Source organism: Punica granatum, chromosome 3 (genome assembly GCF_007655135.1).
Source record: "Punica granatum isolate Tunisia-2019 chromosome 3, ASM765513v2, whole genome shotgun sequence".
NCBI lineage: Eukaryota > Viridiplantae > Streptophyta > Magnoliopsida > Myrtales > Lythraceae > Punica > Punica granatum.
This window is the reverse complement of record NC_045129.1, coordinates 37458957-37580706: the sequence shown is the minus strand read 5'-3', so window position 1 is coordinate 37580706 and position 121750 is coordinate 37458957. Positions and strand designations below refer to the sequence as shown.

General features: G+C 38.3%; 14 protein-coding genes, 1 long non-coding RNA gene and 1 pseudogene across 27 annotated transcripts; 6 read left to right on the top strand and 10 right to left on the bottom strand.

The window, feature by feature from the left end:
- The first annotated feature begins 4330 nt into the window (after window positions 1-4330).
- LOC116201124 (transcription factor bHLH49) lies at window positions 4331-8492 on the top strand. Of its 3 annotated transcripts, none has more exons than XM_031532243.1 (9): window positions 4331-4669; window positions 5205-6165; window positions 6274-6498; window positions 6586-6651; window positions 6739-6807; window positions 6988-7059; window positions 7159-7362; window positions 7704-7797; window positions 7899-8059. In XM_031532243.1, exons 2-9 carry the CDS (start codon window positions 5269-5271, stop codon window positions 7934-7936), a joined length of 1665 nt encoding a protein of 554 aa, XP_031388103.1. In that variant the 5' UTR covers window positions 4331-4669; window positions 5205-5268; the 3' UTR covers window positions 7937-8059. The 3 variants fall into 3 exon arrangements, with proteins under 3 accessions (XP_031388103.1, XP_031388104.1, XP_031388101.1); XM_031532244.1 differs by having other exon boundaries at window positions 4332-4669; window positions 5373-6165; XM_031532241.1 differs by having other exon boundaries at window positions 4333-4669; window positions 5170-6165; window positions 7899-8492.
- Window positions 8493-8747: 255 nt separating this feature from the next.
- Window positions 8748-12251, top strand: LOC116201123 (putative pentatricopeptide repeat-containing protein At1g68930). Of its 2 annotated transcripts, none has more exons than XM_031532240.1 (2): window positions 8748-11491; window positions 11671-12251. In XM_031532240.1, the coding sequence occupies exon 1, from the start codon at window positions 8892-8894 to the stop codon at window positions 11262-11264; it is 2373 nt and encodes a 790-aa protein (XP_031388100.1). In that variant the 5' UTR covers window positions 8748-8891; the 3' UTR covers window positions 11265-11491; window positions 11671-12251. The 2 variants fall into 2 exon arrangements, with proteins under 2 accessions (XP_031388100.1, XP_031388099.1); XM_031532239.1 differs by having other exon boundaries at window positions 8748-11544.
- A 1310-nt stretch (window positions 12252-13561) lies between these two features.
- Window positions 13562-21504, bottom strand: LOC116201121 (DNA-directed RNA polymerase 1B, mitochondrial). 2 transcript variants are annotated; one of them, XM_031532238.1, is made up of 19 exons: window positions 20486-21504; window positions 19620-19853; window positions 19345-19478; window positions 19165-19231; window positions 19022-19080; window positions 18777-18894; window positions 18450-18563; window positions 18218-18349; window positions 17707-18123; window positions 17040-17090; window positions 16559-16629; window positions 16327-16411; window positions 16032-16184; window positions 15356-15430; window positions 15003-15092; window positions 14846-14893; window positions 14605-14719; window positions 14373-14502; window positions 13562-14278 (listed from the first exon to the last, which is right to left on the bottom strand). In XM_031532238.1, the coding sequence occupies exons 1-18, from the start codon at window positions 21269-21271 to the stop codon at window positions 14378-14380; spliced, it is 2874 nt and encodes a 957-aa protein (XP_031388098.1). In that variant the 5' UTR covers window positions 21272-21504; the 3' UTR covers window positions 13562-14278; window positions 14373-14377. The 2 variants fall into 2 exon arrangements, with proteins under 2 accessions (XP_031388098.1, XP_031388097.1); XM_031532237.1 differs by having other exon boundaries at window positions 14399-14502.
- A 711-nt stretch (window positions 21505-22215) lies between these two features.
- On the bottom strand, window positions 22216-27683 carry LOC116200244 (heat shock protein 90-5, chloroplastic). The gene is made up of 19 exons (XM_031531055.1): window positions 27234-27683; window positions 26808-26881; window positions 26455-26580; window positions 26272-26365; window positions 26085-26168; window positions 25850-25993; window positions 25484-25600; window positions 25313-25360; window positions 25155-25232; window positions 24894-24998; window positions 24647-24787; window positions 24420-24512; window positions 24232-24309; window positions 23674-23928; window positions 23429-23531; window positions 23139-23313; window positions 22943-23048; window positions 22723-22812; window positions 22216-22612 (listed from the first exon to the last, which is right to left on the bottom strand). The coding sequence occupies exons 1-19, from the start codon at window positions 27504-27506 to the stop codon at window positions 22406-22408; spliced, it is 2391 nt and encodes a 796-aa protein (XP_031386915.1). The 5' UTR covers window positions 27507-27683; the 3' UTR covers window positions 22216-22405.
- An 861-nt stretch (window positions 27684-28544) lies between these two features.
- On the bottom strand, window positions 28545-31412 carry LOC116200243 (alpha/beta hydrolase domain-containing protein 17B-like). Its single transcript, XM_031531054.1, has 6 exons — window positions 30907-31412; window positions 30766-30802; window positions 30110-30346; window positions 29930-29977; window positions 29130-29608; window positions 28545-28888 (listed from the first exon to the last, which is right to left on the bottom strand). Exons 1-6 carry the CDS (start codon window positions 31206-31208, stop codon window positions 28729-28731), a joined length of 1263 nt encoding a protein of 420 aa, XP_031386914.1. The 5' UTR covers window positions 31209-31412; the 3' UTR covers window positions 28545-28728.
- A 7701-nt stretch (window positions 31413-39113) lies between these two features.
- On the top strand, window positions 39114-42258 carry LOC116198931 (DNA-3-methyladenine glycosylase). 2 transcript variants are annotated; one of them, XM_031529204.1, is made up of 5 exons: window positions 39114-39706; window positions 40749-40806; window positions 40920-41003; window positions 41323-41464; window positions 41815-42012. In XM_031529204.1, exons 1-5 carry the CDS (start codon window positions 39274-39276, stop codon window positions 41863-41865), a joined length of 768 nt encoding a protein of 255 aa, XP_031385064.1. In that variant the 5' UTR covers window positions 39114-39273; the 3' UTR covers window positions 41866-42012. The 2 variants fall into 2 exon arrangements, with proteins under 2 accessions (XP_031385064.1, XP_031385063.1); XM_031529203.1 differs by having other exon boundaries at window positions 39125-39706; window positions 41738-42258.
- Window positions 42259-44732: 2474 nt separating this feature from the next.
- Window positions 44733-48238, top strand: LOC116201622 (transcription factor BIM2). 5 transcript variants are annotated; one of them, XM_031532907.1, is made up of 7 exons: window positions 44733-45163; window positions 45413-45497; window positions 46083-46152; window positions 46250-46345; window positions 46694-47061; window positions 47594-47729; window positions 47846-48238. In XM_031532907.1, the coding sequence occupies exons 1-6, from the start codon at window positions 45046-45048 to the stop codon at window positions 47727-47729; spliced, it is 873 nt and encodes a 290-aa protein (XP_031388767.1). In that variant the 5' UTR covers window positions 44733-45045; the 3' UTR covers window positions 47846-48238. The 5 variants fall into 5 exon arrangements, with proteins under 5 accessions (XP_031388767.1, XP_031388768.1, XP_031388765.1 ...); XM_031532908.1 differs by having other exon boundaries at window positions 44739-45163; window positions 46835-47061; window positions 47594-47702; XM_031532905.1 differs by having other exon boundaries at window positions 44739-45163; window positions 47594-47702.
- Window positions 48239-49098: 860 nt separating this feature from the next.
- LOC116200614 (rhamnogalacturonan I rhamnosyltransferase 1-like) lies at window positions 49099-52913 on the bottom strand. The gene is made up of 5 exons (XM_031531445.1): window positions 52617-52913; window positions 52044-52278; window positions 50050-50282; window positions 49819-49976; window positions 49099-49324 (listed from the first exon to the last, which is right to left on the bottom strand). The coding sequence occupies exons 1-5, from the start codon at window positions 52911-52913 to the stop codon at window positions 49099-49101; spliced, it is 1149 nt and encodes a 382-aa protein (XP_031387305.1).
- A 2879-nt stretch (window positions 52914-55792) lies between these two features.
- LOC116200612 (rhamnogalacturonan I rhamnosyltransferase 1-like) lies at window positions 55793-58422 on the bottom strand. The gene is made up of 9 exons (XM_031531444.1): window positions 58263-58422; window positions 58071-58223; window positions 57897-57964; window positions 57714-57802; window positions 57465-57630; window positions 57020-57309; window positions 56596-56800; window positions 56338-56495; window positions 55793-56146 (listed from the first exon to the last, which is right to left on the bottom strand). Exons 1-9 carry the CDS (start codon window positions 58420-58422, stop codon window positions 55900-55902), a joined length of 1536 nt encoding a protein of 511 aa, XP_031387304.1. The 3' UTR covers window positions 55793-55899.
- Window positions 58423-60194: 1772 nt separating this feature from the next.
- On the bottom strand, window positions 60195-65351 carry LOC116201144 (dipeptidyl aminopeptidase BI). Its single transcript, XM_031532269.1, has 10 exons — window positions 64924-65351; window positions 64356-64519; window positions 63642-64012; window positions 63336-63542; window positions 62989-63123; window positions 62324-62452; window positions 61724-62139; window positions 61202-61418; window positions 60885-61078; window positions 60195-60519 (listed from the first exon to the last, which is right to left on the bottom strand). Exons 1-10 carry the CDS (start codon window positions 65304-65306, stop codon window positions 60294-60296), a joined length of 2442 nt encoding a protein of 813 aa, XP_031388129.1. The 5' UTR covers window positions 65307-65351; the 3' UTR covers window positions 60195-60293.
- Window positions 65352-66584: 1233 nt separating this feature from the next.
- On the bottom strand, window positions 66585-70799 carry LOC116200181. 4 transcript variants are annotated; one of them, XM_031530932.1, is made up of 5 exons: window positions 70178-70799; window positions 68439-68527; window positions 67554-68311; window positions 66975-67393; window positions 66585-66891 (listed from the first exon to the last, which is right to left on the bottom strand). In XM_031530932.1, exons 2-5 carry the CDS (start codon window positions 68446-68448, stop codon window positions 66783-66785), a joined length of 1296 nt encoding a protein of 431 aa, XP_031386792.1. In that variant the 5' UTR covers window positions 68449-68527; window positions 70178-70799; the 3' UTR covers window positions 66585-66782. The 4 variants fall into 4 exon arrangements, with proteins under 4 accessions (XP_031386792.1, XP_031386788.1, XP_031386791.1 ...); XM_031530928.1 differs by lacking the exon at window positions 70178-70799 and adding an exon at window positions 68868-70150; XM_031530931.1 differs by lacking the exon at window positions 70178-70799 and adding an exon at window positions 69745-70150.
- Window positions 70800-72416: 1617 nt separating this feature from the next.
- Window positions 72417-76779, bottom strand: LOC116200182 (D-aminoacyl-tRNA deacylase). The gene is made up of 9 exons (XM_031530933.1): window positions 76453-76779; window positions 76185-76365; window positions 75546-75688; window positions 74940-75003; window positions 74181-74233; window positions 73776-73831; window positions 73348-73422; window positions 72920-73102; window positions 72417-72818 (listed from the first exon to the last, which is right to left on the bottom strand). Exons 1-9 carry the CDS (start codon window positions 76552-76554, stop codon window positions 72731-72733), a joined length of 945 nt encoding a protein of 314 aa, XP_031386793.1. The 5' UTR covers window positions 76555-76779; the 3' UTR covers window positions 72417-72730.
- A 14610-nt stretch (window positions 76780-91389) lies between these two features.
- On the bottom strand, window positions 91390-94519 carry LOC116200611. The gene is made up of 7 exons (XM_031531443.1): window positions 94463-94519; window positions 94169-94260; window positions 93165-93242; window positions 92915-92998; window positions 92203-92554; window positions 91965-92111; window positions 91390-91772 (listed from the first exon to the last, which is right to left on the bottom strand). Exons 1-7 carry the CDS (start codon window positions 94517-94519, stop codon window positions 91557-91559), a joined length of 1026 nt encoding a protein of 341 aa, XP_031387303.1. The 3' UTR covers window positions 91390-91556.
- Window positions 94520-97535: 3016 nt separating this feature from the next.
- On the top strand, window positions 97536-98888 carry LOC116199164 (cytosolic sulfotransferase 5-like). Its single transcript, XM_031529455.1, has one exon. The coding sequence runs from the start codon at window positions 97669-97671 to the stop codon at window positions 98671-98673; it is 1005 nt and encodes a 334-aa protein (XP_031385315.1). The 5' UTR covers window positions 97536-97668; the 3' UTR covers window positions 98674-98888.
- An 11441-nt stretch (window positions 98889-110329) lies between these two features.
- LOC116200610 lies at window positions 110330-118091 on the top strand (annotated as a pseudogene).
- Window positions 110857-112658, bottom strand: LOC116199130. Its single transcript, XR_004155471.1, has 2 exons — window positions 112388-112658; window positions 110857-112163 (listed from the first exon to the last, which is right to left on the bottom strand). It is a non-coding gene; the product is annotated as an uncharacterized LOC116199130 (long non-coding RNA).
- Window positions 118092-121750: the final 3659 nt, after the last annotated feature.

Genomic DNA, 121750 nt, shown 5'->3' with positions numbered 1-121750 from the left:
TATCAAAAGTATTGTCAAAGTGCAAAAGGATAAGAAGCAACATGTTATCATCTTATTATACAATCTGTTTTCATTGTTATTTGTGGCTCATAATAGAAATGGTAACGTGTTATTTTCATATAAAATGTTTTCAATATAGTCATTCTTTTGAACCCGATTTTCTTTATTATTTTTAAGTATATCATATAGTCATTCTTTGTTTTCAGCTTTTGTTTTAGTTTTTAATTCTAGTTGTAATATATATAGTCGTCATCTTTTAATGTTTTGATCCGTGATTCCTATGAAGTCGTTATTAAATATTTCTTCTTTCTTTTAAGCACTTTTATTATCATTTTCATGGTCGAATTTTACTTTTATTTTTTGTTCCAATTATAATTTAGTTCATCTATCAAAAATGTAATTACAATCTTTCTTTAATTTTAAGAATTGATTCTCTTTTTTTTTTCCTTGCTAAATACCTTTAGTTAACATTCTTTGTTTTTTCAGGATTTTCTTTTAATTGTTAAGAAATTTAGTTAATTGTAATGCTCTACATAATAATTATAAATATTTGTATTCACAACAGGTTTACCATATTTTTAAGTATTTTAAAATTTTGAAAATTAAAAACTAACTTGTTTACTTGTAATTCTATATATAATACGTGTAAATATTTGTATTTACAACATATTCGGTATATCATTTAGCAATTTTTTTAATTTTTCAATTGCAGTAGCCAAGAGCATTTATTACTACTCAAGTGAGTTTTCATAGATAGAATCTATACATAATACGTATAACTATATTTGCATTTACAACATATTTGGTATATCTTTAAGTATTTTTTAATCTTGAAAATTGAAAATTAATCCTTTTAAAAAATTTTAATTGCATAAATTCAAGAGTATTTATTACTTTCGTAGATAGATATGGAAGATATTATCCAGGTTTAACGAATGGAATTTTCTTTTACCCTATGAAACAATTATAGATGTGGGTCGATTCAAGTGGTTCAATACTTGTTTTCTTTAAATAAGGTTTCGGATTGAATATTGTGAATCGATAAAATTCATGACTGTGAGAGTTTCACCGCAGCTTTAAGGGCCAAACAAGCTCGAATATGGATAAGTTGAGGCCACGTGGCTTTTGAATATCAAGTGGTTTGTGGCTTGGGACCAGTAATATTATAACTCAGCAAAAGAAGATGATATTGATGGTCAACACTGAACATTTGTAAGCGAACATCATAATAAGAGCTTCAGATGCAATCTAATTTTTGACAGGGAAAAATTTCTGGCTTTTCGTTTTCTGTAAAACTGAGCAGACCATTGAAAAGGAGAGAAAACAATGTGCATCAGAAACCAAAATATATGTATATAATATATATATATATATATATATATAGTTCGTACAATGAAACAAATATATTTGACAACGAAATCTCCTTGAGGAATTCAATGCAATCTTCGACTCCTCACAATGTGCTGTCGTTTTTCCAATGTTAAATTAATGTCTATTGGTACTGTAAAAATGGTCCACACACCCCAACACGATAATCTTAACACCTTCAGCTTTTACTAGAATGAATTCTTGTACTGTGTCGACAGTAATATATATGAGTATGACAACCCAACAAGAGATAGCAACATCACATAAACATAATATCGAAAGTCGGACAGTTACGATACGTGAGGATTCTATCATCAAATACAAATATATATGAATGCATCTGAATATATATCCCAATATATCCCATCTCATTAATGCAAGTACGAATGGCTTATTTATATCCCATCCCTTCTTTATACTTCCGATCTCGTTACCACTTCGTTTTTTGGATTCTCCACTGAATACGAAATATACTCAACAATACTAAAAATTATTATGTGTGTTTCTTTTTTATTTTATGAATTATTATGTATATTCTCATGAACGACGCATGAAGCAAAATTCAATAAAATTTGGAAAACAAACTAATAAAAACTTTGAGAGAGGCTGCTTTTAGAATTTGGTGTGTACTTTGATAGAATTCGATGTATATTTTGATATTCGGAAACTTAACGGGTCCCAATCAATTCATTTCAAATCCAATCGGTTTAGTAATGGCTAAATTTTCTGTAGGACGATGCTCTTCAAATTGGATTAGCACTTAGCAGGGGAAAAAAAAACAGAGAATTTTATTTTGTCGTTTTTTCTTTTGATTTTTTTTTTTCCAGTCAAAGCTGAGAGGAGGATAAATAATAGTCAAAGCATAAAATTATTGCATTAGACAGTGGAGTTATCACGAATGGGGATCATACAGTATATCTCCCTTCAGAAATAATGTGTGCATATATATATATATGGACTGAATGACCCGCATGGCATCACCCTATCTCTATTATCAATGTCCAAATAATTTAGTGGTGAAATTGGGTGAACCTACATATTTATAATAACAAACAAACCATAGCATTAAGGAAAACATTAGCTCAATTAATTAGACAATAAAGTAACCAAAATCATTCCTTCTCTTGTGGTATCCGAATCGAATTTCACCGGAAGATAGTGAGAAGTAGTTCCCCTGATGTGCGAGGTTTGACACAATTGGTTGACTTAATTCGAGTGGGTGAGAAACTAATATATAGTGCATAAGAGCTATACATTAATAAAATCTAATAATATGTAAATAATTTTTTTTATAATAAAATTGTGAGAGATATTTCTCCCTTGAGATTTTATCAATTATTCCTATTCTAATAAGTGTCACTTCCGAAATTCAAATTTATATTATTTTCTTCTTATGGGAGTTGATATGACTTATCATTCACCTATGTATATGTATTCGTGTATAAGTTACTAATTAATTGCTCAAATATATAATTAGTTGGAGCCTATGAAAGAGATCAATTAATTAATTAGTCTCTTCAGATGCTAGATTTCCAGCCTAAGGGTTGAAAATTTAATAATTAATAATTGGGAGATGAGCTAGATTTTTGGTTCTTGACCAAACAAACCCTAATTAAAAGATTACGAGCACATCTCCCAAGATTTTTAGTGAGGGAAGGAGACAAATGTAAGAAAAGATAAAGAAACAAAAGCCACCCTCTAATGAGAGTTGGCAATGTCAGTTGCTAGCTCAAACCCAAGTGTTATTGCCCCCTTTATTAAATTCATTATTATTATTATTATTATACTAAAAGAGATTTGAAGGGGAAAAAAAGCTATAAATCAAAAGGTAATATATATATATATATATATATATATATAAAAGAAGGAAGACACTGAATCTTGTAAATAATTCAATTAAATCAAGAAGTAACTGCTGGAAGAAAGAAAGCTGTGGCTTGCAAGAAAAGAATATCAAAGAGTTATCTAAGAGAGCATTTCATCAAAAAAAAATCAGAAACCAACTCATTTTTACTTGGAGTAAGAATAAAGCTTGATATCATCATCTAGATGATAACTAAGAATGCATCGAGTGCACCGATGATGCTTCAATATGTAAACTTTTCATGAGACCGAACTACATATGAAGAGTGCTCGATCGATTCCTTTTTGCAGACAAACCATTATGACTTTATTGAATTTTTCTTGATTGAAAAACATGAAATTCGTAAAACCATAGGCAAATGTTATTCATGTTTTCACCATGCGCACGGTTTAAAGTGGTCCTTCCTTTATGTCGACCAACACAAATTTCCATATTGTCATTGAAAAGTTGGCCCAAAAGGAAACCAATATACCAACTCACTCCTACCCTGCCTCATTCTATGATTGTCCATGATTTTTATCAAGAATTACATAAAATACCATTTTTCTCAAGAAAATTATAGGAAAAATGTCTTCAGAGGAAACTCAAAAACCCTCGCGGTCATGCGGGGATGCGATAGTTTCAGTCGATAAGTTGGGACAATTTGGATCGATGATCTCATATAAAAGAAAAGAGGAAAATGTCTGTTCCTCCGATTCGGAGGACGCCGACTCCCCCACTGATATAAATAGCTCATCATTTTACTCAAAATTACGGTGATGTAATTCTTTCTTGTAGCACTAAATTTAGGCAGAAATATTCGGCATAAGTAGCAATGCTCTAAAAAAATAAAATAAAAGAAGAAATAGAGAGAGAGATTATTCAACAAATGGGAAAACATTAATTGGTGGCTCAATTTTCTGGGGAGTTGTTTTGATTAATTAATATTCCTTCAATTAATAAATCAGTTTAATACAATAAATAAATAAATAAATTCATATTAAATTAGTTTTTATAGTTAATAATATAATAATAAATATAATTAACAGTGGCAGTGGCTAATCATCATCATCAAAGAGAGCTCTAATTTTCATGTAAGCGTGGGAGTATAAAACCAGGAAGCTTGAACCTTTGGTTGTTTACTTCCCCCTCACTCTGTCCTCTTCCTTCCAACACCAAATTCATCTCTCTCTCTCTCTCGCGATCTCTCTAGAGAAAGTGTACGCTCTGTTTTGCTCTGCGCCCAGAGAGAGAGAGAGAGAAGAAGACGGAGCAGTTTGGCTCTGAGCTGAGAAACAGGGAGGGGAGGCTGTGTGTGTGTGTGTGGGGCTGCCTGCAGCTGCTTCACAGTTCAATTTGAAATATACGCCAGTCGTATCTTGTCGTGTCCTCGAGTGGGGGAAGAAAGAGCTTGACTTGGAGCCACAGTCCCAAAAGTAGCGGCAGAATCTGAAATGGGTATCTTTCTCTTGCCCCTTTTGGCCGATTTCCTCCCTGCTCTGCTTCTTCAGAAGCTCGGTGTCTTGGACTTAGGGTTTTCTGGGTGGTTTGAGTATTTATTGCACTGAAATCAATGCTCCCCCTTTCTTTAATTGCACTGTTCCCTTCCCCCTTTTCTCGTTGCGAGCAGGGAGTGTTTGGTGCCCCTTTTGTGTTCTATCACTGCTTTGGAAATTGTTGCATTGTGTGGCACCTTGGGCAAATGTTTGCTTCATACAGTTAAAATTCAGTGGTTCTTATCTTCTGGGTCGATTGATTACCCCTCTAGGATGTATTCATGACGGCACCCTGCCTGCCCAGGGCTGAAGTTGTTTGTCTCCTGATCTTTTACTCTGCTTTTGCTGAAGTTAGAATTCACATTTGTGGGGGTACTTTCTCTGCTGATCACTTCTCATGGCTTCTTCTTCTTCTTCTTCTTCTTCTTCTTCTTCTATTGTCTTCTTACTTCGTTGCTGTAGGTAATGTTTTCTGGTTTCACCTTCTGCTTCCTTAGAAGATTCATCTAGACTGCAGCCATTTGAAAGGGGGCAAATTCAGAGAGAGGTTCATTGTTAGAGATGGATAGAGGAGAAAAAAATGATCTTGATCACGAAAAGAGAAATCAGGAACATATTAACAATTACGGTTCTTCTGGTGTGTCCTTGGACTGGCGGTTTTGCAGTACAACCATCACGAGTACTCCGATGAGTTTAGTTGGTCCTGGGAATTCACTGGGCGGCTGCAAGGAAAATGTTATGGGCTCCTCTTCTTGTTCCTCTGCTCCAATGGTGAACTCTTTCGGCCCTCCAGCCCTCTGGGATCAACCCACCAGTGTACAGAACATGGGATATTGTGACAGTAGCTTGCAAAACAATTTGAGCAGTATGAACCCACTGGGAGGTCCAAAAGTTGGTCTTGGTCCTTCCTCCTTGAGAAGTGATGTCAGCTGGAATCCACCTGTCTCAATGTTGAGAGAGGGGCTTTTTTTGCCTAATGCTCCGGGAACACTCCCTGAGAGCTTGTCTCAGTTCCCAGCTGACTCAGGGTTCATCGAGCGGGCTGCACGGTTCTCGTGTTTCAGTGGTGGGGGCTTCAGTGATATGGTGAACCCTTTTGGTGGCGTTGAAGGCATTGGCGTCCCTCCTCACGGAGGGGTGAGAATGCCTGTATCTATGCAAGAAGAAGCATTTCCTATTGATTTAGTGAGGTTATTGCCTCCTCAGAGGAATAGTATTAACACTGTCGAAGCTTCTAAGGATGCTCTCTTGTCCTCTGTGCCTGAGAATTGCGAGGTGAGCCAACTAAAACGTGAGGGGAGAAGTGAGGACCTCGTCCGGTCCACTGATGAGGTACCAAAACAAGTTGTTGGTGGGTCAGGTAATGATTCTGAAGAACCCGAATTTAGTGGAGGTGGTGGTCAAGATGGAAAGGAAGAAAAGGGATCTGGATCAAAAAAGAGGAAAAGAAATGGACCGGTAGGTGATTTCTTTGTGTTCTGCTCTATTGAACCACTTATCATGTGATGATTTATGATCATGCGATCTTTTGTATAGTACTGCTAAATGACATTTCTTTGTTGGTAGATTGCTGGCTTTGATGCTAAGGGAGATGGACAGCCTTCTGAGGATGTGAAGGATACTAGTGAAACTCAACAGAAAATAGACCAAAGTCCAAATTCTGCCTCAGGCAAGGCAGCTGGGAAGAATAATAAACAGGGGTCTCAGGCTTCCGATCCTCCCAAAGAAGAATATATCCACGTAAGAGCTCGTAGAGGCCAGGCAACAAATAGCCACAGTCTAGCGGAGAGAGTAAGATACTGCTGGTATTCCTTTATATTCGATTGAATCGAAGTTCATCAAATATTGAGCTGGACTAATTGATTATACTCAACGAAGGTGAGGAGGGAGAAAATCAGTGAGAGGATGAAATTTCTTCAAGATCTTGTACCTGGTTGCAGCAAGGTAAACACGTTTGCAGTTACTTCTGTAGTCATCGGAGTTACTTCATTTAAACTAAATTCAGGTAAAACAAGTCGAATGAATGTGTAGGTAACAGGCAAGGCAGTGATGTTAGATGAGATCATCAACTACGTGCAATCACTTCAACGCCAGGTCGAGGTACGAATTCGGCTTTTCTCTGATTATCTGCCTTGTTTATTGTGAAGTTGTGCGATTAACCAATGCTTATCCAATGGGTTACTTTGGTATCAGCTCTTTATAGGAAATGACTGATATCATTTGTAATATTTGGGGCTCGTGCAATTTTACTTAATTTGACTTTCTTCTCATACCATGCAGTTTTTGTCAATGAAACTCGCCACTGTGAATCCTCGGCTAGATTTTAACATTGAAAGACTACTTGCCAAAGATGTAAGTCAATGTTTAAACAAGGTTCACAGCTCGCTTGAAAACATCAGCTTTTCCTGTTTATCCACTTAATCGTAATGTTTGTGTGATTTATACTATTAGATTCTTCATTCAAGAGCCGGCCCTTCGTCTACGTTGGGTTTCTTTCCCAACATGCCAATGGCATATCCTCCTCCAATTCATCCTCCCCCTGCAGGACTTATTCAAGCGGGTCTAAATGGTATAGGGAGTCCAGACAGTCTGAGAAGAACCCTTCATAACCAAATCAATCCTGAAAATGCTGGAGGATTCAAGGAGTCTGCTCAGGTATATCCTGAAGATGTTTATTCCATTTTACTTCATTACCTTTGTTCTTATTTAGTTGTTCACCACAAGAAATGGGCAAATGACTTGTGGATTTAAATGGAGAGTGATATTCTCATAACTGATCATATTAAGTGGCCAATTTTCCTGTCAACCCAAGTTGGTAAGAAGGTTCTTGTGTGAACAATCAGACTATTTTCTTTGTGCAAATAGCAAAAGATTGAGGTGGAGGTTGTGTTTTAAGAAAAATTCTTGTTCATTCGATGTGAAATACATAGTTAATGGATTGGATTACTTTCTATGGTGGTTCTCTTTTTGAGCTTGCAGTTCTCTTCTTTTCGCAGCTTCCGAATGTATGGGAAGATGAGCTCCACAATGTTGTCCAAATGGGCTTCAATGGTGGGAGCGCTCTTCCAAGCGACCAAGATAATACCGATGGTACTGCTACTTCCAACTTCTTGGAATGTAGAAATAGAATTTTTATGGATTTTCCAAGTCAAGTGCTCACGACAAAGTTCTATATAACTAACTTTTGGCAGGTTCCGTCCAAGCGGGTAATGCGAAAGTAGAATTATGACATGATTATGACTCAAGTTCCGTACATCAGCTGTACAGCTTATGATACAATTATACTGCAATGTGAGCAAGTGGTAATATGACTGCCTATCCTCCGGGCTATGCTATTAAAGTTTCCTTATAATATATATGACCCCCATATCACAAGTTCAAGCTTCAGCAGATCTCAAGTTTCTTGGAGGCGGTGGTTCAACTTCCAAACTGACATCGTTTATCATGTCATGCCACCTTATGCTTTCAGTCGCAAATCCTGAGAGCTCTGTAAATCGCGCCTAGAAGTCCTTACAAGTTGGAAAGATCCACTTGGATAAGAAAGAATTAACAGTGGGATTTCTTCTCTCGATCGGAGATAGAATGAATTACAGTTAGCTTATGGAGTGAGCTAGGTGATCCGAACTTTTGGGCTCCATTTGGGTTGGAGCTTAAGCATGTTTTGTAATGGAGGATGAACGTTAATGCTCTTTGAAGATTACTGTTTGATGTCCAATGATCTTTAGTTTCTCCTGAATATAGAAGTCCTTGATTCGTTGAAGAGATCTGTTCGAACTTTTTAAGTCTTTCTTTGAGCATTAGTTACCGGATCGGCATCTTCTTTTGACAAATGTTAATTTGATCATAGGCCTCGAGGGCTGCCTGCTTGCGGTGACCCGCATTCATATATAAATTTCCCTTTTGTACAAGGCGGCGCCCTTAATTCTCGGGGAAGAATTCTCTTGTTCAATGAGCATTGTCTTTGTCATGCTACATTTCGTTGTTCTAAACGGGATCATCCTTTTACTGAGCCCATTTGTCCTAATTCATTTCTTAAGCTACTCAGCTAGTGATGCTTTCGGGAACTAGATGGCGTCTCGAGCGTGGCCTAGAATCATTTTAGGGCGTATTTGGAAAAGCAAATAAAGGTTAGGGGACGAAAATTGATTTTTTTTCCTTCCTTTTCGATGTGATACGTAGTAGCCATGATGAGAACTTTAGGGTGCAAATTGGGACAAAGTCAAACTTTAGGGTGCAGAATCAAAAGTTTCCCGCCTTCTTCATTCGAAGGTCGATCGTCAACGTTGGACAGTAGTTGCACGGTCCCGCCGGCATTCGACGAGACATGCGGCATGTCTTCGGACTACTTCTCCTCCTTGCTGAAGTTCTGCTGCGACTCCCGCAATCTGGGCCAAGCCAAAAAGCTCCATTGCCGCATCATCAAGACTCTCACAAGCCCAGAGACCATCTTATCCAACAACCTCGTCAACGCTTACAGCAAATTAGGGAACTTGAGCTATGCGCGTAATGTGTTCGATCAAATTCCTCAACCGAACCTCTTTTCGTGGAACGCCATCCTCTCGGCTTATTCGAAGTCTGGGAATCTTGCTCGAGTGCAAGAAACGTTTAATCTTATGTCAGTTCGTGATGGGGTGTCTTGGAATTGCCTCATTTCAGCATATGCCGGGCGAGGATTGGTGGCGGATTCTGTCAAGGCTTACAATTCAATGATGAGGGAAGGAACCAGGAATTTGAGTCGGATAACCTTTTCGACGATGCTTGTATTGTCCTCTAATAGAGGGTGTATTAATTTGGGGAAGCAAGTGCACGGGCATATATTAAAGTTTGGGTTTTCGGAGTATGTCTTCGTGGGGAGTCCTCTGGTGGACATGTACTCAAAGACAGGTTTAATCCGAGATGCGAAACAGGTTTTTGATGAAATGTCTGAGAGGAATCTAGTCCTGCACAATACTATGATTACAGGGCTTTTAAGGTGTGGCCTGGTTGAGGAGTCTAAGTTGTTGTTTCACAATATGAAGGAGAGAGACTCGATCTCGTGGACTACAATGATCACTGGGTTTACCCAAAATGGTTTGGACAGAGAAGCGATTGCTTTCTTCAGAGAGATGGGATCAGAAGGTTTGGAAATTGATCAGTTCACTTACGGGAGTGTGTTGACTGCTTGCAGTAGTATTTTGGCTCTGAATGAGGGGAAACAAATACATGCCTTTGCGATGAAAACTAGTTACATAGGCAATATTTTCGTGGGTAGTGCTCTGGTTGACATGTATTGCAAGTGCAAGAATGTGATTTATGCCGGGAGGGTTTTCAACAGAATGGCCCGTAAGAATGTCGTGTCATGGACTGCAATGCTTGTTGGCTATGGTCAAAATGGTTTTAGCGAGGATGCTGTTCGGATTTTCCGTGATATGCAGAGGAATGGGATTGAGCCTGATGATTTTACTTTAGGAAGTGTAATTAGCTCATGTGCGAATCTAGCTAGCTTAGAAGAGGGGTCACAGTTTCATTGTCTCGCGTTGGTTTCTGGGTATGTTTCTTGCTTAACAGTTTCGAATGCTCTCATCACATTATATGGTAAATGTGGGAATATAGAAGATTCGAGCAGGCTGTTCGATGAGATGAGTTGCAGGGATGAAGTCTCTTGGACAGCACTAGTTTCAGGCTATGCGCAGTTTGGTAAAGCCAATGAGACGATTGATTTGTTTGAGAAAATGTTAGCCTCGGGATTCAAACCCGATGGAGTGACTTTTATAGGTGTACTTTCAGCCTGCAGCAGAGCTGGACTAGTGGATAAGGGCAAGGAATACTTTGAGTCGATGATGAAAGAACATCATATTACCCCAGTTACTGATCACTATACTTGCATGATTGATCTTCTGAGTCGATCCGGAAGGTTAGAAGAAGCCAAGAATTTCATTAACAATATGCCTTTTCCTCCTGACGCTATTGGTTGGTCCACGTTGCTGAGCTCTTGTAGGTTTCGGGGGAACCTTGAAATTGGGAAATGGGCTGCTGATTCTCTCATGGAGTTGGAGCCACAGAGCCCTGCAAGTTATGTTTTGCTCACGAGCATTTATGCGGCTACAGGGAAATGGGATGATGTGGCTCAACTGCGAAAGGGAATGAGAGAGAGAGGAGTGAAGAAGGAACCTGGGTTCAGTTGGATCAAATATAAGAACAAAGTGCATATTTTCTCAGCTGATGATCAGTCGAGTCCTTATTTAGATCAGATTTATACCGAGTTAGAGAGATTAAATTCGAGAATTATATCGGAAGGTTATGTGCCTGATATGAGTTCTATTCTCCACGATGTCGAGGACTCAGAAAAGATAAAGATGCTGAATCACCACAGCGAAAAGCTTGCAATTGCTTTTGGGTTGATATTTATACCTTCCAACTTTCCGATCAGGGTTGTTAAGAATCTCAGGGTCTGTGGAGATTGTCACAGCGCGACCAAATACATTTCGAAGGTGACTGGAAGAGAAATCCTTGTGAGGGATGCTATAAGGTTCCATCTCTTCAAAGATGGATCATGTTCATGCGGAGATTTCTGGTAAATTCTTTTACTATTACCTTGGGCTGGTGGAGAAGATGAGTCAACAGAGATGGCACCCGGGTGTCATATATCAGGAGGAACTAGCCATCAAGAGCTCTTCCTTTGACCATGTTATCGGCTATCCTACAGGTAAAGCGGAGGTAGCTCGGGAGATAATCTCCCAGGAACTCTAAGAAGTGATTGCGGAGCTCGAGTTCTGTGGAAAGCCCACTGCTCGCTTTGCATGTTGTACGATTCAGGCCTTTGGTTTGCATCTACTTTTGATGTTCTGCACCATCTTTGTATGTTCTTCTTGATCACCCTTTTTCAGTCAACAGCTTAATGGTTGCTCTGATGTCAATGGATACCTTGAGGCAGTTCTCTCGAACTGAACAGGAAGGCTGATGAGCCACTCGTCACTTTTGTAGGCGGAGTAGAGAAGTTGCCTGTAAGGTGCCGGAAAATTTTCCTCTACGGATTAGATGGGGATTCAGTTGAGGCACGGCAATGCTAGAGAAGGCAGCTGCATCACAGGTGTGATGAACATGATTCTCGAATAGTCTGTGACCTCCTCACAAGTCCGATCAGTTGATGCTTCAACTGGCCATCCAAGTTCCGGTTCCTCGCTCGCAATCTCAAAGTACCAGGGTGTATAAGAAGAGATGCCCGACACGCGTATGTACAAACTCGCATGCAGGACTATTTAGAGCATTGGATGCCCTCTTTGTAGCTTTTACAGGGATCTGGATCGGAGGTAGTTTCTGTTAACATTTTGAGATCAGTAGATTCGTCTTTTAAGGAACTTCATGTTGCTTTTGACATAGCGGAAAATGTGGACCATCAGAGAGCCCGGTAGCCGCTTTCCTAGTTATTAACAAAAATTGAGTTGACCCGTTTAAGCCCCGGATCTACCGAGGAATCATCGGACATCCTCGATAGTACTCGTAACTGAACCGTCACAATCAACGAGTTAAATTTGACTCATCCCCTATGGTTTTATAATTCCTTCTCGGCTCTCTCCCTCGTGTTTGCTGTAAACTTGAAAGATATATTTATATCTATCAATGCATATTTCTGACAATGAATCGAGTAAAAGTTCGAGATTTGACATCTCTCGAGGGAACATATATATCTATCAATTCATATATCTGTCGATGTTCCCGAATAGGCAATTGGAAAAAAGATATTCCTCGGTCTAAGGAGGGGAAACATCAGTACGAGGAGCCTGACGAGGATGAGGATGAGTTTCACGAGGAATCCTCGACTACTGATTAGTTTCTGATACCTGTCTTTGGATTTATGTTTTCTCGACTATATATATTACCTATGTGTTGAACTTATGCATGTTATTCCTGTTGAAACTACCTGTTTTGTAATTTTGGTTATTTTGAATTAATAATATCTGAAAAATGTGTGAATATGTTGAAGTGTTGAACGGTATATCGATAATACAAGTCAATTATCGATATAAGCAGAACCACCTCTGCATACATCTGTTTCTCTCGTCAAGTGGCGATCTGATGAGAAAACCACCAAATTTCACGTCTGCAAGTGGAAAGCTCCACTCTTTACCCGATCAAGTGGCAGTAGCTCTAAGAAGGCTAAGCTCTGGTGATTCATTGGTCAATGTCGGGCATTCGTTCGGGCTCCTGCTATTCGACCGGTCTCTCGGATCACGTGGCGTTTTGTCGAGGCGATGGAAGAGAGAGGCCTCCATCACCTTCGGTGGCCATCGAGCGATGGGGACATGAAGCAGATCAAATATGAGTTTGAGAAGACATATATCGGGCCTGCCCAATTGTTGCGGAGCAATTGGTATCACCTACCTACATTCTGACGAACTTGCCTGCTTCAGATCCCTACGACAACACTACATGGCTCGACCACCAGAAAATAAATCACAGCATGGTCCTCCAGGCGATCGCGGATCCAACAACGAGAGTTTCAGGATATCGTGGCCGGGTGGCCTGGGAAAGTGGACGCTTCGTCCATGTTTCAGAGCTCGAGCTTCTACCAGCTCTTCAAGACCTCAAGGCCATTTATACGATGGGGCAGTAGTATGGGAGTATGACTTGGTCGGGGATGCAGGCTTCCCCGTGCTTCCATATCTCACGACCCTTACGTTGTCCTCCATGGCTTGTTTATGCTGGGAACAAGAGTTTCTTAGGCGGCATTTTGTGACCAATGAGGTGGCACTGGCACAGAGGGTGTTTCATAGTTTCGTCAGATTTTCCAGAAAATGAGAGACCGCACGAGGCTATTGAAATATCAACATAGATGGAAAATTAAGAACTATCGAAAAAGCATAATAACATGCAGTGAAGTCTCTTAACTATGGTGCCTTCAAAATTTCTCTCTATATTAAATGAAGGACGCTTCCCTTTCAACGTATTATTATACACATCCCACAAATCATTTGATACAAAAATGAAAGAGTACATCCCATGATCCCTCTATTTTCCATAAACCCGGCCTCCTTATCGTCATCATCTCTTTCCGGATCAAAACTTTGATCTGAATGCCTCATTCGTCTCTTCTATGATCATGAACTGTGTCATTGAGGACATCCCTGCCTTGCAAGAATTCGCGGCGAATTTAATGATGCTCGACTTCCTTGGCTTGCTTCGATGACCCATAAGCTCCTTTCTGGCTGCTCGCTAACCATCTTATTTTTTCTTTGAAATCTCTAAAGAATGACATCTCCCAGAGGACATATCTGAACTCCAAGTATTGAGACAACTTGTAGTTCTATCTCCCCCAAAATATTTACGAGGATATATTCCTATTCTGTTAATATGAAGCCAAATCCCGATGGTGTCCCTTCTCCTCCATTATGCATCATTTGGCCGAAAAGCGATTTAGAACTGCCATCCCTTTGTCTGAATGATTGCAGAAGCTACGGTTAAATCTTTTTCAACCTCCAGACTAGTTGAAGAAGTAGGGGGACTCCAAAACTTCCTTCAAATCGAAGTCTCCCCGGTCCGGTAATGGGGGGAAGTATAACGTAGGAAAAGACTTCGCAAAGCCTTCCAATAGCTGCAAATTGGAGGCTGCAGTTAGTAAACTCATGAAATCTTTTCCAAAAATTCAAGCATGAATAAACCGAAATTGAAGGAAATCCAGAAACTACTAGTTTTAGGATGATTTTATAATCACATTCTCTAGTATTGGTGCCTCGTATAGCTCAACAAACTTTTCTCTGAGGATCTTGTTCATTTGGTCAACATCACAAGCATGGGTCCAATACGAATCGTGGACTCCTACAAAATGAGAGATCAAAGCAAACGGTAAAATTACTGAAGGAGCTGAAGAACTGCGCAATTAGTATTAAAGAGAAGGGAGAAGAGCATAATAACGCCGACCTGCAAAGTTCAAGCCTGCCCTTTTGCAGGCAACAGCAGTCATCATCATGTGGGAACCATCGAGTGAGTGGACAAAATTCGGAGGGAAAGCCGTTCTCTGCCGCTTCACCATGACCTATGACAGCCATAACAGTGAAATTAAGTTTTCATTTCCACCTATTTCGGGCTGCAATCTAATCAACACAGACCAAGTAGTAAAGCTAAAATTAGTAGAACAAAGAAAATTGTTCGGTGAAAGCACCTTATCGGTTTCACGTTGTAGCGTAAGCACCTGGAGGGAGGTTTTAATCTGCATTAGAAAAACAGAAGCACCTTAGCCTCGTACAGAAAGAGCAAGAGAGTTTCATTTATCAAGCGAAAGTTCATCTTAAGCGGCAGAAGTTCCTTTATGTAATTACCAGATGCCTTCCCAACTGTCGATAGGGTTGTACCACTGGCAGTCCGAGAGGAGTTACCCACCTTACCGGCTGATTCTCAGAAGCTATCACCTGTTTATGTTTGTATCTCAATGTCAATGGTTGACGAAACAGGCATGTATATATACATACATTTGCATGCACAATATTAGATCCTATAACAAGCAAAGTTTCATGCCATGTGCAGAAAGAGTCAGAAAAAAGAAAAAGGCAAATGCCAGAGACTAGTTACAAATTCCACGTTTTCTGAATACGTGGAGTTTCTTGCTTTTGAACCTAGTTGTGACAGTAGAAAACCGAGAATATAAATTAGCAGCGGATGAAGGCTTAAGCACCTTAGCACAATCACCTAACCAGCTCATGATGCTTCTTGCAGCTTCGAACATTTCCCCCAATGCAGTCAAAGTTGTCTGCTCACACAGTGAAAAGAATGGCAACTTGTTAGGTGGAACTCCTTACTTGCATTGAAAAGGCTTTCGATGTGCTTGTCACACGTGACAGATAGCTACAACTCCAGTAGATCATGAAATTCCATTCTTTTGGAAGTCCCTCATTCAAAACCCCCTAATCCTCCCGTCCATGAGAAATTTTTGCCGATTGTCAGATCCAATCAAGGGTTCTATGTCCTTCATCAACATCCACAACTCTATTTTAAGGACCCAGCCATTGTGCCAACTTTTGCAGCCTTGATCAAGGTTTCTCTGCCTAGATCATGAAATGATCCTTAATTGAGGATGATGCTGGTCAAGGTTTCTCTGGCCATAGTTAAGCATAGAACTCTTGATCAAGACCACGGAAGTTATTACCGGCGGTTTGAGTTCCCCGGTTGATGCTGGTGGCCAATGTACTTTCTAATAAAAATATTATATTACAATTTACATACTTTTGGAAGCTTCACAGATTTGAATAGATAAAAATTGAAATAGGTTTTTCTGCTATCGGACATATAAGTATCACTCCTTTTTGAGAATAAGTAGATGTTTCAATTAAAAAAAAATTGCATTTGCTAACCTTCGCAGCATAGCAAGAAGCGGCAAACAGCTGCGTATCATCCTGAAGAAAATCTCGCTCCTTCAACCTCCTCTTGATTTGGTCACGAGCACCAATGTATGTCACCCCATACACTGAAGTCATAACTGTCTGCTTCACCAGTTTACGGTCCACCTAACAGTTACAAGTCATAAACATAAGGATCTATCAGAACAACATAAGCCCTAGTTTTAGATATCTTGTATTCAAACTGATAAAAATCTCTCTACTGCACTACCAAATCTAGAACATGAAATTGAAAACGAAGTTTTAAGACCTGATTAACCAAGAGCCGAGCGTAGACTGCGCTAGGATTTGTTGCTGGGTCCTTGTCAGCATCACTCCGCATGATCTCGACAACTCTGTGGATTAAGATATCGAACAGTAAATTATATCAATTTCTGTTATATATAATGGAACACAAACAAAGAAACAGAGTCCTAAACCTGGATAGGGGGGGGGGGGGGGGGGGGGGGGGGGGGGGGGGGGGGTATGGAGGGAGGAAGAACCTGGCAGCAATCCCTGAATAAACATCGGCAGGTTTGTCTCCTGCGACAAGGTTAACAGCAGCTGCTCCCAACTACAAAATAGAGCACCATATTTTATATCATATATATGTACATAATACTGGGAGGGGAGAGAACAAAGGAGAGAGGAATAGATGTCTGATAATTGTTTGCAAAATTGTGGCAATATACATAATTGTTTGGTCACATATCTGGAGAAAAGAAATATGCTCAAAATGTATTTTCTTTTGCATTATGGAATTTCCAGATACTTGACAAAAAGGGAGCATCGTAGTCCACATATTACCAGTGAAAATAGTGTGTCTCAATATATTAAACCATCTTAACAAAAAATAAACATCAGACCAATAACTCTTTTCCTGAAAATTGCGAGGCTAAATCCTCATCTCTTTCTTTTAGTTCTAGTACTAAAGTTGAAAATAAACTGGAAACTCTTAAACAATCTGACTAAAAATGCAGTTACCTTGTCCCTTCCAAGTGCAGCATAATGTTGTAGACCATTACAAGATCCGTCCTAAAAAGAAAAAAAAGAAATTACAACAGAGCAAAAGATTATCAGCTTTACAGCTCTTACATATTTACATACAAGGCTATCAACAAAATAAATAAAACATAAGCACTAGAACAGTATGTAGCAGGAAATACCCTGTCCGTGACTTTGACTTCATAAGGCAGAGCAAAAAGATGTAAACAAACCAGCAATTGCAAAGCACCCCCAATCATGATTGAAGTTCAACTTAAGAATTAATGCACTTGGGAGAAAGGTTAAAAAAGCGGAGACTTGGTAAATTCTTTTCCTAGAGTTGATTATGGAAATCCCCAGAACATATCTTTTTGCCTTCTCTCAACTTCAGAGGTGGGTCATTGTTACAGAAAATTTAATGGATCAGATTCAAAGCTGAACCATTGACTGAATGCAAGTTTTGTCTCACTTTTTCTCTGGTGCTCCTTTTTTTTTGGCATTCCGTTGTTGCAACTTCTCTGCAGGTTATCTACCTTGTAAAGCCAATATCTTTTGTGTTAACCACTCACAAGCTACTGAGGTAACTGAACCCACTAAATTTGGCAATTCCCATCATAATATACCATCACTGTTTGCAGTCTCAAGAGATATTGCAATGACTAAGTACCTGATGAACGGGCATGTGTGATGGGTAAGTCTCTGGAGAGGAACTTCTCAATGCTTCCGAGAGGTTAATGCATGCAGCCAAGCATTGGAATGGATCCTCTGCACCCAACCACCAGCGGTTTCCCTCAAGGGGCCGATCGGCAGAATCAAAAATATCATCAATGTGGTTCTCAGTAAAAGCGATTCGGCCATCATAAGATAGCTTGTCCACTCCTCCAGCGTATAAATTCGCCAAGTGTATCTTTAGCCACCTCAGGCCTGACTCTCCTAAGGGCCGTCCCTCAGCGAATTCAAGGATGCCTCGGCACAAATCAGACCCAAGATGGTTCAGGTAAGGGTGCATTGGATAGGCACGGCCTCGAAAATCAAGGTTGTGTGGGTAGTAGAAGCCCTCCTCATCCTTCATTTTCCGTGCCACCTGCTCACCCAAAAAAGTAAAAGATAAAATAAGCATGCTACCCATGGCTCATCCATAATTTCTAATGATGATGAGATGGTATGGAGCTTCTTACAGCCAGTTTAAGTTCAATGTCACACCGCTGAGAGTGCCTCTCATTGTTTTCCTTTTTTAAGCCCTTCACTTTCCATTTCCATTTACGAAGTTGGGACTCGTCCTCTGTGTCTGGCTCTTCAGGCAAGGGAATCTATTGCATAGAAATTGGAAGTTAGAATGAAACAAAGGACACCTTAGAATCAACAAAAACGAGATTTTAGAAAATTCTCTGTTTATTAGTAATAACGTACATCTTCACGATCAACTAAACCCGCGAGCCGACCTCCATTCGCCCATATCCTGTCGAGCACTGCAAGTACTCGCTTGTTGACCCTCCATTTCGTGTAGCCAAGCGTATCTAGAGCCTGATTTACATAGTATGATAAATTATTATTTTAATTTAAAAAATGTTCATACAAGTAAAGAATCATTATTCGGATTGATTATGATCAGTTTTTATAACAGAAATCGAGAAAAAGAAGCAACAGGATCCAGGCTACACAAAATTCAGAAATATGTATATGTTACTTGAGAATCATTGACCAAAGGGGGGGAAATAAGTTGTTCAGTTCCCAAACCTCAAAAACAGGTTCTAACTGCGTTGCTGGAGCCCTTTTAACCGCTTCTCGTTGCTGTCTTGCACCATGAGTTCGCATGACATAAGACGGTAGAAACAAGTAGGCTCCTTTATCATAACTGCCAAATGTTAGAAAAACCATGGTCAACAAACTTATAGTAGAAGCCTCTGAACATCAAGAACAAATATCACCTGCAAAAGTGAAAATGCGGAATTGCAATGAATACAAGAATTTGAAGAACCAACCCTTTCCAGTTTGAAGGAGGAACCAGCATTGGCATATAAGGAATCACCATGTGCCTAGCCTGTTAAGCATATTTAAGTTGTTCATTATTATGCAGCGCAAGTAACTCAGGCCTCCAAAAGGTGAGAAGGAGTGTTCAGCTTACAGTTTTCTCAAGGCCCTTCCGTACCAGCGGATCACACTCAATAACACCATATCTCCTGCTGCCTTTCCTAAAGTAAGGAAACCAAAAGAGAATATTTGTTTCCATTTAACACGCACTAATACACGCACAGAGAGAGAGGCGAAAGGGAGGCGTCTAAGTTGTACAATGAGTTTTTCTTACTGTGAATCTTTTGTAACGTTTTTAAGGGCGTGGACAAATGCAGGGCGAATATCAGGGGGACCATCTCCTGATTGATCCATTGGGGGCTGAATATAGGCAGTTTCTGTTAACAATTGAATCAAGCGGCACCCAACCTGCAAACCAGCAGGAAAAATCCTTATATAATATCCATAGAGGTCTCCAGCACCATAACTACAATCATTAGGAAAGGCCTTTCAATCTTGTAACTATAAACATTAGGATAATAATTCCTGGAGAAAAGCAACAAGGTGGACCTTGACATGGTTTTCCTGACCCCAAGGCTTGGAATCATCAATGGCCTTCACTATCCCCTTCACTTGCTTCACCCTCTGCTTTTTCATTAGCTGAGTCACTCTCTTCCTCAGCTTCTCTTGGTGCTTGGATACGGTTAGGGATTGATCTTCGGTTGATTGAGAATCAGATGGGTCAGCCGTTTTACTTTTACTGCTCTTCTTCTTTGTCTTCTCCAAAAATTTATGTAGTAAAACCTGCAGACCAGTGTAAAAAATAGAACTTCCCCATAAGCATAAACAGATAATTTATGGTTTACGTATCTAATGCAAGATTTCCGCAAACTACTTAGTAAACCAAAGATTGCAACAATCGAATTCCCAACCGCGATCTATTCCAAGAACCAGGCTTTCTAATTAAAGCAACAGCTAAGGCAGAACACTACTTAAAATTGGTCCATAAAATTAAGATTCTATGGACTGTAATATGAATGGATTAAAAAAAAAAAACACTAATATGTACATAGCAGTGAAAATTAATCATTTCCCAACAAGAAAGAATTACTCCACTCTACTCCCACAGAAGTCACCTCCAACATTAAGCATAAGACATCATCGGATCTTCATTTTTGGACCAGTATATTTCATTCATGTGATGCAGCTCATACAATATCTCTGATGTCTGAAAAGAAAGGACGACCTTTCTCTGCATTTTTATTGTCCCGCATTGTTTCATGGAAAGGTACATTGTTAGGAATTCTAGATCAAAGCTCTAACTATCCCTAGCTCCTCTAGATGTATTTGATCTCCAGAACTCATTTTTCGTTCGACTTCTCCCCAGTGTACCTAGAGAAGGAACTAAAACTAAAGAATACGAAAAGCTTACCGACCTCATGCTCAATGGCTTCACCAATCTGACAAGCCGCCTGAACAACCCTGCAGCTGCCATTCCCTCCATTGGTGGTCATCAGCAGCCCCATCAGCTTATGCATTGTTATGACGGCCATCATATCCGCGGGCAAGTGATCGTAATAAGGAGCATAGGAGGGCTTGACCTTCTTATTCTTGCACATCTCTTGATCAGCAGCAATGGCATCCCTGAGGGGCTCAAACCACCCGAGGAACAGAGACTTCATGTAGGGCAGATTGGGAGCAAGCTTCTGCTCACACATGTCCATTAGCAGCTCCTGGTACTCCTTGGCTGCCTCCTCCCACGCCTCCGTCTCCATCTTCACCTGCCTCTTCCTGAGGATGTGGTACTTCGTCACTCCCATCCCGAACGGCGTCTTCTTAGGCTGCTTCAAGCTGTTGTCTTGCTGCTGCTCTGCCATGACTTGTTTGTTCATTTCTTCAATCAGTTCTTGAATCTCATCGCACCCGGAGGACTCCTCTTCCGACGCAATCGCCTCGGCAACACTAGCATAAGCCCGGATACAGCACTGCGGCCTAGGGAAGTCAAATACGGGCCGGCTCAAGCTGCTCTTTTGAGGAGGGAATTGGCCAATTTGAGGGAAACCAAGAGGTGGGCACCAGGAATTGAGGTAATTCCGAGTATGAGGCGTGGCTTTTCCGGGACGGGGAAGACCAGCCGGTGAAGTAGAACAGGAAGGGGACAGAGGGTGGGGGCAAAATCTAGACTTTCTCGAAGAGGCTTGTCTGGCCAAGCTCCTCCACATCTTCAGGTGGGATGGGATGGATCAGAGTGGAAGAAACGGCAGAATCAGAGTGAAGGGCATGTGATGAAGGTGAGACAGGAGGGGAAGAAGAGTAGTAGGATGCAGAGCGAGAGAGAGAGGTAATGGGGGAGATCAGACAAGGGCGGTAGTGGAGGTAGCCGCCTTTAAACCTCGCTTAAACCTACGGCTCTCTCTCTCTCTGCTCTGTTGCCATGGCTTTTCTGTAATATAACCCATAAATAAAATAAAACCCAGAAAAAGGCAAAGCCAGAAAGAAGAAGACAGACATAAATAAATAAATAAATAAATAAAATTAGAAAAAGAAATGTCTTATGTAGAAAGGCCCAATTCTAGTATTGGGCTTGATCCAGAAAGTTAGGGCCCAACAAGAAGTGGGTGTCTTGTGTTGTTTTGTTTATTGATTTATTGATTTATTTCTCATTATTTTTTTTTAAAAAAAAAAATGTTCGTTACTTTACTTTGGTTCTTCCTAGGATGGAACATCGGATCAAGTACCTTAAGGAAATAAAAGAAAAGTACTCATTTCATGCTTTCCATATCTTGGATTCGGCATGTTGCCGGAGTTAAAAAGAGTATTGTCCCCTACCGGAAAAAAAGAGTGCGATCGTCCGCTTGATTTCCCGAAAAATGGCAGAGAATGATAGAGCATTATGTCCAATAACTTTGAAGCCTACCGACTTCAGTTTTATTTCTGTATATTTACATTGAGGCTATCCATTCAATTTTCTTATTTGAGTTCTTTATCTGTTTATTTTTGTTGGGGCTATCCATTCAATTTTCTTATTGGAGGTTTTTACTTTACCAGTGCAATACGCGCAAGAGTGTCACGAGTCGTCCTATTTACATTAGCTTATATACTGATCCGATATTGAGATTCTGGCAAGTTGGTTTTCTATTCGACCCTCAAGTTATGACACTTTCAATAGCTCGGGATCATAAGATGCTTTCGATAGCTCGGGATCATAAGGGTCTAGGCAAAACTAATGTACTGACAACTGAACGATGCGTTTTCGTATATCATAATCCTACACTCAAGTTTTTGCCAAAAATGTCTGTCCGTGCAAAGAATAATATCAAAACTTTTCGTAATTAATCAATCTGGAGGGCACTTGATTAGTCGCTCCATGGATCACTCTCCGCCCTCACTTCCGAGGGCTCCACGACCTCTGCCTCTGTTGCCCCACCTTCAGTCGAATCTGACTCGGCGAAATTATTACTGCTCAAATCGTCCGCTGCATCTTCTGCGTGCCCCCACCTTCCTCCTAGCGCCATTGCCATCATCTCGTAAATCTTGTTCCCCAACTCGGCTGGGCTATCGGGCTGTGAAAGTCAGATGGAGCATTGTCAGCACGAGGATTGACAAGAGCAAGTGGTATGCATACCATTGAAATTGAAAGGTACGAGGAAGGGAATGGTCGGGGACAACTTACTGAGAACCCACTGGAGATGAGAGCTGTGTCATATAGGAGGTCGACCGCTCTCTTGGCATCAGAACTGTCGGGAGCATTCTTGCACGCGGCCTGCAAATAATCAATGTCCAATTGTTTCAGGAATATGATATTAAAACATGTACAATTTTTGTGACAAGCCCCATTAACAATATACAGAATGTTTTCTCAGTGGAAACTTGACAAAATTGAACCGACTTACATTCAGATCTTTGATGATGGGATGATCAGGGTTGACCTCCAGTATTCTCCTTCCCCTCATGAACTCCAAACTTGAAGTATCTCCGAGAGCCTGAGCTTTCATCAATCTGCAAGAGGAAATTGTCAATCTCAATGAAGAAAGATAGTTGTGTGAACACAACCAAGGAATGTTCATTTCAAGTACTAAACGTACAGACCTTTCCATATTAGCAGACCAACCGAACTTTCCAGAAACAAGCACACACGGAGACGAGCTCAGACGCTTCGAGACTTGTACCTTCGCCACCTTGTCGCCGAGCTGCTGCTTTATCCAATCACAGAGGAGATTGAATTCCTGCTCTGTCTCCCGTTCTTTGACCTCGTCCTCATCCCCTACACAAAAAGCCATTTAAGGACAAACCACTCCATAGCAAATTTATGACAAGAGAGGGTGTGGAACATTTTAAAAGATTGTCCATTTGCTGAAAAGAAAAGTTAAAGCACTAACCAAGCTCTAGATCTTCCTTGCTGATGTCAACAAACTTCTTCTCCTTGTAGGTCTGCAGGTTCTGGATTGCAACTTCATCAATTGGCTCAATAAGATAGAGCACCTGTCATGATTCCAAAAAATGTAACAGTTAAAATCCCATACACAAGAAAGGACCAAAATGGGACAACTGATGTGAAAGTGAAGAACAATAATTATATTTTGATATGTAATTTGTCAATGAATCAATCTTATCAGCAGAGTACCTCGATATCCTTCTGCACCAACTTCTCCAAGAAAGGAGCAGATTTTGCACTCTTCAAGCTGTCTGTGGCCAGGTAGTATATAGCTTTCTGGTTCTCGCCCATGTTCTCAACATACTCGTCCAAGCTCATTAACTCCGCCTCACTTTTTGAAGTGTAAAAACGCAAAAGTGGGGTTATTCTCTTGTGGTTCCCGGTGTCCTCAATGCATCCCAACTTCAAGAATCTCCCAAAGTTCTCCCAGAATTTCTTGTAATCCTGCAGACAAGTGAACATTACTCTTTACTATGGAATTCTGCATATGTGGGAAACTAGGAGAATTCTGCAGTTGATGGTTTTTCTTTTCAAAATGATGATACTAAGAGGAAAAGACATGTAAGCACCTCCAAATGCATAATGATACACAAACCGTAATTTAACACAATTTTTAAAATGCTCTTAAGCTTTTAAATACCAAAAAGGAAACGTAAAATAATAAAAAGCTAAAAAACCCAGAGGAATCCAGAACTGCAGGACCCTAGCGCCCACAGAAGGTATCTTATATTTCTGAATGTTTCTGACCTCTTTACTTTCGCTCTCAGAGATTTCTTGAATCATGTCAAATGTTTTCCTCACGAGCCTCTTCCTCATGATTCTTACCTGCAAAATAAAATCAGAAATAAGACTATTAAAATAAAGCCACTTAATTTCAGTTAATGATTACATATCTATAGCAATGTATGGAAGCGCAGCAGATAAATCCGACTTACAACTCGGCTTTCTTGAAGAATCTCTCGAGAAACATTAAGGGGAAGGTCATCTGAGTCCACCACACCTTTAACGAAACTCAAGTATCGTGGAAACTGCAACACAGGGAGAGTTTTTTTTTTAAAAATAATAATAATAACAAATTCAGCTGCACGATTTTGCAGCCTCATGAATTTTGAATCAATTCCATTGAAACAGTGAGAGAGTTTGAAGCTAAAGGTTAACTTACAAGTTCACCATCAAAGTCATCTGAGATGAATACTCGTTTCACATACAGGCGGATGTTCTTTGTCTTTGGATTGACAACGTCCTCATTGTTGAGAGGGCCCATTCCGGGTATGAAAATAACACTCCTGAACTCTACCTCACCCTAAAAAACATTCACATGGAGGTCACCAACTTAAGTTCCTTAATCACAAAAGCAGTCTTTGCAATCAAATATAATATTTTGAAGAGTGGAAAAAGAGATGTACTACCTCAGTAGTGAAGTGAGAATACGCAAGTGGGTCAAGGAATTCGTTGAATGTTTTCTTGTAGAATTCATGGTATTCATCCTTCTCCACTTCCTTTGGATTACGCATCTGTAATTCATAAGAGCAAGTAATGCAACAATTCTTTCAGAAAAGATAAATGAACAGAAGAAGACTCCTTCGAAATTAATGAACAGAAACAGTAAGAAGCAAGGTCATGAATGAGAATCCAGCAGAAGGCAAAAACGAATTATCAGTGATGCATACCCAGATTGGCTTTGTTTCATTAGCCAATTCCCAGTCCCAGTACTTCTCAGTTATCGTCTTCTTCTTCTTTTCGTCTTCCTGCACAAGAGGCACTTCATCAAAAGACTACTTTAACATAAACTTTAAATTCCCAGATTTAGGAACGCTGCCTCAATTACCTCTGGTTTTGCTTCTTCCCCTTCCTTTGGTTCCTCTTCCTCTTCTACCTGCTCGAGAGGAATTTTCCCAGAGATTAGTATTTTACGAAATATTGATAACAAAGTAGAAGCATTTCAAACTGTTGAGGTAAGATACAAAGGAAAAATAAAATAAAATAAAGGAACACTCACCTCGACTGTACGGGACTTCTCTTGCCATGTGTAGATGGGGAAGGAAACAAACTGTGAGTAGTTCTTTACCAAACTCTGTATTCTGGTGGGCTCTGAAAACTCATATTTATCATCTTCCTGAGGAAAGGAAATACAAAGATCTTCAGCAGACTATTTTACCGGAGTTAAATAAGGTACTTGTGAATAATCATTTGCCCATTGATGCACGATAAGGGGTGCTCAATACAAAGGTATTCCAACTCTAAACTTGAGGAGCAACAATTCCTAAACACTGACAGACCCAACGATCACAAGGCGCATGGTATGCTCATAACCTTCTCCACTAAGTCAAAGAGGGAGAAAGAAAAGATACAAGAATCACTATACCTTCAAGTAAAGTGTTATTTGTGTTCCACGACGAAGAAACTTCTCAGGATTCGTCTCCTCTTTAATCACATAAGAGCTACTATCAGCTTCTGCTTCCCAGACATATTGTTTATCGGACCTTGGGCTCTTTGTGGACACCACAACCTACATTGAGTATAGCATACTATAAGTAAGAAGAAAACAAACTAATGAAAGCCTTTAGAGAAAGGAGAGAGTAATTGAGATCCAGACAAACCTTCTGAGCAACCAGAAAGGCTGAATAGAACCCAACACCAAATTGACCAATCAGACTATTGTCTGCACCAAGATCCTTGTTTTCCTGCAGGAATTACGAAGTTTAGCATCAGAGTTGGGAGATATCTTTAAGTTTAATTTCAAGTAGACCTATTATGTATAGTTTGTATACACAAGAGAACAAGTACCTTCAGGGCCTTCAAGAATTTTGAGGTACCACTCTGAGCAATAGTTCCAAGACAGTCAACGAGCTCCTCTTTAGTCATCCCAATACCAGTATCTCTGCAATTTCCAAGGTTTAAATTTTGCACAAAGCTCCAGCCAGATTCATGCAAAATATCGTACAAAAACTAGAAATCCAATCAACTTACGTAATAGTGATGGTTCCATTATCCGGGTCAGGTTTGATCCTTATCTCCAAGTCACCAGCATCTCCAAGCAGAGCAGGCTCAGTTACGCTTAGGAATCTCAACTTGTCAAGGGCATCACTTGCATTACTGACAGTGAGAAAAAGGAACATCGTCAGTAAATATTGATACTCGAAGTAACTCACGCAAGTTCACTCACAACAATGTACAATTACATCATACACTCAAAAGCCCAGGAAATGCAAAGTACCGATGGATGCACTAAGAGCTCCAAAATTTAGAAGAGGAGAGACATTCTCGGATTCTCATTCTTAAGTAATTCAGCATTTTAGCAATCGAGCAACTTAGTCCCTTACCTCACAAGCTCCCGAAGAAACACCTCCTTGTGGCTGTACAGACTGTGAACTATCAAGTCCAATAGACGACTAACCTGAAATGTGTCGCAGGTTTCAAATTAGACGACTGAATGACTACAACAAATACATGATGTCAATGCAGAACAGATTACACGCAACCAACTGTAATTCCGACCAGGTCGGATTAAACCTCATTTCCAAGCCGCCACTTTTGCCAGTGCAATCATCGTCAGAATGAAAAGGCCAGCTCTTACAATAAGGATACAGTTTCCACGTTAGTCCACGCTGACACAATCGTGATCTAACAATCGATACTTCAAATCCTTTTCTTTGAAGTGAACCCGAAGAACTACACGAGGAATTCAGCTCTACTCTACCCATAAAACGCCAAGGGTCAAACCTTGATTGCAGATAACAAGAACCCACCTCAGCTTGGTACTCGAACTTCTCCCCGGAGTCCTCAGCGGCCTCTTTCTCTGCCACGGCAGCGTCGCATCGAACCGCAATCCGATTGTTCCTCTTCTCGAGTTTCCACTTCAACCCGCCACAGCTGAAGTCCCTCCTGAGCCCATTTTGCGGCAAGAAAGCGCTCCTCAAGAACAACGACCGGCTGCTGTTCCCAGACGAAAGTGAAGATGGAGAAGGGAGAGGAGAAGCAAGAGAGGCAGTAGTCAGGCCTCTGCTGAGTACTGGAGCCATGTCTGGAATTTAAACCCTAGAGAGAGAGTGTGCGAGAGGGAGTGAGGGAGACACAGAGCTCGAAGGGCCGCCAGCCAGTCTCTTATCTTCTTGGGGAATTGTTGACAACGGGGGAAGCTCCGGAAGGGTTTAAGCGAGAGAGGAAGAGGGTTCTAGAATTGGTTCTATGGGGGAGGTCTCAGTTTTGGAGGGATGTGGTGAAGAATTATGTAAGGCCATGATTCTGCCATTTCATCCCTGAAACGACAATATCCGAATAGTAAAAGAAAAAAAAAAAAAAAACAGTTTCAAGAATATAAAATTTTTTTAAAAAAAATCTTTCCACTGTAAAATGATTGTTTCCATAGTGTTGCTCAATCCGATTATTCATGGTTCATGGAAAATTTTACGATCGATTTGGGAGCTCTGAGATCGTTGCATGGAGGGACAACTCCCTACAGTGAAGCTAGCCCTCCTGAACGGTCCGGAACCGAAACTGCAGCGACTATCATTGGCGTTAGATTTGTTTTTCAGGATAACCCGAATTAACAATCTTCCGAGTTGTGTCGTTTAGTCATGTGCATTTTAAGTTAAAAACATGTAACATGTCATGCTTTGGATTGAAGATATTTTCTAGGATTCTTGGATAAAGACTTGCGATGGTGATATTGAATATGGAAAACGACTCTTGGACCGATTTCATGCTATCTTTCTTAAAAATTCGCACTATATTGAAAAGATAAGACGGCATGTAAATTGCATGATGCTGCCGTGCGAGAAAAGAAATGTATGCAGTCAATTTTGTATGACTACTCCATCAAGGAATAGTTCCATTTGTATATATATTTATATTGGATTTATCAAATATGGGGTTAGAGACTCATGGAAACTCATTAACTCTATTATCATAGAACCGATTCTCCTGCATGATCTTTGCGAACATATTCGAGTCTAAATGCTGAAAGCACCTCGTGTACACATTTCCGGAATCACATCGAAGGAGAATGCAAATCCCGAATAGCAGCAACACTTCACGTACATATTTTGTAAGACCATAGGTAAATACATAAGACTAACTATGATTCGTTCACTCCATTATTCTGAAGCATTGGCGGAGAACAATGTCCAAAGAAGGTCAAAGAACCAAGCAATTGACACAGCAGAAATCTCTTGCTGAAGATATTTACCGACCAGACACTGAACAACTACCGAGAAACAAATGAACCCCCTCGGTTATGGCATTTCAGGGAAGTTTAGGCTCAAGGTTAGGCTCGAGTTGGGGCTTCGAGATTATCTCGGTGCTCGTTTTTGCAGCCGGCTGCCTTAAGTTTAGGCTTTGAGGGCTTTCTGCTTTCAAACAGTCAATGTTGCATAATCCAACAGACCTAACCATATCACCGAACCTACAACACCAATATCAACAGGCCATCTTAGTGAGTAGTGATAATAATGCTGCAATCAATCAGTTCAGAGTAATAAACCCTTCACGACCGATCAAGTGGTCTGAGAGGCAGACTGATCGGATTAATGAAAAGTTCGAGAGTTGCCTCCTTCTATCGGCTTTCAGACTTCCATTACCCAGAGATGGATTCATACTCTAAGAACATAAAAAGAGACCTTACGGAAAACCAATCTCTAACTTACCGATCAAAGCTGTTCCTCGGTTTATCGGGCTGGTCCGTGCTGTTTCTTGCTTTCCATGAGCCATCTAAGCTCCTCCTCGATTTCTCTCTCCTGTCCTTGCTTGCTTGCGACTTCTCTCTACTGCCTGTGCTTGCTCTCGACTTCAATCTACTGTCGATGCTCAACCTTCCTTTCTCCCTATGCTCGATGCCTGTCCTTGACTTCTCTCCCTGATCAATGCTTACCTTTGACTTTTCAATATTCTGGTCTGTCAGCTTTGAAGCAGCCTCGGGTTTATCAGTTGGTTGTTCTGGTACTTGTCGAAATCGGGGCAGCTTCTCGATCGCAGATATGAACTTCCTGAGATGCCTCAGGTACTCGGGGTAGATTTCCAAGTTACAGTGGTTCCCTCCTTGAATCCATAGGGGTTCGTATTTTTCCTTGCAGAGCTCCCACAGCTGCTTTCCGTGGGACAAGTTCACTACATCATCTTCAGTCCCCTATATAGACATCATCTCCAGAGTAAAATGCCATATAATCTTGAAATTTAAATGAATAAATAATGTAACTTAAATTTACATGACGACAGGTCTCTTATTAATTATCATGCCGTGTTCGGTACAATATCTGCAGCATTCATGGAATATTTACCCCATAAATGAGACTATTGCATTTGGTATGTCAAACAGTTTCTTGGAAAGGAATCTAGCTCTTGAACATGACGACGAGTTCTGATGAATGAACAAACATTCAGAAACGAATCGCTGTTCTGACATCAGAGAAACATTACACGAGAGGAACCAAGATCTGGGCAAACTTACATGAATCACCAGAACTGGGCATTTGACGTGCGGAATTTTATCAATATTCTGCAACACGGATGAAGAATCACAAGTACTATTAGTCAGGACGAAATATTAAAATGAAAGGACAAATTGTACGTGATTAAATTCTTATTCTCCAGAAAAGCAAAATGAGTAATAAAATGAATGGAAAAGAACCTTATAGATGTCAAACCAGTATGTCCGTTTAACGGCATACATGACTCGGAGGCCTGACAAGATTGGACTATGAAGAATTACGGCTCTCAGATTGGGTAAACGTATTGCGAGCTCCAGAGTAGGTCCACTCCCGACCGATTGTCCATACAGTATAAGTTCCTCTTCTTTGACTCCGTACTTCTCTTTAAGGCATTTGTACGCAGCCTCAATATCGGCATAAGTGTCCTGCTCACTCGGCTAATCGAACAAACAGTAATTAATCAGCATTTGAGCATCCATAAGAAGAAGACAGTATGTAACGAGTAAGACTCAAAAATCAGCATGTGACTGTGACCCGAGGAAGATCCTCAAGGTTATAATTCAAATCCCCGTTAGTGTGTCATCACTCATAGCCCTTAGTAAGGCCATCCGCCTGTGAGCTCGTAAGCACGCCGAGTTAATGTCAATGCATAAAGATATTGAATGCTATCAATAGAACTGCAGGAGGATGGATTGCTGGAAATGAATTTATGCAAGAGAAGGCATAGAAGAAAGACAACTGTGCGTTTTAAATGCTCAATTTAATCGATCATAAGATCAGAGTCAACGTTCATCCTCTCTCTCCTTTGGCCATCACTCTTAACTGAAATCTTACAAGAGGAAGAGACAGACTGTACCTTTCCCGAAGACCGTCCATACCCAGAATAATCGTACCTGCAAACATCACAAAAAAACACACATCAGAACTTCCAGTCTCTTGTCGCTACGCATCAAATCAAATGCTGATTTCAGAGGAAAGATGTGATATTGGGACCGACCCCATGAGATTAACACCCAAATGAAGGCTAAGCTCAGTGAAGATGCGATACATCTGGCCGATGTCGGTCGCATTGCCGTGTGAGTAGAGCAGAGTCAAAGAAGCTGACGGGTGCTTCACGTGAACAGCCACGATTTCGTTGCCTCTCTTGGTGGGCAGTATCAGGACGTCCACGTCGTCTTTCGGCTGCACGTTGGTTAGCCTCATCCTCCCCGTCGACTCTTCCTTCATGATGCTGTAGGAAGGCGGTGTTGGCGGGAAAAACGCGAACTTTGCCGCCATGGATGACGTCGCCAACCCCATCTCGGCTCTTGCCCGGGAGGGATTGGCTTTCTAGCTTGCCAAAGCAATCAATGCATTAGCTGTTAGTAGCCCATGAAGTGTTTTGGTTTGGTGGGATGTCAAGGAAATGGAAAGGAGAAATGGTAGAGTTCGTTTCTTTTGCTCTATGTGCTGAAGGAGGGTGGGAGGGAGGAGGAGGATGACCATGAAAAATTAGTAGTGATTAATGGGGTCATAATTGTTTAGGGACACACAAAATTCCTTTTGACGAGTACAACCTTTTCTCCTCTCTTTTTGGTGAGAAATTGGGAAGTAAATTTATTTGAGGAAATTTGCTGAAAATCTTGGGTTTGCTCAAAATATGGTCCTTGCAATATGGGAAATTTATGATACAGATCCATAATGAATTTTACAACCATACATAATGTCCTGAATCTTCTGATGGTGAAAACTTTCCCTACTTATTATTGCAACTGTTATTAATCAATATCTCTCACAAATACATTATCATAATATATATATATATATATATGTAATTAATGATTATTTTTCAGCAATGTTCTTTTCTATAGTTTTCCATCAGCAATAACACTTTCAAGTTCCTATTCTGACTTTACTTTCACTCAATAAGTTGATGTCTCAAAAGCCGATTATACATACATAAGCAGAAAAATCGAGCAAGTGCCCAGATTTTTCTTTGGTTGTGTCGATGAGAATTTGAATAAGTATGTATCGTAGGGGTGGGACCGGAGCGGGAACTAACATTGATAACGGAAGCGGGTGCGTGGGGCTGAGTGTTACATTACCGGAGGGAACATCCCATGATTACATATCAGTCCTCTTAGGTATATCATGTCTCTCCATCTTCTTCTTCTTCTTCTTTTTTTTTTTCTCTTTTGCTCGACCATGTCTTTCCATCTTTCTTCATCATCACTATGGGATTTTTAATTCAAAAGAATTTGACTAGTAAAGATATATGGTGAAAGCAGGTTCTTCCATTCGGATTTTCATTCCGAGTTTCGATCAGCTATGGTACAGCGATCACGAACTCTATCATGCTCTACATATTTGATGTAGTTTTATGGACTAAAAGATATTCATATACGCCTTTTTTTTCCCCCTGTACTGAGACAAGCACGGTTTATAGCACTTATGCCTACAATCGGGTGTCTTCCCTTTCCTATTTCTTTGGTTAAAGTGTTCCATCAATTTTGCATTTTGATGTGGCAAATTCCATGAAGAAAATAAAGAAAGACAGATCATTTTCAATTTTCACATTCTGGCAATCGAAAAATTTACAATTAATGTTTTTCCTCATAGAAACTGCGTTAACCAATGAAAATCTGAATAAAATTTTTGCACTCTTCAAATCTTGTATCTAGGTTGCACGATTATCATCCGTCAACTGTAATTCATTTATGTTTTGCCCCGAGTAATAATCACGAGTAGCAAGCTGCGCACTAACAGGTCTACGGGCCTCCAAAGCACGGCTAGGACAGTATAATGCATTTTTTTGTTCCATATTACCGTGGGATCTACAACTACAAGCTAACAAGTGCCATAAACAACGATGCCATGAACAGTTGTTTCCAATTCGGAGCCCCTCATTGTTGGTGTTGATATTTTCCAGTTTGGTTCATTATTCCGTAGCATCGTGTCTCACGTGTCTTGTCTATTTGCCCTAGATTTAAATGTGTTCTAATTCATGTGCTTATCATCGTTTTGAAGGAGATTCGATGGTCTGCAAGTTAGTTTATATGTATAAGTTACTAACTTGGGAAAGGGATGAGCTTGAAAATTTAATGGGCCGTCAGTATAGTCAAGCAATCCCTTGCATTATCACTAAACTATGTAATTGGCCTAAAATATGTATATCTCGCTGAGCGCCATTCGAAGCCCATAATGGGCAGTCACAAAAGGGAAAACAAATCAGTATCAATCATCAATCAATATTATATATATATATATATATAATTATATCCCCTATAATAAATAGGGGTATAACTGTAAATATGTACAATTAACTCATAATATAATTGGTAAATGAATTAAATAATATGAACAAAATAGAAATAAATATATTGATATTTATAAAAATTCATATGATGATTTAATTTCATATTCATATGGACAAATAATGAACAAATTATATATATATGTATGAAGTTGTATTTCATGCCATAAACATGGGTGGAATTGTAAAATCAAACCCTCTAAAATTTTTTTTTTGGATAAATTTTACGCGATGCGTGACGCCCAGGCAGACGTGCCCTCGGCCGGATGGCTTCGGGCGCAACTTGCGTTCAAGGACTCGATGGTAACCCTCTAAAATTTTAACTTGATCTTTGAAATAATTTTAGTTAAATTAAAAGTAATTTAATTTCATATATATTTTTTGGGCAAATTTTACGTTAAACATTTATTCTATGTGATATAACACGGGATTATATATTAAAATAAGAATCATATTTTTTTATAATGACTTCTCAATAAAAGATAATTTATAAAATATTAATTTTGAAGTGATAGATGACTTTAGAGTCTATAATTGAACTAAAATTCATAAATAAAAAAATATTAATGTATAGTATGACTTTGATCTTACAAATCTCCTTTCTAAGTTTATGTAAAAGAACTTAATATGAAAAATAATGTTTATATTATATGAAAAAATAATTCTCCAAGTGAATAAAATTAATTATAACATATTCATTTTTACTTGGAACCATGATTTATATAAATTTACTTTATTCTGAAACCCCAAAAAGTATAATTATATTCGAAAAAAATTGAGTGTAATCTTATTTTTTAAGTGCAAAATACATAAACACTGATTTCGGGGCACCGCTTTTATTAGTTCAGGAATTTTAGAACACGTTCCCGAGAACCGAGAACCGAGAACCGAAATGAATAAAATAACTGGCCCTTACAGATATGTAATTTTCAAATCCAAACCCATAATTGAAACCAACAAAAATATAAGAAATCAACCCTAGAACCAAACTGTGCTCTAGAAGAACAAAAAATTCGGGGCGGTTCAGCTTGGATCGGCTCAGGTTTTCATTGCAACCGGCTTTGTTTATCTGCCCTAAGTGCCACATATGCTTAAAACTCGAACTTCATAGCACATCGTTCTGTTTTTTTATATATTTTTTAATGTAATTAAGAACTTATTGAGAATGTAAAAAGGATATTTTGAAAATTTTAAAACTTTAATAATATGCTGATATAGAACATATTTAGTAATACGAAGAATCTCATTATTAACTATGACATTGATCCTTCAAATATTTTTCCATTAATACTATTGTATCTGTCTATCTGTCTATAGGTATAATATGGTTCAACTTCTTATAGTAAAAAAATAAAAATAAAAACAATTACGACTCAAAGAATTGTAAAATTAAAAGTACTTTTTTACTATTTACCGAAAAAATAAAATACTTTTTTACTAAATTTAAAATTACGATATTCTAAACCCCAAAAGTAAGATTACATTATTAACAGAAATCGCCTGATAAAGCACGTAGACGGAGTTGGTATTTTCTTAAATTTCAAGTTGAAAACAAAAACACTTGTCTTTTCTAAATAATAATATTTAGAAACAACATTAAAGAAATGAGAAAATCTTAAATGTATCTACCTCACATTGTCGTAGCGAAGAAGAACCAATAAGAGTTTTTCAATGAAGAATAATTATGGCAATTATTCGAGTGATTGACATCAATTCTCATGTTTCATGCAATTTAATTGATGCTTCCTCATATTGTGAAGTAGAATCACCCAAGAAGTTTCTTGTAAAGAAATGGAGTTTCAAATATGATATGAGTAAGCAATATTTTTTAAGGTTAGGCCTATTTTCACAACAAAATAAGCTAATTTCACATCCTTTCAAGGCTAATTACCAAAATATCTCTCCTAATTGTTTCTTCTTGTCGCCTTTAACACTATACGGTGTCTCCTTTGCTCTTTATTCTTATGGGGAAATGAAAAAAGAATCTGATAAATATCGTGAACAAATTTAAAAATTGGACTGATAGCAGAATTTTTTAAAAAAAAGAAGGAGAAAGAGGATAAAAAAAAATTAGAATGGTTGAGCAAAACAAGTTCTAGCTAACAAGTTTCAAGAAGGGAGTCGGGCTTCGAAGCCATATCTCACCCAAAAGAGTTTCATAAAGGGAGGAATAAAGAAATGCAAATAGATAGCTTAATTTGATTTTTACCTCCAATATGGGATCTTTTTAGAATTTTTTGAAAATTTCACATCATTTTTTGAACATAGTTTCAAGTTTCAGCGATTTTAATTATGTCAAAACTTATTACGATAAATCACTTCTTCCTTATTTTGATGATTTTTCACTTCACTTAGGCTCTTTTCCCTAATTTAACAATCTATGTGATTTTTATTTATCATATTTGATTCTCGAGACCGAAATTCCTCTACACTTCTACTACTTAAAATCTTCTCAATTTTTTGCAGTAATAACTAATAGCTAAGTTTGGGGTTTAATAAGAGACGTTTTCCTTGCAAATGGAGAAAAACAGAGATTGGCCAAAGTCAGAGAGGAAGAAGGAGAAACAATTAAGGCATGGTTTAATCCGAGGAGAATTTCCTAGTGAAGATAACTTTTGCTAAAGTTAGGAAGGGTAATGTAGTCAATCAACCATAGAAAATCATGGAATATTTAGTATAATTGGCTGTGAAAATAGGCCAGCCTTTATGGAATTAGATTATTTGAAGATATTCTTAAATGATTCTATGTGGCGAGAAAGAACCAGTAGGATTCTTGTAATTAGTAACAATATATAGCAATTGTTCATGTCATTAGCACCCCATTTACGAATTTACTACATTTTAATTGGTTCTTCCTCATACTATGTGGTGAGGTAGGATCACCAAAAAATTCATCAATTATTTGTTATAAACAAAGACATTGTTCGTGCTTATGTGCTTTTCGTTGAGAAAGATAAATTTATTGCCATAAATGTTAGACATATGGGAAAATTGAATCTTGAAAAATATGTAATTCCAAAATATTATACCGGAGTGACAATTTCATTTTTCTCTCCAACTCTAATACTTGACTGCAAAAAAGTTATTTGAATACGGGACTCAACCAACATTTGCATACATACATATCGAGAAATGTGACTTTCAAAATATAATGACAAATTACATTTTAGAATTTTGAAATTAATGGATAATGAATTATCATCATTTATATCATATATAAATTCTGAGTACTATGACTTGAAAACTCTATTTTGATAATTCTCAATGCTCTAAATCTTTTGGATTTTTTTTATTATTTTAGTCTTAATTAAATTATGGCACTTATTGTTGCATTTAAATCTCAAATGAAGTTAAATTTTTTTCTTAAAAGTAAATGTTTTTTCTCGAAAAATATATAATACATTACACTATTTTTTGAGCACATCCTAGTATTCAGAAGCCTAATGAGTCTTGGCTAATCCAGTTTAAGCAAGATTGACCCACTAAGGGTTAAAGTATTTCCAACATGGATTTTCTCTATTCAAAATACTCGAATCCAAAACATTATTTAAGAGGAATAAAAGTCAAACCACTTGAAACGATCTGTTATATTTTTATTAATTCCATTGCATTCCCGCGCAATGTATGGACTAGTAACTAGTTCTATATATATGTGTGTGTGTAAAGGATGTTAACCGCGAAAAAACGAGGATGAGGTACAAAGGCCTCATGGTTATGCATTAATGCATATATTAGCCCAGCGTAACTCTTGATGAGATTGCCAGCATGTGTACTTTCACGCCACCATACGTAGCTCAACTGACTTATCGATTGCTTATGGGGTTGGCAAGAAAATAAACGCCTCATTATAAAAGAGAATGTTAATAGAAAAAATGCCAATATGACATTTGCGTTTTTTACCAAGAAAAAGAAGGACATGGAAGAGGAAAATGAATTGACAGTGGGAAAAGAAGCGAGAGGAAATGTTATGAAGGATGATGAGATTTCTTTGTCTTTGCAGGCAGGAGGGAAGCCTCAGAACTTCATGAGTAGGGACTAAGGATTCTACATGGATGAGACAAACATTACAACTTAAAAATATTAGTAATTTATTAACATGGATTGATTCAAACGGTTCGACGTTTGTTCCGCTTAAGCAAGGTCTTGGATTCGAATATTTATAAATGTAAAAAATCTACGCTATGAGAGTTTTACCCCTTAGTGGGCCGACCCGGCTCGACTGAATTAGTTGAGACCCAATTGGATTTTCAAATAACATGATTCACACTGAAAAAAATATTAGTAATTTGTAATATTTCACAACCAAAAAAAAGCGCAAAAGGAAATTATAATAAAAAAGTAACTCATTGTTGTAATCTAAAAGGAGAAAACTCTGGAAACTTATGTTGATGGATCAAAAACAAGGATGAATTAATTAAACATTAATACAACTTAATGAACCAATTAAGAATGCATTCTATGCTATTAGTTGTCCAGGTTTATCCAAATCTTATTAAGACAAAAATGATATACCGTGTCGCGATATGCTATGCATGCTTCGATCACTTGCACATTGGTCAAACATATATACAAGATTCCTGTTTTTATATCTGTGTGATTGAGTGTACTCTTCAAATATGTCATGAGAAAGAAAGGGAAATTAGACATTATATTGCCCGCACTGCACGGACGTTTGAGGGTCGAACTCAATTGCTACAACATACGGTTATGAAAGGAACTAGTTCTTGGCAAACTATTGGCTTTTGAAAAATCTTTCTCTTCACATCAATCAGCTTCTTTAACATTAACACAAGCTTAATTTAATTAATTATTATAAGAGAGGTCAGATGTCATGTAACTTATTTATCATTTTTTTTTCGTTCTATTAAAGTGAGACGGCAGAAAATAACGTCTCAACTCTGCAACCAAACCGTCCGTATAATCTATGTCCTGAGTCCTCTTCAGAAGTGATCGTTTATCCTTTTCCATTTTCTTTTTTATTAAATTTCTTTTAGAGGGCTGAAGAGTGAAGATTGCGTATCTATTTCACTGACAATATAGAACATCTTTAACATTTCAATTTTAATATAAAACTTGCCGACATTGGATGCTTCACTAACAATATGCATTAGCTTAATTTATTATCATTTTTAAAAAATTGACTGAAAGTGTGTTAAAATTTGTTATAATTAAATTATACTTTTAGAAACAATAAAAAAAAACATCCAGATTTTTTTTCCCGGAAAAATAGTTAAATTGCAGAAATTATTATTAAGTTAATATCACAGGGACTGTGTAAGATAATAGTCTTTTCTAGAACTCTATGTATATGGGTTAAGGACAAGGATCATGAATTGCCGAAATCGCATAGCTAGGAGGTCGATTGTTAAAATTTAATGTTACTACCAAACTCACTATATTCACTTAGATGACGAGAGAATTTGTCCTTGTCGTCACCATGATGAGTTTGAATCCACCCGAAAAGCCAAACAAAGGAAGTAAACTCTCACGAATGCAGTAACATGGCGTAATGCGAATAAAACCTGCTTGGATCGATGCGAAGGAATTAATTTGGTGAAAAGAAAAATCAGAATATCCATAACAACGACCCCAAACATAAGGAAAAAAGAACAAAATAAAAAAATAAAAAAAAAAAGGAAAAGAAAAAGGTGCATGTATGGAAACACTTTGAAAGAGCACACTTCCCCAACCGAGAAAAACAAAAGCTGTTCAAAATCAAATATGGTGCAGTTGACAAACAATATTTTGAACAAATTTTCTTTTGCATAAGGAGTACGAGATCCAATAGGAGTATCTTGTGACCTAACTAAATAAATGTTCGAACAAGAATTAATTTCACCCAATAAACTGAGAATACACGTCTTAACATCCTATAGAAAAAATTAAAAAGCCGGCGCAATAATCTTTCTTGGAAGCCTCTCCTTCTCAATTCAAAGAACTCAATACCTTTATAAACTCTGTCCCTCTGATGCCACCTTTACATCTACCCTCCATTAATTTCCATCCCATAAGCTCTCTTTGCCTTAATTTATCACACCTCCCTCCTCCTTCTTCTTCTTCTCACGGGGCAACATGCACATATCTAAAGCATCCTCTAACTTGAGGAGAAACATTCTGGAGAAGCCCAGAAGCCCAGACACAGCAGCAGATACCAAGACCGACCACAGCTTTAATTTGTCCAAGCACCTCAAGAAGATATACCCGATTGGGCTCCGGCGAAGCAGCTCATCCCTCTCGTTCTCTTCGCTCTCTTTGTCGCTGTCTCAGAACTCGAACGACTCAACCGCTACGGACCACTCAAGTATCTCACCGCTGGATCATAAGATCTCCTTGGCCCTCAGGCTGATCTCTCCACGACCGGCCCTCGAGAGGAAGGAAGCCTTGCCGGGTTTGAATGTTCAGAGAAATGGCACGGTCCATCATCATCAAGGACAGTGTGTTAGTCCAAGCTCGGGCAGCGACGATGGAGAGCCCAGGAGATGCTACTGGATTACCAAGAGCAGCGGTATGAACATCTCGGCCATGATACTCGTCTCGGTTTAATCGTCTATCCGTGTTAATAATATGACACTCTCACGGTACAGAAAAAAGGATATATATACACCGTAAAACAAACACATCTTGAAAATACATTTTTTTCTACGATAAACTTTCGGTTCTATTGGTTCTTTATTATTTCGTAATGTGGTGAAATTAGAGGTGTGAGCATCTTGATAACCAGAGATTCTCAAACATTCGGTCAAGTTATATAATAGAGTCAACATTTTCATATCACATTGCCCATACACGTATGTGTGATGAAATTTGATCAACCCTAGCAGCACTTAGTTGAGGCAAATAATGTAACAGTCCGTTATAGAGAGCCTAAACATTTTTATACCTTCGAAAGCATCGTCCCCTATGAATTTTATTTGGTCAAGGTGGTTATGATGCTATAGTTTGTCCCAAATCAATTACCATTATTGGTTATAGTTACTCTAAACACGTAATACCAGAACTTCCGTCGATATTTTCCAATAAACTTTTCGATAAAGGGAGCCGCATAATTATATTCGTTAAGCTTTTAGAATAATGAAAATGATTGCATAACTAATGATTAATAAGGATTTATGATTAAGCCGTCACTTAGATAATAATTCATTCACACACATATCTAGAGGCTATAGGGAAATTTTTAAATAGATTCTCCGGGCCCAAACACTGCTTCTTTTTTTTTTTTGGGAGTGGTTGATCAAACAATCATAAGATAATAATCAAGTCCATTTCTACCTATTCATCAAGGAAAAAAGAAAAGTCAATTTCTACCTACTATGTAACATGTCAATAAAACTAAATTCATCATAATTAAAGTGTTCATCATTGTTCCAATGAGTTACGCCTACTGCTCAATATACAATATATTCCGTATGAATAGCATCTTCGTGGACCCACTTCAAGAGTCCCTATACATATTATACTATATAATTTCATGCTTAATGTCTTCTCATGTCAGGATTGCAATAGTCAGATCTCAAATGTTATTAAATACTGAACGTTTTTTGGTGCAGATAAAGTTTACGTATCATTTCATGACGAACATTGGGGAGTGCCAATTTACGATGATCGGTACATAATTGATTCCCGAAGATGAATTGCATATATTCCCAGCTTAAAATGAAAATGGAGTTCATCACTAATATATGATTCCTTGTATTTGGTCATGTATAATTCGTAAACAGAGAGCTATTTGAGCTACTCGCAATGTCGGGCATGTTGATGGACCACAACTGGACCGAGATTTTGAAAAGAAAGGAGCTATTTAGGTGACACAACCAAAACCTTTATCATACCATCTACCATTGCGCATATTATAATATGAAACAAACATATAGTTGATAGAATTAGGTATTAATAAACTACAAAAAACTTTCTGTATTGTTAATTTCTATCTTTTCTTCCAACAATTTAATCCTTTCCTTATAATAATCGAACGATTAGCTAGAAGACAATTTAGTGTGTATGCATATATATATATATATATATATTTGGAATACCAGTGACATATTATATAATTGTTATTGTGGTTATATTTATTTTTCTTTCCGATGAATAACAAAATCAAAAAATTTATTGGCAAATTAGGGAAGCTTTTGCTGGATTTGATCCAAATATTGTGGCCAAAATGGGCGATAAGGAGATCACAGACATAGCCTCCGATAAAGAAATTATGCTAGCAGAGAGCAGAGTGAGGTGCATTGTCGACAATGCCAAGTGCATATTGAAGGTAAATATTTTAACAGAATTATATATATGTTCCTTTTGGGCGTGATATCACGAAATGTATTTAGTTTATTAGTTAAAACACGTCACCGTTGTTTGAATAGTTGTTTAATTTAGCCACAAAATACTTTAAGTGAGTTTCAAATGTGCACGGTACTATTTCATTTAGTGTACTTCTACTACACTTATGGAGGTGCCCATGGATGTGAATCATGTGATTGACTTGAGCCTAACGACAATCCTTATTTGCTGCATGTGTACTTTAATATGCATGCAGATTGTGAGGGAGTTTGGATCATTCAGCAGTTATATGTGGAGTTATGTGAACCATAAGCCGATTATCAACCGTTACAGGCACCCAAGAAACATCCCCCTCAGGACGCCGAAAGCCGAGGTGATCAGTAAGGATCTGCAGAAGCGAGGGTTCCGACTGGTGGGGCCGGTGATTGTGTGCTCGTTCATGCAGGCAGCTGGGCTGACGATTGACCATCTCGTAGATTGCTATAGGTACAGCGAGTGCGTGTCCCTTGCAGAAAGACCTTGGAGGCACATTTAACTAATTTAACGTACATATATATGCCCTTTCTATTTATAGAGCTTAATCAGTAAATTTGTGCTTAAGGTTTACTGAGGCTTTTAAATATAATATTTTCTTATTTAAAACATTCCAAATGGCAAATGGAAGGATCGGACGGGCTAACATACGAATTGTGTATAGCTTTCTCTGTATTTATTTGGGGTCTTTGAGAATGTATTTTATTGTGTTATTTGTATGAGAAGTTTTTATTTGGGGTGAAATTGAGATGTTCTTTGTATAATTTTATTCACTCACATATGTTAAGAAAGTGTAATGTAGCGAGACACACACCCTTGCTTGGTAATTTGGAAATTTCAAATTAATTACAACGACTTTTGTTGCCATGGTCTAGACACCTTCCCTATAAAGGTCTTCAACTAGCCCCTGTCAAGAGTGAACGGCGCCTATTTAACAATGATGATCACGAGCTTAGCAATAGCATTAGTTAAAACGTGTGCGACAATGAGCGAGCATTCCCTGTGTTGCCTATTGGAACTCGCACGACTGGTAATCGAATTTGGGCCATAAAATGTCAATCAACCCAAACATGTACATCGACAATCATAAGGACTTCACACGACTGGTCTCTATCAAAGGAGTTTTCTTTTCTTTCTTTTTTTTTTTGGTCGTCGAAATTACACAAGTAACATTAGATCGGTACTGCGAGACCATTATCATCACCTCCTACTTAGCATATGTGAAGACTCGGTTAACGGTGTAAATATATAAGCAATAAAATAGTTGGTCTAGTTGAAGAGAAGGACCGAGGGCACCTAACAACAATACATTAAATGGACTTCCCATGGATTTATTTTTGACCGAGTAATACTAACTCAAATGGTCGCGAAGTTCACTTTCGATGTGCAAACGGAATGCGATAATTAAGTATCAAATTATAATAAGCAGGATACGACTAGCTCAGATAAGTATGGAAATGTCGCTATATCTGTCCCCATTTCCCGACCTTTTAACTAGCCAATGAAACTTTCCCTTGTATATATAAATAAAATCAAGAGTTTATATTTTCCTTGAATATGTATGGAAAACACATATAAGGTTTCTTTTCCAGTCTTCCCCTTTCTTCAATTGTACACAAAGTAACAAATTAAAAATTTATTCAATTTTTTTAAAAAATTAAAATCAGAAAATATTTTTACAAAATGAAATTAATAAAACTTCAGAGAAAGGTAAAAGAATTTAATAATACCAAAGAATTGAAATATAAGAAATTACATTTCAATTAATTAACTTTTTAATTCTTTTATACTTTTTGAAATTTAGTTTACTTAATATTTTAATATTTTTTGGATAATCTTTAATTTTTTTATAGTTTTATTTTTTTTATGAACTTTTAGAAAATTTTCAGAATTTATTATATTTAGGTTTTTCTATCTTTTTGAAGATTTTAATTCCATTCAAACATTTTAATTTTTGAATTGCATTTTATTTTATTTAGTTCTCTTTTAATTCGTATTTCTCTACGTTTCCTAAGTTTTATGTTCTTTCTATTTTATTTTTTTGATATAGCTTGTATTTTTCCTAAACCTTTATGAACTTTTGTGACCTCTTTTATTCTAAATGTTTAATATCTTTTTGAATAATCTGTAATATTTATTTTTCTTAATATTTTGAAATTTTTTACTAATTTTATTGTATTATTAAATATTTTTCAGATTTTTAAGTTGTTACTTTATGAATTTTTGTTATATGAATTTTTTTAAAAAAATTTTTCTGAATAAAATTTTGGTTGGTTACACGTTAACAACTAGAAGAAAGAGAGACGAAGTGAGATCTCATATTTTATGAGGATGCACATTGGAAACTTACATTAGTCTAATCTAAACATTTTAAAAAGAAAAGAAAAGGACGAGGATGCTTAATGAATTTCCATTATACTAAGTTAATGATTTTATTCCCGAAAGATAAATGACACATCAATTGGTTCTTGACCAATTTTTCCGCCCACCTAATAGTACATCGTATTAGTCCTTCCAAGCCTCCCGTTAACAAATGGACTTTGATAACGCCTAAAATTCATTATTTTATACTTTTCTTCTTCTTTTCTTTCATTTTTTTATTCACCGTATTTTTTACAAATAAATAATATAATTATGAAATTAAAGAAAAAAAGATAGGAGCTCAGGGAGGAGGATGGGTAGAGGCTCCCGCGCGGCCACTGCACCTCCCTCTCCGTAGGAGGTCACCGGTGACACTTGTGGTTCCGACAATCTCGCTTCGCTTGAGAGTTGGTAACGCACTCTCCTCTCAGTATGTAGGAACCGTTAATTTGTTGATTTATATTGTTTCACATGTCAAATGTAAAATTCACATAATGAAGAATAAGAATAGTATAGTAGTACACCTTTCATCTGGTGATCAAGAGGTCTCAGGTTCGATATCCAGTGAGACTACCCGTGTTCCTTTATTAGATATTTAGAATTTTTATTTTAATATACTAGACTCATGGATTTCCCTTGTAACCGAAAAAAATGTAAAATTCACATTTGTTAATAAGAGAATGAAAAATAAATAAACATTGTACACGTTTTACCCCAAAAATAATATACAAATAAACATTCTTTCGGCCGGAAAAGTAAAAAAAATGGCAAAGGGCAAAAGAAGGCCGCTTGACAAACCGAATCAGCCACTGCCACGCAACGGAGCACTGTTAATCCCGTGAACCTGGTCGTAGCCTAACTTTTCTTTACAATCCTCGTCTCGCCGCCCTCCTCCCCCAGAAAACCCACCTACGACTCCGACCGGAGACAGAGACAATCAGACGCTAATGTCCCCTGCAACCCATTTCCCGTCCCGTCCTGATATTCGCACTCCTCCTCTCCGAACACAAAGGCCCATCTCAAGGGATAATCTCACTCGACCGTACTAAATACTCGACGGAAGCTTCTCTCTTGTTCTTGGTTCCCGGCTTTGTCTCTGTGACCCGATCGAGGTTTCCGGGTTGACATCTTGGTGGGGTCTCTGTTGCTGATTCGAGCTCAGACAGGAATATGAAATCAGGGAAAGGGAACCAAGAGTACGAGGAGTACGAGGAGGATGATTTCAATCCGAAGAGGGACGGCCCCTCTTCTAACACTTCCAATACCAACGCCACTGGCAATACCAAAGGTTCCATTTTTCCATTTCTTCCATATTGTGTAGATCCATTTCTTGAGCATCCCAGCTGAAAACATGGTTTTTCTTTATTGGTAGAATTTGTGTAGACAATTGGTAATGAACTTTTGTGTGTTTGGGATGGGTAGCAGGGCGCTATGTGAAGTGAATAGCTTATGATGTGCCATGTTCTGGGATGTTGATCGTTTGATGGATCAATGATGTGCTGATTTTCAGCTCATGAGTTTTTTTCATTACTGAAAGCAGATAAGAATAGTGACAAAGCCAACGCTATAAGATCGAAGCATTCGGTCACGGAGCAGCGTAGAAGGAGCAAGATAAATGAGAGGTATGCCATAGAAGCTGAATATTTGGTGCTATGTTGTCAATGGACAGTCTGAAATCTGACTATTATGCTATAGACTTTTCGAAACTACAGTTGAAGTAAAACGACTTTCGCTTGTATTGCACCATCCTTTCAAGCCCACTAGTTTGGGAACTAAAAATTTCGTTATGGAACTGAGGTAATTCAGAAGCCGGCTTGGGTGACCTTGTAAATCTTCATGGAAGAAGTCTCCACTGTTGCCTATCCTTACGACAACTTGAAAAGGATTTGGAATGGCACTTTCTGTTTCCTTTTGCTCTTTATTTCCCTGGGATGGTAGTAAAATCTCTTGAATTCTGGTATCTAGTATTAGTAAAGTAGTGTAATCCTCAAAAAATTATTTATCCTCTCAAGCTATACCATTCTTTTGGCGCCCTTCTTAGGGAATAGATTGTGGAGAAGTAGTTTAAGAACATAGTCTTTCACTTGTATTTATAGTCAGTTTTGTACATCCTAGTCCATTATCCGGGTCTTAGAACTTAGATTCGTCGACTGAATGCTACTGCATTGTTCTGCAGAATAACTAAATGCCTAGCCTTTCTCTTTCAGGTTTCAGATATTGAGAGATCTAATACCTCACAGTGAACAAAAGAGAGATACGGCATCGTTTTTATTAGAGGTGAGCTGAGTGCATACCACGAAAAAGCATTCTGATAATACTTCTGCAGGTGTTCAAGCTGTTGTATCAATTGACTAAACAGAATGCTCTTTTGCAGGTGATAGATTATGTTAAGTATTTGCAGGAAAAGGTACAGAAGTATGAAGGCTCTTATCCAGGATGGAATTCGGAGCCCGCCAAGTTGATGCCATGGGTAGGTACCATAACTTTGGTTTTTTTGGATATCTAAATGAGTAGTTTGCATTTACGAGGGTTGGATTAAATAATGGCTCAATATGTTATTAATCTATTAGAGAACATGATTCTCATCGGCTGATTGATGCCAGTTGAAGATTGCATTATACCTGAAATAATAACAGATAGAGAAGAAAGAGCTAACCCAAGTCACAGATCGTCTTAGTTTCAAAAATTGCATTCATTTTCTCAGACCCATCACTGTTGAGAAAACAATTTCCTAAGTTGGAAGTGCTGCATCTGGGCTTTGTTTTTGCTTTTGCTCGGTCTCTGTCTTCTTACCTCGTAGGCTCTCTTCCTTATATAGAGAAACAGCCATTGGCGTGTTCAAAGTTTCGTTGGTCAACCTCATGCTGCTAAAAATGGCTCGGCTCCAGTGTCCATGTTTCCTGGGAAGTTTGAGGATAATAATGTTGGTATTACTTCAAATATGCTTGCAAGCACACAGAATACTCTGGAGCTTGAAGCTGGACGAGAAGTCATAAATAAATCTGTTGATCAGCCCATGCCCACTCCAGTCCGAACGGATGGCACAGCAGACCATCCTCTTCAGAGACCTGCAGGTTCAGACCTACAGTCGGTGGCAGGCCCTTTCACGGAGAATTTGCTGAACCAATCGGAAGATCTGTCCATTGAAGGTGGAACGATCAACATCTCAAGTGTATATTCACAAGGGTAAGAGTTCTATGCAGAGCTATCTTTCATGGTTTCATGACTCTGTCGCTATTGATGAGGCTGGTGCTGGTTCTGAATATTCTGTATTCAGTTCGTCATATAGCAATATATATAGTTATTACAGTTATATCAAGGCATATATGGATGCATTAGTGTTGTTTTTTCTTCATCATGTCTCTGTGAGCTAATAGAGCCCGAGCAATTTCCCCAAGATATAGTTTTTCCTATGGTGATATCCCAACACCACTGTCGGGCTCTCTGAAATAGTAAAAGAAAATATTCAAACCCTTGTGGGTTGGTCAAATGGTGCAAGGAGTGAATAGTCATGCTGACACGTCTCAGGTTTGGATCTTGATATCTCATTCAAGTGGATTGTGTGATACGAGTGTGTTGAGACTGTTGCATGGGCTTGTGAGGCGTTTGATGGCCCCAAGTTAGAAGATAAAAGTTGTTTCATCTATGTTGTATTGGGGACGGGCAAATGGTTTTCATCCATAAGACGTTGCTAAGATTGATTTTTTTTTTTGTGCAGCCTACTAAATACTCTAACGGATGCATTGCAAAATGCTGGTTTAGACTTATCACAAGCCAGGATCTCAGTGCAGATTGATCTCGGGAAGCGCGCAAATAGAGGACAAATGGTAGGAACCTCAATGGCTGCAGTATGAGTTAAGATGAAGAGATGGGTTTTTCCTTCTTCCATGGTTTCATTAGTTGATGTATTGACTTCTTTATCATATTTAACGGAGAATGTGATTCTGATTTTTCTGTAATTACTACTCAGGATCAAGATGGTCCCATTTCTGGCAATTCTGTGTTGGCAGATATTAGGGATGCTGCTGATGGTGAAGAAGGCTCGGGTCAGGCTCAGAAGCGTCAGAAGACTTGAGACTTACTCTCTGGGTCAATACTCTCCCCGTCTCTCTTGCAATTATATTTTTACAGTATATCTGTATGGCTTCAGGTCAATGTACATGCTCTAAATTAGTTGGCCCGTGTCTTTGTGAGTTTTCATCCTGCCAACTTTATGAGGATTGCTTCACAGTGCTTCTGTGTATTCTCGTTTATGGGCAACGAGATATACCATCCATGCATATACTTTCATATTGTCGCGATCTTGATCAAGTCCCTCTTTTCTCTAGTGTGAAGTTGAAGCATAAGAAAGTTCAGTTTAATATGATTCATGCACTTCAAATATAATTTTCTCATTTCTCATAGTATGTAGATACCGGAAAGATTGTGTCTTGCCCGAGCTGAAAATAACTATTGGTTGTAACGCAGCGAGGATTGATTGATCTAGCCTAAATCTATGTTTAGATTGAAGAACACGAACTTAACACAAGCTCGTAGCAGGGGACACTCAAATAATAGAGAGAGCTTCAAATATATTTCATTGCTAGATTCTGCTCCAGATACATCAATATATATAGAGATAGGGAAAAGGAACCTCATACTAAGTGCACTTATCTAAGAAAGCATAAAAGCACTAACTTTACCCCCGAAAACTAAAAACAACTGCAACTAATAATGGCATCCGCATAAATCCGAATCTGAACCCCAAAATAAGTCAGCAACTACTTTATTTATTATGTTTTGACTTCCCCACCGACAAAGATCTGCATCTAATTTGGGCCTTCCTGAGCGAGCTTGGGCTGAGTCCTCTTCTTCTCGAGTTTCTTCTTCTTCTCGGGCTCGTGGAGTTTCGGTTTCTCTCGATCATAGTTCTCCATGAATATAGCTGAGGTAGCCTCCGCATCAGGTTGTCTAAGGGACCAACTTGTCGATACTCGCTGCCAATATAAGCTTGACGTCTATTGGGTCAGAGCATGAATCAGTTGGTGCTTCTTGAGCAACCAATAAGTTGTCTCGAGCATGTGCAAGCCCCAAGAAGTACGGTGTGGATTGTATGAGCCCAACGCGATGTCTGTTGGCTATTTTATGGCTATCAGTAGCAAAGCGGAGGATTCATTTCTTGATATAGAATGAGGAGTCATAGTAGCGTCATCCAAATAGTAGGGCAGTGTGCGTTCTGAGGGATCAACCTGGGGATGAGCATTCATGTGGGTTGGCATAGAAGTAATCCTCTTCATTAGGTTTCGCCGGAATCTCCATTCTCTTAGCTGGCTTACCCATGTGATCTGCATAAGCTGTCTTCACGAGCAAGGCAAATTCGTCCCAATTTAGAGTCCCGTTCATGTACTGATCAATCAACGTGATTAACAACATCCTGTCTAGAAGAATAGTCAGCTTGTAACCTAACAATCTGCAGTGAAGTAGACATCCGGCATGTGTTACTCATAATCATAAGGACCACATAAATTTAGGAGTTTCTCCTATTTGAGAAGTGGTAAATAACGTTCAGGAATGCAAATTTGTTGCTCAAATTATCTCTAGATTTTCAAAGATATTCGGAGCTCTGTCACGAGTCTGATCTAAACCTTGCCAGCCACTGCCCCACTTACTGCTGATGGTTCATTAACTTGGGAAAGGAAATATGATTTTGTACTAAATTACCCAGTAGTCTGTGAAATGGCATTCCAATTTGTGGGATTCCGGTTCCTAACAAAGGCAACGACCACTGTAATGCCAGAATAAGGCCACAGAGGCGCATCACCCAGCCCCCCCTTAGCTCAATGCCGATAGGTCGCATTGACAGCCTTCTAGACATATGATTCGCGAAAAATAATTGTTTCAGGGCACGTATTTCGCCCAGCAGAATGTCTTCGATGTGAAAAGGATGGAAGCTTGATTGCATACCTTCTATGGCCTTGCAAAACTTGTGCCATGTTCCGACTATCAGTAGGAACAGACAAATCACTCTCCAATGAAACATAGTAGTCTATTACTGCCATCATGTTTGAGTGTTTCCTAAAGGGCATGAGGTATGAGGCCTCCAGTCCTGTCTCCTTCTTTACCTGCATTACCACTACTTTACATCAACAGCACGAGAAGTCTCATTTTAGTTTCCTCGAGAACTTTGTTGCTCACCAGGTTGGGGAAAGCTGCTTTTAGACTCGCCATTCTTCTCTCCCCTACATACATCTCTCCCGCAGCGACGTAGATTCGGGTGTTCCGGTCGATTCCTACTGCTGGCTGGGTCAGTGCAGCTTCTCCCGGGGTCAGAGGGCATTGTCCTGCAGTCCTCTTCTTCACCCAGTCTATCTCTTTCACTTTCCACCATGGAATTGAATAGTTATCATCATTGAGACCTTGAGCCTCGTCTTAAATAATCATCGAAATTTTCTTTGGGAAACAAAAAAAGAAAAAAACTGCTTACCGCATGTCTCTCAGCTCTTTAGCCTCGTACTGGGTGCAACATTCTATGCAGCCAGAGAGAGTGTTAACTCTATGAAAATAGAGTTTTTCGGTACTTTCTACGGGTATAATCGAGGCTAGTTTATCGAGTTTTGGTTAGTTTTATTATGTTTTTAGTTTAGTTTTCATATAGATGAATTTTGATATGTTTTAGTAGTTTTAATTAGTAATAATTTGATTTCATTCGAATTGGAGTTAATTGAACAATCTTTTGCAGCCTCTGAGTTTTCGATTTTTTGGACAGGTTAAATTCAAGATTTTGGTGCAAATTTCATATGGATGGAAAGTTTGTCGAGTTAGGAACGCAAAAGTTCAAACGATTTGTCAATCGGAGCCCGGATGAAGAAGATATGCCTCGAGGAAGTTCAGCGCGTAGAAACTACTGAGTTGGACGGCCCCAGCCGCGGAAAACGAGGGCTGCAGCCCTTCAGATCAACAAAACTGATCAGCTTTGAGAAATGGGGTATAGTGTAGTGGCTAACACTCTCACTTGATAATTTAGAGGTTCTAGGTTCGCTTCTCATTAGTAGGACTACCCGTGCCACTTTATTTAGATTTTCTTTCAATTTCCTTATATTAGGTCATGAGCCTTCTATTGTAACCGAAAAAAAAACCGATCAGCTTTCATTCTCTTGAGATTTTTCATGGGTCCCAAGCATGTCTAGAGAAGGAAATTTGAGGGAGATATTTTCATTTATTATTGGTAATTGATATAAGGATTTTGGGAGATATCTCTAGAGTTTTTAAGGACATTATGGACTTAAAATAGGAAAAAATATTTTAAGGCTTGTGAGAGATTTTCGGGACAGAAGGGGCTGCTTTTAGAGACATTTAGAGCGGCTGCACAGAGAAGGGACGTTCAGCAGTTTTGGAGAAGCTCTTGGTGTGACTTCTTGGAGATTTGGAGTGTCTTCACGATCAAGACCCGGTGGAAGTTTGTTCTTTTTCGTGATTTCCTTTCATTGTTATCTTAGAATCATGTCTATGATGAATTTTGTGCTTTTTATTCTACGATCAAGAACTAACTTCATTTTTCTAGGGTTATGATGGAACCGAATATGTAGCTATATTTCTGATATTCTTTTGAATTTATGCATTGAGAATTCCGTTTATTTGTTCTATCTTGAGTTTAATGCTTGCAATAGCATGACCAGCTATTGTATTGATCGGTTAACTTAATTGAACTTGGAAAAAGGGATTTTAGGTTTAGAATTGAGATAGGATAGCCTAAATTCAGTCTTGAGGATTCAAGTCGATTAGCAGGTAAGATAGGAATATACTAGCACATTTTAGGTAGTCAATTCAAGTTAGATCATAATAAATTTAGCTTAATTACAATTCTTGTAAGAATATAGGGGGTTGGTTAAGTTAGATTTTTTTCCTAAGCAACTCGGAACATACTTAGGAAATATTATGGCAATTGAGGTTAGTAAATGAGTTCTTGACAAACTAATGATAAAGAGTATTGGGTAGTCTAGTGAAGTATCGGGGAAATCATAATCATAGGTTTTCTCCACTGATTGAACTTTTATCGTGTTATTTCTTGCTTTAAAATTTTTCTTCCTAAAACCGAATTTTCGAGGTTTTAGTTCGAGTCTCTATGGGAACGATACTTATCATTATATCACTTGTACGGCCATGCTCTTGCAGGGTGTTAAACCATCAACAAAAAGCAAGCATGAACATCTCATATCTGAGGTGAAGAGCCAAGAAGGGTCCCTTCTGCCTCAGAAAACCCACAATCTTCTTCCAGAGCTCATCTATCGGAGCAGCAAATCTCAGCGCCCCGTAGTTCACTTGGCACCTCAGCTTCTGAACCGATTCAGGACGCCCATTGTTGGCAAGCCTCGTATCAGTCTTCTGGAAGTGCAGGACCTTGTACTTCTGCATCCTAGGAAGTACCTGTGTCCAAATAAGATTACAAGTCAAGATGGGCCCATATAGATACGAGGGAGCAGGCAAAAGGACTGGGCAATAAGCTGGGCAAAATTCCATCCAACGATATTGTAATCTATCTCAGGAAATACTGAAGGGAGGATTTGGTATGTCAAGTCGTAATATAATACCTGTTATCATGCCCGAAAGAGGAATTGTCCCGCTGAGGGATAATTAGTGTGGCATTCAAATATCTGGCAATAACTACCATGTTGCTGATCTGCACAAAGAAAATTGAAGCTATGTAAATGTTTCTACCTCCGTGTTCACGACCGGGAAATGAATATCAAGTATGTGTTACTTACACCTGCTCTCATCTGATTCAGTCCTTCATTAGCTGAAACCATCAGAAAACCGTGGCGTTCATACTCGTGCAGAGTCAAAGCTGTTGCTGCGACTTTGGGTTGGCTACTGGAATGGATGCGTATGCCGGATCCTCTGGTTGCTGGTAAAGGGGATGTAGAAATGGAAGAAGACCAATTGACCACTCTTGGGTTTGATGCTGTCTCACCCCAAGTTCCTATGCTCATGGCACAAACCCACATGGTCACCGCAGCTGCAGCCCCAGCCACAAACAGCCTAGCCCAAGCCAGTCGGGTCATGTTCGGTTTCCTCTTGTTGGTCACTCCAATCACCAGGTTCCTCAGCTTCTGGACTCTGATTATTCCTCCGCGACTATCATCGTACTTCAGAATATCTGCCTTGTCTGGCAAATACTTATATAATCTTCTGTTCCAGCTCCCAGATCAACTTCGTCCCCTGCAGGGACATCATCTTGATAGTAGATCCAATCCATGCATATGCATGCCCCGGGACCATACAGGCAGCGGATGGTCGCTACTACGGTGTTACCTTATCTTCTGATTGGATCAGATTTCTATCCTAGAAGCCATATCGTGCGGTTAATTATAGGACATAACTGCAGCAACTGCAATTGAAATTGAACTATGGATAACTGGAAAAGATAGTGAATATCGAAATCCTTCCACTATAAACGTTGGTGATCATGCATAATATAGTTTAACAAGTGACTTCACGTGGAATATATGTTCTCCAAGCGCGGACGGGAAATACATCCGAACAATGTGAGCAAGCCAGCACAAATATGTTTTATTAACAAATACATCCATCATGAATATAGATGTATATGTTTTCTCATGCAAGAATATTTCAATATATAATTATGATGATAAACGAGAGGCATCCGCCTTATGCCTGTCCAAGTTATGGTGATCGAGGCCTCTAAACGCCGCAGCTCTGGTTTTTCGGATCCAGGGACATTGTAAGGTATTTAAGGATACACAGTAAGTTCCAGAAAACCCCTACGTTGCATTTATTCCAGATGGTGAGTGTCTCCAAATGGATATTCATGTGTAAATCATGCATTATTTCTGTACGAGGTTGGCTGATTAATCCCCGAGCACACCATAAGAATTGCCCAATTTATTAAACGAAACTTGACAAGTTAATCAGTCATTGTTAAATTAAAGGGGAGATTGTGATGGAGATTGAGACACAGCTGATCATATTAATACCTGCATTTAACACGATAAGATGCGCTTTAATTCCATCGCAAAGCAACAAGGGTCATATGACATCGGTTAATTTTTTTGTCTTCTTCTTGTGTCATATACGTGTTTCTGTCTTCATGCCCTGCTTTGCATATGTAAGAACAAAAGAAAATATTAACAAAATAAGAGTCCGTTGAAAAGATATGTAAGAACCGAATTAATAAAGAAAATATTAGATGTCAAAGAAAATGATTAGATAGGAAAACAATATGAATAGTGACCATGACCTCCAGAAATCAATTAAGATGGAATGTGAATGTAAGATCTTACAAAACCACAAAAGAAATTATTAATAAATTTTTAGTAGAAAAATTTCATTATGATATCACTGCTTCATTTGCACGCTTAAATTACTGCTTTCTCACTTGTCTTCCACCACATGTGCTTTTATTTATACTATTTATCTATTTATTAAAATAAAAAAATGAGATTTTTTATTTTTTATAAATTAATCCATTTAGTTTTTAAATTTTTAATTGCCTACTAAGATAAAATAATCAATTGCAAAGTTTTTTTTCTTTTTTCTTTTTTAATAAAATATTGACTAAAATATGATCTAAAAATAAATAAAAATACTTAATATTTTAAGAATTTTAAAAAATACTTGTTGAAACTATAAAAATGTATTCACTTACTCCTCCATGTTCACTATCTTTTGGTTTAAATATGACATAGGAATAATACTTAAAAAATAAACCACACAATGAATTAGAAAAAGATTACAATAACCAAATTAATAATGGGGAAGTAATAATAGATGTTCAAGAAAATAATATCTTAAGATAGTAAAATGATACTCATAGAGTAGTGATCATGATCTCCACAAATCAATCAAGACGGAACACAAAAATCTTATAAAAATATACAAAAAGAAAAATAATAACGCGCTTCACTCGCCCCTTTCTTGCTTATCTTCCATCACTTTTCTTTCTTCCTCCTATTTTCTATTTATTCATTTATTTATTAACAAAATGGGAGCTGGAACTTTTGTTCTATTTTGTGAATCAATCCATTCATTTTGTTAAATAATTTGAATTAATAAGACAAAACAATTAATAATTAAGATGCCTTTTTTTGATCAATTTAAAATAGGCTAAAACATCATAATAAGAAAAGATGAATATTTAAATTATACAAAATAATTGTGAGAGTGGTAAATGAGACAAATTTTTTTTTATCTTTTTCATTAGAATTTTTTTTCTTTTTTCTATTTTGTTAATTAACAAATTGACTGAAATATAAAATACAGAAAACTCAATTTTATTAAAATAATCAACAACAGAAATATTTATGAGAGTGGGAATGGCGGTCACACTTGCTCTCATACAATTTCTCAAAGTTATACAACTTGATATGTTTTTACAGATTGATAGATAGATAGATAGATAGATAGATAGATAGATTGATTGATAGATAGATATCATCTCAAGTGTTGCATATAGAAAAATTATATTCGATATTCCTACCTATATTCATCAGGACCTAAGAATAATGATGACTGATGAGAGCACATATTCACTTCAGTATGCTTTGAATCACTCTTGGATCTCATCATCTGTAAATGTGATCACATTCTTCTTGTTCAACCATACACGATTTCCTTTTGTTAACGTTTAAGTTGGAATTACTTATAGATAAATACTGAAAAATTCCGAGAAAATTTCATCGACTGATGTCGTAATGTCTAGATTTGCAGAAGAAGACATTTGAATTTTTAAGTCATGGATTACATGGACCAAGTATATGCATGTGCTCTAGTATTATTTCTATGAGTTTTCGGGGCAGTAAAGTTACAGGTAAAACTGGGCATATGACCAGAAATACACTTCCATCTCCAGCGTGCCCTCAGCTACTGCCAATGAACAAATTATTCTTCCAAAAAAACAGAATGACCTCCCCATAACACTGGCAAACCGAAACCAGAATTATGCATCTGTCCCGGCACGTGCCGCAGGGAATCCGTGATTCTATGTGGGGCAGAGCAGTGATTTCACGTCATCAGTACATCTTTCCATTGTTATATATCGGTTGATGGTTCAGGAACTTGGGGTAAGCACTCCTGTGGATTGGTGTAGAAGTAGTCTTCTACCTTGGGTTTACCGGGAACCTCCAATCTCTTGGCAGGGTTCCCCATCCGGTTCACGTGGGCTTCCTTGACGAGCATGGAGAATGAATCCCAACTCAAGGTCCCATTCTTGTACTGGTCTATCAAGTCCACCAGAACTTTCCTGTCTAGCAGAATCGTCTTCTTGTACCTGAGGTATCTGCTCAAAAAAGAGAAACGAACCCATAAACATGTTCATTAGAGAACGCTGTGATGTAAAAGAATCGGTCTGGATGGCCATCCAAAGGATCACTATTGACTGATCTGTAAGTTTAAACTTGTTTGCTAAGAAAGACGATGAGATCTCAAAAAAGAATGAGAGAAAGAGAGGGAGAAGTTTCTAATTGTTACCTCCGGTGGTCCTCGACAATTTTGGCCATGTTCCCTCCATAAGATGGCATGAATGGATCACTCTCTATGGATAAATAATAATCCAATGCTGCCATCCTATTGGAATAGTTCTGGAAGGGCTCGAGGTCGGAGGGATCCAACAGTATCTCCTTCTTCACCTGTGTTTTACACGGAATCAATGAAGATGGAAATATCAGCACAGGTGGCAGATCAGAAGTGAAGGATATCGTCCGAATTAAGAACTTATTTGATTTTTACCAGGTTCGGGAAGGCAGCTCTCATACTGGCCATTCTTTTCTCTGCTTTGTATATATCTCCAGAAGCAATGTAAATTTGAATGTTGCGATCAATGTCGAGCGCCCTAAGTGCCAGCGTAACTTCTTCCGGTGTTAAAGGACACAACCCGTCGTTTCTCTTCTTCTCAGAGTCGATTTCCTTTTCTTTCCACCAGGGGTAAGCGTACCTGCCAGCAAGAAAGAAATAATTGCCGTGAGAATGCCGGAATGCAAGTACACTGACCCTGACGATGAGGGCAACCAATGAATCTGATATACAGAATATAATTCCTGTGATGCTCCGATCAATATTTCACTGACAAGTTGATTCAGCGTGTGGCTTCCTGATTTTTTTTGTCCTTGGTAAATTAGCGATGTAAAGGAGAAAGATGAATATGTGTTTGTACCTCATTTTGGTGAGGTCCTCGATCTCCAGCTCGTTGCAGCCTTCACTGCAACCCGAGAAAGCGATCATGTCCATTTCATACTGGCGGTGAAGGACCAAGAACGGGCCCCTGTGCCATAGAATTTGAACTATCTTCTTGGCTAAAGCTTCGACGGCGGGGGCAAACCTCAGGACCTTGTAGTTGGCTCTGCAACGCAGCCGCTGCACCTCAACAGACAACCCATTATTGGCCAGCCGAGCATCTGTCTTGGTGAAGTGAAGCACTTCGTGTTCTTGGATCCGCAGTAGGACCTGCACATTGTTGCGCGTTCCACGCATTGGACTCTCACACCATAAACTGGGAGATGTATAATTACCCAAGAAAAGAGATTTACTTCTAAAATTCCTTACTGATATAAAATTTGCACTTAATGATAAGCGAAATGATTTATGGAAAGGGAACCAACCGTATTGTAGTAATATGTCATGTTCGACCAACTGACAGGCGGCATTGAGAAAAGGGACTCTGACTCCACTTTCCTCTTCTGCGCAGGGAGTAGCTCCTTCAGTATCCTAACCTCATCCCTCAGGGAGTCGATGAAGTAGTCCACGCTGAATATATCTGCAAATTGACTGCAATTCCAATGGCATTTTCAAATTTAGAAAACAAACAAATGACAAAGTCGGAGTTAACCTGAATATATATGCATACGCACCTGTGGTCGTTCCAGAATGATGTGTTGTCCAACTCGGGAACGATAAGTGTGACATTCAGATATCTCGCGATAGCAACCATATCACATATCTGCAGAAAAAGTAAGCAGTCGTTAAGAGAATTCTCACTTTTTCATGAACCCAAACGATGTATGCATATAGACAGCATTAGGAAAGACACTCACACCGAACCGCATTTGATTTAGTCCGCCATTGGATGAAACCAAGCGATATCCGTTGTTCTTGTAAATCCCTGAAAAGATATCAGTCAGGGAAACATTTGAGTACATTAAGAAAAATGGAAAACCGTCAGTCTATGTTGGAAGGATAAAGCTATTTAAACTACGTGAACTACTCACTCGGGCAAGGGAACGAGTAAGAAGATCGAAACTTGAGCACCCTCGGAGCGATCGCATCTCCGAGCCACATCAGCTGCACCACGACTGCCCAGACAAGCACCAGGGCCACCACACGAGCCACCCACAGCTTGAACCGAGCAGCCCTGGACTGGGCTGCGAGCAAGCTCTTTACCTTCTCCGCCTTTATGCCACCAACAATCAGGTTCTTCAGCTTCTCGCCCTTCATCACCACGTAATACTTATTCGGCTTGATCTTCCCAACATACGGCTTCTCCTTCTCCACTGCATCCGCCCCTTCAAAGCCACCACCAACCAGCTTCTTGTAGTTTGCGTCGTACGTTCCCTTGTCCATATTTGTCCACTTCGAGCTGGGGGTTCCCGGACTCCCTACTGTTCGGGTTTCTGCGGCAGGGTTTTCCGGTGAGTGGACGGTGGGAGTGAGATGAACTGGTGGAGGATTGGCGCCATTTTATGGAGAGGACGTGCGTGGGAAGGAACAAAGGAAGGAGACTTGCATGTCAATTAAATCATATATCGATTAAGGTGAGAGCTATGGGAATTTATAATTTTCTTTGAAATTAAAGGACTTAATGCTCGCATGCACACACACCCCCGTTTGAATTAATTTTTTAAGTAACAAGACAAACCATAATCCAACGTTTCCTTTTATAGATGTGTGATTAATTCGAACAATAATCCAACGTTTTCCTTTCTTTTCTAGATTTTGGTATCAATCTGGTATTTAACAAGACAACCATATTCCGACGCTCAAAGTTCGGCCTGCCACGGAGTTCTAATCGGTCTCGAACACTTACAATGCAAAGCAAAATTCCCACGTGAAGCATAAATTGTCAAATATATTGAAGAACGCCTTTTAAATGCCGATAAACTTAATTATGCTTAGATGGGAAAAATGACAGCTCCTCCTTCTACAAATGTGTGTGAATCGGGGTTAACAGTTGTGACTTGAGATCATTCTAACTGATATGATAATTATTCGATTATTTTTTATTTCGTAATTGATTGATTTCTTATTGGTTTATATATTGGTACAAGAAGTGTGTTTAGGAATATTCAAAAAAATGCTAAATCTTATTATTTTATAAGATAACTTGCTATTTGACAATAATTGCATTATATATATATATATATATATATATATATATATATCATTTAAGGGTTAATTTTTATCTAAAAATGTGAAACCTCACCTAGAGTCATCCGCCTAGCTAAAACGTGACACCCTAATTAATCGCTACAAATTTCTCCTCTCTAAATAGCATTGTGATGAAAGTTTAATTCGTGTATAAAATGGGTCAAGCTTTTCAACATTTAAGTTCTTGAAAAGGTGTATTAATTGACAATATTGTGAAAATTATTGTCTAACGACTCAGCTATTTTATTTATTTAGGAATGAAAATGCCATCAGCAAATAAGAGCCACAATTTTTTATTATTATTATTATTATTATTATTTTATGGTTATGAAGTTTAATGATACGTTTGATGCTGTTACATTGGATCTTGTATATTCTTGATTACCGAATCGTCGGGATGGGTGCAGCGATCCCTCATAAATTCAGCTGCTAAATTCGAGCTTGGTGTCCTCATAGACACCACATTGAAGTGCTCAAGCAGAACTGATTAAGATTCGGCACTGAGTCGTACGAGCCAAACTTTGCAGCTGAGCCAATCAAGCCAAGCTTCATTAATCGTACATTGAGAAGCGAACGACTAAACTGAGGAGGTTTCCGTATGCGGTAAGCTAAGCATTAGAGCTCACCGTGAGAACAATCCATCCGAGCAGGGATCAATTTCTGATGATGACGGTAAGAAAAGCCCAAGTTTCTTTCCACGGTAGCTTTATAAAACCAGAAAATCCTGGCCATACGGGACTCCCTACTCCTTTTACGGGCAGCAGGGCAGTAAACTTCTCCGGCCAAGAAACTCCTGAATTCGTGATGCTATCCGTCCGATGACAAAAAACTAGTAGTGGAACTGATTTCTTTTCGTCTATCGTCTGACAAAATGATGCAGTTCTATGCAGCTGAGCCTGCGAATGGCTAAGAAGCTCATCTATCTGGGCAAACTAAACATGCATATTAGAGCCAATTTATCAGAAGGATTGCATTCAGTGTAAAATCGAGCCCCCGGTCAAGCTTTTCATTACCTCATCCAAGTAATCCTGAAAAAAATGTCAAGAGATACTTTTTCATCCAGAGACTCAATTTGCGATAAAATTTAGCTGAGTCTGCAGCACTAAGTGATTGCACAAAACTTTCATCAGAAAAGCATAGTCATAGGCAGTCTCCTCGATATGTTGGGAGTAGCCTCCTTCACTAAAATGCCCTGCTGCCATATCCGTACGCAAAATAACTGAACGAGAACAGCTTGAACACCTGTAATCTCTGACTTTGGCCACCCATTTCGCAGCTTCCCAAACTCCAACCCTAAGATCAAGAACGATTGATTAACTTTCTCATGAAGTTTAAAAGGTCAAATTGGCGCCGGTGATCCGGCCAGTCTTGCAAAATGTAACATGAAAGAAAACCAATTTAATCAGCCACTGTTTGCCGACTTTCTCAGCCTTTTTTTCCTGCCTAAGACAGCCTTTTTTCCTTGAATTAATTCATTCAATTCATATTTTTTAATGATATTTAACCATTTTTTCAAAAGCAGCCAGATCAATAAAACCTTAGTTGAATCCATGAAGACACAGTTTGGCCAAATCAATTTCTGTTCTACACCGACAAGTTCCCTAGAAAGAAAGAAATCGTTAACAGCAGTTCTGCAATACCACAGAAGGATCAAGTACCTTGAGTCAAGAAATGATGCGGTGACTAGTGTGGAAGGATGGCAACCACCTGATGGGATGTTGTCGTAGGGGGAATACCTCATCATGGTCTCGAACTGCGGCAGCATCTGAGGATTCCCAAACTCTTCGTAGTCCAATGTTGTAAGAGGCAGAGTAGGATCTAATAATGTGTTGCATATATCGAGAAACGGAACCTGGTAAAAAGTTATGCAGCAATAGATTCAAGTTGCTTCATCAATGAAATGTGAAAGCCCATAAAATCTTCACAAAGAAATAGTAACACACACACATATATATATATGGGAATAAATGCTTACCTTCAGAATGACGGCACGAAATAGATCGGAGTACATATTTATAGCTGCTCCCATCAGAATACAGCCGGCACTATATCCAATAGCACAGAGCTGATCTTGATGAATGAGACCCTCCTTAACTAAGTACTTGCCACATGCAGCAAAGTCGTGTATCGAGTTCTCTTTGTCAAAGCCCCGGCCAGATTTATGCCACGAAGAATCAGACCCACCACCACCCCTGCAATAGGATTACTGAAACATAATATGAGAAAAGAAAATGAAGAAAAGATGGAGAAGTGTTCGTTTCTAAAGGACTGTTCTTCAGTCATTCGGTCTACATCAAAAAAAAAAAAAAATGAAGAAACAGAAAATGTACATTGGACCGCTCCTCACAGGGGGCATCATAGTCCAATACTTCTTGTAAAGTGCAGTCCAATTACCCTTTTCTTTGTACTATCTCCCTCATTATATTAGGAAATTTCCAAACAGCAAACTGGAAAATGTCTTCACAGTTCCCCCTAAAACAGAATTCGAGAACCGTACCTCACATCGGCAAATGCAAGGAGCCAACCACGATCAAGTAAACTGAGGCGATTTGGACACCAGCTTATGTCTAGCACCTCACCATAAGCACCATACCCATGCAAAAGACCAGGAGATTGACCTTGCCTCCATGCTTCTTTAGAGTAAAGGATCGTTAAAGGTATCCTTACACCATCATAGGAAATGACTTCCTTTCTCTCACAGCAGTATGATTCCGAGACACTCTTCCACCTCTGCATTTCAACCTCTTGAATATCAGTGTTGTTTGATTTCTTTGAAGCTAAAGGATCAACAGGCTTTTCGGCATCATCAGAAGAGGTTAATCCACTAAGGACAGAAGCGCAGAGTACTTCCTCTTGATGCACTGTGGAGACCTTCCTTCTTGACAAGTCGTAGTCCACGATTACATCGGGCATCTACAGTTGAAAATTTGAAACACCATTTTCAAATCATATTTAACTTTTACCGAGCAAAATATCATAAGCAAGATACTATTTGCAAGGTATGCTAATGAAACATAGTTTAAGAAGGGACTTTATAATAAAAAAAAAAACGTAGTAAATATCCATATCTTTAGAAAATTTTAATGAAAAGCAATACCACTGGAGAAGAAAGCACAGCACGATATACTGGATTCATGAAATCATGATTTGAACCAGGCAGGATGGTGCACAGCTTTGACGGCATAGGAAAAAACCATGGATTAAGCTCCTTAAGTTCAACTGGAGCCTGCAAACAACAGGATCACTGGCAAATTAGTAGGATAAATAATTACCTCCGATATAGTTAACTTTAGAAGTATATGACATGCTTTCAAGTGACTACTCATGACGCTTTCATCATGGAAATATTACATCTTATGAGAGACATGATGGGTGCACTTCTCTGATATTACGTCTTCAAAAAAAATTAGATATGGGTGCATGTAGTTAGAAACATAGAAGAATATAAGCAATTATTTCATTATTATATTTACACTTCCCTTCATTTATACACACACACACACACATATATATATTTGAAATTATTATTACTGTAAAGCTCTCTGAGTTTCCCATCTTGAAGTAACCACATGGAGGACTACTCAATTAGAGTAAAGCCTCAAAGAACAATATTGTCCGTTTGCAACATCTCCTCTCAGGTAGAAGGTGCTATATGACATAATGTTGCAGCCCGAAGTGCTGCATATGTGTGTCTATCATATTGGAGAAAAAGAATAGTAAATTTTTGGCAATGTAGGGCACACTAAATCTAAGGTTACAAACCTTGCGGTCAAGATTAAAAGGCAAACTGATGGAGCATAACATAGGCAAACCCTCCTTACAGATGGAAAGCACTAAATAACCACTAAAAACATCCATGTCTTGAAAGCTCATATCCTCGCCTGGAAGTACGACATCCTATGAGGAAGGAATGAAATCGATATCAGATTTTGTGGAAAACAACAAAATTGCAAGGCAGATGACCTCTAACAACAAAATAGACAGGGGTCCTAATACAATCGTATAGTAATTCCGTAGTTGTGGCATTTCAAAAGGAACATAATATACTTTCTTTCTGCATGCCAAATATTGTGAGGGAGGGGGTAGGGGGATGATGAACCACTAAGTACCTGAAACTTAGCTAACTCTATGTTGTCAAATAAGCAACGTGCCAAGTAATAGCCTTCACCACTCCATTCCACACTTTGACTCAAAGGGGCATTTGTGAGAACATAGAAAAACTCATCATGATGCTCCACAAAAAGCTGAACATCTGACATTCGTTTAAGAATTTTTCTCAACTGTCCAAGTGGGTTCATTGCGTCTATCAAATAAACCTGCACGGATTTTAAAAGATGTGATCAACTTGGAACAAAAAATATAATGACTTGGCAAAATATATTAAATGAGAAAGAGAAGAGTAGGTAAGTTCCTTCCTCGGATGAAGTCCTTGAATTTGAGTTCACAGTTATGAACTTGCCATCTTTCGTAGCAGTAATATCCACACAAAACCTTGAGTCACTTTCAGTGAATACAACGGTATCATCAGAATTATTACTTGCTCCTATGTTTGCGCAAAGAACGCTGTAAGGTCTTTGGTTCTTGTCAGCAAGTGTATAAAATAGAGTGCGACTATCTTGGGCCCACGCAAGGCTAACAACTCCTTCAGCTTGAAGATTTGGAAGAATGCATCCTGTTCTAAGGTCCTTAACTTGGAGATTGAACCATTCACTTCCAGTAGTATCAAGCGTGTATGCAAGGAATCTATGGTCAGGTGAAACTCGGCATGTACCAACATGTACATAACCTGCAAATAAGTAGACAAACAAACAACATATCTCAGGGATGGCAAAACTTGAATCAACGTGAAGCAGCTACAAGAGAAACGAAAGGTTTTAATCTCTGTAGAAATGGACATCAGATGAAGGTGCTAGAGAAGACTTGTTAACCTCAATATCATGTAGGATTAGGCAAGCTATACTGGAGTAGCATATGGGAGCAATCATCTCGGAGGATATCAATAAACGATCATGAAGCCAAAAAATGTGTCACATTAAATCATTAACCTTAACCGTCTAATATTGAACCCGTCTAATATTGAACCGATTTCTTCGACGTGTATAGCCAAAAGAGGGCAGGAAAAAACTTGCCATAACGCTCAGCAACTTCGTTCCAATCAAGTAGGATTTCCTCCCTCCCTGTCTGTCCTCTAACGTAATTGAGAACAGAAGCCGCCCAACCGACTTTATCAGGCTCCAACCTCCTATACAAAACTGGGAACTCTTTCCCCTCTGGTATGCACTGGTAGTATAACCTGTTCGGCATTATTAATAACCACAAGATCTTCAGCATCCAGTTCATGCAACGTACACATATAAATGCCATGGATGTCCCATTCAAATTTCTATGCAAGGCCAGCTTGACAACTTCGTTAAGAATCTCATGGAAACATGCTGCGTTATGTGCTAGAATCTATGGAATGCCCAAAAAGTAGAAAAATGAAGAACAAGTTGAATGCCGCATGCCCAGAATCGGACAACCCAACAGCACTGAAAAGCTCTCAACTTTTATGTACTACACACATGATATTCATCACTTTCCCACCAGACAAAAAATTTAACTCTTGAGGTTCCCACAGTGACATATATCATGTTTATGGATTTTAAGGATTGCCCAATAATTATCAGACGAAAAGCAGAAGTTTCTTCAATGAAGTACCAGGGGCCCCAGCGCTCAGGGGGAGTGGAAATATTGGTGGGCAGTCGGCTCCTCATCTCGGACACCAGTCTATTTTGCAAATCGACAGTGTCCGCCATGAAGGCTTCGGCATACGCGTTCTCCTCTTGGAGGTACTGGACGAAGTCGGGGTCGTTCGTGTTGGACATCCAACGGTAGAGGTCTTCCCATGTTCTTCCATGCGCTGAGACCTTGAAGGGGACTTTCTTGGCCAGCGGAGGGGACTGCTCAGGGAGTGTAAAGCGGGGCTGCTTGCAGGGTGAAGAGAAGGCTGCAGCTGAAGAGAAGTGCGAGGAGAGTGAGGTGAGAGGACTGAGAAAGGAGCGGTTCCTGCGGAAAAGGAGGAGGGCAGAGCATGACGCCATTGAAATGGCGCCGTGAGGGTAAGCTGAAGTCGAGAAGTCCACTTGCCGGCTGTGAGAGGTGAGGAGACGACTCAGTCACTGTCCGGGGTTTAATAACAATTTGGTCCACATTTTTTTATTTTTTAACATTTTTGGTCTCTGTAGATTATGTTAGTCTCACATTGCACCATATAGTTTAAATTAGTTTCAAAATAGCCCCTTGTTGTTTACGGGAACATCTCAATTGGCAGCCCCAACAAAGTTCAATTTGGTCGGGCCAGAACTACTTGGACCTACGGTTTAGGCCCATTGGGCCAGCTCCAAGATGAAACTGTAACTTTTCTTCCTTATGTAATATAAGATGTACCCATCAATCGTGCATAATGCCCATGTTTCATCAGAGTTCAGAAGTGATGCGGTGCCTGATCTTCTGTTCAGTACAGATTGAGCTCTTACCAGGAATACGCGTATGAAATCTCATAAATATTTTTCGATTTAGAATGAGTATCAACAGATTCTCCCTTACGTCGAATGAACTAGGACGGCTATAGATGATGATTAATAGCTCATCTATGAACTTATCTGCACATACTTCGGGTCCCACATCAAATATGTAACTATCTTTACGGTAGGTCCCCCCGGATGTTGGACGAGGAGACCATGGACCTAGTCGATGGATAACACCATACCAACGAAAGCATGGAGTGCTCTTTTAGTGCATATGACGGAGCGCACAGAGTTAATCACCGTTAAGAATTCAGATGTAATTCATATCTATGCATGTTATAGGCCCATTGTGCATTTTACATGCCAATTGATTGGAAGCATTGTTTTCACATCATGCGATATTCTTTTGTCTTGTATTATATTCGTGACTAGTTTGCAACTAAATGAATGCATTTCAGCACATTCAGGTAACGAAAACAACTGCCATATTCTGCTGTCAATGCACAGCTATGACAACGTGTGATCGTTCAAAATATGCTCCTAAGTAATTTGAAATTCCGCCCATATACAGCACTGTAATTAAAGTCGATCGGAGATGAACTCATTTCAGCGAGTACTTTCTGCATGGAAATCACAAAGAGCACCTGAACTTAGGTAAACTCCATGCGTAATGATGCTCCAAACGAGATCCTCAATATCGACTATTCAGATGTGTTTAGAATCATTTGCATAAGGATATTCAGTATAAGCTCCGAGGAGCTGTTCGATAGCGTTGTACCTGGGATAGACCGAGATCATTCACCGAAAAAAAAAAACAGAGAGAGTCTGAATTGGGGTATATGGAGAGGCCGATAAGTTGAATCCTATAAGAAATTTCTCATTCCTCGCATGCGATACCATAACTCGAAGTAGAAACTGTACACGCCGGACATTAAACTTTTGACTATACCCCCCAGAAGCCAAAGTAGAAACAAATGAACCAAGAATTCTGTATTTCTTAAGATGGCGAAAGGTTTCTGTGAATAGTTTTAATCTAAATCATATTAGATTTCAGAATCTACAACAGAGAAGCCCCTGCCTCCACCCTCTCTGTTTCCGAAAATGCCTCCGGTCGGCTTTTGCCATTCTCACGGGGCTACTATGCCACTCCGACTGCAATCTGCATATAAAAACATTCATCGGATTAATACTCTGACAACTAGAAAAAAGATAGGGATGAAACTATATTTTTTTTCTCCTTACACGGGGAAGGCAAAGGATCTGGTGCTGGTTGTGCTGCTGTCAGACCTAAGAGAAAGGCTTCCCGAAAAAGCAATCGGGCCCGAGTAAGTTATAAGCCCGGAGACGGGGCCTACCATAGAGAAACTCGCCTCTCCGACACTGTACTGATCTCGGAATGAACCTGCCCGACTATCAGGAACTTTCGTAATACTCTGATTTGAAACTTGATTCTCTTGATTCCCATAGTCCTTTCGATCACTGCAATTGGATGAACCACTTACAGGGCTAGCATTATTGGATTCATCAGAACTTGTCGAGATTGCTTCTTCATGATTTGGGATAATGCTGTTGTGAGATTCTTCAGCATTCGAGAAACTGGCCCTTCCTTCATCTGCAGGAGTCCGGGCGGGCACGCTCAAGATCGATTCCATGCTTGGTTCCTGTAGCCAAAACGGACAAGAAACATGATTTTCTTCACAGTTGAACTAATATAGCAATACTGAACAAGGAATACTCTATTCCCGGCACTCAGCATAGATAGTACTAGTCCGACATCTCTTTGATAATATACAAGTTTAAATATATATTGAGCGTGCTTACTTCAGTGGGCATTTGCGTATTTTTATGGCATAAATCTCCAGCAGATAGTTCTTGTTGATTGAGCTCTGAGGCTGACATTTGATCCTTAGACAATGTTTGACCTATCAAGACATCCTCAGCAACTTCTTGCACTTTTACATATGCCTGCAGGATATCCTCCGAGCCATCCTGATTAAACGAATTCTTGTGGTCCTGATCTTCACAACTCTTCGAATAATCTGGCATTGGAGCGCCAACTTCTGTGGTTTTGGTCATTAAATTGCTACTTCTGTCTTTCTCTAAAAGCAGCAACGTGTGGAGATCCTCCTTTTCCACATCTGTTTCGAACAAGATCTTCTCACAGGAGGGCATGTTCTCATCGATGCAAATGTCCTTTATATCGAGGTAAGAGTTCTCTCTGTAGCAAATGACCAGATCAGGGACCTCAAGTTCACTGGCGATTTTATCGGAAAGATGATCCATCTTCTCCTTGATGTGTCCGGGATCTTCATAAGAATGACCATTCAAAGCCTCATAGTCCTTAACTTCCATGATTTTGCTATCTGCTGTATTACTATCTAGAGAATCCGAGCCATCACACTCCGACACTTGCCAGAACCCGTCATGATCTTCAACCTCAGTTCGTGACGAATCCAACGTTTTCTGACTGACATCAAGCAGAACTATATTCTCGCTTTCCTTTTCAGTTTCTCCATCAAATTTCTCTTCAGACACTTCGTGAACATCTTCATTTTGGTGAGAGAATTTGAAAAGAGTATCTGCAAATGAATGAAATTTTCAAATCACAAACTGCAGTGAAGCAGAAAATCTACGAACTTCTGATTATGCCAAACGAAACCAACTAAACTAACACAAACATGTCAGAAAGGGAGGAAAAAAATATACCAAGCTTCATAGTTTACGTGGACCAGAAGAACGATGCACGAGTTTCTCGAAGCGCTATCAGATGTATTCAGTCTTCACCAAATCAGCTTCTGCGAGTCAGAAACTAAAATAAGTAGGGATTGTGATAACAAGCACTGACAATGCCCTGGAGGGTGAAGGAACAAAACCTCCTCAATATATGCAAATAACAGAAACATAAGACATTCGACAATCCTAATTTCAGTACCAAGAAATGAAATGCCAGAAAAAAAACACGAGAAAGTACATTCCAGCAGTAGTGTCAAACCAAATTACTGGTCTAATTCTTTGCAAAACAGTGAGCCAAATGGAGAAAAGAAAGAAAAATTCAGGGGCCACCTTATGTTAGGTCGTTAGATATACCAGATAAGCAATCTCAGCTAGCAAAGCAATATTAGAAAAGATGTTAACCTAGAAGAAACCTCGGACGGAGTTGCTTTCTCAAACTAGTCGGCGGGTAATGACTCGGAGGCGAAGAGGGGAACCAATGGGAGAAACCCAAATGAGAGAAATACGCAGAGAAAAGATATCCCTTGAGTGCTTCAGAGTTCAGCAAAAAGGAATGCATAATGCTTCCCATCATTTGTTTTTGATACCCTTTCCTCTCTTTTGTGGAAAGTGCAGCCATTATTGACAATAAACAATGGACTGGTCATTGAAAAAGACAATTCCACTCACAGAAATTCCGAGAAAAAGATAAAGAGAGCTCAAATTTACACTGAAGGGGGATGGATTATATACCAAGAAAACCAACACGTAAGCGAATGTGCGGATCGATGAACTAAGATCAGCACACGGACGAATGTCTGATAATATGGTGAAGCTGTGCAAATCGGATTATTGGCATAGAAAAGGACAGGAACAAAGGTGGTTTTTTTTTTTTGGGGGACTTTTTCGAAAGCTTCAAGGGAACTTTCGAACAGCGGAATGATCACCAACCCAGAATTTTTTATTTGGTCATATTGCTTCCTCCTTTTGGTGTGGGATCTGCCAATCCTTTCTGTCAGCTTCCTCTGATCGGACCAAAGTTCAAACTCATAATAATAATAATACTAATAATAAAAGAAAAATCTCAAGAAATTGCAAAAAGAAAAAGAAGACAGGCCGAGCCCAGAGAAGAAAAAAACAGCTCAGCTCAGATGGGTCTTTAAGCTTTAAAACGAAACTAGTTACGAAAGGAAACACGTAAAGCACCAAAAATGGCGGATCCTTCCCAGCAGAAATTCTTCCCCAAAAAAGGGTAATCGAGAACAACCAAAAACCATTACTGGGTTTTAAGCACAGGTACCGGTAGGATCCGCTTCTCTCTGTTTCAGGAATCAGAACTGAACATTCCGTCCGAACGTTCACTTCCCGTAAATTGCAAAACAGACACCCAGAGTACGGAACAGAGCAGCGAACGAACTCACCAGTGAGCTACCCATACAGAGAGGGGAGAGTGGTTTCTGGGACGAACCTGGCCAATGGTGTAGGTTCATTGATCAACCCCACAGGCCAGTTTCATTAATCAATTGCTTTTCGCTAGAGAGAGAGTAAAAACAGGGGAGAGAAACAGAAACAGAGTGCTATTATAAATGAAGAGACAAAGCTGTAATAAATGAAGCGCAGAGAAAGAGGAGGACGACGATGGGGAGAGAGAGAGACCGCTCTGCCCTGTGAGGGAGATTAGGCGTGAGTTGTTAAATTAAACAGAAAAAATAAAAATAAAATAAAAAAGCTACCTTTTTTTTAAGTGATTCCCATATGAATAAACAAATAAGAAGGTCAACTTAGCTTAGCCATGGCCTCACACCTTCTTTGCTTCCCCCCAAATCAAAAACTCCACATTTATTTAATTCCCAGAATCCTCTGTTCCATATGGAACCCCAACTCCTCCGTTTCAGACCCTCCTTAATTAATAGCCTCCTCTGTTTCAGCCATTAATCCCCGGCAGGCAAAGCTTTAAAAGGGTCTCTTTTTTATTCCTCCTTTTTCTGTTCGTGATCCCAATCTCTAACTCCACCGCCTTTTTTTCTTCCCAATCCTTGATCCCCAAGATTTGTCACATTTCAAGCTGAGGAAGAGAGGATCCCACGCCTCTCCCAATGCGTTCTCTCACAATCACAGCAATCCCGAGCAACAACTGTAATCCAGACTGGTTGAGTTGATGTGCTCTCTCTCTCTCTCTCTCTCTCTCTCCCCCTAAGGACACTTTTGACAGGCGGCGACGATGTCGGAGGATCAGTCCCGACTGATAGTAACAGAGAGAAAAAGGTGACTAGTTTCTAACTGGTTGTGGCTCAGTCTGCGGTTACAGTTGGCCGGGGATAGAGAGGGCAATAGGGAGGAAGAAGAGACTGACACACAGACAGAGAGATAGAGAGAGAGAATAATAATAATCGAATTTTTTTATTTGCAATAACAGATATATGTTATAAATAATTAAATGTGGAATTTCATTAATTATAGTCAGTTAGTCACATACTCCGGAATTAATTGAGATGAATTCCTTTATTTTTTATATTCTAGCTTGTCTATTTATTAATCTACTATATTCTAGTTGGATGAGTCATTGATAACAAAAATATGCTTCGAGAATTTTTGAATTTTTTTGCGAAATTTAATTTCTGTGAAAATTTATACTCAAAAAAGTGATTGTTCAAAAAGAAATTTCACTATGTTTGGATGTATTGAAATATTTAGCGTTGGCATGTTTGATATTTCGTACAGGAAACATCTCGGATTTAGATAATTTTGATAAATTTTTGAGGTTTTAGATGAACAATCAACTCGGTGTGGCTTCGTATATGGAAGTACAAAAAGATGGTCTCTTTTTTTTTGTCTTTTCTCTTAGTTAGTCCTTTGAAAATTTTCTATGTTTCACTATTTTGTCTCTTGTACTTTAAAAAAAAAAATTGTTCTCTTTTCAATATGGTCCTTGTTAATAAATTGTCGAAGTTGTTATTGTCATTATTATTCACGAAAAAATAAGTGAAAAAAAAAGAAATTCAAGAAATTGGAAGTCAAATGTCAACGAAGCAAAGGTGGGTGTGATCCAGGCAGCCTTCAAATCAAGCTGGGGACATTGACTTTCAAAGGAATGAAATACAAATGACTGAATAGTTCATGTCATGCAGCAAAAATGACCCGTCCTTTTTTTTCCCCTTCATATTTATTTATTTTAATTATTTTTTCCGGTGGAATTTATTATATAAACAAATTGATTAAATTTAAATAAGTGAGCTGCCATATGGAATTAATTTTGGCTGTCCATTGATAGAATTAGATAATATCTCACGTTTGCTTGGTCAAATGCCTCAACTGCCAAATCCTTTATATTCTTTATACATATGGATATAATAAATTAATAAATTAAATTCAAAAAATTATTAGTTGTACCTGACCTTGTTTTGTTGCCCGACTATTTATTTTATCCCTCTCCATAGTTGTCAACACAATATTTATTTAAATTATAACGTATTTGCGTCGTCCTTGATAGGTCTTTAAATGTTGACAGCGTTGCTACCCATATGATTTGGGAAAAAAGATAGGCACTTACTATGAACAAAATTGACCTTATCACGTGAAGTACTTTGACAAATATACTTTAGATGGATATAAAAAAAAATCAATTCCAACCCAATAGGTTTGGCGTAACCATTCTATTTTGTGATTTTTTTTTAACAGACCCGACTTCAAGTTATCGAATAGTTATGCGAGACAAACCTTTCTATTGAATCATCTACATAGCTCGTGTGATCAGATTTATCTGTTTCATGAGGTATTTGTAGACAACCCCGATGATAAGAAACCAAGAGTTGATGACCCTTTTTCTTCATATTTCGTGACGTTCAAGTTAGAACAGGCTGCCTCGGTTGGGCTATTTGCAGAGCCCAATCTTGATTTTCTGCATGAAGAAATAGACCTTTTAAGCTCCTTAAAGTCTACATTCTTTGTTCATTCCCCTCTTTACAAGTCAAATTCAGCTTTAACAGCTCCTCTAGAGCCAACATTTCTCCTTTCTTGAATTATATGAGTTAATTACCTCAGCTTCTGAATTGAACATTTTATATTTGGGGGGATGTACTTGGAGCCCTGGATAGAAGGGCTAAATATACGATGAAAAATCCATTTGACTCGGTACAAGTGGGAGAACTAACCGATTCGCAGGATACGCTCACCAGCAATATGGTGCCAGCAGGCAGTAAAAGTCTAAACAATAACTAACATTTTACGGATTTCAGTAACTTGGCGAGGCCAGAACCACCTGACATCAAAGCTCCAGGGCATCAGAGTCAGTAGAAGTCATTTGGCTTCCCGATTTTAATGTTCAGCTCATTCAAGAACCCCGCGATAGCGACTTTCTGCCAGCTTTTGAAACTCCTGCATGGAATGGCATCATATCAGCTAAAGCGAAGATCGAGTTCTAAACTAAAATCTTCTTGAGTTTCATTTTGGTGAAAATGACTTGGGGTAGAACTAACTTGTGATCCAGGTGTGCAATAACTTCCCCGCCAGGAAAAGCCGATTTAGTAGCCTCATAAGCAACTTGGATTGATTTTCTCCAGGTTCCTCCGATAGTACTTGGGTCTGCTTTCGATTGGCCCGGATCATCCATGGGCAGGGAATATCCTGAGAGCAAATGCCCTACCCATACGCCATCCTTCCTGAATTCAACAAAATGAAACTCAATCCTCATTGGAGCGAAATTGAAAGAACAACTCCATGCTGCGGTTCAAAATAAAGTTCAAGTACTGGTATAATATTCAAAGTTGTGCTATTTTATGTTTGTATTGTTAAGCACCTGTACGAAATTATAGTCTAACTTTCAGAACTCAACTAGGTACGTCACAGTGAGCCATAGTTCCATCAGCCAGAGTGAAGGAAGAAGCTTTCAGTATATGTTACTTACAGAACAATGTCCATATGCCTTGGTGCGTAATGTCCACCTCCAATCCCAAGAAGGACTTTATTCTTATCGTTCTCCCTAGGATTGAGACAATTCCAAACTACTGTCAGACTGTTTCAGAGACAGATTATCTTCACAACTGGGAATATCAACAGTAAAATTTACAAGGTATGCCTACTTAAAGTTCGTAGAAGAAGCTTGGGAGCTCCAATATTATTATGTCCCCACAGAGTGAGAGTGGTCTGCTTTTATGGTGGATATCATAACTAATGAAGATTGAAAAGAACATTTAGGGCAATGTCTGAAACGTCCGTCCCTTTAGGAAATAGTTGTTCAAGCTTCATGTAAGTGATCGACTTTGGCTAAGAGAGAAGTACAGATGAATTTACCCTTGCAATAGGAGTTAATAAAAAATATTACGTGACTGGTACCTGCTCCAATTTCCGACTGCAGGGGCTCCTCCAAGTCCAAGACCTTCCCAGACTAGCTGTGGGAACCAATATAATATGTTAGAAGGAAAAATGGCACACGCATATTTCACAAGAGCAGATCCCAACAAGGCAGAATCTGACTGCAGTTAACCAGCATTTCAGCACTCATATGATAACATTTTGATGCATCACTTTAGAACCGTCAATGTTCAGGATTTTATCTTTGGGAGATATCATTGTCAAACACAAGAAATACCTATTTCAAACTTTGCATCCGTTTTTCCACATGAACATAAATGGTTTTGATAAAATCTTTTGAGATATATTGCATTGTCTGTATAGCTGAATGCCCAAGTCAAAATGGAAACATTTGACAGCCAAATACGGAAGGGATAAGAACTCAACTAGAGAAACAACTTTAGCAGCATCTGGCCTCTTCCAGTATTCTTCAGTACTGCCTAAATTGACACAGAAAACAATTAGACACAATAAGCTCTGGGTTTTGCCCTAAAACAATTATCCACATATTTAAAAAGAAAAAAAAAATTGAATATGATCTTCTATCAAAGTAGGTTAAAAAGGGAGCAAAACATGTCTAATTCATCAAACAACAATTTCCCAAACTATTGAGATCTTCACCAGCAATGATAATGGAAGCTAAGAGAAAAATAAGAGTATAAATTTAATGTAATCCACTTACCAACTGCAAAGGTTCAGGTTAAAATAATTTACTCACACATATTGTAAAGTCTAAACATAATTCTACAAAGTAATCAGTATGGAATCACAATAGATAACAGGGGTTTTGGAACAGGAGCCTATAGCCATAGAGAAATTCTTCCAAATGAATTCGTTCCGAGGAATCATTTTACCTTTATTGGGAGTTCTCTTACAATATATGAACCATATAATAACAATGAAGTGATACATATATTAGCAGATATTATAAAATACCTGCATTGAGTGTGTCAACAGAAAACATGAGAAAACAATGCAAAAGAAGCATAGGAAATGGGCATAAGAAACATCAAAAGATACAATCACATTCCTTCAGATGATCTGACAATGGCCCACACCAATAAACAGAAGGATAAAAGAAAAACAGTGTACTGCTCTCCCCTAGGCAAAAGACCAAGCACGTCAAGAAGAAGGATTAGGACATACCAATTTCAACAAACAGAGCAGGCTTATTCGTTTCTGGTCCATGATGAGTGCCCTCCAGAGTTATCTACAATCAAGGCCGCCAACAATGTAGAAACATCAACGACAGATCCACTCTCGAAAGATAAGGTTAGCAGGAACACACAAAGAAAAGCCATACGACACTGTTGAAATGAATGCTACTATCTTCTACAACTACAAGTTAACTGCTTCTCCCAGTTTTAGAAGAAGGGGTCCTTGCCACTGTATGCCATTACTCTATATAAGTGATTTCACACCTACAAAGAGTCATCAATGATGGATCCACTCTTGAAGGATAAGGTACAAAAAGAAACGACTCACGACACTATTGAAATGAATGCTACTATCATCTACCACTTAAGTGCATTCCCAATTTTAGAAAAAAAGGGGTCCTTGCTACCATATGTCATTACTCTATATAAGTGAATCCACACCTATAAAAGAGTCATCTAACTTTATTATCAATATATACTCTCACATTAAGGAACTTGAAAAAGTTTAGTAGGAAGTGTAATCTGTACTGCAATCAGATTAAGCATCCATAAGAAAAATAAAAGGAAAACCAAAAGCAAGAGCAGAAGAATGTACCTCAAATTCTGGAACTAAATTGTGAGAGTTAGCGATCTTCTTGAGCAACCTCAGCCAAGGCCCAATCCTTGGATCTGGCGGGGCTGCCCACCCTGGCTTCCCTCCTTGTGGGGGAACCTCATCATCTCTCAGATGAGGCACTCCTACAATACATTCATACAAATCAAACAAAATTACAATACAGACATCTCAGTAGCAAGAAACAAAGCACCCATTCAAACCGAGGAAAACAAAAGCAAGGGAGTAAAGGCAAACTACGTGAATTAAATGTACATTCCATCAAGTCGACTAGCAAAAGCCTTCGCATTATGCTAGATTATTGATAAAACAGCCGAGCTAGAGCATGATCAAACTTATAATTCAATGATACTGTTATTTTACTTCTATAACAAGACAGGAAAGCCCCAACATTCTCTTGTTAGTTTCCATGTGAAATATGTTGAAGACTTGTGCAACACAGATGCACTTCAATGGAGCAATGGATAGTCTAGCAATGCCGCGTTGATCACAACTTACGAGAAAAACAAGAACCTTTGTAAGCTGCCTGTCTGTGCCCATATAGAGTTTTCAAGATTCAGCGCCCAATTATCTAATTTTCTAATAAAATGCAGAGACGATTCTGTGAAAAAGTATCCGTACCGATCGGGTGAACAGTGAGAGCGGGGCGGTTCGATACAGCGGTGTGCTTGCTGAGGAAGATGAGCTCGTCGACCTCCTCGCCGGTCACGTCTCGCCACCGTGCGTCGAGGTGGTCCTCCTCCACTATGCCCTTGTCGTGCTGGAGCAACCGAACGTGCTGATTGGTGAAGCTCCTGATTCCCTGTATGCAAGGGGATTTTCACAGTTTCAACGCAGTGAAGATCAATCAATCAATCAAATGGCTGAGTGATCGGAAGAAGGGTGGGACCTCGAAGGAGGGACCGGGCTTCCATCCGAGCATGTCGAGGAGGGCGGCGGCGGGGTTGATGGAGGCGGGATCCGTGGTTGTTGCCACCACCAGCGTCACCATCTCTTCCGTACTGTTCAGTGATCTTTACCGTCTTCTTCCTTCTCTGTGGAGCATCGGCCGATAGAGAATCAGTGCAATGGCCAATGTTCAAAGCTCAGCCTTAACCTTCATACATACATGCATACAGATATATATATATATATATCATGTCAATGGCGGCCAGAAAATGAACGTATCGTAATTGAATTCCGCCATTGGTGAAGAATCGATGTGCCACTGCCCCCAGACTTTTTGCTTTGCTTGCGCCCCCGATAACTAAACTAAACTAACCATCGGAATTCTACCATGCAATCAATAAAATTATTGTACATATATTATTTACTATTTCAAAATTTGTGTAATTTATTTCGAATTCTATTAATTAATAATTCACTTAAAAACACGTTTAATTCACTATATATTGAAATTAAAATTTTACTTTGGTACAAATATTTTAGCATCATAGATTTTTCGTTGATCACAAGATACGTTCGGTGAGTTTCAAATATCCCGCAAGTAAAGGTCAATCACGTGGAACTCCCTTTGCCAATTGCCGCAGTCTTTTGTCCTCGTGGATGGCTTTTGAGATTCAGAGACTCTTTGCTGGGCCGATAATTTATGCCTTTTTTGGATTGTAAGTTAAAAATTTTAACTTTAACTTTAACTTTAACTTAATACACTACACAACAAAAATACACTTTTCGTAAGTAAAAAATTTTAATTTTAATTTTAACTCAATACATTACACAACAAAAATACACGTTTCTCAAGTCAAATTTATAATCCCATTTCATTTGTCTTTTTCCACAATCAAAATCAAAATCAAAATTAAAGTTACTTTAACTCTGAAACCAAACGCACCATTAGCTTCTTGGGCTTCTATTAGGCCATGGGTCATCTTGGAGTTGTCTCCTTTTATTTTCTTTTTCTTGGGCCTCTGACATGTAACGAACCCAACATCCCCTCTCGAAGGCTTTTGGACTTCTGCCTATCTATGTTGTTTTCTTTATTTTAGGGATACGGGAAACCAAATTTATAACCTTTTGATATGGCTAGTTTATATATTTTATTTGAATACTAGATAAGTATGAAACAATTGATTTGTTCTTTTTTATCAATGAATGAATATGAGCACTGTTCTAGTTCATAATAAATGTAGTTTGTTTTATTTGATTTTTTTTTTGCTTATAAGGGAGGTCCAAAATTTAATACAATGAAAAACCTAATGCACGGGTAGTCCCACTAGGTATTAAATGATTATTCGGAAGATCAACATGAAAGTATGGAAAAACCCTCCCCTTCTCTCTAAGATTAATTACCTTAATTAACAATATGATTGAGGTAACTAATGTTCTATTGTTAGACGGTCAGAATTTAATTTCGGATTTTGTTGTGCCGTTCGGTTTATAAATAGACCATTCTACTCTACGTAATCCTCTGAGTTGCTTATAATAATACCTATTCTCAATCTTTAATTTATCTTTTCTTGTTATATAATTTTCTTCAAATGGATCTTTCCCGAAATCAATGCATGGATTTTAAAGTGATTGCATCTTAAATGTGCCTATACCATAACATTAATCTATGACGACAACCAATTTCATCCTCTAATTGATTTAGGCATTACAAACAGTCCAAATTTTGACAGGACACATCCCTATGCATCCCTATGCAGCATTGCTTTTCCTAATCACTACACTGTTATCTACATCCCAAAGTATAGCCTATACCACTTTAAAATCACAATTTATCGGGCGCTGTTTGGATTCAGAGTTAAAGTTATTTTGATTTTGATTTTAATTTTGATTGTGGAAAATGACAAATGAGATGTGATTATAAATTTGACTTGGAAAACGTGTGTTTTTGTTGTATAATGTGTTGAGTTAAAGTTAAAGTTAAAATTTTTGAATTGAGAAATATGTATTTTTGTTGTGTAGTGTATTGAGTTAAAGTTAAAGTTAAACTTAAAAATGTGTATCTTTAAATCCAAACGGGGTTTCTGCCTTAAAATTGTCAAGAATGGAATTGGGGCAAAAGAAGATACTCTGTTTCATTCATCCAATAGGTATGTATACATCCAGGTCCAATAAATAAAAGGAAAGCAATATCTATGTCTAAACTAGAGTGTCCTAAGTATGGTTTAGAAGGGTGTGTACATAAGTTACAATGGTAAATAAATCTTTCCATAATACTCCCCATCAAGTTAGAGAATGAGGATTCTGAATTCCCATCTTGCTGAGGAGAAAAAGGAATTGATCAAGCCCAAGTGCCTTAGTAAATATGTCTGCCAATTAAAAGCGCGTAGACACGTAGGCTGTTTCTACAGCTCCAGAGTGCAGATGTTACCTAAGGAAGTGGCAATCTATTTCATTGTACTTGGTGCGCTCATGGAAAACTGGATTAGAGGCGATGTGGAGCGCTTGATTATCACAGAATAGACGCATTGAACCTGCATGATAAATACGAAGAGAGTTGAGAAGAGAACGGAGCCATAAGAGCTCACTGACAACCGTTGCCATGGCCTGGAAATAGATGATACCTTATAAGGTCCCCACATGTCACAATGAACAAATTGAAACGGGAAAGAAGCTTTATTTGAAATAATTGAAAAACTGGAACATGTCTGTTTTGCTCGGCAACATACGTCACAAAGTGCATTATTATCTTACCGATGCATAATAATAGAATTATCATTGAACTGAATGTGAGGAGAAGGATGTCCCAATCGCTTGTGCCAAATATCTTTACTATCTGCTCTCATTGTCCGTAGTCTATGAATTGATGAAGATACTTGTCGTGAAAGCCAAACCACCCCATGAAGCTCACCCATTCCAATCGTACTCCTCGAGATGCAGTCCTGAATCAAACAAAGATCAGAGATGTAGTGTATACTACAATTATGCCCCGTTTGGATTCAAAGACAACTGATTTTAACTTTAACTTTAACTTTAACTTTAACTCAACACACTACACAACAAAAATACACATTTCCCAATTCAAATATTTTAACTTTAACTTTAACTTAACACACTACACAACAAAAACACACATTTCCCAAGTCAAATTTATAATCACATCTCATTTGTCATTTTCCACAATCAAAATCAAAATCAAAATCAAAGTAACTTTAACTCTGAATCCAAACGGCTCATAAGTTTCCGAACTAGTTGAGCCACGGACACTAAGTTGCAAGTAAAATTCGGCACATAAAGAACGTTATGAAGAACCAAATTGACTCTAAATGAAACCTTGCCCATAAAGGTCGCTTTCGTTGTCCCATTCGGAACATGAATAGTTGGACCACTATTAATGGGAATGACATCAAAAAGATTATTCAAACTATCAGTTATATGTCATAAAGCTCTTGAATTAATAATCCAATCAAGTTCTGAAGTAATGGGCACACAATTCTCACGACTTAATCGATTAACCTCACCATCATCGCGTGAGGCCATTGAGACTAGCTATTGTAATTGAGCCTCGGATAAATGGGCCAGTTTACTTAAATCTGAGGGTTGCTCTGCATGGGCCTGGGCCGCAATGTAAGTTCCTGAGCTCTGATTAAAAGACCGGTGAGAAGTTTGGTTAGGGCTATATTGCCCACGATTAAACTGGGCCGATCGTGTCTGTGATGGGCTAGTTGAAAACGGGCCTCCAGATTGGGGATGCCCGAAACCTCCCCCATGCTACTGCAAAGGAAGCAAGGAAGACGACTACGAGCTTTTTCCTCCTGGCAGAGACTGCACTGATGGTTTGCCCTTCGAGTTCCTCTGGTTTATCTTCTCGGAGCTTGGGTAGCCATGGAGTTGGTAGCAGGTGGCTCGATAATGGCCGTTTCGTCCACAAAATTCGCAGAAAGGACGACTCCGAGGCTTGAAATTGCCTCTATTTGAGCCAAGATTAGGGTTAGCACTGCCGCCAGTATCAGTACCGATTTTGGCCGTAAAACTGATCGCCTCAGTGTTGGAATCCTCGCCTTGGATGATAAGGCGCTAAGTTTCATCATGTGCAACCATGGAGTGGTCTTTATTTGCATTCGGTGAGGGATCCATGCTTAGAATTTGCGAACGAGTTGTGGAAAACTCGAGATTGAGCTCGATGAGGAACTGATGCACTTTCTCTTTTTCTTTATGAGCCGTGAGTTAGAGTCCATCATTGCAAGTACAAGCCGGCAGATCAAGGTATTAGTCCAATTCATCCCAAAGACTTTTCAATTTCGAATAATACTCGGAGACTGACCTGTTTTCTTGTATGAGTAGGCAAATATTGGTCTTCAGTTGATGAATTCTTGATTCATTATCCTGAGAAAATCGCTCTTTGAGATTGTCCTAGAGCGTTTTTGCATTCTTTGCCCCTGCAACTGAGTTATGTAATTCTTCATCCGGGTGATTGAATATCCACGAGACTAGCATTGATTTACAGGTTACACACTGCTTATGGTAAGGCTCTCCTTCTGCTGGATGTGTCACTTTGCCTTCGATAAAATCGCGTTTGTTCTTAGCTTGAAGTGCCGTTTGCATTGCTTAAGACCAAGTACTGTAATTCATGCCATTGAGTTTGTAGGAAATAAGTTGAGTATCGGGACCATCAGAGGGAGTGAAGACATAGACGAGAGGTATGCCTCTACCCGAAGTATTCTGGTTTGTGGCTTTCGACATGATGATGACTCAGAAAAACGTGAAAGAACAAGGAATTTGGAGGACAAATTAGAAGCGTCAAGGATGATGCTCAGCAAGAAATGCTGGCAGATGGAAGCTCGGCTATACTAGCCGGCAATGAGATGAGACTACTGGCCTCAAGACCACCGCTCTGATACCATGTTAAAAACGGAATTGGGGCAAAAGAAGATACTCTATTTCATTCATCCAATAGGTATGTATACATCCAGGTCCAATAAATAAAAGGAAAGCAATATCTACATCTAAACCGGGGTGTCCTAAGTATGGTATAGAAGGCTATGTACATAAGTTACAATGGTAAGGAAATCTTTCCATAATAAAAATATTTTCCCTTTTTTGGGTTATATTGTTTATTTAGACAGAATATTTACTTGCCTTAAGAGTCAAATTACCTAAAATTAATATAATGGCCTACAAATTTAGTATGATACATATTACAATTTCCGTATACGCCATTTAATTTCTGCTGCCCTAGATTTATATATAAGCTTCTCATTTTGTGCAAATCTCTTTACAACCACCCCTGCATTAGGAGCAAATTTTACTGCTCATTTCAGGGTAAAGTTAGAAGTTATCGATAACATGAAGCCGTGCATGCTTCTACCTCTCCTCGTCGCCCTGCTCCTATTGAGCACGGTTGACCTTTCGGTTTCACAGGGTACTTGTGCTCTCTAACTGGTTGTTGAGATGTCGTAATGTTATTTCTCGTATAGATAGTCTGAGTTAAACTCGTCGTTGACTGGGTATTTCCTTGATCTGGGCATGTAGGAGTAATAAAGTACTGCCGGAAAGATCTGACGTTTCCGAAGCCGTGCGAAGCCAGGGCCAAGGGGAGAACCCAATGCTTCCTGGACGTTCTGGGATCACTAGGAGCCAGCAGCATGCCAAAAAACTGCCTCTGCAGACCTGCTGGTCCCAGCGAACATACCTGCTCATGCCTTGTCGTCTGCTCCTAGTCGACGACCATAAACCAAGTGAAAATTAACCTCAGCGTCGTCTTCATTGCGTTTTTCATTTCATATGGTGAAAAGCAAAGCTTTCACACAAAGAGAATAATAGCAATTGAAGATATTAAGATTAAATTTCTCGATCCCTAATTTTTTTTTTGTTCTGCAACTGCGTCATATCAATTGTGTTAAAAAACCATCTATCGACATTATCAATGATAAGAGCTAGTCATTTTGCCAGTCTCCATGGTCGGTTTCCTAACATATACGATAACTTTGCTGTACTTGCGTCTTGCGTGCTGACTTAGAATTTCCGATCCAGCATTTGTGATAGTTCAACGAATTCACCATTCCCGAATAATGATCCGGCCATAGCACGTACCTACAAACTGGGGCGGATCCAGGACCCTATGGCGAATGGGTGCAATGACGAATGTCAATAGAAGTGAGAAAATGATAACTTAATCGGGTTGGATCGTTTATTTTTAAATATTATTTGGCCCCATCTTTTTCCCAGGATGATATTTTCAAGCCAAGAAAAACCACCCGAAAACAAGAAGTAAGAAAAAATCGGCCATTAATGGTTTGGGATTTTCAGAGCCTAAAGTAAAGCTCGAAATTTTCATTTTCCAATAACAAACTATAAATGCACACAACATAAAAATCATTTCTTCAACATGACATTAATTAAATAGACTAATTCAATAAAAAAAAAGTCCAAGAAAAATGATTATTTTCTATTATATTCCATAAGCACGATAATTCCAATAAAACAGATCTAAAAAACTGCGCCTAATACATCTCTTGCAAATAAAATCATTTCCTAAAAAGGACACAATATTTATGCCGGATAAGTAATAATAGACGCATCAAATAATTAAAACATCGAAAGGAGGTATAAACTTAAAAATTGTGGCATAGAAAAATATAATTAAATATAATAATTATAAATTTAAAATAACTATAAATCATACTATAATTGACAATAACTGTATGTTCGTTTTAGGGACAAAACAATAATAAATATCAATTGAAATTAGAGTGACTCTACCAAACAAGGCTAATTCGTGTTCAATGGTGGAACACAAATCTCAATATTAGATCAAACCAATTTTAAATCTCATCCGTCCATTATTTACATATTTTGCCCATAATATTTGTAGTCATTTATACTTTCATTTTACAACTTTTGCCCACAATAGTATACCACTGTTTTCGAATCTACTTGCCACTTGTACCAATCATATTCCTCTACATGACCTTTCATCGCCACATCACCAACTCGGCAACATCACATGAACATCTCATCCATATAACCACCACGTCAGCAGCACTTATAATTGAACTGGTTTACTAATTTTTTTCGGTTCACAAATATGAATGATTTGGTTTACAATTATGATTGGTTTTAAACCCAAATTGGTTTTTGGCTGGTTGGAAGCAACCGACAACGGCTTTCGACGATGAGATTTTGAACAAAGATATCCAACTCCAGGAACATGTCAATGTTAGATTGGTGATTGTTTCCGACAATTCACTTTTGAGCAATCATATCCAACTCAATCTTCTTTTCTTTTTTCTTTAGGCCGTTTGAGTTCGAGAATGGCTTCCAACAATGAGTCTGTGAACGATGATATCCAACTCGAGCGACACGTCAATGTTTGGTCGGTACTTGTTTCTGACAATCGGTTTTGAATAATCATGTCCATCTCGATAATTTTATCTTTTATATTTTAATTTTCATTCATTGCTATATCATCTGCTACGTATTAAATTTTGAAAACCTGAGGAATCATGATATAGAAACCATAGTGTTAGCAGAGGCGTATCATGCGATATACATGTTCTCGGTAGAAACCGGAAACAGATTAGTTCAAAATAAACTAGGATTTAGTTCAAACAAATGATAGGGTTTCAGGTCGCTGCACTCTGTGCTGCTGTTCTGTGTGATTTTCTTGATGGTCGTTGGAGGTCCTTCTTTTTTTTCTCTTTTTTTATGGTCACCGGAGGCCATGTCTTTTTTTTTTTTGTTGTTGATGGTCTTCGGGGGCCATGTATTTTTTTTTAAGTTCCCATTGATAGTTTTTCCCAGAATACACTTTCCTAAATTTTCTCCCTAAAATAAAGGAAACATAATATATGCAAAGCAAATTACATGGGTTCCATAATTATCACACGTTAGTAAGTAGATATCCTAATTTGCTTGAAACTTGGCGAGATTTATGATAAGAGTTAAATGCACTTTGGCCCCAACCTACGAGGAGAGTTTGGATTTGTCCCCTGACCTTCAAATTTTTGCAGAACACCTCCCAACCTTACCGGAAAATAAGCAACATGCCCCCTCAACCAATTTCCGATCAAAAATTCCAGCAAAAAAAGAGTACATGCCACTCACATGTCAAAATAAAAGGATAAAATTTCTTCATAAAATTATTATCTGGATAAGAATATGTTGTGGTGGGTGCAATTCCCACTGTTGGCCATTAGTCTGAATCAAGTTAGGTCACCGTTCGAAACTCTCGTGATTGAAGAGCTTTCCTTAATTCACCCAAAAGGGAAAGAGAAAAAGGAAAAAAAAGAAAAAAGAAGAGCTTTCCTTACTATTCTTGCAAGTTTGACCCTTGAGATTGAGAATCGAGTGAATTGCATTTTCCAGCATTTTCTTGTTGAAATTTGCGTTTAGAGTTGGGGAAGAAAATGGTTATTTCCTTCGAAAATGGGGGTGACTTTGATAGGGCAAGAGAGCTGAGAGCCTTTGATGAGTCAAAAGTTGGCGTGAAGGGGCTTGTAGACTCCGGTGTGGAAAGGGTCCTGCTCATCTTCAACCGAACTTGGATTGGCTTCATGGATCGTGATACAGAACCGACAACCGATGAATTTCTTCACAACATACCAGTCATAAACTTGCAGGGCATGGAGCCCGCTCGGCAATCCCGGAAAGTCTATTGGATGAGATGCTTGAGGGGGTTTGCTCGTTTCACGAGCAAGACACTGAGCTGAACAAAGCATTTTACACTCAGGATCGAACCAAGAAAGTTCTTTACATGTCCAACTTCGACTTGTTCAGTGCACCGCAGCTAATTGGAGGGACACTTTGTATGTCATAGCTACGGACCTATCTGACCAGGAAGAATTGCCTGAAGCATGCAGGTACACTGTTCCAGACCCAGTTTATTCGTTCCATTCATAAATGAATCTTGCAACAGACCCAAAATATTGCGTTGATCTATAGATGTTGTAGCTTAGATACAAAGGCTAAAGCATGGCTATGATTCTAGCACAAGTAATGTGAATGTTGTTAAGTGTGGAAAATTAAACTGCTAATTTACATTTGAACTGCTTATTAGATGTTCGGCCTAATGGATGTTGAAGAAAACAATATCAGAGAAGGGAAAGATCTCGCAGGTTTGAGCAGACACTACCAAGCTAAGTCGAGTGGATTTGAATCGCCAAGCTGGTTGAGTTCTGGTCGGGTGGAGAACCTTCAGCTCACGGACGTCTATGAGTTTTCCTTTTCTTTTGTGTTTTCAATTGATAAATGTAGTTCTCACATGACATGCATGTGACTTGGCTTGTCCGGAAAAGTGGCCGGAAAGTACATTTAGGGTGCACCATACTTTTTTTTAAATAGGTGAGGATGCAAGTTGCAAATTTTCAAAGGTCGGGAGGCGTAGTGCAACTGAGTCCAAAGGTCGGGGGGCAAACCGCATTTTATTCTTATGATAATTCTCTGAGATTTATTTTCCAGCATTGTTCCCTATAATCACGCCCATCTCGCAACAACTTCCCCTCCCATGTTTGAGTCGGGCGGGATTGATTTATATTCAGATCCTGCTAATTACCATATTGAGTCATCCCAATATATCTATTTTCCTGGGTAGTTTCTCTTAGATTCATTTACCAGTTTTTGTTTCCTAAAAGCACAGCCATTTCGAAACAACTTCCCCTCCCACGATTCGAAACTATAACCTTTCTCGTTTTCAGATCCAAGCATACCCAAAGTTTCTACTGTTTTAGGGTTCGGTTGTATTGCCGGCACTCTCATTTCTTTGTTTCTGGAGGTTAAGGCCATTGGAGGTATGTTCTGGCTTCATTTATGGTTTATTATCTCCATTTCATAGCTGCTTTGAGTAGCCTTCACTCAAGTCCCTGTCCTTCGTTAGACTTTGAGCTGCTTTGTTGTTTAGGGTTTTATTTTTCCTTTTGTACTTGCAAACAATATTGTTTCTTCATTTCTGGCTGACTGTTAGTTTGATTGGCTAGTTCTTCGTTTTATTATCTCCTTTCTAGAGGCTGTAGCATGAGCAGTTTTTACATGTGTTCTTCATAGGTCTTTTTCGGATGCATGTAATTTTGCTTCATTTTCGTTTTTGTATCTCCATTTCCGACTATTATTTTCTTCACATTTATATATGTTTAAATTCATTTGAGATAACGTGAAATGCATGCAATTTTGTTTTATACGCATGTGATTATGAGTTTTTGGTGATGTGTGTGATTTTATTGATATTGCTTGCTTCTCAGGCATAGATTGGTTCGATCGGTCTTGCTTGTTGGGTCGACCTGAAAACAATAGATATCCATTGACCGATTCTTGTGCGTTTGTTGGTCTAGACTATCTCGTTTATTGGTTCGAGCATACATAAATAGATATCCATTGCTTGCCTTATATCTGTCTTATCTTTTACAGTACCGACCTCGCCTATGCACTATGTATCTCCATGTCACCGCAGCAATGGCTGGAAAGAGATTGAGAAAGTCTATCTCTTCTTCTCCGACGGGAAATGGGGGTTTCCTCAACCGGCCTCCGCTGAGTATACAGGCTTCTGGGGTGAGACGAATTTTTTGTCCGGTCAATTGAACATTTGTTTTCCTTCCCTCCGCTTTCCTATTATGCAATAATGGAGTCATTTATCTTGCAGACAAGCACTATTTCTCCGAGTTCTAATAACTTAGATGCAACCCTACAGAGCCGTGTGACGGCTCTGGAGATGTCACTGGCTTTGATGCTGACTTTGCTCAGTCAGTTGTTCAATTTAATGAGCCCCGCTAGCATCGTCGATCAGAAGTCTCCAGCTAGCACCGCACATGACAGGTCTCCCACTTTGTCTCTAGATGGCAACCCTGAAGATTTCATCGATTCAGATGATCATGAGGAGGGTTCAATTCCAAAATATGCCAGGAGAGTGAAAGAACGGGTAGGAGAACAGACACCAGTAAGTCGAGCATTGCAGTTTCTAGTGAATATTAAAGATTTATGATTTCCAAATGCAGTTGCGGGATTACCACTCTTCTGAGAAGCCCCGTTCTGGGAAGGTGATTGGTGGGATGCCTAGGAAAGGTGCTGATCTTACGATGACCATGGTAGAAGATAGTCCATTTACAATCGAGATTTCAATTTTCGCTTACACAAATGTTTTTCATAATGAATGTCATTGTTCAACACAAGATCAGTGTTGAGAAAGTTGAGAAGGCTACGAAGGCTGAGAGAGTTGAAAAAGATTTCAAGGTAGAGACGGTTGAGAAGGCTAAGAAGGCTGAGAGAGTTGAGAAACATGACAAAGCTGTCAAGGTTGAGACGGTTGACAAGGCGGACAAGGTTGAGATACCTAAGGAACCTGTGAAGATTGAAAAGGATGAGAAAGCCTTGAAGGACAATAAGGCTGCGAAGCCTGGGGAGTCCAAAGAAATTGAAATCGCCAGCGACGATGAAGCGGTAAGTCAGGATTTTATGACTCTATAATTATTGTTTACTATTGATCCAAATGGTTTTTACAGTTCTTTGATGAACGGAGGATAGACGACCCTGTCATTATAAACCCCAAGCGCGATCTGTATCCGTATTATAGGAGGATGGATCGGAAAGACGTGCTTATGGTCAAGATAATGCTACAGGAGAAATACTGCTGGATTGTATGCTTACGTTATTCTAGCAATTTTTGCGCTACCAATGACCGGTTAACTTGTCTCCTGCCAGGCTGAATGCTAGATGATTTGGTATTCAATTTTCCTTAAATATCATCAATAGTTTACATGATTTGGTATTCAATTTTCCTTAAATATCATCAATGCTTTACATTTCATTAATTCATTGTTACTGTCTTATGAAATTGTACAGGTCCTTAACATTTACCTGTTGTTTAAGAATCTTGAGTTCAAGATACAAGTGCTCGAAACTTGTTGCTATTCACACAGTTCCAGGTTTTGTTGAGGCAGGTTGATCTTTCAATTAATGAGGTGAAACTGGACAAGACGACCAAATATCTGGAAAATTGCGTGTACGAATGTTGCATATTCGATGATGGCGAAGCCATTGACCAGTTTCACTGCTATACTTCTCATTTATTATTATTGCTATTAATTTTTTTCTTGTTACTCACTCTAATAATTTTATTTTTTTTACTTTTAAGTTTACTTTATCGTTCACCAAGCAGAACCGTGCAAGCACTGGTTTGTCATTGTGATTGACCGTGTGGAGAAAAAAGTCTTTATATTGGACTCAATTCTTTCAACTGTCAAACGCCGTTCTGAATTGAGAGTTATGGTGTCAGAAATAGCAAGTTATTTTTATGTTCTTGGTGTATGAGAGAAAATCATAAACATTCGATGACATATACCTGTTAATGCTTTTTTCAGTTAGAGAAGGCAAACTTATTTATGAGGAAACATCCGAAATTGGAGGCACCATTTTGTGGTGCAAACTTGTTCACAATAGTATTTCGTCTAACCGAGCCTCAACCAAACGAGTATGTATTACTTTTATTGTGAAATTGATGCTTCAAAAGAAAATGTCCGGCTCTCTAGTAATATACCTGCATTTTATTTTAGATATGACTGCGACATGTACGTGATCAAATACATGGAACGAGAAAACACATTAGAAGGGTCAGCCACGTCTTACACGGTGTTACGTTGAGCACTGCTTTTAAAGTGCAAATGTTCATGTTATTCACAAGTGTTTTGTTGCCTTTAACCTCACAGGACTTTGAGATATAGACATCGAGCAGTTGTAGAAGATCGTTTGGTCCCTCCATGTTGTTCCTCTCTTTCTGTAACTGATGATTTAAATAGACCTCGGTATGACTTGAGAAGGAGAAACTACGACATTTATAGGGGTAAAATCAATCAAACTAACATAAGGGACTCCACCATTGGTTGGTGACTCCTCATTTCCTGGTCGCAATGGTTTTCCAACATAAATGAAAATGGTGGGAACAGTTATTACGGGTCTTTAATTACTATTGATTGCATATATCGACCCGAACTAACATGTACATTGGCCTGGACCCATCTATGGCATTATTTAGATGGTTTTAGGGTTGTATGTTTCCAACAGTCGCAATGACTAACGAGCAGACAAGATCATATCCTTTCGGAAGAGAAAAATAAGGGACAGTTCATTTGGCGAAGGAGCATACACGTTTTCGTATAAATATATACGGAGCGCGCTTCATAGATTCCATTGAAACCCCCCGTTTCATTACATAGTTTGCCTCAATAGCAAGCAACGATGATGGCAGACACAAAAAAAACAAGGGCATCATGTATGAAGAAGACCGCCGCCTCCTTCCCCTCCGCGGAAGATTAGGAAGTTCAGGCATTTTGGCGTAAGGTCCTTGTGTCTGGCACTGCGCATCGAGTCCAGATGCATACATTTCCGACTTTCAAAATCAATAACACCCAGTGTCCAATGATTTGGATCCCTGTGGTGTATGGGAAAGTAGATCTACCCGAAACAAACACAACAATTACATGTCATAGTAAAAAAATATAGGAAATCTTATGTAAACAGTAGGTTGGGTTACCCTGCGACATCTTGAAACATCCTTAGGCAAAAACATCTCTATGGCCTTACTGAAAATAGGTTGATGCATCTCAGGATATTCCAGACAACGTAAGATGCTATCAGGAAAAACATATCATACAATCAAGCAACTACCGATAAAACTATGGAATCTCAGGGAACACGATTGAATAAGTGACAACTTATGCTGCTTCCAGAACATTGTAGCCTAGTAGTGAAGAAAAGATTTTCACCATACTGTAAGTGCTTCTCTGTCAGGTCCGCAATAATGGTGTCGATAATGCCATTAGATATTTCCTTTCCAATATAAAGCGTGCTAACATCCCTTCTGTCCATCGAAATTTCCCTGTTTCGGTAAAATGCATTTGTCTGATTATCCAGAGTTTGATAGAAACACAGAGCACGCAATTTCTTATCCAACTCATCAAAGTTCTTTAGGATGTCTCTGATTTTAGACAGTGGTGTCTCAGGGAGTTCTTCCGTTTTCACATTCTCCCGGCTTGGTTCCCTACTCAAATCAATGGGAGGTTAAATGTCACCGGGCTGTTCATCATTAGAATTGTGCTCTGTCGGATGCTCAGCTTTCAATTTTTCATCTATAAGCTGTTCACCTTCAGTCTTATCTTCTATAGTCATGTGCTCTGTCTCCTGCACTTCTCAGACTCACGCTCTGCAGTCGTGTCTTCTTTCGACACCCCGTCTGTCAACTCATCTTCTTTTGAGTCGTGCTCCGCCTTATCCTCTGATATTAGATTTTCCTCTTTCACATTTTCATTTGCAAGATGTTCATCTTCATTCTCCTCTATTATCAGATAGAGCTCTTTCGCTTGCTCTTCTGTAGAGGGAGGCTCTGTCATTGTCCCTCCTTTGGAGTAGCCCTCAGTCAGTTGCTCTTCTATATGCTGCATAGTCGATGACACTGTGTCTTCTTTATCTTTTGGCCGGGGTTCAGAATCTTCCACATCTGGCACCTTAATAGGTTCAGAAACCTTTTACTTCCTCTCTCAACAGAGTAACCGGAGACGGACAACGTATGTGTTGGATAGATTTTTAAATAAAATGGGTCTATTTCAAATTTGAGCTCATATGCAACTCAAAAGCTTAAGTTTATGAGTTACTGGGCCTTTGTCTTATATTAACTACCCAATTTTTCTTTCTTTGATCGGTGTGAGATAATTGTCCTCACACACTTCCCACTTTTTCTCCAACATCCCGCTCTCTCGTGGTATCGTATCGTCTTACACGAACCACGTGACCTTAACTAATCGACGGGACCACACGACTTAATCACACCCGCCCTCACTTCGAAGTCCCAACATCGAACACAACGGGTGCCTGCTCGAGGCGCAAGTTACGCTTACACTCAAGCCTACGGATCCATGCATACGCGCACTTCATGACACGAAGGCGCCCTACACGCCCAAGATTGTAACAATAGGCTCTGATACCAGTTGGATAAATTTTTAAATAAAATGGCATATTTCAAATTTGAGCCCATATGCAACCCAAAACCTTAACTTTAAGGTAATTGGGCATTTATCTTATATTAACTGCCCAATTTTTCTTTCTTTGACCAGTGTGGGACAATTGTCCTCACACACTTCCCACTTTTTCTCCAACAGTATGGAGCTCCTTCTTAATGCTGTCGAGAGCATCAAGTATTCGCTTGTTTTCTGCACGCAGGGCTTCAATGGCAGCTTCCTGTTGATTTATGCATGCCTCCATCTTCAACATCCAACTATCATCACGTGCAGATACAACTTCAATGACTGGTACTTTTAACATCTCACTCTTTAGTTTTGCCATTAGCTGTCATATAAGCTATCATAGAATCAGTATCTGGGGATCCTGGGGATCCAAACAAAACATAAGAGCTCTGCATACTCAAAATCACATCAACACAGTGTTAATTCGAATAATCCATACCATATATTACTGATGATCTGTACAAACAAAAATGAACATGAGGAACAACTTAATTACATCACAGAGCTCACTTACATTATCTGTGTGGTAGCCACCAAACTTATCCACTATTATCTTGTGCATCTTCAGCATCATTTGGTCATCCCATCGAGAAATTAGGGGCAGGTCCTTTGTTCTGAACTCCACGCCTTCAATCCAAGTTGAGTACTCGCAAACAAGTAACTGCGTGAACAAGTGTCAAAATTATACTGAGCAACAAAATAGGTGAAAAACCTCCGCAATATTTTACATCAGCAGTATAAAGGAAAATTACCGACAAGACAGTTGCCAATCCCTTAAAGGCTTTAGACTTCCCTTCCTTCACCCCCATCACACTGCATATGATCCTGTCAAATGCAAATTTGGCCCAGTTCATCCGTGGGATGAGACTGATGTCCTCAATGACTCTCAGCCATGTTCTCTTTGGTTTATCGTTGTCATTAGGGGCAAGCAAAGCTGTCATCACAAAGAGGACAAACACCTCCCTGAATTTTTTATCATCATGCTTCAACGACTTCAGCCTTCTTGACATCTCCACGTAAGTCATTTCACAGTGGGAATTCAACTTCTCATCTGCTGTGACATCTTCCTCCAGGGCTTCAGTGTCCACTTCCACCTCTCCATCTCTAAAACCAAGGAGGTTCTCCATCATTTTATGATTAAACATCAATTCCATACCTTCTATAATGAATGCACGCTTACAAATGTCAAACTTCCCGATCATCCAGAAAGCCATACCCCCCTGCGATCTTCGCAATTTATACTTGAGGAGGCAGCCAAATCCAAGTTCTTCAACCACTTTCTTCTTTTCTTTATCAAATTCTTTCATGAGGTTGAACACAATCTCCATATCACACAAAACATAGAATTCATCATGTTCATTGAAATTCCACAAAAAGCAGAGGTTCATGGATTAGTTCTCCTCTACAAGCAGAAAATCATGATTTGATTATACTTATGAATTCAAAAACAACATCAGACAGTACCTCAGAAGTGGATTGCTCCTGTTTCTTCCTGGGACCTCCGTCTGAACTATTAGGGGGATCTTTCCTCTTGGAAGCCATGTCAACCTAATGGGTGCGATGTTGGAAACATTACCAAAGGAACTCGTTAAACGTTTTAACATTTTCGTCGAACACCTCAAGAATTTACAATAAATCGAATCAATCTCTCGACTGTCGCTGACTCAATCTGGGATGAACATAATTTTGGGTTACGATGGGAAGAAAAACTTACCAAAAGCCCTGGGAAACCGAATGCGAGAGACTAGATGAAGTAGGGCAGAATGTTTGGCTGAGATCGTTGAAGGATCCACTGGAATCTCACCCTGGAAGAAGAGCTTCAGCACCGGTGACCAAGGATTTCAAACTGCCGCGATATTTTTAAGCGGAAAAATGAAATCTAAATACTTTTGAGAATCACAATTTAAGACACATTTCGCTCTGCCCAACGTGAATGTCGACTCAAACTTATTACTAAAAGAAGGTACTATCTTTGCGTTATGCTGCTTTCAACCAATAAAAGTCAGACCACTAATATGTAAATGTCTACTATGTTACATACTCCTTCCAAATTTCTTAACACTTAATATAATTAGAAGATATTCATTATAGATATGACTATACGAAATATTACATCTAATACATCCCAATTACAACATCTATCAATGGCCTTTAACTTTATAATTATAATATAAAATAACAACAGAGCATTCCAGTATCTGTTTCGTAGTTGGTTCGACCTAAGCAGTTGGTTGGATCGAGCACATATGTGACTCTACAAAACAATAACCAATTTATGGATTGTTTCGTATTTCATTTACCCTAACTAATGTATTGTTTCGAGCAAACATATGACTCTGCAAAATAATAACCACTTTATATATTGGTTCGGACCATTTACTTGATAAGCCTTAACCAACATTAGTAGCGAAAAGATTACGGTTATTATTTTCAAAAATGGCAATCCGAATAACCGATTGAGGTTATCCCATAATTTTAGGGATGTCAGTTCCCATTTTAATTATGGGAAGTTAAAATCGTTTTATTAGTGCAATTTGTTATTGGAAGTTGAGATTCGACCCAAAAAAAACTCAATTTATTTATGGGTAGTTATAATTCCTCAATTTGCGGAATTTATTATTGAAATTACAATTTTACCGTGAAAAAAAAAAAAAGAAACTGAGAGGGATGGAAGGACGACTTTGGTGAGGAATGCGGTTATCGTCTGCTTCGTCATACTTCGGTAGCGGGAGACTGCGGTTATCATCGGCTTCGTTATCGAACTTCAAAATGAAGCTCGCAGCCTGGGCGTTGGCATCAAAACGGTTAAACTAGATTAACCCATCGACTAATTCGTTAATCAAAATGAAAACCCGGATGTTGCAGATGTTTGCCGAACAATCCATGGTCAAAACAGAGTGGCCGTCGCGCTGCAGCTAGCCTTGGCGGCGGACTGACCTTCAAAATGATTAAACTTGTCATATGCACCAATCGATTGAATAAAAAATCGAGATTAATGTTGCAAAAGTAAACCGAACGATCTATGGGCGAAAGCCAGTGGCCGCTGCCACTAGCCTTGTCGGTGGTCATATTAAATCGATTGTATGAGCTGATCGTATTAAATCGTAAATCGGTTCTATTAAACCGAATGTTACCAAAGTAAATCGACCCGTATAAACCGGTTTTTAAATCTAAACCAGTCTATAAATTAGTCAACATCATCGACACGTCATCATGTATGTCCATGTCATCTCCATTTTTTTTAATCGCAAACTGGCCCACCTAATTTATTTTACTATATATGTGGTCCGATAGATTTGAGATGAAATTGAAAATTCTATGAGCGAATATATACCTTTCAAAATAAAAGGATTGGAAAAAATTGCGTTCCACCATGGAGGTAGAATTGGCCTTGAAATTAATGTATAGTAGGAGAAAAAAAATGATACTTATCCATAGAATGTACGAGTTGAATTAGGAGAGAATCGTGGGACATTCTCTCACTACGGGAAAAAAAAATGATTTGGAGAAGAAAAAAAGTGTAATTGACATGAAGAGAGAGATTTGTGGTATATTATTCTCCAATTGACCCCAAAATTTGAATTCTTTATGCATGTCTAAAAGAGGGAGAGATGCAAGTGGGTTCATTTTATATTTTGCACCACAATTCTTGATATTTTTTGGATAATGTCTTGGTGGCCTGATACGTCGCTAACCGACAGCACTCTTTCAACTTGTACACTCAAAACGCTGAAAACATGTGGCTGGCACATTAAATGTCAGGGGGAAGAGGACGGCAGATAACTGGCCTCGACTCCACCACATACATGTGGGGACGTGTACTTGGACCAATAATTTAGTGCACGATAGTCTGAGGACTCTTACGTGTAGGGATCCTTATATCAATGATTAACATGCGTGGTACCGTTGATTGATACGCAACATTGCATTTCACGTGTGAAAATAGTGGGTCTATTGTTTTGAGTGACTCTGGAACAATAAGTCCGCCTCTTATAGTCGATTATTTTCCTTATCTATTTCTCTTCGATTGAAGCAGAAGAGATCCACGTCGTCGAGCATCGAAGTGAGCACGTATAGAAAAGTATCAACCAGTTAATTTCATAATTAGGTATCATTAACATAATTTCATAGTCAACCAAATAATTTCATAATTAGATACATAGTTAGAACCAAACAGATAAACATCCTAGAAGACAAAAGCATATATTGATTTGGTGAAGAAAAAATAACTAGAAGTATTTTATATTGTGAATCTGGGATTATGCCAAATTGTTTAAGAGACATTAAATTAAAACCGTACGTTGAAACTAAAATTAGATGATTAAATAATATTTGAAATACAAATTAATAAGTAGAAGTAATTTTCATAATTCACCAATTAATTTATTGAAAGAATTCATGTTTGTAATTGCAAGACTCAATTCATCAAACCAATGATCAATCTTGTAAAAATTTCTTACTAAACGTTGCTTCTACTTACGAAGCGAAGGCGAAGTGTTTATAGAAGGTCCGACTGCACTCCCAAGTGATGTCTTAGAATTATTGGTCTATGAAGATGTCAAGCAATTAGTTCAATGTGAGGACAGACAATAAATAAAGTTGCTTATTGATAATCTAATCTATGTTAATTAAATACAAAATCAAATGGATAGTATGTACTATCCATTTTACGCGTAAATTATTAATTTACTCAATCTTTTTATTACAATGGAGGTTCGTAAATACAATACAAGACAATATAAATATAAATAAAGGGCACATGTAATCCATTTAAAAAATCAAACTGGAAACTTGTTTGACTCCTATTATATAGTTAATGTACAATCATACAAGGTCGGGTAGACAACATAAATATTAAGGTGGCGTTTGGTAATGGAGTGGATTTTTACTCAATCCCATTCCAAATATTAATGTATATATTTAAGTAAGGTTATAATGATGGTTAAGAAAATAGATGTGTGAGAATTTATTATTAAATAGGAGAAATAGATAAAAAAAAAGTAATGATTATATTGTTGAATTGATGAAAAATTATATGTGAGAATTTATTATTAGATAGGAGAAAAAGAAAAAAATAATGATTATGAATTTTTTTTCCCAGCGTATACATTTGTATTCAGAAGTCTAATAGATCCTGATTAATTCAATTCGAATCAGATTGGTCTATTAAGATGTAAAACTCTCCAAACCAAAAACGATTTTCTCCATTTATAAGATTCAAACGTTTTTACAAAATACTAAAACTTCTCTCGATGAGGCTAACTTTTATTACCATTTTCCTTCTTAATTTGTTTATCAACAAAAAAATGTTTCAGACCCACATTGACTTATTAGTATTTTTGAGTATAAGGGAGGTCCGTGGGTATAGTTTAATGAAAAAAAAATCTTAATAGCTAATAAAGGAGCACGTGTAGTCCCACAACAAGTACTGAAATTGAAACTTTTTGATTATAAGACGGATGCATGCGTCATTGCCTACAATTTAATAATTTATTAATATTGGATTGTTCACCAAAAACAAAAAGCATTATTATTGTCGTTTCGGCCATAATGCGCTAGCTCCCCTTGAGGAAAGAACTTATCATATATGTATATATACACACATATCTTTTTTGGTAATATATGTATATCTCCTCAGCTGAAATCTTATTACATTTTAGTTATTGAAATTAACTAGATCTTCACCATTAAAATTGTAAGAATCTCAGACATTCCTTGCAAAGAGAAAAAAAAAAAAAGAATCTCATACATTGGAATAGGTAGAATAGATGTGCAATATATTCTATGTGATCTGAAGTAATGGCAGGGAATGTTCAGATTTTTCTTTTTCTTTTTTTCCTGATAGTTAGTTCAGTATGTTCTTGAGCAAGAGGGACCTCCGACATGATATGATAAATTTGCTTCATTACGGAAAGTATGTAAAGGCAGCTCAATATAAATAACACGTTTTGCCATCGGATAATAATGTGAATATGTAACGGCTAGAAAGATCGATCAGAACATAAATTTTTTTTATAAAATTGGTTATTGAGCACTGTAATTTCCTGTTACAACAAAGTCCCACGAGACGCAACCCTGACTCACTGCTGGCTAGCTAACTAGCTCAGCTGCCTATTTAATTGAAGGGCCTTCTCCCCTGTCCTTCTACAATTCTCTTGATCAAATTCTTCTGATTATTAGGTACCTGATCAACCTCCTCCTTCCATTGCACGTCCATAATGTCAAACACATGCGACTTTTCCCTCCCAACATATCTCCAGTGTCACAACCTAACCGATGAATGCAAAGAACTACTTCGATCCCTCGCGTCCGAGAACGGGTGGCTTCCCACCTCCCACCACCTCTACCAAGGCTTTTGGTACATTACTCGTCACCTGAATGGGGTCCTCTCGGCTCAACACCACTTTAAGGCCCAAGATTCTGACATCTTCCTCTTGTCCCAACCCAAGTCCGGTACCACATGGCTTAAGGCCATCCTCTTAGCCCTCCTGAACCGTTCACGCTACTCTGAACCTGATAGGCAACTACTACTAGATCATCCCTTGCTCCAGAAAAATCCACATGACCTTGTGCTTCATTTAGAGACCAGGCTTTACGTTGAGGGGACGAATCCAGACCTCTCCTCATTCACCTCCCCAAGGCTGTTTGCCACCCACATTCCCTTCGTGTCACTTCCAGAGTCCGTGAAGGAATCCAAGTGCAAGCTTGTGTATATGTGTAGGAACCCTAAGGACACGTTTGTCTCCCTATGGCATTTCACAAGAGAGATGAGTCCTAACGATATTGGCACAAACACTCTCGAGGAGGCCTTTGACATGTTCTGCAGGGGGTTTAGCATGTTCGGACCACATTGGGACCATGTCCTGGGCTACTACAAGGCTAGCTTGGAGATGCCCCATAAGGTCCTCTTTCTAAAGTACGAGGAAATGAAGGACAAGCCCAGTGAGCAGTTGAAGAGACTGGCCGACTTCTTAGGCTGCCCTTTCTCAAGAGAGGAGGAGGCTGATGGCCGGGTTGATGAGATCATAAGGCTCTGCAGCTTCAATAATCTGAGCAAGCTGGAGGTGAATCAAACTGGGAAGCTCCTGACTGGACACGAGAACAAGTCGTTCTTCAGAAAGGGTGAAGTTGGAGACTGGGTGAACTATCTGACTCCTGAGATGGTTGAGAGGATCGACCGCATCACTGAAGAGAAGTTCGGTGATTTGGGATTAAAGTTCTAGAAATTCTTCAAGTTGAGCCACTTAATTAATCCCGCAACGGAATGAATTAATAACCGAGCAGTCAGCTCCCATATATCTATATATATATAATCTATCTTGATCTTGCCCCTGGAATGGATCTGCATTGATTTTGTTTATGTATTCGGAATTATTAATTGGTTGGTCAATGGCTCTTTGGCCATTGGTTCCATATTGTCTGGTTCTTTTGTGTTATCAGCGATACACACCGGCCACTGTTCTCCTTTTAAAATTTTTTTTTTTTAAAGATTTTTATTTTGGGATTTTCCTTATTATTTTTATTTATTGTATTAATTTCTCTATTTTAAAATTTATTTTCATTATATTTTCAATTTAGTTTTAGTTTTGATTATTTTAATCTTTAATATTCCAATTTTATATTTAAAAAAATTATTTTATTATTTATTTTTAGTGTTTCATATTTAGTTTTTAACAATTTTTATTTTCATTTTGGTTTTTATTTTAATTTTTTCAATTAGTTAGTTTGACACATGCACAGTCATGCATGAGCCACATCATCAAGATTAACAGGTTAAAATCCACAAAGGATCCACATCATCAAAAGTTAGCGGCGTCCATCCCAAATTTACGGAATGCATAACATTGTTACATTTTTAAAAAAAATTGTACTTGATTGTTACACTTTTTAAAGTTTGTACCAGAGTGTTACATTGGTAATAAAGTTTGTACCAACAATGTAATTTACCCTCTGATTGATTGAGCCGTATCCCCGCAGCATTGCATTATCTGATTCTCTCTCTCTCTTTGCATTGGAGGGACACCCAAAAAAAGATTTTTTTATTTTATTTTTTTAAATAATCAAATTTTTATTTGCAATAACTGATATGTTATAAAGAATTAAATTTGGAATTTCATTCATTATAGTCACATATTCCGGAATTAATTGAGATGAATTCCTTTATTATTTATATTCTAGTTTGTCTATTTATTAATCTGCTATATTCTGGTTGGATGAGTCATCGATAACAAAAATATGCTCTGAAATAAATTTGGATGGCGTTTGGTTCAGGAAAATTTGAGATTTTTAAGAAATTTGATTCTCGTGAAAGTTTATTCTAAAAAAAGTGATTGCTCAAGAAGAAATTTCACTGTGTTTGTTATGCATTGAAATATTTAGCCTTGGCATGTTTGATATTTCCACAGGAAGCATCACGGATTTAGGTAATTTTAATAGATTTGTGATGTTAGATAAACAATCAGCTCGGTCGTTCTTCGTATATGAGTTCATTACCCGTAGAAGGATTTTTCAGTTTTTTCAGTTTTGAGAAGGATCATGAAGAGATGAAATTTTTTGTCTCAGATTTCGTTCTCGTTAAGATGAGACGGACAATACTATCTCCCTTTCCGTTTCTAGCCTGAGACGGAACGTGCACCATCTCAAGGGGAATAAGATGGAAGTTTTTGTCTCAATTTTCTATCTTTATCCACATGAGGCGGAAAATTTTCTGTCTCAATTTTCTGTCTCTATGGATATAAATACTATTTATAAATCCAAATCTTTATTTCTCCTTTTTTTCCTCGTTTTCTGTTCCGTATTTTCTTTCTATCCTTCTGCAAAACTCGAAGGTTTTCTATATAAAACGTTTCAAAAATTGATAATTTTCATATCGATCATTCCCCAATAACGATATATTCCCTGTTCCTATCTACTATGTATAAGATTTATTGGAAGTATATAACACGAACTTCCATATTACCTTATTCCTTCCTACACACATTCTTTCTTATACTTTTGGACATCCATCTACAGGAAGTCGATAACTAATGACATGAATTTTCATAGATTAGGAGATTACCCAAGAGATGCAGGGAAAAAGATCTCATCACCTTATCTTCAGGGAAACACTGTTAAATCAACCGTTAATCAAACCTATAAAGGTTGGTCCGCAAAAACAACATAATGATTAGAGAAAATAACAGGATGAGAGAAAACAATAAAAGAAGCACTTATAAAGGTAGCTTTAGCAAATGGAGGATTAGTTTTCAAGGAATATTATGCAGAGAACGATTGAAAGACAAAATAATCCTACAAACTCGAACTGAAATAACAAAAGTATTGCCAAACGGACCAAAAGTAGAATGAATCAAAACTCGAGCATTATTTTCACTATTTAATACTTCTGATGTAGCAGTATTGGCTAAAGCATGTTAACCGCAATTTGGACTCTCTAGAAGGCCTTCATGAGCAAAATCAGTTCAATCAGATATCCAACAAAATAGGGATATCAAGGGCAACTTAATTGATTGACTAACCTCTGGATCACTCTTAAAATCGAGCATTTACAACTGAAACTGCAAAGGGTGTCAACTGTTCCAAGACTGCAACAAGTAGTGCTTGAGCAACAACATCCTTGTGTTTCTCCAACTGGTTAATCTGATAAAACACATCAACACTATGAAGAACACAGCATGCACAAATAAGGCATGTTAGCATTAGAAACCCCTCTGCATAAAGCAATAGAACCAGAATGAGTCACTTATGTTGCCATTATACATGTCTTTTTTTGCCTCATAAAATAATTAACAGATGAAAAAGCAAATGTAGTTAACTGAAAGAAATAAAGATGTAAAAGAGAATAATCGGAATTTGATGTCAGATTAAAGAAGAAAAGTAAGTTCAAGAATAAGTGCAGTATGGATAGATAGTCATAAAATTGATAACCAAGAATAGCTTACAGCAACTTAAAAAGGAAGAGACATTGTGAACTCCTTAATCGTATAGATCATTTATGACAAAAAATTGAATTTGTATAAGGCTTTCATAAACATAAGATTATGGGTTGCATAATGGGAGGTGTCATCCTTGTAGAATAGACATTCTAAGACTTGGGGTTCTAAAGTCAATAAGAAGACATATCAGACAACCAACACTCAATGTCATCTCCAGGAAAAATGAGTCAGGGCCTCCATTTAACAGAAACTTGATATCAACAACAAAACGACATAATGTCCTTGTGGCAAAGGAGGATAGTTAAGATAGAGACAAGATGAGACTAAAACGCGATGTGTAAGACATCGAGCTCATGTGAAATCACATAGGGAAAGATATGAAGCTATAAGTTGAATATGTGTAGAACGTCTCAAGGCAATATCATTAGATAATTGGTATAGTTGAAACAAATGATGCATTCAATAAATTAATCAAGTCAAGCCTACAAATGGCACACTAAAAAACAGTTCAATGTGGTGGATTTGACGTGAAATTACAAGGAAGCACCTGGAAGGTGGCGCGCACTTTGGAAGTGCATCTTTAAGAAGATGTTCGAACAGGTCATATAGTAAGAGCAACAAATACGGAAATGGATTGGTTACAGTGCGTCCAATAGCAAAAGCATAACAGTCGCTACCATTCCAATTCTAGGAGAGAGCAAGGCAAAAGCACATCAGAGATTAAAATAAAATAAAATAAAGATCGATTGGGAATTAAGAATTCTATGTAATAAAAACTGACCAATGACAGAGAGATAAAAAGTGAGTACAAATCAGTATATATATATATATATATTTATGTAATAAAGTACTATAGAGCAAGTACATTGTAAACGCAAATATAAAATATCAAGAAAAAGCATAACAGAATGTACCGTGTCTAGTTTTTAGGGCAGAATGATGAACATACAAGGAGCTGGAAATCATGGAAGGCGCTGGTGGCCACGACTACTCTGATGACTGATGAGCACCCTCTGCCAATAGCACTTAGACAGTACCTGTTCAGGTGTTCTTTGTTAGCAACGATTCTCCTCCTTCGTTTGTTCAGGTGTAGGGCGAGCATACCAATTCGACAATGTGGGGGTAGATTAATTTCTTTCCCCTGGAAGAGAGACCTAACTAAAGTGGTAACATGAAACACAAATAACAGACAAAATAGATTAATGCTAAAGGCGTACATGAGAACATAATAAAAATTAAGTATAATACAGTAGTGCGCATACAAGCTAGAAATCTATTTCTATTGTCTCGAATAGTAAAAGCCTAGTGGTAATTGATTATTGGTAGGAATTGATTAGATTATTGCTGATTTGTTAAGATAAACTTATTCGCATAAATCTTTATCAGAAAAGAGGCAATTCATAGCGAAAAGGGCATTAAAATCAAACCGAAGCTACTTAGAAGAGAAGACAATAGGCACGGGATACAAAAGTAGGATATGAGAAAACGTGCCCGATAATAGGCAAGCACAGAACTGAAAAATTAATGACCAATCAACTGCTGCAAAACCAACAGATATATCAGCTACAACGTACAGCAGCAAGATTCCTAAGCTCATAACATGACATATTCTTTACCGGGAAGAAAGGGTAACTGATGATATTGCAAGTCAGAAATTGATAAAAGCCAGCAGAGAGCTGAGAAAGGGGCAGATATAACCAGACCAGGTAATGCCTGAGTAATGATGGAATTGGGTGTTCTATATGGATAAATAGTTCAACTATCTGTCTTTGAACAAAACTTTATGCTCAACGATATATGTCTTCAACCCATATTATTCATGGCTAAGAGAAGATGGCATTTTCATTTGCTTTATACCTCTTTGTATGGCATTTAATAGAAGATACCAAATTTTCAGTTGTTTTATCAAATTTTCTTTTCTTTCTATGGTGCAGTATAGACACAAGGTAGCTCACTTTGATCCATGGCAATTGATATACTGGGAGGTGAAACCAGGCCTAACGCCGTACATATAAATTATTAAGGACAAAATTACATAGTGCACGAGGAGTATGCTATGCATCTTGCATAATGGGATTGTGGATGTATCATGTATAAAGTTTCCATTTCCACTTTGATCATACAATCAAGACATTTTAGTGTGTGTCAAGGCCTGGCATGATCTTGTCAATTGGTGCTAAAAAAGAAAATATTAACATTCCAAACTTGTCATCTCCTTCAAATGGGCCATCATTTCCCCGTGAATCCGACAATTATAATGCATATGCATGAATTCTTTGTAAGGGCTTAAGATTGAGGAAATCACATTCAAAGCAGAATTTCGAAATATCGAGCAAGAAGATATTCAGATATTTAACCCACAAGCAAAACCTCTAGTTTCTCTTGATTAAAATTAAGACCTTCCTTCTCTTATCATAGCACTACTAAGAGCATAAGCATGCAAATATAATGCTAAAATCCAGTAAGAGGAAAGGGCTCGACTAATTTCAATGGAATTACTGTATTTAAAAAAAAAGGGGGAAATTAAAGAATTGATCAAAGTAGTACCGTTTTGCTGTAAAAACTCTCAGCAACCCGCCTCTGTAATTTCAGTTGACCCATGCCGCCCTCCCTGCTTCAGTTCTTCCTCGAGATAACTCGTCCAGAGCAATAACCATAAACACAGTGCCTATGTGGCCAAACCGAAATGTCATAACTGATTGTTAGTTGGCACGTAGTGTATTTATCGACTTATTCACTTAGAAAGAATTTCAGTTTCATATTTCATGCGTATCTTTTTTTTTTCTTTTTTTCTTTTTTTCCCTTGCTATCTTTTTTCCCTTTCTCTTCTTCTTTCTTATTATGGATTATATAGATATGAAATAATCAATATATATATATATATATATGCACACACACACATAAATAATCTCCCATCTGAAATTCGTGAAACCAGTTCAAGAATTAAGTATATCACTAGCAGTTTGCAATAATAAAATCATCAAGACAAAAGCTTTGACAGTAACATGTTAAATGACATGCATCATGTATTATATATAACTAGATGAAAACATTACGTGGACGATTACTAAGGAATTTAAAAATAGAAATCTTGACATATCAAAATCTTATTCGTATTGTTAATTAATGTAAATTTAGGTCTTAATATATATATATATATATATAAGGATTTTTCATTATTAAAGCAACAACCATAATACAATTGCAATAAAGATTTTATTAAGATAATCAATATTGAAAAAATTAGTTTGAAAAAGAAATTTGTTCAAAAATTCCATTCTACACATCAAAATTTAACTAAAGAATAAGAATAAATAAATAAAACTACTTAACTGGATATTCATTGAGGTAATATTTCCATTTTATTATGAAATAAGAAATATTCAAGATATATAAATAAGAAAAGTCTTACCGTTACTGAAGCGACACTCATAATGGAATTGGAATAGAGACCCTGTCAATATAATCAATATCAAAACAATCAATCTCGAATAAAGTTCATCCAACAAATCAAAGTTCAATCAAGAAAAAGAATTCGGAGAAGATTATTAAAACAATCAAAATATCAAAGCAATTAGGTTGAAATTTGCATTAAAAAATCATTCGATGAATCAATACTCAACCAAAAAAATAAAAATTTGGAGAAGAAAGGAAAAAAGAGGTTTTGAATTATATATAGAATATTGTTCTCCTTTAATCAATATACGGCTAGGCAGATGACTATATATACATTGATATTAAATTGTCCGAAAACAACAATTATATATTTAATATATTTAATAATTTATCTATATATATACTTAATCTATATATACTAACCATTATAATCTATATATATTTAATTGAAGTGGCAACTATATATATATATATTTTGGTGCGACAACTATATCTTTTATATTATATATGACAATGTAAATTATTATAATGCATTTATTGAGCTATATTCAGTGATATATAATTTCAATATTGGGAGATGTATATATAATATATGTATTATTGCATATTTTGTTCCCTTGTATATATTCCTTTATGTCTTATGTCATATTTTGTTAATTTATATATATTTCGTTGTGCCTTATATAAAAAAATTATATATTTACTACATAATTAATTAATAAAATTTCCTTATAAGAATATAATTTTTTTTTACTTTATAAATAATGAGGTGGCATCACCATATGTTTTTCAGGATGTGGCGGCATGAAAATTAGGTTCGAGCTTTGTTTTTATATAAGTTAGCTAAATACTCGTGTGTTGCATAGGACCTTACAAAGAAAACTTTTAATTATTCCAGTAAATAAATATGTTATAAATATATACACAAATTAAAAATTTATTGGAAGAAATTGAGATATAAGAAATTATGAGAGAAGATAGCTAAATAGATAAAATAGCCTATACATGTATCTTTTCTAGATCTCAATTCTTTTAACATGTAATAGATCATTATAAAACCTTAAAATCTATTATGCTATAGATAAACCAAAAAAATGTAAAGAATTTTTTTTTCCATGCAAATATGTAAAACAAAAATGAATTAAAATATGTGAGTCAAATATATCAATTGAATGAAAATAATAAACTCAAAACTTGATAAAATCGTTTTGAAATGACCAGCATAAGATCGGTGTTAATACTGGATGAGCATGCAACGCATTATGCTATATATATATATAAGTTCGCAAAGATACCCACACGTCTTTACAAATGGAAATACAGTCGTTTCAGTTTAGATGTAAACGCCATCTATATATATATTTGCCCATATATAATGTAAATTTGTATGTAAGCAGCCAACATATGTCTTCAATTATATATGTTCATATAATGTAAACGGCTACAGATATATACAGTTGTCAATATCAAGATTACATATATATCATCGTATCATAGCATATATGCATTTTCTATAATGCTAGATTTTGTGTTACTTTTATAAAACACTTTCACTATTTTTTTAATTTACTTGCCACATATGAGCTGCCGAATATATGTATTTTCCGACTATATATAAATTGTTGTCAATATAAAAGTATATTATATATTCCATTGCATTAAAAGCAAATATAATGTTTACATAATTATGTATTTCATCGATAAAATTTTTTCTTAATACATAAGTGATGACATGACAAAGTGAGAGAGCTCTGTTTTTATTTTTGATGATGTGGTAGCATGAGAATTCGACTTATGTTTTGTTTTAATATATAAGGGTTTTTACCTTATATAGCCCATGGTTTACGCGTTTTGTAAAATCTATCATATGCTTTAAAAAGTGTCTAATATATCCCATGGTTTATATTTTTCTTCAAATCTATCACGCCGTTATATCTCCGTCAATGTTTAACGATCTTGCCACTATAGTTATTCATATCCGGGATAGATTTGAGAAAAAATTAAAATCATGAGATAGATTTGAGAAAAAAATTAAGACCATAGAATAGATTTAAGAAAAAAAATTAAAACCATGGGATAGATTTGGAGCCTACTAACGTTTCATTGACATAACATATAACGCCGGAATAGATTTGAAACAAAATGTAAACCATGGGATATATTAGACACTTTTTAACGCATAAAATAGATTTGAAAAAACGCATAAACTATGGGCTATATGAGAATAAAACCCATATATATATATATTATAATTGTCTTGTATGTCTAATTCTATCAATGGACAGCCAAAATTAATCCCATATGGCAGCTCATTTATTAAAATTAAAATCAATCTGTTTATATAATAAATTCCACCGAAAAAATAGTGAAAATAAATAAATATGGAAGGGAAAAAAAAGGACAGGTCATTTTTGCTGCATGATATGAACTATTCAGTCATTTGTATTTCATTCCTTTTTTTTGTTTGGTGTGAATCTTGTATTTGAAAGCTCAATTGGGCCCAGATTAATCCAGTCGAGCCATGTCAGTTCACTACGGAGGGTAAAGTTCTCACAACGTTGATTTTCTGCATTCATAAAGACTCGAATGTGAAACCTTATTTAAATAAAACAAGCGGCTAACCGCTTGAAGTAACTCCCATTGGTTGTATTTCATTCATTTGAAAGTCAATATCCCAAGTTGATTTGAAGGCTTGCCTGGATCACCCCCCTTTGCTCGTTGACACTTGACTTCCAATTTCTTGAATTTCATTCTTTATTTTTTCCTTAATAATAATAATAATAATAACAATAACAACGACGGAAAATTTCTTTCTTCTAGTTAATAGTATCTACAATTTACACAACGATTCACCTATGATTCTAGGAAAATTTCATGTATTCTAAATTGTGAAGTACTTGCCATTTCCCTATTTAAAGAAAATCACGAAAGGAAGTTGAAGCTTAGAGTCATTATGATAAGCTTATTGACACCGATCATCAATATGTGGATTGACCAAGTTTCAATAGCTGTTGATACTTAATCAGCAATGCTAATTGCCAATAAATAATTATTGCTTTATATATATATTTGGAAGGAATATAAGATTCATTTTTGAATCTTTTGTGTCTCATAAACAAATATATATGGCGGAGATTGAGCTTCCAAGTCACCATCTCTTCTTTAGTTTATCCTTTGGATTGGATTTTAGTTGTGTTTAATAGTCACTAACATTGAAAGGAGACTTGCAATGTACTGCTCCTATGGCTTTCGGCAAGGGCTAAATGAGAACTTGATACCATCACTACCATATTACTTGACTTTGACTCTTACCAGACTCAACATTTACCGTGTTAGACATAAATAACATGTTTTATGGCGTTGCAACTGCATATGTCCATATAAAGTAGTCCTAACATCACATGAGTCCAATATATTCATATCACTAGTTAAAAAAAAAAGTCGTTGTAATTTATTAGCTAGAACCATATTGACAATAGAACGATTTTTTCTTTTAAGTACAAGAAACAAAATAGTGAAACATCGAAAATTTTCAAGGGACAAACAAAGAGAAAAGACAAAAAAGATTATCTTTTTGTACTTCCATTTGAATAAGTTATTTCATAGTTAAACTCTAACTTTTTTAAAATAATAAAATAAATTCATAAAAACTGAAAATCCTTCTACGGGATATCTACTGTGTCAGACATAAATAACATATTTTATTGCGTTTTTGCAACTACATATGTCCATATAAATTAGTCCTAACATCATGTGAGTTCAATATACTCATATCACTTTTTTAAAAAGAAATTTTGTTGTATTTATTAAGAAGAACCATATAGAAAATAGAATGATTTTTTTTAGTACAAGAAACAAAATAGTGAAACAGAAAATTTTTGAGGGACAAATAAAGAGAAAAGACAAAAAGAGACAATCTATCTGTACTTCCATTTGAAGAAGGTATTTTATATTTAAGCTCTAATTTTTTTAAAAAAATAAAATAAATTCATCAAAACTAAAATATCCTTCTACGGAATATCTACCGTGTCAGACTTAAATAACATGTTTTATTGCGTTTTGCAACTGCATATGCCCATATAAAGTAGTCCTAACATCATGTGAGTCCAATATAATTCATAGCACTTTTTTAAAAAAATTGCTGCAATTTATTAGCAAGAACCATACTGAAGATAGAACGATTTTTTTTTTTAAGTACAAGAAACAAAATAGTGAAACATAGAAAATTTTTAAGGGACAAACAAAGAGAAAAGACAAAAAAGACGATATTTTTGTACTTCCATTTGAAGAAGTTATTTTATATATAAGCTCTAGCTTTCTTGTTCGAAAAAATAAAATAAATTCATAAAAGCTGAACAATACTTATACGGATAATGAACTCATATAGGATGCAAGACCGAGTTGATTGTTTATCTAACATCATAACTCTATCAAAATTACCCAAATTCGTGATGCTTCCCACGGAAATATTAAACATGCCAATGCTAAGTATTTCAATACATACCAAACATAGTGAAATTTTTCTTACTGAACAATCATTTTTTAGAATAAACTTCGAAAATTTTCTTTCTGAACAATCTCTTTTTTAGAATAAGCTTTTACGTAAAAATCTCAAATTTCCCGAACCAAATGCCGTCCAAATTTATTTCAAAGCATATGTTTGTTATCAATATACCGCGCATTCACACCCAACAAACATCTCCAAGTATCACACAATTTCTCCCACACCAAACGTACCCACTCTCACGCACACAACACACACTCACAATAATTTCTCTCGTGCTCAAATTGTCTGAGGTGCTTTTGCCTCTTGGTGCGTGTATTGGATTTTCATTTGACTTACATGAGAGCCTATATCCACTTAAAAGCTGAAACTGATAATTGGTGATATTCAAATCTCATATAAACCAATAAATATTGATTCATCTTTTCTATGTGAAATTAATATCCTCAACAATGTGCGTCTTGAACCAAGTGGGGAGCCTCCCATTTATTTATAGGAGAAAGAAAGAAAACATTATGATAATCAAGCAAGTTGATCGGCAATCTCCCTCAACACCCTGCACCGATATAATCAGAGCAGAAACCAATCTTGTCCTCTGCCAAGATTGCAAGTGGTCGAAACCTTGGGCGCCGCATAGCAACTACGTGTGTTTTCAGTTCTCTCTCTCTCTCTAGTTTATTGTAGCTAGGGCCGGACGACACACACAACAAAACCATCATGAGTCACCATCTATCTATCTATCTATATGTATATATATATATATATATATATATATATATATCTTATTCAAGTCAATTCTTCACTTCACTGCCAACGTACTTCCTGGTTATATGATGTGGCAAAAGAAGTGGTAAATCAGTACCTTGAGAAAAACAGATTCTGATAATCCTGTTTCGAGGGAAACGGCCTTTGGAGCACAACTCGCTGCCTTTGGCTGTGAAAAGACAAAATTTAGACCGAATTCCATCGTTTATGGTTTCAAACGAGTATTTTTATATTATTTGAACGTTTTTACAATTTTAGGAAAAGTTTATATCTTTCGTGTAATTTAAGCGTTTTAATTTCTTTTAAGCATTGTAAACCCTAGGGTTAAGACAATTGATGTTTTTTTTAATAAAGTTTTGGAGCTACCGTGCTCTTTCGCCTAATCTTGGATCCAATTTGAGTTAGATGCCTATTCCTTGATATTCATAGATTCAACAGGTTATAGAATATTATTTTCTGGTATTCGTACGCAAATTAATAGATTATAATTAATTTCGCTGCGTGATTATCCATCTGTCTCATCCACCATGTTAGCCCTTTACAACTCTCGCCTCCCCAGATATCTCCAAGAAGTCGACAACCTAACAGATGAATGTAGACATTAGCACACTCCCATCTGAAATGGCTGGCTCCCGATGTTCATGCACTTCTACCAAGGCTTCTGGTACACCACCCGCCAACTGAACATGATCCTCCCAATTCAACACCACTTCAGGGCTCTGGACTCCGACATCGTCCTTGCGTCCACCCCCAAGTCAGGCACCATATGGCTTAAAGCCATCCTATTTTTCCTCCTAAACCGATCCTACTAGTATTCTAATATAAAAGTGTATTTCAATATATTTCGGGTATTCTTACCCTTATTAGGAGATACACATACCATGTATAAGTATTTACCTTGTAATTCTTAGATTATAAATATACGATGAAGCCAACCCTATTGGGTACGGCATTAACCATTCACATGGTATCAGAGCCAATATATTAGTCTAAAAAAAAAAATTCTTCACCGACAACCCCTCCAATCACCTCACATCACCTGCCATGGCCTCAGATAGAGAAAACCCCAATACCAACCCTTTTGCCTCTTCCTCACCTAATCCATCTTCTGCAAATTCAATATCCCTCAATCCACTGACTACTCAACCATCCTTCTCTACCCAAATTCTTCACACAAACACCGGAACTATCGCAACCCCTAACATCACGGATCTGATCACCATCACTCTGACCCAGAGGAATTACATCATATGAAAGTCCCTATTTTCCACTTTCTTACTCTCTCATGATCTTTTCTCTTATGTCGATGGCAGCTTCTCCTGCCCAGAGAGCACGGATGCCAATCACGCTGGGTGGATGCGCACAGATCAACACATCCGTTCTTGGATCTTTGCAACCATCGCTGAGGATCTTCTCGAAGATGTGCATGACCTACCGACTGCCAAGGCCGTCTAGGATTGTCTCCAGACTCGATTCGTGGAGCGTACACACTCTTGGGCCGTCGATATCAAGATTCTTCTTTCCCGTGTGAAACTCACTGATCAAGGAACCGACAAATACCTTCGTGATCTGAAGGTGTTAGGTGATGAGCTTCGAGAAATTGGAAAGCCCATATCTGATGAGGACCTGGTTACATATGCTCTTGCAGATCTCCCTAAGGAATACGAGTCCTTTGTCACCACAAATGCCAACGATTGGGATCCACTGACCTTCGAGACTCTTCGAACAAACCTCACACATCAGCAAAAGAGGCTCGAGCAATTCTACTCGAAGCCTACCTCTATTTCAGTCACAACTCAGCCAACTGCGCTCCAGACACTTACCCAAACTGCTCGAGGGGGTGGCCATTCTCGTGGAGGACGTGGCAATTGCGGTCGCGATCGAGGTGGCCGTAACAACAGTCAATGGAGAAACATTGGACCCAACTGGGGTAATAATAACTGGACACCCCAGATGTCTGGTGGTCGTGGCACAAGTGGACGAGGGGCTTACAACCGAGGAGGCTTCTCTTAATCTCCCATGGCCAGAGGTGCACCTTTCCAGTCTCCCAATTTGGTAAGGTCGTTCAATAATCCACCTTCTGCTAATGATGGAATTTTGGGACATGGCCCTGCTGCTGTGATTTGTCAAGTTTGCAATAGTCCAAGTCACACTGCCATTCAATGTTACGAGCTATATAACCATAATCCTGCCTTGAGTTATCCAAAGTTCTTGGCTGCCCTTAGTCTTACTAGTTTCACGGGGCCTACGGAAGCGAAAAAGGAATAGAAATTCAAAATTTCCTACCCGTGAAACTAGATTCCAAGACCTACTAGAAAAATAGGAGTAGATAAAGTATACCTGAAATCTTTTAAACCGTCGATCGAGCGTCCCAAGCGTGACGCTTCTACCGGTATCTACACCGACTTCCTCGACAGGACTTCGAGATCGGCGGTGCTAGCAGCCAACGCTCAAAAGAAACATCGGTGTGACTCCGATAATAATATGACTAATGGTCATCTTCAAATCGAACAATTCGATATGAACTCTCGTACGCACATACACTTATATACACAAAACACACACGCACACATATATATGTCATACATATATATGTATATGAGTAAAACACACGCACATACATTCACATATATATCTGAACCTTTCTTACTATTTATATGCAACGTGGGTGAGGTTTGACTTTGCATGGCTTCCATGCAAATGGCCAAGTGGATGACCATATGGCTCACCATGCAAAATGGCCATGTGTGGCCATTCATGTAATTGCCAAGTGGCTTCGGTTCTAGGGTCCCGTGTGTCTTTATTTTGTGTATTACGTGTATTGAATCGAGTCTAATTAATCTAATAAATCGGGTCTAATTAATCGGTAAATTAATCTCATTAAATATCCGATTAACTAATCGCACCGTAACTCGTCTAATTTCTATTAGACAGTTTTAGTGTTTCAAAATCATCCTGTCGATTTGGTCGTAGTATGTGACCCTGTAGGTTCCCGATTACGTTGACAGTAATATCAAAATCTCTATTTCAATATTACAAACAGTGAGCGGCATCTATCAATGCATCGCTACTACTTAAGTAATCGGAAAGTCAATTTCTCGACAAACCTTGTGACCTGTGTTACTGTGTAGTATAATCTATTTGTCCTTTATATCTCTATTGAGCCCAAGGCATGGTCGTTGTCATCCTTGTATGGCTAAATCTCTCTTTCTTGGTTTCTCGGGCAAGTCTATCAGAACAAATGAGCTCGATATCCCTATATCGACTCATTTGGGCATGCATACACTTATAGACTCTGCCCACCAAGCGGACGTGAGATATCACTCCCATTACGTAGGAGGGACAAATCCTATCTTGGTCACTCACATTCCTCTCCATGCTTTGTGGTATACCCAATAACTATCTTTATAACCAGCCTGTTACGGTGGCATTTGATAGTATCAAAGTATACGACATTACATGTAGGAAACCGTGATGAGCTCAAGTCAAAGGACCACTGCACCATAGTCACTATGAGATCTGCAAATGACAGTCACGTAACAACCCATGTAACAGTCTCATGACGGGTCAGTCCAGTACACATTACTCATAATGTATACCTGCGGTGTGACTCGATATCTCCACATCCATGACCTGTGAGACTTGGTCATCAATCAACACCCACACTAGTCTAACCGCACCATTGTCGTCCTAATTAACGATAATACTTGACTATGGACATTTAGAAATAGTGTTAAGTCATTATAGGATCTCACAATCAAGTCACACTTGATGCCTGTTGAACCTACTATTCCAAGGATGTTATTGTGTAAAATTAATATTTAGCGCAACCCACACAATAACATAAATGCCTCGTATTATAATGAAATATATGTCATATTACAGAATTGATGTAAGATTGCCTCTAGGGTATACACCAATTCCCAACAAGTCTGAATGATACTTCAACTCATGAGGCTTATCTTGACTCTAGGGCCTCCAACCACATGGTCAATACCGAAGGTATTCTCTCTCACTCGACTCCATATTCTGGTTCTGATGGTGTTATTGTCAAAAATGGATCCTTACTGCCAATAAAAAGCATTGGTTCTGTAACAATTCCTACCTCTAACACTAAACTTCAACTTAAAGATGCTTTCTACGTTCCTGATCTTGATTACAATCTAGTCTCCATACAACGTTTATGTAAAGACAACAACTGTTCTGTCATTTTTACTGACTCGTGTTTCTTTGTTAAGGACAACAACTCAGAGAAGATATTGCTCAGCAGCCATTCTGATGGGTCTTTATACCCAATCACATTGCCTCAACCCACTGCCCTTATCACCACCACAACTTCTCCTACAACCTGGCATCGCCTTCTAGGCCACCCGAATAAAGTTCCCTCGGGAATTATTAGATCTCGTAATCTGGTTTCCAATCTTTCTTCTTTTAAGGATTTTTGCATATCTTGTAATTTGAGAAAGTCTACTCGTTTGCCTTTCTCAAATGTTGAACATTTATCCTCTTTCCCTTTGGAAATAATACATGCCGATGTATGGCAATCATCTATTTTATCTAATATGAACTTTAAATATTATGTTATCTTTGTCGATGATTTTTCCCGATATACGTGGATTTTTCCACTAAAATGCAAATATGAGGTATTCCATAATTTTTGCACATTCAAAACACAAGTTGAAAATTTTCTTAATCGGAAGATCAAAATTTTTCAGTGTGATGGCGGTCTATAATTCAATAATTCTCAATTTCGTAATTTATTTCAAGAGTTAGGAATTTCTCTTCGAATGTCATGCCTACATACACCGCAACAGAATGGTGTTGCTGAACGTAAGCATAGACATATTGTTGATATGGTTCGTACTTTGCTAATTCAAAGTCAATTATCTCCAAAATTTTGGGTAGATGCGGCTTTAACTGCGGCTTACATAATTAATCGTCTACCATCTCCTTTTCTTCAAAATCGGTCTCCTTTTGAAAAATTATTTAATAAAATTCCTGACTACAATTTTCTAAGGGTGTTCGGTGTGCCTGTTTTCCAAACCTCACTCCATATGCTTCTCACAAATTAGAACCCCGTTCCAACGAATGTGTCTTTCTAGGATATGCTACAGAATACAAGGGTTATCGGTGTTTTGATCCAATTGAAAATAAAGTTTATACCTCCAGACATGTCAAGTTTAATTAGACTTGTTTCCCCTACAAGAAATTAATTTCGTTCGCCATTCCTCTGTTACAACTCATTCTTAGCCCACAGTTCGTCCCCTGCCCATAATACAATTTAGCCCGGCTCACCACAGCCCACTACAGCCCAACACAACCCAACAAAGCCCAACATAGCCCACAGACATTACTCGGTCCACTACTCCAACTGGACAGCCCAATCCTCAATCTACCGATCCATCTAAGGCCTCACAAGCCCTATATCACTCAGCCTAATCCTCCTCCACTCAGCCAGCCTCTGCCCAGCCTCATTCTACCTCACCGGGCCGAATCCTGCCCAACTCTCCTGATCCGACCCAATTTCCTCCACCTCCTACAACGAACCGAGCCCCACCTGCCACTCTACCTCCCACACCCGACAATCACCATCCAATGATTACTCGTGCAAAATCCGGCATTCACAAGCGTAACACTAAATTTTCTTTGTTTACTTTCTCATGCAATTCTGTTTTGGAATCGACATGCTACTCGTAGGCAGTTAAGGATCCTAATTGGCGTCAAGCCATGGCCGACGAATTTAATGCACTTATTCAGAATGGTACTTGAAGTCTAGTTCCCCTGAATCCTCAGGTAAATGTGGTTGGCAGTACTTGGAAGTACAGGATTAAATATTGTGTTGATGGGACAATAGAGCGATACAAAGCTCATCTTGTGGCTCAAGGGTTTCGTCAATAATCTAGTATAGACTTTCATGAAACTTTTAGTCCAATCGTCAAGCCATCTACCATTCGTCTAATTATTTCACTTGCTCATTCTTACTCATGGTCTATACGTCAATTAGACGTCAAAAATGCATTTCTTCATGGATTTTTAGCTGAGGAAGTATACATGCGTCAACCTCCGGGATTTGTCCATCCACAATTTCCACATCACATATGTCACTTCCATAAATCTCTATACGGACTGAAGCAGGCTCCTCGGGCTTGGTTCACTAGGTTCAGCTCTTTTCTCTCAACTTTACGATTTCATCCTAGTTCAGTTGACTCATCCCTATTCATATATCACAGTGGTTCTCATACAATGTTACTTCTTCTTTATGTTGATGACATAATTCTTACAGGAAGTTCTTCTACTCTTCTAGAACGTTTCATCAAAATCCTATCAGATGAATTTGCAATGAAGGATCTTGGTCCTTTACACTTTTTCCTTGGCATTCACGCCACTCGTCCTTCTGGCACATTATTCATTTCTCAGCAGAAATATATTTCTGATGTCCTTTCTCGTTTTGGACTTGATAAATCAACAGCGGTCAAGACACCCTTATCGTCCCGAACTCACCTATCACTAACAGATGGTGATTTATTGGATGATCCTACTGAATATCACGGTATGGTTGGTACTTTGCAATACATTACTATTACAAAGCCTGACATTTGTTATGCAGTGAACTTGGTCAGCCAGTTTATGCATGCTCCGCGCACCACTCAATTTCAGGCGGTGAAGAGGATTTTACGATATCTTCTTGGCACGTCCACCCATGGGCTCCATTTTCAGTCTTCTGATCTTCAGATAACAGCCTACATCGATGCTGATTGGGCTGGGTGCCCAGATACTCGGAGGTCAACAACCGGCTATGTTGTGTTTGTCGGACCAAACTTGATCTCCTGGTGATCTAAAAAGCAACCGACAATCTCTAAAAGCTCGACAGAAGCTGAGTATCGAGCTCTAGCCTATGTGGTTGCAGAAACCTTGTGGATCCAGCAATTGTTGCTCGACATTGGCCTGCATGCTCCAAGTCCAATAATAGCGTGCTGTGATAATATTAGTGCCACATATCTAGCTGCAAACCCAATTCAGCACCAACGATCCAAGCACATCGCAGTGGATTACCATTTTGAACGGGAACAAATTCAACGAGGGGATCTTCTTGTTCGCTCTGTTCCTACATTAGCTCAATTGGCAGACATACTCGCCAAGAATCTCTCGATTTTGGCATTCCAAACACACTGTCGTAATCTGTCAGTGTCTTCGCATCCAACAGATTGAGGGGGTCTATTAGAATATATTTCGGGTATTCTTACCCTTATTAGGAGATACACATACCATGTATAAGTATTTACCTTGTAATTCTGAAATTATAAATATACGATGAAGCCAACCCTATTGGGTACGGCATTAACCATTCACAAAGTGGATCATCCCTTGCTTCGGAAAAATCCGCACGAACTCGTACCTTTCTTGGAATTTCTCCATATGTTGGACACGAATCCGGACCTCTCCTCATTCACTTCCCCAAGGCTGTTTGCCACCCACATCCCCATCACTTCCAGAGTCCATGAAGGATTCTGAATGCAAGATTGTGTACTTGTGCAGGAACCCGAAGGACACATATGTCTCCCTATGGCAATTTACAAATAATTTACTGCCCAAGGAAATTGGGACGACAAGCTCACTTGAGGAGACCTTTGACAAGTTTTGCAGAGTGGTGAGCATAAATGGACCATTCTGGGACCATGTTCTGGGCTACTACAAGGCCAGCTTGGAGATGCCCCATAAGGTCTTTTTCCTAACGTATGAGGAAATGAAGGAGAAACCTCGTGAACAGTTGAAGAGATTGGCTGATTTCCTGGGCTGCCCTTTCTCGGAAGATGAGGAGGAAGTTGATGGTGGGGTTGATGAGATCCTACGGCTCTGCAGCTTCGACAATTTGAGCAAGCTAGAGGTGAATCAGAATGGCAAACTCTTGACAGGGCACGAGAACAGGTCATTCTTCAGAAAGGGTGAAGTGGGAGATTGGGTAAGCTATTTGACTCCTGATATGATTGAGAGGATCCACCGCATCATTGAGGAGAAGTTCCATGGGTCGGGTTTAAAGCTCTAGAAGCGAGTTGTTCATTGCCTACTTTCCAGTACCAATGCAACCTATACCAACCGTACTCGATTTACTGTTTAGATAGACTGTGCAAACTCTCCCCCAGGAATGATGAAATTATATAATAACGATCAAAGAGGGTGTAGCGCAATGGTGCACAACGAACCGAACTTGGTTCACTACTATTTGGTGATATTATTGGGGCTTCCTTACCCCGCGTTTGTAGTTTGTAGGGTGTTTTTCTTTTGTAATGGGAGTTGGTCTTGTTATCCTACCGAAGAAAAAGGTGTAGCGCATACATCCTCACATGGTAACCAAAAGTTTCCAGAGTTCAATCCTATCCATGCCCCTTTATGGAACTTCACCAACAACTTGAGGCTGAAGGAAATGGTCCTATTTGCTGATTGATGAGGCCTTTCGACAAGTTCTGCCAAGGGGTGAGCCTGTATGGACCATACTGGGATCGGTGTTACAAGGCTAGCTCGGAGATCCCCCATAAGGGCTGCTTCCTGAAGTATGAGGAGATGAAGGAGAACACTGGCTATCATCTGAAGAGATTGGCATAGTTCTTGGGGTGTCCATTCTCTGAAGAAGAGGAGGCCCATGGCCACGTCAAGGAGATTTTGAAGTTGTGTGGCTTCGAAAGTATGAGCGAATTGGAGGTTAATCAAAAGGGAAAGTCGTAATTTCAGGAAGGGAGAGTTGGGAGATTGTGTTAGTTATCTTAGCCCCGAGAATATTGCACGGCTCGACCACATCATCGAGGTGAAGCTGCCCAGATCTGGGCTGAAGCTGTAGACATCAACAAATCCATCAGTAGGCCACCAGACGGATTTGTGGTGATTCGTGATGGATGATATAGCAATTCATTAAGCATATGTTTATTCCGGAAAACAGAGGACTGTTCTCTCTGTATTTTTTCTTCATCAGATCTTTGTCTGGCCCATTAAATGGCGATCGCCTTTATATTTAGAATTAGACAACACTAAAAGGAACTGTAAAAATTGTCAAAGATACATTGTGAATCCGGACAAGATACCGAGCTGTAGAATTGCCTGTTCATTGAACCTCAGACAATTTGGTTCGTTGAACCCATCTCGAGCAATATTTCCAGTCTTCCAATCCTTTTTGTAGCTTATGCATGCGGTTAGTGACGTAGCGTACAACGCGAGTAACCTATCACAGACGCGTAGATTCGCGCACGAATACCGGAACTACGACCTTCTATACCTGTTGATTCCACGAATACCAGGAAATAGGCATCAAACTCGAATCGATCCGAGATTGGATAAAGCAAGAAAGCTTTGAATTTTATTAATAATCTTGAAAAGACGACTTTTGTGCCCTAGGGCTTACAGAAAGCTTAAATAGGGTATTAATAAACCTAAATTGCATAAAAAGAACTAAACTTTCCAAAACTTGCAAAAACACTCTAATTAACATAAATTGCCTGTTTGAAGGCCTAAACGATGGAATTTGCCTTAAATATCGAAAAATTACGACGAAGCGTGAGTTTTGCTCCGGAGGCCATTTCCTTCAAAATAGAGCCGTCAGAACCTATTTTTTTCCAGGTACCGACTTGCCAGGTCTTCTGCCGCATCAATTAGTATTGGTCTTGTTTCTGTTATCTTTGATATCTTTTAGCCAAATTGGGATTTGTCGTATTGATCTCCATCGTTTCATAATGTTCACTTTCGAACCTTTTCGTTGTTGACTACGCAATGTATATTGCAAAAAGAAAGTAATTGTATAAAAAAAGTGACTTCATCCTAAAATTAGGAATTTGAGGGAGGGGAAAGATAAGGAACCCTGAAACGAAGATCGAAAATGCAACCTTTTGATTGAAAATAAAGGGCCCTTCTGAATTTCAGTGCAAGCTAGTACGAAACAAGTGGTAAAGAACGTCCAGAGCCAGAGCTGGACTAACACATACTACAACCCTCTCGGAACATCCACACCTTGCAGCACCCGAGATATAGAAGAGGGACTTCAGTTTTGCTCGTCATCAGGCCAACCTAATCGCTTTGATCTGCTTACTGTGATTTTGAGCCGTCGTCATGTCCCCCTCCCCTGGGGGGCAGGAGTCGTTAATTTGAGGTAGCGATAATAAGGTACGTAGAGCTGCTGAAGAGGCTTCCAAAACCTCGTCAATCTTGTTCTCATTACCATATCGAGTATGTCGAACACCTGCACCCATGAGCTCGTCCTCCAATAGTTCATAGTCTTAATATGTCTAGTGTTTGGTGTTTGTTAGTTGCTTTTCCAATATCTGAATTGTTGTTATTTGTTTTGCAAGAAACAAAAGTTACAATCTCAGTCTCCTTGGAAGTGAGAGATGGGAAAGATCCGGGACGGATACCGACCCAGCAAATTTACAAAGGCTAACCCATTTTGCGAGGTTATGGGCCGCAAAATTGTGATGTCCGGTAAACAGCGATCCAACAAGTCAAAATAGAAGCAGAAATGAGAGATCAACAGTAGCATATGTTAGAATGAGTAATTCAATGAGCAGCTAACTAACTATGTGATGCGGTAAAAGACATGGCAAATCAGTATATCGAGAAAAATAGATTCTGATGACCTTATCTTGAGAGAAACGGCCTCTAGAGCAAAAGTCACAGTCTTTGGATTTAGGCCGGATTCCATCGTTTAGGGTCTCAAACGGTCATTTTTATGTATTTGGGCATTTTTACAATTTTAAGAAAAGTTTATTTCTTTCGTGCAATTTAGACGTTTTTAATTCTATTTAAGCATTGTAAAACCCTAGTGTTAAGAGAGTTGTCTTTGATTAGTTAATAAAAATTGGAGCTTTCGTGTTCTTTGCCCTGATTCGAGTTTTGATGCTTATTCCCTGGTATTCGTAGAATTAACAGGTGATAGAAGGTTGTAGTTCCGGTATTTGTACGCGAATCAACGGGTCTGTAACTGGTTACTCGCATGTACGCTACGTCACTATGTCAGCAAGGTGGACAACATCAATCACATCCAATGGATTCACCCAAGAGAAGTGAAGATTTGAGCCTTAAATTGCAAGGAGCCCCCATGGTCCCAGCCGGAGGGACCCCACCTGATGGTCCCAGGGTTCCCCCATACGCTCCGACCTGGACCTTAATGCATGTCACTAAATTGGAAGCACAGAACGCAGAGGATCAATGATGGCCATGCTCCTTCCTTCGTTTATTAGAGAGAATGTCAATTGAGAAGGCCTACTTGTGTCTCTTGTACTTTTGTCCTGTTTTTCTACTGAGTGGGAAGCAGCTATAGAAAAAACGATACGGCCGGAACAAACCGGATAAACGAGGGGAAAAAAAAAGTGCTCATCCAATTTGCAGGGGTTAGTCTACAATACATTGGTCATATGTATGTATCATTCATGCAAGCAACTTGTTTGCATTTTTCAAGTAAATTATCTAACCTCAAGTAATTTACTTTGGTTGCAAGTAAATTACTTTATAAATTACTTTGTTAAAAGACTATTTACAAAGTTATTTGAATTTTTAAGTGTCTTTTGCAATTGATTTTTTTTCATCTACTAGACATATAAGGAAAATATCACATGTCTTAATCACAAGGATTGGTGCAATCACATAAAGACGACACCTTGGCCTACGTAATAATTTTTTGAAAGAAAGGGGACCAATGCTTTATCTATAATATAAAAATATTCA

Excerpts from the sequence above, each read along its gene's own strand:
- LOC116200181 (XM_031530932.1), bottom strand. Across the intron at positions 67,394-67,553 it reads ATACGCAAATGCCCACTGAA|GAACCAAGCATGGAATCGAT; the intron begins GTAAGCACGCTC and ends TTTTGGCTACAG. Across the intron at positions 66,892-66,974 it reads AGATCCTTTGCCTTCCCCGT|ATTGCAGTCGGAGTGGCATA; the intron begins GTAAGGAGAAAA and ends TTTTATATGCAG.
- LOC116201622 (XM_031532905.1), top strand. The coding sequence starts at position 45,046 with ATGAAATCAGGGAAAGGGAACCAAGAGTACGAGGAGTACGAGGAGGAT. Across the intron at positions 46,153-46,249 it reads CGGCATCGTTTTTATTAGAG|GTGATAGATTATGTTAAGTA; the intron begins GTGAGCTGAGTG and ends GCTCTTTTGCAG. Across the intron at positions 47,703-47,845 it reads GCGCAAATAGAGGACAAATG|GATCAAGATGGTCCCATTTC; the intron begins GTAGGAACCTCA and ends ATTACTACTCAG.
- LOC116200614 (XM_031531445.1), bottom strand. The coding sequence starts at position 52,913 with ATGACCCGACTGGCTTGGGCTAGGCTGTTTGTGGCTGGGGCTGCAGCT. Across the intron at positions 50,283-52,043 it reads GATGTTCATGCTTGCTTTTT|ACGAGGCTCAAGGTCTCAAT; the intron begins GTTGATGGTTTA and ends TGATTATTTAAG. Across the intron at positions 49,977-50,049 it reads AAGCAGCTTTCCCCAACCTG|GTAAAGAAGGAGACAGGACT; the intron begins GTGAGCAACAAA and ends GTGGTAATGCAG.
- LOC116200243 (XM_031531054.1), bottom strand. The coding sequence starts at position 31,208 with ATGGGGTTGGCGACGTCATCCATGGCGGCAAAGTTCGCGTTTTTCCCG. Across the intron at positions 30,803-30,906 it reads TTGGGTGTTAATCTCATGGG|GTACGATTATTCTGGGTATG; the intron begins GTCGGTCCCAAT and ends TGATGTTTGCAG. Across the intron at positions 28,889-29,129 it reads CCGAGGAACAGCTTTGATCG|GTTCGGTGATATGGTTAGGT; the intron begins GTAAGTTAGAGA and ends TTGGTGTTGTAG.
- LOC116198931 (XM_031529203.1), top strand. The coding sequence starts at position 39,274 with ATGCACATATCTAAAGCATCCTCTAACTTGAGGAGAAACATTCTGGAG. Across the intron at positions 40,807-40,919 it reads GTGCCAATTTACGATGATCG|AGAGCTATTTGAGCTACTCG; the intron begins GTACATAATTGA and ends ATTCGTAAACAG. Across the intron at positions 41,004-41,322 it reads AAAAGAAAGGAGCTATTTAG|GGAAGCTTTTGCTGGATTTG; the intron begins GTGACACAACCA and ends TTGGCAAATTAG.
- LOC116200182 (XM_031530933.1), bottom strand. The coding sequence starts at position 76,554 with ATGGTGACGCTGGTGGTGGCAACAACCACGGATCCCGCCTCCATCAAC. Across the intron at positions 73,103-73,347 it reads AGGCATATGGACATTGTTCT|GAAGGATGGCGTATGGGTAG; the intron begins GTAAGTAACATA and ends TGTTGAATTCAG. Across the intron at positions 72,819-72,919 it reads ATTGCACACCTGGATCACAA|GAGTTTCAAAAGCTGGCAGA; the intron begins GTTAGTTCTACC and ends CATTCCATGCAG.
- LOC116200611 (XM_031531443.1), bottom strand. The coding sequence starts at position 94,519 with ATGACCACCGACAAGGCTAGTGGCAGCGGCCACTGGCTTTCGCCCATA. Across the intron at positions 94,261-94,462 it reads TTTCGCCCATAGATCGTTCG|TTTAACCGTTTTGATGCCAA; the intron begins GTTTACTTTTGC and ends GGGTTAATCTAG. Across the intron at positions 92,112-92,202 it reads GATTGGCAACTGTCTTGTCG|TTACTTGTTTGCGAGTACTC; the intron begins GTAATTTTCCTT and ends TTGTTCACGCAG.
- LOC116199164 (XM_031529455.1), top strand. The coding sequence starts at position 97,669 with ATGTCAAACACATGCGACTTTTCCCTCCCAACATATCTCCAGTGTCAC.
- LOC116200612 (XM_031531444.1), bottom strand. The coding sequence starts at position 58,422 with ATGGACAAGGGAACGTACGACGCAAACTACAAGAAGCTGGTTGGTGGT. Across the intron at positions 56,801-57,019 it reads GAGGACCTCACCAAAATGAG|GTACGCTTACCCCTGGTGGA; the intron begins GTACAAACACAT and ends TCTTGCTGGCAG. Across the intron at positions 56,147-56,337 it reads ATTGTCGAGGACCACCGGAG|ATACCTCAGGTACAAGAAGA; the intron begins GTAACAATTAGA and ends TTTTTTGAGCAG.
- LOC116200244 (XM_031531055.1), bottom strand. The coding sequence starts at position 27,506 with ATGGCTCCAGTACTCAGCAGAGGCCTGACTACTGCCTCTCTTGCTTCT. Across the intron at positions 26,366-26,454 it reads AATGGAACCATCACTATTAC|AGATACTGGTATTGGGATGA; the intron begins GTAAGTTGATTG and ends TGGAAATTGCAG. Across the intron at positions 24,788-24,893 it reads ATTCTCACTTCACTACTGAG|GGTGAGGTAGAGTTCAGGAG; the intron begins GTAGTACATCTC and ends AATGTTTTTTAG.
- LOC116201121 (XM_031532237.1), bottom strand. The coding sequence starts at position 21,271 with ATGTGGAGGAGCTTGGCCAGACAAGCCTCTTCGAGAAAGTCTAGATTT. Across the intron at positions 18,350-18,449 it reads GTTTAGTTGATCGTGAAGAT|ATTCCCTTGCCTGAAGAGCC; the intron begins GTACGTTATTAC and ends TCTATGCAATAG. Across the intron at positions 15,431-16,031 it reads CTTCTTGCTATGCTGCGAAG|ACAACTTTGACTGCATTGGG; the intron begins GTTAGCAAATGC and ends CTGTGTGAGCAG.
- LOC116201144 (XM_031532269.1), bottom strand. The coding sequence starts at position 65,306 with ATGGCGTCATGCTCTGCCCTCCTCCTTTTCCGCAGGAACCGCTCCTTT. Across the intron at positions 63,543-63,641 it reads ATTCAAGGACTTCATCCGAG|GTTTATTTGATAGACGCAAT; the intron begins GAAGGAACTTAC and ends AAATCCGTGCAG. Across the intron at positions 61,419-61,723 it reads CTTGCATTTGCCGATGTGAG|GGGTGGTGGTGGGTCTGATT; the intron begins GTACGGTTCTCG and ends ATCCTATTGCAG.
- LOC116201123 (XM_031532240.1), top strand. The coding sequence starts at position 8,892 with ATGATGAGAACTTTAGGGTGCAAATTGGGACAAAGTCAAACTTTAGGG.
- LOC116201124 (XM_031532241.1), top strand. The coding sequence starts at position 5,269 with ATGGATAGAGGAGAAAAAAATGATCTTGATCACGAAAAGAGAAATCAG. Across the intron at positions 6,166-6,273 it reads AGAGGAAAAGAAATGGACCG|ATTGCTGGCTTTGATGCTAA; the intron begins GTAGGTGATTTC and ends CTTTGTTGGTAG. Across the intron at positions 6,499-6,585 it reads GCCACAGTCTAGCGGAGAGA|GTGAGGAGGGAGAAAATCAG; the intron begins GTAAGATACTGC and ends TACTCAACGAAG.